This window comes from Nyctibius grandis, chromosome 4, assembly GCF_013368605.1.
Source record: "Nyctibius grandis isolate bNycGra1 chromosome 4, bNycGra1.pri, whole genome shotgun sequence".
Lineage (NCBI taxonomy): Eukaryota > Metazoa > Chordata > Aves > Nyctibiiformes > Nyctibiidae > Nyctibius > Nyctibius grandis.
Window position 1 is genome coordinate 100,828,803 of NC_090661.1, and position 137,071 is coordinate 100,965,873.

The following is a 137,071-nucleotide window of genomic DNA, read 5'->3' on the forward strand; positions in this document are numbered from 1 at the left end:
AATAGGGCAGACAGGGAACATAGGAGCTAAATATCCCACTTGACACCATCTGAGAGCTCCTCTGCAATTCCCAGCAGCTGGGACCAGGGTTCACATCCTTTAAATGGTGCCAGCTACCAGGGCTGGCAGGCTGATCCTGAAATGCTATGGTATGTTTTTATAATCAATGTCCTTTTCATTTCTCTGAACCCCATTGCCAGAGCTTCCATGTTGCTCTTAGGTGGATACTCCTGTCTAAATGGAATTTACATATCCTAAAGGGATATCTTTATTTTCCCAGTATGTTTTTAAAATATCTGTATCTCCCTTTGTTTTATGTGTGAGCAGTGGCATCTCTGAGACTTCAACCACAAACCGTCTCCAAGACTTCCATCCCAAGGTCCTACAGGAGCCATGTGCCTGCCAGGCTCTATTCCCCGCATCCCTTTAGGGGGAACAGGGACAAAGCTTCTGCTCCCCACGGCCAGCCCTGCATGCCACTGTCCCCAGGACAGAGCTGTTCCTAAATCACCCTCTAAGCAGCCATTTCTCTGTGTTCAATCCAAATTCAGTCGGTTCCTGCTCTTAGTGAAGCACAGCTCTCGTGCTGGCTTTGCTTGTCAAATCAGCCTTTCAGCAGTTTCAGATGCTAAAAATTCCAGGATATTCTGGAGATCAAAACAGTAATTATGAAAAGCAGGTGCTTTTTAAAAATTTTAAAATGCTGACAATTACTGCAATCAGTATCACAATGTGTTTTGCTAGAAAAAGATCCACCCGCACGCTGTGGATTCAAAGAGAGTGAGGATGCCACACGAGTCAACAGTCAACCTTATAAAAACCCCAACAGCAGAATAAATCAGAAGCTAACAGCAAACCTGGCAGCACTCTGAGGCTCAGGCTTGACCTGAACTCGGACAGAAGAACAAAAGCCAGGGTGGCACTTTGCTGCACTGATTATTTACAAAGGTGTACACTTTCTCAGGATTGCCAATTCTTATTTTACCACTCTGAGGAAAAAAAAATAGCTCATTTAAAGTTTCTAATACACACAAAGTCATGATATGTTAATTTGTACAAGGCTGCTTTTTGCTTCCATTTTTTCTGATATAAAGATTGCTTTCAGCACTTTATCATCTGTCCTCATTTAATCCATTTCCAAAATATCTGTGCAGCACGAAACATTGCCGTTGATCTCATTAAGTGTCTTCTAATAATTGCAGGTTTTAAGAAAGCTAAAGACAAAAAAAGGCTGAAATTAAGCTTGTAATGAAAAAGAACAAGAAAAAAAATGAGTAGGAGTATGGTAATTACATGCTTACAACTGTGACAGTAGGCAAAAGAAAACAGAGCAGCAGATGGTACCTAAATCTAAAGGAAAATGTAAATGATGCTCAACACAGACAGTTCTCTAAATAATGGTGTATTTAGCAGCAGGTAGATGTTCCACCTGAAGAAATGCTGCCTGATAATTCAAGGACGTACATCCTATATAGGAAGCACATACCAGTTGTCTTTATTTGGATGAGAAATCCCTTTACCAATTTCTGTGTACTGCAGGGCTTTCACCTCACTTTCCTGGCCATCTCTACAGTTTTGCTTATCAATAAACTTACATTAGATTTGATATTTGTCACCGATAGTCACAAAAACCATCACCACCTTCTGTGACTTTGGTAGTCTTAACATGACCGTTTCCAACATAGCCTGAGTCAGCAGTAGCTGGCCTCGAGTTCCGTGGGGAAAATAAATGTAACGCTAAAAGCCAACAAAAATTATCATCGGTATTTCAGGACATGCTCCTGGTAAGGCTGCTCAGCATCGTAATAAAAGTGAATAAGTGCAATAGAAAAATCAGGTCTCCTCAATTTCCTGTGCTGTGCCTGCAATAGGACACGAAGGGTCGAGAGGACCCGGGCAGGAGGTCTGGCCAGCAAAGTGCTGACTTACAAAGTGTTTTTTTAAAGATGGGTAGAAAGCAGGGCATGTGTGCTGTCCAAATGCTTCATCAGCGAAAGCTGGTGTGTCAGGTCTGAGAAACTGCTGGCTGAAGCACCAGCCAGCTGCCTAAAAGCCTCTTCCCAGCTATGAATTATTGGGTGTTTATAAACACAGTTAATAAGTTTCTTGGGCCTCGTTTAGCTCGTGTTGTTATAATTCTGGAACCAGCAATGTATGACCATTCTGTAGAGCCAGGCAGTATTCGTCTAAAGATATTTTTACTCATACTTTGTTCCTCCTTTGCAATGCAAAAGAAAGAAGAGGAAGGGAATACATATCTATGCATTTTTCATAATTACATACTTATATATTTATATTGCGTATAAATATGTATGTGTTTTACAGATGTATTCCTCCAAAGGCATACTACAAAGGCAATAAAATCTATTATCTGTTAAAAAATAGTCAATTATTTTTATAAAAAATATAGGTATTTAGAAATTATGCTTATTTTCACTTCTCCTAAGTCAAGGGGACTCAGAATACTGCTGCCTAGCAGCAAACAATGAATATACACAGGCAGAGAGATCACCATCTCAGAAGAACTTCTGATTACTTTCAATTGTTTCCTCTTTTTTTTGGCCAACTTGCACAGACTTCGTCCAAGGACTGAGGCATATTCTGGTCTATGGTAAAAATGAGCAGATTAGATTGAGTTCATCAGGTGGTGAAGATACTACTTGTGCCTTTCTAATTCTCCATCAGTTTTAAAGAGTTTCCTGAGGCAAGTAAGCATCCAGCATGGCCCCATATGACTTGCCTGGCTCATCTGAACCACCCCTGAGCTTCCACACCGTGGCCTCAACCAGCAACATCCTTTTATGTTTTGCGTTATGCTCAAGACCTTCAGTACATGGTCCCAGGCTGCCTTACCACGTATTTTTTCTCTCTCCCCTTTCCATCCCAGTTCCTACTGGCCCATGCTATGACCCACAGATGGGCTCAGGAGTTACTGCTTGTTATTCTGTGTATTTTACTTCTTTTAATAGATGCAGGTGCACACGCTGCTGAAATGTTTTCCCCAGGAGCCCGCAGTTCTTAATCATCCTATTAAACTGATTATGTATTTGTCATAATTTTCACATTAAAATTGTCTGCTTTAACTGCACACACAGAGCTGTTCAAATTATTTGTTGTGAATAGCTGATCGAATTTAGCTCTGTTTGTTGTTTAAAAACTGTCCCCTGCCTGTTCACAGTTTTAGGGAGCTGCTGAGTTACTAAAGTTGTTAAAGATATTTCAGATATTTTGGGCTGGGAGTGCAGCTATTTCTTACAGTGAGCTGATCTGAAATGCCATGGGGCACCTTGCAGACTAGCACCTAACCTGGTGGCATGCTTAGTCTTCAGTAGGCTATCAGATTTTTGCTCATCATTAACGCACGTGTGCATAGAGCCTTTCTACAGCAGCAGCATAACAGAAATGTAGCCTCAGTGCTAACTTGGCAGCAGCAGCCTCTATGGACAGAGCACTGAAGAATTAAGCCATCAAAACAGATATATGTCCTGGCTTCTGTTTCTATAGAGCCTGTGCATTTTTGTCTTTCCATACTATGTTCTTCAGTCTTCTGGTCCAACTGGCTGATGTGCATAAAACATAGGAGCTTCCAGGCAGCCGTTTAATGTCACTTGGTGTGATGTAACTGCTTGCTTTAAATCTTGCTTGCCTGGACAGAGTGGGTGGATGTGTGCATTGCTCCTGCCTTGGAGCAAAGGGATGAAGAGGATGACCTCAGATATCTTCTGGTATTTCTTAAGAATCAGTGATAAGAAAAAGATATTAGCTACTACACTGACCATGCAGACCTCTCCTGCTCTCTTCTTGTTTTTTTTTTAAATTGTTTAACATGTTTTTATATCGGGGTTTCGAGAACTGTTTTTTTTGCCTCGCAGAGAAAAATATGCTTGCACATGGGGTGTTTGAAAGGCTCTATAATTTTAAGAAGACATCTCCTATTTAGGAATACTTCCCATGAACTTCTACTCAAGAAACACAGCCTTTCCAAAATACATTTGTTTATAACATGCATATACATGCATTGTTAAAGCTAATTTATCTTGCAGAAGTTTGAAAATTGTGCCTTTGCCTTTGAAACAACATATCAGTGAACTGCAAAAACTACCAAACAGTGCTGTGAATGCTGCTGCCACCATCCCCTCCCACTTTGCATTCACAAGAAAAAACGTTACAGGGACAAGCAGTGGCGATGCTACTCAGTTTATTTGTACTGTTTGCCTGAAGGAATGAAAACCAAGGACACCGTTTTCTTGCTCCCAAGTCCCTTCTCTCTTGCCTCCTCTCCCTCTGGGATGTTTTGCATGGGCATAGGGCCAGTGTGTTTCTTTTAGGCTTTCTCTTGTTATTTTCTTGCCCCTTACACCGTTTCTCTCACAGTCACCCACACCATCACAAACAAAGGATCAGCTTTTGAGAGATGGCTAGTTGATGAAGAGAGGCAGTTACAGCTGAATTTCAGGGAGTTTTCTTTACAAACTATAATAAATGTAAAATGCTGGATGTGCCAGTTATCCACATCAGTCCCTTCGCCCCCTTACTGTGACAACTCTCTCTCTTGTGCTGTTCATCATCTCTCCCTTTTGCCAGTAGAACAACATCAAAAAATGTTTTTTTCACCAAAATAGGGTGATTTTCAGCCCAAGCAGTGACTTGGACTACGGGTCTGTCTCTGGGAGGTTAATGCTTAAGGCTTAACATATTGTGCACAGAACTTAGGGAAGAAGGGGCAAAGGCAATAGGGTACCATGGGTACTGTGATTAAAGTGATCTCTTAAGTACAGAAAACGTTCTTATAAGCTCAATGTTAATGTTAAACACACAATTCCTATAAGAAAAGCAGTCTTAGGAAGCAACAAATCAAAACCAAAATATCCTCATAATCACACCAAGTCAATGTCTTAAAATTTTAAGTCTGGCTTGTGCAGTCATGAGTTCAGCTTAAAAATAATGAAATTAATGGAAAAAATATAACTGAGGGCATTGGTATTTGGCCATGGTTTCTCCAGATCCTTGCAGACTTCTATCTTTGGCTTTTTTTCTACAACTCTGAAGGATAGAAATTTATTTCTTTTGAAAAAACAAAAGCTGAGATTCTTTCAGGGAGATCCGTGGTATAAATACAAGTGTTAGCAGCATTTTACCAGAGCTCAAATGACATATTTTATTAGTATTTTGTTTACAGCAGCACCCACAATGTGCTGGACTTTTTATAAACATTCAAGTGGTGATGGGTCACAAATTTTGATGTAGCAAACCGTCATACTTTCACAGTAGAAATCAGATAAAAATTAACTCTTGGCAAGCCATGACCACTATCCTTGATTTACTGATGAGGAAGTCTATCAAATGCAGTGACAAAGTGGTTGGGCAATTTTATCTTGATGTCAGTAGGTTTGGTATGGCTTCAACAGAGGAGAATTTGTTCTTGTTTCCTCTCTAAAGACTCTTTATATCCTGACTCATATAAAAACACGGCCAAGTTCCTAAATATTTCAAGGTAACATTTTCAGATACAGAAAACACAGGAGACTTTGGGGTTTTCTTGAGCAGGGTTGTTTGTTTTTCTTTTCTCCACCTTCTTTTTTTTCTTTTTGGAGGGTTGGAAGGATGTTAAAACCACTATTTTACATCTTGAGTTCTTAGGCTGCAGCTTCATCGCTGAAACAAATCAAATGAGATACAATCAGGAAAGCTGATAAATACTACAGACTCCTACACTCTGCTCTGATTGTTACTATAATAAGACTACATTCGTACAGTTTGGTTTTTCTAATGTCAAACAATTGGCAGCTCTGCAGTGTTGATGCCCCCTGAGGGCTGCCTGTCCTAATTGTTTCTGTCTACTGAAAGTAAACATATGAAGTGTATACAACATGCCCACACAAGGCACATAAACACACACACACTGGTATTGTTGGGGGTCACAGAGACTCATTTCTACTCTATTATTTTCAATATCCTTATTTTCTCCTTCCTCCCTCTCCAGAGATTATTTTTTTTCCCTAATACCAGACATTTATTTTGTTTTAAATTGGGGATGGATCATTTCAACATTCTCAGCAGTTCATGATGCTTCTATATCTTTCTAGAAACTCAGCATCCCTCTCCAGATTCTGTTATGGGACAATGGTGATTCAGTGCCATGCCTGTGTCTGGTATGAGCCAAATACATTGGACAACTGGAGCCCTGGTTTGGCTTATTTCACACGTGCCCCACTGGCTATCCATCTTCCTGCCATGAAAAGTTTATAACACCATTTCTTCCTTCGCACCAAACATGAAATTCATGTCAAAACATAAACTCGTTGAAGGAATGCTTCTTTGACCATCCCATTTCCTACCCCGAGCTTTTACCAGCTCTCTTCCACGTCCCTTGGTGTGAAAAATACTCAGTCTTCTCCTTCCTGCCAGATGCTAAAATTCAGAGTCATTTTCTGTTATTTCAAAAAATATGGTTATCAACATTTGGGGAAAAATACAACAGGCCAGCATCTGCTTCTGAACTCTCTGATTTGAATTGGAAATCTTCAAATGCCACCATTTAGGCTGTTCCTTCTTGGGCGTCTCACTGACTGCTTCAAAAACAAGGACTATTTGAAAATTCAGGAACAGACAAGTTCAGGGAAGAATTTTCAGGACAAATAGGAGAGTAGAAGCTTTCAACCTGAATCCTTTTTTCCATGCTTCAGCCCTTCTCTGAAAAATTGTTTATCTTTCTCCCCACCCCAATCTCATGCTTTTTCTGTTCTCATTTCCCAAACGCCAGACCTAAGAATCTAACAAGTTCCCTGCAGATTACAAGGATGAGCTCCAGGGAAGCTCTGTTGATTTATATTTTGTGCAGATCTGGTCATAGTATTTCTTCTCAACCAGCATTAATGGTGCATTGTCAAAGACAGGAAAAGTTTGCTCTTCGTTATTGTCCCCAGAGTTAGTACCTGTACACCACCAAGCCAGTGTCCAGGTGATACCCCATCATTCTCAAGCACTTACTATATTTGATTTTCAGTCTGTTAACAGCAAATCATCCAGCAGTCAAGGAATTAATAATACATCTAAAGCACGTGATAATCTGAAAAGTACTCTCTCATACTGTGTTAAGAATGATAGATTGCCTCCAAAGCCAAAATGGAAATTCATCAATTAATTTGTATGAACACTTTCATTAGCAAGAAACTGATTTTATAATGATGTATTTTGCATTAATGCTGAAGGTGGCATGGTTATTGACAATATAGAACCATCAATACTCAAATTTACAGTGACTCAGAGTCATTAAACTGATCCTCAATGACCTTTTTAGAGCAAAAGTGGTATGAGGCGTGCAAGGAAACACTGCTGTGAAGTTTAGTAAAACCAGATACCATATGTATCTGAAGAATAACTCTCAAAGTCCTGACACTCAAGCAACATGTTTTAAAATGACAATATAGCAACAAACAATAGCAAAACCATTTAGAATAGGTAGATTTGACAGCTTACACTTTGTTTCTGGTGGAGCTGTTGACATGGTGATCTCGGTCCTTCAGTGTCATTCATTAGCCAAATATAGAAAAATAAACATTTAGGCAGATACAGGGTAGATCATAGAAGCAGAGTCTGCTTTTCCATTCACTTTCCACCCCTTTCCAGATTATACTGTTAATCTACCAGTTCTGCTTGTGAGAGCCTGATCCAACCTTGGAGCCACCAGCAGCTGCTTAGTGAGCTGGGTTAGAGCTGTGGCACGCCACAGGGAGACAACCAAATGAATTAGAGGACTCACAAAACTAGAATGAATAGGAACGTGATTTTAGCCCCCTTTACATTAAAAAAAAAACAAACCCTGAAGCCATGTAATCAGATCCAGATCCTTGTGGTAAGAAATAGATCTCAAATAAATCCCCCTGGTCTATTCAAGTGAGATTATGCTGCCATTGATCCTTATTAACCCAGGTATTGAATTTCTGTCACATCTAAACCACAAAAAGCAATTCCATTTTTCATATTTTTACATGCTGACAATAAGGCTGGGTGAATTTTGTTAGATCTTTAAATGATGGTTTACTATGAATGCTCTTTTTTGTTGCTCTTGGGGTAGTGCAGAGTTAATAAGAATGATTGTGCTGTTCACATAAGTGGTGTATTGAATTCTAGAAGGAAGCTGCTGCAAATTAAGTGGAGTTAATGACTAGAATAATTAAAATATCAGGTGGTTGATATTACTTTATATAATAATAGGTGGGAATGGTTACTAACTGCTTTCTCTAAACATCAGTGTTTCAGAATATACAGTACAGATTTGGAATGGAAAAGCATTCAAAAGAAAGAGAAACCCCTCTGTTCATAATTGTGATTTGGTATTACTGTTCATAAATGTTATTTCAAACATGCAGAGGAGGGTTTTGTTTGCTTATTTTGCTTGAAAAAAAGCAAAGTGTTGTTTTGGGTTGTTTTTTTTTGTTGTTGTTTGGTATTTTTTGTTTTGCATCTCATTCTCATGAAACAGCCCATTCTGTGTATATATTTTTTTTATCACAAGCCTGGTTGGGCTCCCTCCACATAGGCAGTTACAAAGCTGCTTGAAGCTACATCCCAGGTCCCTATATTTATATATTTGTTTAGATCTGTATATGTCCTTTTCCATATACCTTTTTCTGGCTGTCCTGGTTTCTTTGGGATTTGGTTGCAGTTTGTGGCCAGCCATGGTGATCAGGGCCATTAGCAGTTAAATGCAGGACAGCTGACCCAGGCTGGCCCACAGGTGTGTTCTATATCATTAACATCAAGTTCACTATAAAAGGAAGGTGTTGCTAAGAAGAGGTGGGATTTTTCCTGCTCTCCCTGCCTATCATCTCCATCAATTGTGATTCCTGGAGCAACTTGCTGGTGCTCTATAGATAAGTATAGTTTTGCCTCTTTTGTGTTGTCGTTTATATTGATTTCTTTATTTCATTAAATCTGCTTAACTTCAACCCATGAGTCTCCCTCCTTTTCCCAATTGTGTGGGATATTGTTTAATCCAGCCTGTACAAACCACCAGACACAGGGGAAGATGGATTTAACCTCTCTGATCCTGGCACTATAGCAGATGATTAAAGGCACTCAGATAACTGAAAAGGCAGATTATGTATGTAAACATGCAGCTATAAAGTACCCTTATGTTCAATGCCTGAACTTTTTTTACAGGCTTTCTAAAATCCCATTCTTGGCATTTTTTTACTGATAAATGTATTCATTTTAGGTAGTTATGAGTTTAAATGTTATACCAAAAATTGTTCAGTCAATACAGACCCTCTGAAATTTATGAAAGGCATAAAAATGTCCTTTTTCTGCCTAATGAGCAAGGAACAGATAATAAGCACAACAGCACTGTTTAAAATGTTCGTGTGAAGCAATAAACTAGACCTCCATCAAAATAAAACTGGGTAACTTATCAGGTTGAGAGGACAGAGAAGCTACCACAACTGATCAACAAATTGTCCTGCAAATCTGATTGTGGACTTCTTGGGTTTGTAAGACTCGCCTAGACTTAAACTGGCTATACATGCTGTAAAATGGTGATTATATCAGTGGGAGATGGCAGAGAATGGTTATTTAGTAACTTACTTTTCCAGGCGTAAGTTGCATTTGCTGTGATGGCTTCATTGAACATAAATTTTGAGGCTCAAGAGTCATATTATACTGTTGCAGTGAAATACAAAAAAGTCATCTCAAGATAAATGACCTTCAAAAAGAAATTAAAGACTAGTAATCTCATTAGACTAAGTGTATAGGCATGATTTAAACTTGGAAAAATAAGGAAATACTAGAATAAAGACCTAAAGCTTCTATAAGTTAATCACCTGAAGCCAAAAAGCATTCACAACCATTTATTGACTGGAAAGGACTGAGAAAACTGCTTGCCACTACGACAGCACAAAGCAGCACAGGCAAAAGTGGTGCTAATGTTATCCATGAAATCAACTGTAAAAATCACTGACCCTCTCTCCATGTATGCAACTGCTCCAGTAAGAAAAGAAAAAGGTGTTTGGAAAGTTGTATCCTCTTAGTGAGTATGAAATAGAACTTGCAATTGCTAGGGGAAATCCCATGGGACAGGGTACTAGAAGGTAAGGGGGCCCAAGATAGTTGGTTAGCGTTCAAGGACTGCTTCTTCCGAGCTCAAGATCAGAGCATCCCAGCAGGTAGGAAGTCAAGGAAGGGGACCAAGAGACCTGCATGGTTGAACAGGGAACTGCTGGGCAAACTCAAGTGGAAGAAGAAGGTGTACAGATCGTGGAAGGAGGGGCTGGCCACTTGGGAGGAATATAAGTCTGTTGTCAGAGGATGTAGGGAGGCAACTAGGAAAGCTAAGGCCTCCTTGGAATTAAACCTGGCAAGAGAGGTCAAGGACAACAGAAAGGGCTTCTTCAAATACATTGCAGCTAAAACCCACACTAGAGGCAATGTAGGCCCACTGATGAATGAGGTGGGGGTCCTGGAGACAGAGGATAAAAAGAAGGCGGAGTTACTGAATGCCTTCTTTGCCTCTGTCTATACTGTTGGAGGCTGTCCTGAGGAGCCCTGGACCCCTGCGGCCTCAGAAGAAGTCAGGATAGAGGAGGAATCTGTCTTGGTAGATGAGGGCTGGGTCAGGGACCAATTAAGCAACCTGGACATCCATAAATCCATGGGCCCTGATGGGATGCACCCACGAGTGCTGAGGGAGCTGGCGGAAGTCATTGCTAGGCCACTCTCCATCATCTTTGCTAAGTCGTGGGCAACGGGAGAGGTGCCTGAGGACTGGAGGAAAGCGAATGTCACTCCAGTCTTCAAAAAGGGCAGGAAGGAGGACCCGGGTAACTATAGACCGGTCAGCCTCACCTCCATCCCCGGAAAGGTGATGGAGCAACTTGTCCTTGGTGCTGTCTCTAGGCACATCAAGGATAGGGGGATCATTAGGGGCACTCAGCATGGCTTCACCAAGGGGAAGTCTTGCTCAACCAACTTGATAGCCTTTTATGAGGATGTTACCCGGTGGATAGATGATGGTAAAGCTGTGGATGTGGTCTATCTCGATTTCAGTAAAGCGTTTGACACGGTCTCCCACAGCATCCTCGCAGCTAAACTGGGGAAGTGTGGTCTGGATGATCGGGTAGTGAGGTGGATTGTAAACTGGCTGAAGGAAAGAAGCCAGAGAGTAGTGGTCAGCGGGACAGAGTCCAGTTGGAGGTCTGTGTCTAGCGGAGTTCCGCAAGGGTCGGTTCTGGGACCAGTTCTATTCAATATATTCATTAATGACTTGGATGAGGGATTAGAGTGTGCTGTCAGCAAGTTCGCTGATGACACAAAACTGGGAGGAGTGGCTGAGATGCCGGAAGGCTGCGCAGCCATTCAGAGAGACCTGGACAGGCTGGAGAGTTGGGCGGGGAGAAATTTAATGAAATATAACAAGGGCAAGTGTAGAGTCCTGCATCTGGGCAAGAACAACCCCATGTACCAGTACAAGTTGGGGACAGAGCTGTTGGAGACCAGCGTAGGAGAAAGGGACCTGGGGGTCCTAGTGGACAACAGGATGACTATGAGCCAGCAGTGTGCCCTTGTGGCCAAGAAGGCCAATGGCATCCTGGGGTGTATTAGAAGGGGTGTGGTCAGCAGGTCGAGAGAGGTTCTCCTCCCCCTCTACTCTGCCCTGGTGAGGCCGCATCTGGAGTATTGTGTCCAGTTCTGGGCCCCTCAGTTCAAGAAGGACAGGGAACTGCTAGAGAGAGTCCAGCGCAGAGCCACGAAGATGATTAAGGGAGTGGAACATCTCCCTTATGAGGAGAGGCTGAGGGAGCTGGGTCTCTTTAGCTTAGAGAAGAGGAGACTGAGGGGTGACCTCATTAATGTTTATAAATATGTAAAGGGCAAGTGTCAAGAGGATGGAGCCAGGCTCTTCTCAGTGACATCCCTTGACAGGACAAGGGGCAATGGGTGCAAGCTGGAGCACAGGAGGTTCCACTTAAATTTGAGGAAAAACTTCTTTACTGTAAGGGTGACTGAACACTGGAACAGGCTGCCCAGAGAGGTTGTGGAGTCTCCTTCTCTGGAGACATTCAAAACCCGCCTGGACGCGTTCCTGTGTGATATGGTCTAGGCAATCCTGCTCCGGCAGGGGGATTGGACTAGATGATCTTTCGAGGTCCCTTCCAATCCCTAACATTCTGTGATTCTGTGATTCTGTGATTCTTTGGGCTCCTGCTGGATAGTTGGTAGGTGCATCCAGAGCTGTTTGTCCTGCGGTGTTCCCACGCTGGCATAGTAGTGTACTGCAGCAGGAGATGATGCTACCACAATTTATAAAACTTGTATGTGCTTTTTTCATTTCCTCCCTCAGGCTTATGGCTGCAAGCTGACTAAATTCACACAGAGACTGATGAGAAAGACAAGTGGTGAAGAGGCACTTTTGCCTCCAAACTCAGGCCTCTTCAGACCCATACCAAATATATGCCAATTTTTAGAGGTTAACTAATGAAAGTCATTAGTGTGAAACCACTTGTACCGTGTTTCAAGTTAACTCATCTCTGTTCCAGTGTTTCTCAAAAAGTTTAACCACCTAGCACAGCATGATGAAAGAGGCAAGTAAATCTGGCTGTATAGCTCTGTCACTGACTGCCAAAATACACACTGTGGGAGGAAGTCCCAAATTCACTGAAAATAATGAGCTGAAATTAGAGGGGGGAAAAAACCCACAACTATAAGTGGATAAAGGGAGGGAAAGTAGTTGGTGACAGAAGCTGAAAATATGTGACAGGCTTAAAATATCCAATGAAAAATTGCCTTTCTTTACCAGCATAGTCAATAACTGCATTTACATTCATTTTTTTCAGTGTGTTTTACCCACACAGATCCTAGTAGAAGGGATGCTCATACTCCTAACTGTCTTCTGGTGCCAGCAGATTAAATTTGGGTTAGAGATTGCCAAGATTCACTACACTCATACAAATGTATGTAAGTAGATATAGTTTTAGGAGATACAGTTTTATTGGCTTCAGCATTCCCAAGCTGATATGCAGATAGAGATCTGTCTTTGAGAGGTTAGTGTACTTGTAGTTACTAAGATGGGTGAGAAAAACTGAGATATGCCTCGATAAAAAATTATGATAATTAAACATATAAAAAATGAATAGCTGGATAGCATGGCATGGATAGTCAGGGAGAAGTCAGCCAGCTCCCACTGTATTTTATAATTGGCAGGGCTCTGCATGGGAGCAGATAACTGATGCTTGGTATTATCAAGGAGAGTGGAGTATGTCCTGTTTCAACCTTTTATTTGTTTAACCTTTACCGTGTGGGTGAAATTGTTCAGCTGGATTTCTTATTACTTGGAAGGAGTTGTATTTTTTTCTTTTATAACAGGGATGATAAAAGTTTAGCGAAGTCCTTGTATAAGTAGCTGTTAGAATGGAACTGTAACTATAAAAGGATCTTATCCATCCTCAAGTTTTGTTTCCCGTCATTTCTGCAGGGTTACCTGTTTTCCTACAACACTAGAAGGAAAAGAGGTTAAAAGCACAGAATTTAGAAAAAAAATACCTGTTCTAAAGGCATGGAAAAGGTAGATAAATAGAAAACAAAGGTATCCAGATTTATTGGTTTGTGGTTTGGATCTATCTAGATGTTAAATAGTGGTGTTATGTATTTCAAAGAAAATGAACATTTTAACTCCCGAGTGCATAACTGTATCAGTAAATAGGGCACACATTGGTTCAGTATTATTTTATTTGGGGCAGGCATAAGCATCTTTTCTCAGCACAAAATATTCACACGTTTGAAGTTCCTAGCAAAATTCCTTTGAACTTGAGTGTTTTCCAGTGTAAAGGTGCTGGACAATCAAAAACTAATTTCAGAGACAAGTACACTTGACAGCTATTAGGCCATTTTTTAGTAATACCTGTACTAAAATGGAGTAAGGTCATAGTTCTGCTGTGCCCAAGTATGTGTAAGCACTAGTCACGGCCAGTAAAGAGCACCAAGGCTTCAGCATCTGATGTTACTGAGGGCTTCAGCAATCGGAATCCATCTAATAGACATCAAAGAATTTCCCATCAAATCTACTTCTTGCTATCAAATAAAAAACTTCTCATGAAGATAACCTCAACCTCATATCTGAAAACAGAGCATAGGGACCTTTAGGTTTGTAAAGTAAATCTCAAGCCAGCCTGAGATATTATTTCAAGGTAGAAATAACTGACCTGCCGGGACTAAGAGAGTGGTTTCCACCTTCAATCTGATTATCAGAGTGATTTAAATTTGGCTGGTTAGTTCCTTGTTTGCCTGTGCCTGCCAACAACCTCTAGCAAGGTGACTGGGTAGCCTTTGTGGGACTTCAGAGAGAAGCCACCTAAGAAACTCCATCAGTTCACAACAAAAAGTCATGTGTGTCCCTGATCTATTGTGGTGATAACAAAATCTATATATGCCAATCAACAAGCCAGATTAAACTGCTAACAAATTGTCTGCTGTCATTACTCCATATTCCAAAATTATTTCACATCACTACCTGCACAAAGACATCACTAATCCCTTCTTGGCTGCCAAAAAAACCTTGACAACTTTGTGGTTACATTTGCCATACAAAAACATACAGCATATAGAATGTTGTAAGGGTGGTAAATAGAGTGCAATAAGTAAAATATAATTCCAAATGCTAATGTAATGATTGGATTATTTGTTTACTCAATTACTTACTTTAAATGATGCTGACTGGGAGCGAGTTCCATAATTTCAGTTATAGAAAACTATGTATGCACTCTTCTATCTGCTTTGAGCCCTTGCTGCCAAATACATTGCTGTATTTAATGGTATCTGCAGAACAAGCATGGGTTGGAATAGTCAGAGAAATTTAAGAATATGACTATTTATTATGCAAGGGTTTATGATTATATCATTTATTCTGCAATCTTTTGCCTTTTATGTGTTTACAAGATTTATTGACAAGAAAAAAATATTTAGTACAGATGGCATGTGGTATTTTTACAGTAAGTTTTATACTTGCACTTTATTTTTCCTCAGTTTTGAATGATACTTTAGTGAATGTCTTTTCCAAGAACCATATCAAATAGGTTAAAACTGTAATAGCAATTAAAATGTTTTAAACAGAACTATATTTGGAAATGTACACGGCCGTCTTTCTACCAAGCATATTAAGAGATGTTTATTTAGCCACAGACTTTCGACTGGCTAAAATCATACAGCTGGCCCTTCATTTGGTATAATTAAGGTCATAACATTGAAGCTAATGGAGCAAAGCCGATTTTCACCAGCTGACAGTTTGACCAGTGTTTATTTAGTTCATTCTTTCCTAGGTCTGATCTGCATCTTTCCTGAACCTCAATCCTCTCCTGCTATACAATTTTGTTGCTTAAAAGCCAATAATAAAGAACAAATCCTGCTCCCATAGGGTCATAAGGCCAGAAAAGCAGCAGCAGCTGCAGTGGCAAGATGAGCAGACCATGCATAGGAATACAAAATCCCTTGCACATCATGGAAGACACTGGCACAAGCTGTGCATGAGCACAAAAGGCACTTACAGGAAGGACAAAAATCAAGAAAAAAGATGGTATCAGTGGATTTGTGAACTATGCACACGCCAGTGACCAAGCCTCTCCTCTCACATACATGATACAACTGGCTGTATCCACAAGAAAAGCTTTGTTTCAAGTCCTTCTCCCAGGTTAGAGAGGGGGTGCCACGCCACAGTGCTGCAGTGGTCCTTAGCCCATGATGCCCTTTTTGTTATGTTTAGTTCACAGAGTGAAAACGCAGCCTTAAAAAGCCAGAGGAGAAAACCACTCCTGGCATTAAACTCTGGAATCACAAGACATCCGTAAATACAAACAACCCAAGCAGGAAAGCTAAAGTGGGTTATTTGTTTCAGGGTTTTTTCCCCAAATATTATGGTGCTTGTCAAAAGGTGGACTTTCTAGGGAAAGGGGGGCTGAAAGTTTGACACAAATTTTAATGATATTCAACAGAAGTTGTCTCCTCTCAGCTTTCCTCCTATCAGAGAATAAAACGTAGACTGTCAGAACTTTTTTTTGAATTGAAAAAATATACCAATTTTGTACTTTAGAAACAACATTTTTCAGTTTTTCATTCAAAACAACAATTCTCCTTTATAAGTATATATCTCTCTCTTTTTTTCATTTTTTCTGTTTTTAAAGAAAACATTTACAAAGGATTAAATAACCCAGCAAGTAAAAAATTTCATTCCAGGTTAAATCAAAACATCCTTCTATATTCTTCCTGCCTCTCCCCCCAAACCAGGGCTTATTTTGGTTCAACTTGAATTTTGTTTCCAATTTTTTTTCCAAACTGAAAAACCCCACTATTCATCCAGCTCCACTAACAGAAAGGCCTCGTGCAGAGAAATACGTATGAAGAGATGGGCTATGTAACTCTCACTACGACTACAGCCAGGCTGATAGAAGCAGAGCTCGTGGATGCCGCGGGCTGCCGCGATGAGGCCTATCGCCGCTGCTGCCACTGCCGAGCCCTCTGCCTGAGCCGCCGGACGGACAGGCTGATCGGCTGCTTCCCAAACTTCTTCATGATCTCCTTGATTCTCGCCAGGTTGGTTTTGGAGATGGTGAAGTCACACTGGGTCGCTCCCATGTCGTAGCCGACTTCGCAGGTCTTGGTAGCGGTGGTGTAGCCCTCTGCCTTCACGCCCACTATGTATTCTCCTGGGTTGAGAAGACGCCAGTAATCCCCATCAGCCCCTGGTAGGAAAAGAGGTGGTTTTCAGGACAGTGGCCCTTTTTCCTTGAGGAAAGTGTTGTTTATGAGAATACAGAAATGCTCACACATGGATAACATGAGAGCACAGGCAGCAATCCTGCATCCTCACAGCAGGAGGGTGTCAACGAGGCTGCCCTCCATCACACGTACCCCTCCTCATCCTGCCAACCCTAAAGGAAAATACACATCAAACGTATTTTCCAAATGATGAAAAAAGGACAATGGGCTTCAATCTGGCCTAAGATTTCTGTCAGTTGAAGTCAAAAAGATCCTGAGGCAAAGGGTCATCTTGTAACAGTGGGTGATTACTGGGGAGTATAAAAGACCTTCCCCAAACTAATTCTAACTAACCAACCAAGAGAAGCTCCACTGGGTACCCACATCACACTCATGATCCTGGCCAGACTGCCTGGACACATGCGTTTTGGTGCTGTTTAGTATGCAAAGTGTGTGAATGCATAATACCAACTCACTTAAGAGATCTGAGTAAATATCCCCTTCCACAAAATCTTACATTGAGTTTTATTACACTAATTTTCCTACAAACTATAATTCATCAGGGTACTTAACCAATTGCTTACCTGTAAAGTGCATGAAGAGAGCTCCTGTAATCAACTAAACTACTCATGCAAAAAGCAAGACATATTTTAACACCTCCTTGAATCAGGACTTCCATTTTCTTTTTTTTTTCCCATATACGATTTCAGATTACCCATATGTACATAAGGATGGTTTTAGACTTTTAAAATATTATTTTAACTAGCAAGTACACTTAGCTGTGGACTGAAAAAGGTGAAACACTAATATTTAAAATTAGTTTTGCACTCTGTCCCGGGAAAAACCACTGTGGAATGAAAGTGCATATTCAAATGTGCAGTTCTATATATAAATAGAAATGCAACATCTCTTCTGTGAAGGGGGGTTGTTTTTTTTAAGCTCTGATGAGAACTGACAGCCTTACTATCACTAACCTTGGGTTGCTTGCAATACAGTGTGTTGCAAAAATTAAAGATGATTTGCCTAAAAATATTACATATAGGAAAAGATCAGGCTAGCTAGCCTCTGTATAGAGAAATATGATTTTTATTTAGGGCTTGGTAAAATAGTGAATATGTTTGCAAACAGCAAGCGTTAGCAAAACAGTGACATCAACTATACCTGAATATTGCAGTCTCTGAATGCAAGTGTGAAATTGTGTGCAAGAAGCACACCCAATGAGGTTAGTTCTTGCATATCAGCCTGCTCGGGTTTTTCTTTCAGCTACTTTCACTCTGCTTGGGGTGATGACCAAGGTCCAGATTTTCTATTTCTCAGCATTTTTACAAGGTCTCTCTGAGAAGCTTTTTATTCAGTTCTCCCTTACTATTGTGTCCATTGGCACCTTAACCAACACACGAAACATAAAGCTGCCCAGGGTTCTTGAATTTATCCCTAGGGGCTCATTTTTATCTGTAAATGCTCTGGCAATACTGCAGAGCTGGCAGAAGGCTACGCATCGCCCCGTGTGTGGCTGTGAAGGCATCCCTGCTCAGAGGCTGGCTTTAGCCCCTGAACTTCAAAACTGACCCACATTTTTCTGACACATTTAACAGACAGTTCATCACAAGCCTGCACTCAAGGCCAGAAAATAATCTACGCATTCATACACCACCAGGAAATTATTAGGAAGCTGGATATTAAACTGTTAGCACTTTACCTCCTTTCCATTTACAAGGAAGTAGACATTAGTATTTCTGTCAGCTGTCATTGCTCAGAATTTAATAACCAGACTAAAAGGGGTTTCTTTTTTTTGAAAATCAGATTAAATGCAGTAGGTAAAAAATTTCAGAGCAGATGGCAAGAGAAACACAATTAACAATACAGATAAATTTAGTAAATAATAGGTTTGCTAAAAGAATAGTCTCCAGTGGGAGCAGGCTGGAAGCAGACTACATCTAACTCCTCCTGTCAGGTCTGGAAATGAATTGCCATGTCTGCTTAGATAAAATAACAAAGCACAAAAATATGAAGATAGTAATATTATAAATTAAATGTGTCAGATGACTCCATAAACACTTCAATTAAGAGGAACACTCTTTGAGCCTGATAGGACAGACTTTTGTTAAATTGTCATATTTACACTTAAATACACCAAATTTTACTAATTTAAACACATTATAAAAAACTATCCTAGTGCTTTGTTACCTACAAAAGACTCTCCAGGAAAGCTAGCCATAGTGCTGCATGCACAATGCATGTGACAACGAAAATTTATCTTTTCTCTACTAAACAGGCAGCCAGGAATGAGGCTGGAAGATTATAACACCAGAATTATGCTTAGCTGAGACTAATGTTATTAAATGCGACTTCAAACTCTTTGGGTTTGGTTACATAACGTATGCTGAAATCATATCAAACTTACCAAAATATTCATAAAAATTTCCCTGAACAGATTGTGAAATTAAATTAACTACGCTTCATTGCAAAGATCACACAGAAATGTGCGTCTTTCTTTGGACTCTGGTACAGGCCGTGATACAGAAGTGTTTCACTGGAAGGAAACGGTACGTTTCTTCAGCAAGATTTGCTTTGAGATTTCCAAAATGTGCAGTTACAGGAAGCAACCCACAAGACTGGCTTTGCACCAAGGGGAAAAAAGGTGTCCAGGTGCATTTGTTCATCCAATTGATGAACTCTTTTCCAAAGGTTATCTCATAGAGCATGGTCCACATCTAACCGTAACAACATGTAATCGCTCAGACTTAATCAATAGTTACATCTGCATCAAGAGAAAATGGAATGATTTTCCACAAAGCTCTTACCCTCAGAATCAATTACTTCAATTACCCCATTAATATTGTTAGCTTAGAGTCAGCAACCCTCTCTTCCCATAAGATATACTGTATGTCCAAGAGAAAGTTAAAAAAAAGTGCTTTCCATGTACATATTTTTTTGTCCACAAGACACAGAAGCAGAGAAATTTTCTCAAACAAGTAAATGTTATTAGAAGGCCTTTACAGACAACTTTTGTCTGGCTTTACAGGGTGGTCAACCACGTTAATACATCAAAGAAATAGTAGATACCTTACAGACTAGCTTGCTTTAAAAAAAAAAGTTATATGAATAGAGATAGTGGCCATAATTCTTCTCCTGCTTAGTCTATTTTTATATCAACGCAACTCAGAGGTTTAAATGGACACATTTTTCATTTAAAAAGGTATAAATGAAAGAAGACTGCTGACAATTTGCCTTCTTTCTCTGGAGTTATACATGTCATTTTAGCTTTTTGTCTCCAACATAAATTCTCTAGTTTCAAAGACTAATGAGACATGTTGTTATTTGTACAATATAAACCAAGACAGGACTTTTATGTTCCCATCTACAAAGTGATCCCCAAACAAAGTGTCAGCTTAAACATCTCATTAAAAAGAAGAACTAAAAAGAATGAAATAAATACTTTTACTAACAAGTGCAGATGGCCTTGGCCATAGAAGCTCAGTTCTAAGTCTAGATGTAAACAGCTTCAAGATTCCCCGACCGTTGCAGGGTGGATTCTGGGTTCTTGCACATTTATTACATATGCCACTGGAACTCCTTTCCGTATGCACGTTTGCTGTCTTTAAACTGTTGATTTTTCTTTCATGTGGCAATCCCGTGTACTGAGAGCTGGAGATTAATCACCTATTGCATTTACTCAGCCTCAACCAGAGCAATATATTAATTCTGCTATCAGAGTAATCCAAACTACAGTTTATGGCAGTCTTTCAAGACTGCCAAGACAAGGAAAAACAACTAATTACTTTAATTCCTCCTATCATTTCCCATTGGCCTCATTTTGAAATATTTAAGGCAGAATCATTATTGCCTAATTAAATATCTGTCATTCAGTGTTTTCTTTTACAACAGAGACACAGTAGCACGGAAATAAAATTAATCATAAACTGAGTTAGATATACCAAGATTTATTATTGGCTCAGTTAATCTACTGTAGCAAACACTAAAGATTTGGAAGTCTCTTATCTAAAGTTCTATGATATTCCATAGCCTGAAATCAGTTTACGTGTCAAAGAGCGCCATACTGTACCTCAGTGGCAAAGCACATGAAAGTGGCAGCAAACAAAAAGACCCAGAATGCCAGACAGGACATAAAAAATACATAAAATTAGTGTTCCTCTTTCTAATATTGAACCAAATATAGAGTACGCAACAATATGATTTGTCTGATTATTCACCATGATGCTACTTTTCCATAAACATCCAACAGAAACCTTGTTAACCTCTCGCAACGAGCACTTTGAGCGCAATCACTAAAGACTCCTGCTGATATCGTTTACTATTTCTTTCCACATGCTCCTCTCCTTGCTATATCCCTTTGTTATTTCTCCATTTAAGATGACTGTGTGTCTTAAATCACGGTACAGTACCTACACAAACACAATGGCCATTGGACACTATCCCACCCGCTACCTGCCAAGAACAATTTTCAGGTATTACTATTAATCTTGTAATTGGCTAGTGTCTATTTAAAGCAGTTTTTTATTTAGTATTTTAACTATTTCTCCAGGCATTAAATAGGCTTAGAGTTTACTCTGAATATACATATCTGTATATGAATATAGGTCAAGACTGTGCTAACAAGGCAAATAGCCATTTGTGTGGGTTTTTTTCAAACTATACATATTGAAAAGTAATTCTCTGGGCTGAAATTCACCCACACAAAGCAGTGCCTCTACTGAGCCCCATCAAGTGATCTTTTAAAAAGCTGTGATGGCTTGCAGGAAGCTCTTCAGGTTGTGAAACTCTCCCTTCCCTGCAACAGCTGTTCCTCCTCTGGACACAGCTCTAAATCACATCTCCAACACATTCACAGTCCTGTAACCATTAACAGCCAGAGAAACACTCTTCGCCCAACAAGGCACTACCTACACCCTTGTTTTTCAGCGCTATAATTCTTCTGGGTTAGATATGCACTACCTTTACATGAGAAAAGGAGCAATCAGAGTTCTTTAGACACAGCCTTACTCAGGCTATTGATTTTGGACAGATAAAAGGCTGTTCGCTCACAGCTTTAAAGGAGGTGGAAAGAGGAAGAGGGGCTGAGAGGAAAGCCATAGCTCTGTTGTCTACACAGCTGCACCGTGGAAAGAGGTGACTCCCTCTCACGTGCCACTCCTTCTGCAACACTCTTCTTGGACTGTGTACTATCTGCTGGCTTTACTCAGAAAACAGTTCAAAGTTGCAATGAGTCTGTGTATTTTGTTTTTGTTTTTTTTTTAAAAAAAACAACAAATCTGTTCATTTGCACTGATGTTTTTGTTTTTCTTTTTTTTTTTTTTACCTGTGCGAATGTCGTGGTTAACACCTTCTACTGAAATAACAGCATTTGGGATTCCCTTTCCATGCACATCTTTTACTATGCCTTTGATGCCCCGATGGACCTATTGAGAGAATAAACAAACAAATAAATATTGCACAACAATGAACAGTACTATCATTAGGAAGATACAACAGATTCTATATGTGAATTAAGTGTATTCTATTCCTGCTTTATGGTTCACACAATTTTGAAATATTGTCATTAACCCAGTATCAGCCTTCCAGACATTAGCTACTTCTGAACCAGCTTACAAATTCTGTTAGGATTCCTGAGGCATCAAATTCAAGAGACAGGTAAACCAAGCAGGTAAAGCAACAGACGTAAGGGTCTTTTTTCCTTGCAGTCATTTCTAGCAAGCTCTGAACTCACGTCAAAGCTTTTAACAAGCTTCATTATTTTGTCCTCCTAAGTGAAAACAGCCTGGCTGAAGTGATATGCCAGTATTGCTTATAGGTAAGGTTTCTATCACAAATACTAATAATCATGTAATTAGTCATGCAAGAAAAATATCAGAAACCTTAAACTCCCTTTCAATCTGAAAGGAGTCATCAAGTTATTCAGAAGCTGTTCCTCTGCCGAATACCTGTTCCATAAAAACAATCAGGGACTCGCGGTTGTTTTCCCATTCTTCGGGCAGCTCGCTCTCGTGGGGATACTTGTCACAGCCAACGTAGATGGATAGCTCAAAGCAGTTTGTGTGCAGATAACTGAAGTCATTTATGCCTGTCAATGGGAGGTAAAAAAGAAACAATTTTTATATCCTCTTTTAATCTATTGATCAGATCTGATTATTTTATGCAAAGTAATATAACTTATTTAAACACAAAATGGGTATTTTTCTAGCTGGCTTAGTCTGCAGATCTGGCAGGGCGAAAGTTTTTTAGAAACTCCACGTCTTCAGTAACAAAACACCAGAGTAACCTCAGAGCTACACATCTAACAAAACAAGACTTTCTAAAGACAGTGTCCCATCAACACGTTCAAAACAGAAGACACAAGATTGCCACTGTGTCAGCCCAGCACCACATCTCCAATTTCTTTGCAGTGAAGAGCAGCGTCCTTCTGCCACCACAAAACTCAATGGAAATAGAGATTTAGCAGAAAACAAACAAACAAACAATTTAAACACGTTCCAGATAAAGTTTTGATGATATTGATGGAGGAAATGGGAGCACACCAGCAATATGTTAGGAAAGGTCTCTCTTTACAGCAAGAAGTTTGTGCTTTGTTTTTAAGCAAGCACTAAACTTCACTAATCCCGGACAGGTTCCTATGGAGCAGCTCTCACTTATCATTGCCCTGGGTAGAAATGGGATGGTCTATGTTAGCTTGCATGGATGTGTGGCCATTAACTGAATTTATACAGCCCTAAATGCCAGGACACAGAGTAAGCGGCACTCAGTGATTGTTATGTAAAAATGGTTTATCAGAACAGCTGATGAAATAGTTTCTCAGGCTGAATGGTTTCCCATGTAAGTAATCTAAATGATAGAAAAGCCAGAAAAATCAAGGTAGTAAAAATTCTTTTAAGTTATATATGGTGTCTGTTAGCATGTAAGGAATGAAAGGATCTATTCTGTTTTTTCCCTATTATGGCTTTGCAGAGGGCTAGAATCTGCACTGCTGCTCTGCAATAGGGATTTCCATTAGAAATATGTCCTAACCAAAACCCAGGGACCTCAGTGCCTCTGACCTCTGAGGAGCTGCAGTTTAAGTCTACGTTACAGAGAGCAGTGTGACCTTTGCAAAGGTCCTGAGCACTAAGCAAGACTGTATTTAGATACAAATGCCAAATATTTCCATTTTCCAGGTTTCTCTCCCGTTTCTCACAATTATTTATCCTTTGGGAAATTCCGTTTATTAGTTCTCCACAATCACACAGATAACATGATACAGTACATGGAACACTAGAGGAAGAAATTACGTGAGCTTAATTTCTTTTTCCACCTGCATTTCTAATTTAAAATTGTCTAAAAAAATTTATTAATGATTGTTAATTGTTACATTTTAACTGGCAAAGATTAGCAGGAAATGCATTCACCAAGTGCTTGAAAAGAGTTAAAAAAAACCCTATTCCTGTCCAATTACCATAGAGCAGTAGTCAAGTATTTAACGAGCCCTCAGTGCCTCCTGGGTGCAGAGCAGGAGGATTATATAATCCAGATGTGAAGCTTTTCACTTTTGTTGATGGGGAAAGCCTAAATATCAGACAGTGGCATATGCTACTCCGCAGAAACGTGTTTCCCCTCTGTTTGAGAAACAGCTGCAATTATTTTCCCCTCACATACTGTATCACATCCTGATTAATCTATTGTGAAATGTTTTGCAATACACAGCAATTGCTCGGTTTTAATATACGTATTTAAAAAAAATGGCTTAATGTTGCCAAGAGCAATTCTGTGTAGTGTCTGAAACATGCAAATCCAGCCTTGAAGACACTGGAAATAAAAAGAAATTAATCTGTTATTTGCCTTTGTGCAGTTCACCCAGTGCAGAAACATTATATGTAAAATTGCTGAAGAATTTACATTCCTTGCAGTCCAAAATATGTGCAGGAAATAGTATGGCTGGAATTCAAAGGCATTCAGAGGTGTTTGATATCTGTGCAAGATATCTGTGGTGCACATACTTCTCTAGGGACTCTCTGGTGATGAAAAGGAATTAGAAAAATCCATTACAAATTTTCCCATGGCATGAGCAGTGAAAAGTTTATAGGCATGATCACTGCAAGCCTAGGCAGCAGGTGGTTGAGGAGAGAGAGGATGGGCAGCTTCAAGTTGTGCTACAGCAAGGAGATGCCACCCACACCAAAGGACAGGTGGGGCAGCTTTCTGCAAGCAGTATATTGGTGTGTCACCTTCAGGTCAGACATTATGCAGAATCACAGAATCACAGAATCAGCCAGGTTGGAAGAGACCTCAGGGATCATCGAGTCTAACCGTTGCCCTGACACCACCCTGTCAACTAGACCATGGCACTAAGTGCCATGTCCAGTCTTTTCTTAAACACATCTAGAGATGGTGACTCCACCACCTCCCTGGGCAGCCCATTCCAATGTCTAATAACCCTTTCTGAAAAGAAATTCTTCCTAATGTCCAACCTGAACCTCCCCTGGCGAAGCCTGAGGCTGTGTGCTCTTGTCAAAGAGGACATGCTTCTCCTAAACCTCATGCAAGCAGAGGTGTAGAAGAAAGTGTTACAGAGAATCATAGAATCATAGAAGAGTTTGGGTTGGAAGGGACCTTTAAAGGTCATCTAGTCCAGCCCCCACTGTAATGAGCAGGGGCATCTTCAACTAGATCAGGTTGCTCAGAGCCCCGTCCAATCTGACCTTGAATGTAGATGGGTATCTATTTATGTGTTGATCTAAAAAAGTAAACACAAAAAGTGTAGTGACCTCTACAACTACATCTCTACAGTCATGGAATTACAGAGTGAAAAAACATAGGGGAAATCTGTCTCCAGATTTAGAATCATATTTGGACAATCCTTTACAATGCAAGGTGCTGTTGGTTAACTGTCAGCTGCAATACATACATATGTATGCATATATGTATCTGCAATGCAAATCACTCTCTTCCGTTTGTCTATGCAGAGAAGAGGTCTAAAAGAATCCTGCAGGTTGAAGGCTGAGCTCAAATGAAAACTGCACCTTTTGAGGCTTAGTCTGGAGTCCAAGGTGTGAAGAATTGAAAGTAAAAACAACATTCCAGCATTTTTCTCAAAGGCAATCTTGGAAGTCTTATTATAACGGAAGAGAGCAGGATGTAAAGTATAACGAGAAACATCATAAAGCAATAAACCAAAACAGATTAACAAAATCCAATATGCAATTGTTACTAAGAAATCAAGATACTGTTCAGCATCTATATTGTACATCATTACTTAACGTAACTTAGTGTAACAGCTGTTAGTGACATGGCCAATGTCATCTTTTCTGGATCGATTCATAATCATGTTTCTCATAGCACTTAAGAAAATTAAACTCATAAATTAGATAATTAAGCAGACAAGTTAGCATTCAGAGTTATTTTTAGAATTTGCAGAAACGCACAGAAAGGTATTGTCAGGCATTGGCCTTGTGATCAAAGCAGTTCAGTCGTCCCCCCTTGAATTCACCCAGAACTTTTTAACTTCCTGAAAAAAATATTTGAATAGAAAAGTTAATTCTTGGCTCTAGCTTTTAAAGGCTGGCCGGCATTAACTTGACATGGGCCAATGTAAAAGCCATAAAAGTTGTGTCCAAAATTTAGAAATGTTTATGCAGTGAAACTACCTGCAAGTCACAAACAAGAGCCAGCTCCAGTAAAACATGGTCTGCACAGATGCTCGCTTGCATCTGTTTGCCATTACTGCTGCAGTTGTTGCTATTGTCATTCAAGTGCCGGCAGATGCACAGCTCATTTCTTGATTTCTTAGAATACGTTGTCTAACTGATGTACTCATAAAAACCAAAGATTTTGAGCAGAACTGTGATGAATCAGCAGAGTGCCTGCACTGAGTCTGCTCAAAGCGTACACGCGGAGAGATAACCGTGCCTATTGCTCTTTAAAATGTGCTTTTAATTGGGCTTTCCTGGAAATCGATGCTTTGTCTGCACTACAGGACACAGCTTCCCCTTCACGCTCCTTGACAGGGTGATGGGCTTGGGCATACGGTGAACGATGCAATCTGTAATTTATTCTGGCAGCAGAAATGCCTACAGAGCCCATGCAAAGTTTAAGTGTAAGCACATCCAGGTCTTTTAAAAATAGGATAGTAGCAGGCAAGCAGCAGCTTTTTGGGGCATGTTTTTACAGCTCGAAGTGAACGTGAGTGGGGGCTGATCTACGACCAAGTTCAGCAAGCAGGAGGCCAAAATCATTATTTTCTTATCTGAGGGCCACTGGACTCTCTCCCCAGGCTCCCAGACCAGCGTGGGAGTTGCTGCTTCGGCTCTGACACTGGTTACCTTTGAAGTTTGGCAGCACTTTTCTGTTGGCACCCTCTAAGATGGAAAAGGCTAGCAGGTTCCCCCTGATAGTGGGTTTGGACTGGGTTAGTTTTCTCTTGACAAACCACCTTGAATGTTCAGAATCCATAAAACTGATGTATTACATGTGCACATTTGGAAACCTCAGTAGTAAGTGAAATGGCCACCACGTACTAGTGACACTATCTCCTTCAATCCTCTGATGAAATGCAACAGACTTTGAGATGGAGAAATATTCCTCTCAATGCACAGATTTTACCACCATTGCTTCTGCAATATACACCAGGCAGCGATGGCATTAGCATATTTAGTAAGGTAATGCTAATTGCAGTTTATACAGACACTTACTTCCAGCCACAGTATGCCAGGAGGCTCCGTTAACGGTGCCATCCTCCTTTTGGAAATCCTCCGTGTGACATGCTCTCCTTCTTGCATCTGTCATCAGCCGGTGAGTGGAGGCATAGGAGTATGCAAGCCAGCGGAAGACATGGTCGTCTGGGGTAGGTGTGTAATCCTGGGTTTTCCACATGGATCGCACCATATCGTAGGGGTACGCCACCACCAGCTCTCCTCCCTGCAGATTGCCACCCAGCACGAAAGGAATTTTTTCCATCCATGCTATTATTGCCCGCGTCTCAACTGCCACCTGGGAGAAAAAGAAACAGCAGTTTTGTTTCAACCTGTGAAATTTTACAGTCTTGTTTCAAAGGCAGACCAGACGCAGGAGTCCTGTTGTGAGTTTCTTAGCATGGGGTGAGTAACCAGCACAAGAAATGTGGCCAAGGAGAAGGGCTTCTTTAAATTATGGTGCCTGCCTGCCATCCATGCTTGGGAGGTCCCTGACAGCCCATAAAAACTAACACCACCTTCATGTTTGTAATCTATGCAGCAGGAACATATATGTAGAGTGAGGCCAAAAGCAGCAACCGCCAAAGATGTCAGACCATGACACTGCTCCCCCTGCCATCGGTTTAAATGAGTTTCGAAATAAGGGATTTTAAACACAGAAATATTTCTAAAGCCCACAGAACTGCCACGGTTAAGTGCCTCCCCCTCAAACTGGGGGAATCTCAGCCGCTATAAATAGCTGCCATTATATTTAAAAGGCCATGCAAAAATAAGTTAAATTTTTGGCACTATGAGCCAATAAATGACTTTAGCATAAGCCACTGCATTGTTTTTGAATATGTCTCAGCATTCGCTGTTCTATTTCAAATAAGAATATATTTCAAATAAGAAAACCCCAGGAGAAATCTGTATGGCGAGCAAGTTTGCAAAGAGCTCATCTACGCTGCAAAACTAGGGAGAAGCCTGATTCACAGGACTGAGCCCTGCGGTGGGTTTCTCTTTGCCTACCTAAATTTGGGGATCGAGTCCTCCAGGTTTTTGCAATAGCCCAGGGAAAAGAGGATCCTCTGGGAAGCAGTTCCTTTCCCAAGGGCTGCCTCTAAAATACGGGAGGTAAAGGTGCTTTTGTGGTGTATTTTTATTTCCAGTGACTAACAAGGAAGCCTAGACAAGTAGGTTAGATCAGGTATGTAACTTCACCTACAAGTTACTGATTTCTTGAGCAATGTTGTAAAGCTCGCTCTTTCAGCCTGCCCCAGCCTTTGTGCTCCCCGCTCTCTGGTCTTACTCACGGTGGCGTTTTCAGACAGGTACCAGTCAGGGATCGGGATGTAATGGTTTGGAACTTTTCTCTTACTCTTCTTCTGATCTTCAGACTCCCAGAGCAAAGAGTTTAAATCAGGGAAATTATTGTTGATGTCAATGCCGTCCTGAGTCCATCGTCCTAAAGACCAGCCCCCTAATTCTGAACCCTTGGATTTAAAAGAAAAAAAAGAGAAAAAAGAGGAAGAAAAAGATAAATGTTCATTCAGAATACAACAACCTGTAAGCTCTCAGTAAAGTGTTCATGGATGTGTCAGAGATAATTTTATACAGAGAAATGGATGGATGAATTATTTTATTAACTGAAATGAATAATTGTTTTTTTTCCATTTTGTATGAAAACTTGAATGAGGTGAAGCAAAACCCATGAAAAATTACTTGGGGTTAGCCAAAATATTCTGGTTTGTTTTCAAGGTTTCTATTTAAGACTGGTTTTCCCCTGGGTTGCAGTGTAGATAGTATACATTCCCTTCCACAGCCGCAAGTGTGACATTTGTATTCCAGTCTTCTACAGACTGCCCTGGAAGATTTTCCAGGGTATTTGACCAGCCCCTACAATTTTTCCTCCTGGTGTCTGTCTTCTTCCAGACTGAATTATTATGATGCCCAACACATTGTGCTCTCCTTAAAGATGCACTATTAAATTTCAGCTGCGGAGGAATGCAAATTTTCATGTGCTTAGCTTGATTTCTCATGAGGAAGAGACTGCATGAATTTTCCATTTTCCATAACGGTGTTCCCATTGATCTATACATCTCAGTACGGTTTGTTCTGGCAGTCTTCGCCACCCTTCTTTCCATACACATCTTCCTGTTGGTCAGTGTCACATAGAACGCTGTTTCTTTCACCTTTTTTTTTTTCTGAGTAAGATGTTTCAGTGGTTTATGTTTGCTTTGATGTGTTTATTTTTTAATTTGTTTATTTTGATCGCTTGTAAAATATGATCTTTGGAAAGATTATGACAACAGGAGCGTGTTTTATTCATCTAGTAGAAGTAAAATAACTCCTTGATATGTTCATAATCATATTACCGCTTTATATGCCTTGTCGTATCCATCTGGGTTGACTGAGGGCAGGAGGTGGATTCTGGTATCCTCAATGAGATGTACAATGCGTGGGTTCCCAGCCAGATATTCCTGACACATGAACTGCATTAACAAAAGGATTAGCTCACGTCCAAGCACTTCGTTCCCATGAGCTCCTGCAATGTACCGAAATTCTGGTTCACCTGTTGAAAACACATGGGGCAGAAGTGTAGTCAGAGCAGCAAATCAAATATCTTACCAAAAGTCATTGATGTCAATTGGCAACATTTCACTTAAGGAGAGCTGGAGAAATGCCTTAGCTGAACAAATGATAGGTGAAAATGCAACTTTACAGAAACAAATAACTACTTTCTGTTGCTATTTTAGAAGAATGGGCTTATGTGTCAGTGATTTCGAAAGCCACTGTGTAAAACCTCCAAAACCCATTTTCCATTAAACAGATTTGTAATTATACTCACAATATCAGCACGTTATAGGTAGATTTTAAAAGTTCTGATAGTCTAAAAATAACATGAAAAATACATTGCTGGTAGTGCATTAGGACAGATGCTAAGGGTCTTAAAAGTCAGTTACTGTACATAATTGATCTCTGACTTCACACACTCCTTTTCCTTCACTAAGCAAAAAATAGGTTCACATATATTTTTCAAGGTTACATTGAATGCCACAATACTTGCACTCAACTACAAAATACTTCAGAGCTGATTAGGAATAGTGCCAGCTATTACAAAAAGCTCCATAATTTAATTGTCCTCTCTATGAATAACACTTGCAAACATCAACAGGACAAACCTAAACTGGCCAAGCTATGGCCTGTGGTTGGATCCACCCTCCCAGTTTGTCTGGCCCATGATATGGACTCTGAGCAACCTGGTCTAGTGGAAGGTGTCCCTGCCCATGTCAGGGGGGTTGGAACTAAACGATCTTTAAGGTCCCTTCCAACCCAAACCCTTCTATGAATCTATGACACACTCCTTGCACGTTTTCTGTAGGACTCTCAGACATAGGTAAGCGGGTGAGGCAGATTAGATTAATTATGCTGGTGTTAACATCTAAGGTTCAGAGATTGCAGTTTAAGATCATCCCCAAGTCTACTGAGTGATTACATCTATTGCGCTCCATCCCCTATGGCAAAGCAGAGAGATGTGTTAGGACCACATTGCAGCATTCTTCCTTGAGTGGGATGAACACATATCATGGTATTTATGAACATGGCAAAGCACAAGCATTATTCCAGCAGCTGCCCCAGGCACTATCATAATGAGATCTTTATTCTTCTTCACAGAAGGACTAAAGACTGAGTTTCTGTTCTGAAGAATTATATCACCGTAGGAAATTGTACCCCGATATTCACCAGTGAAAGATGATTTGGGAGATTTGGCCTGTCCTTGCTTGCAATGCATTCACCTCACACAGTAACATAGACTGGTTTGTGTTGGAAGGGACCTTAAAGATCACCTAGTTCCAACCCTTTGCCATGGGCAGGGACACCTTCCACTAGACTAGGCTGCTCAAAGCCCCATCCAACCTGGCCTTAAACGCTGGGCAACCTGGGCCAGTGTCTCACCACTCTCACAGTAAAGAATTCCTTCCTAAGATATAATCTAAATTAAAAGGCATAAAAAAAAAGCAGATTTCTGTCCAAAGCTACATAGATCCCCACAACTAAAATCCATTCCCCAGCACTAAAATTAATTTTTGGGGTTTTTTTATTGTAAAGAATAATACTCATTATTACTAAAGAATTTGATCCCACATTCAAAATGCCTTCTATTTGTGCACACCATCCTCTTCCTAATTTAGAAATATAGCGCTGAAGTTCCTCCCACATACATTTGAAATCTTTGCTGCCATGAATATAATTCCATCAGTGATAATTACTGCAGACACAGAGAATGAGGATTAAAAAAAGCCAAATCCCAACACCCTCCAACAGATTTAGTTAGACTAAATTCTAACCAACTTCGTGTTCTCCTGGGTTGTCAGAAATCTCAACAGCATACAGCTTTAGTCCTTGGTTGCTTTTTCCAATATTGTAAATTCTTGTGATATTCGGGCACATTTTATTCACAGTTTTCATCAACTGCCAACAAAAAAATGACATATAATTAGACAATGCAGCATCAAAATAGATCCACTATTAATTATTTCATCTCAAACTGATCATGGCAAAAACTCATTTTCTGTCCTGATTATTTCTTAGTTGTAAAATCTTTATGCTCAGCTCGTGAACTACAGCTCTGCTATCACACATGTTTGTCCAGCTGGAACAAGCTGAATACTGTCTGCTGAAACACCACAGAGCAAGTGAGGTTCAAGATCTTTCTTACATGAGATGTATTTGTAATATTATCACAAAATTAAAGATTTGAGGAGGAAGTCCAATAGGAATAAAACCAGCAAAAACATACTACTATACTACGAGGAGGCAGTAAAACATGTTTTCAAAACATTATGCAATGGAGGGTAGTTAGCCACCTCAACACTTCCTTCTACACACTCTGTGATTTACTATAGCTAAGTAACTTGAGATGACCCAGGATGTTAGTGGCACGGCAGTGTGTATACGTTACAGATTGCCACAGACACACTGCCCAGTAAAGGAGATTTCTCTCTCCTTCGCCCTGTGCAGCAGCAACTTAATTCAAAGCAAACTAAGAGAAAATATCCATTTAAACATGATTTTCCCAGTGAATTTTGGTTACACCTGCCTGTACTGAGGTAGAAATCAAGCCAACCCTTCTTGTATCACAATGTGTAATCTCGTATGGAAAAATCATTAGTTAAGGCAATGTTGATGTGGCCAAAATAGCAAAATACATATAATCTGAATGACTCCATAAACACAGCAGGATATACTCCTTCACTAAATAACAGATTCCTCAGAATTTGTTTACCAAGTTTCATCAAAAAATAGAGTTAATAATGGAAATGCCAACAGCCTCTCTGAAGACATTCCTTCCACCAAAATCTATTCTATTCACTGTTTCTGCAGATACTGCGTGACATAGTCAAAATATAATCAAATAGCCTTGGTGCTTACTAAAGTGCATAAGGAAGGTCATGGTTAAGGGTATAGTTCTGTTTAAACCAATGGAGTTACACAGATGTCATCTAGATAAGGATATCTGGAGTCTAAATGTCCCACAAACAAACACTTTACTGTGGCATTTCAGGTACATGTTAAAATTTACAAACAAGACTGAGAATTTATATGTTAATAATAACAAGTTATTGCAGAGAGCTTTAAGCGACAAGAATTTATCTGTCTCGATTTTTTTTCATTGGAAGGCATTAAAGAAAGAAATAAGGACTTTACTGCAAATTGGAACCCTAGGGACTATTAATTAGACAATCTTTTCATAAACAAGGATGCATACATTATTGAAGAAATACTGTAGCATAACAAAACTCTTTGCTCACAGTGTTAATTTAGAAACAATATTGGATGATCACAAGGCTGATGATTTAAGAAAATGCAATAATTAGACGTGTCCAATTCCCACGCCACCATTTAGCAAATCTAAGTGGAAACACAATTTACATTGGGAAGAACATCATTAAAATTCCTCTCAGAAAAGACTTCACTTCTATTTATAATCATGTTGCAACGAGACCGAAAAGATGCTATTTTTGTACATTTGTTCACCTCACACATTGGTGTAATACATATGAAAAACTATTTCTTCTGCAAATCTAAACTCAGCACTTGTCTGAAAAATACTGTTAAGCTCTTTCAGTGTATTATCTAGTTTCATATCTATGTTTTTTCACCACTGTCATCATCATTGGTGTGCTGGTATTATGAGTACCCAGCTATTTCCAGGGAACTTTTTTTAATGTTCTAGGCATACGTAAGTGGGTATGTTATCGTTTTTTGATCCAGTTGAAACATACAGGTGAAGCCAGAGGACATTGTTTTGTATTTTCTAGTGTTTGGTTTAAACAAGTCAATTCCCAACATTTTGAGACAGCCTGCCTCAATTCTTCATGGTCAAGAACTATGACATCTGGACCTACTCATAATGAACCAAAAAATACTATCAAAGGATATGGAGCTCTGGAACTCTTGCTAGAGCATCACAGACCAAAACTTATCCAAGGTCTACTGTGTGGGGATTATTAATTTATGTCCTACTGACAAGAGGATGAAATGGATTATTATTGGATCAGATACAGTATTTTTCTCCAATAGAGAGAAATATTATTTTTTTTCACTCTGCCAATGAGTACAGATATTGCATTAAAAGTGGCAGGCTAAAAAACACTTTCTGTAATGTATAATGTTTCTGTTTCAGCTCTGTATTTACCAATTCCTCTCCGTATACCCTCTTCAAACTGCAGGAAAGTCCCTCCTGGCTGATGTGTCGCTGTATCTATGCAGCTCCCCAAGATGTGAAATAGGGAAGATGAATCTGTCCTGGCAGGGGTGTCTCTGAAATCAGGCTGCAGAGCAGAATCTTTCCTAATGTGCCTGGCACTGCAGTGGTCACAGGATACCCAGAGCATGGATTTAGGAAAGCAGTTAAAAGTATGTTAAAAGTTCATTACTAGTGAGAAAAATGCCCAGAACCAAGTTCAAAGTATATTACAATCAGTGGAAATATTTGTATTGGCCTCGGTAAACTCCCCATCATCTCTTTAATTGCAAGCATGTGATTACTTTCTGAGTCAAAGAACCTTTCCTGAATTAGGGCCTCTGTAGTAGACTTCACTGTGTCTCTTTTATAACAGTATGGATATAGTAATGTAGTTAAATGTTTATATGTAAATACAATACTGAAAATGAACACATTTCATATTTGCTTTTCTCATACCAATTTCCTACACATGGCACAATAGGTCACCTGAAATGTCACAGTGTTTTCTTTGCGCTTTGTACAAACTGTCAAAGACAATTGATGACAATGATCAGTCAGGGCTTTATTAACAACCAGCAGGACTGTAAAACACTTTCACAATTACGTTCACTAACAGTTCTTATTTGACAGTTTCTATTTGTTTGTCACTACCAATTATTTACCCTGTTAGCACCCTGGAAAAAGACTGCATGCAGTCTTTGAAGAAGCCCTGCAAAACTGGTCTCTGAAGGTCCAATTCCTCTATTTTGCAGAAAAGGTGTATTCAATGTAGGTCTAAGTGCTGACTGCACTTAGAGGAGGCAAAAGGGCTTTCAGTCAATGCTTTCGGGTAACGGCTATTCATTATGCTCTGTGAACATCTCCATATTTCTTGTTCTGTTGTGGTCCAAAACAGAAACTACCTCCTCCTTGAGCTTGGAGACTATCAACCTGGCGTTGCAACCTAGGATGTTTGTTGGGTATCGCTCTAGTTTTCTACATTTAGTTGTTTCACCCTCAAATAGACCTGCTCAATTGGTGACATACACAGTGCTCTTCAATGTTCTGTATTATCATCACATCGTGTCCATAAACACAGCTGACCATGAAGAGCAACACAAGACTTCAGGGGTGCTTGGCGTCTGGCTTGTCCAAAGATATGAGTCACATCCAGTTAAATGGATTTCAAAATCCACACTCCCATTTCCTAAGAAAGATATGATCTGGGTTTGTTATTCCAAAGACAAGGTTGTACTCAAATGTTAATCTCAAACTATTTCTGGGGCTATCTATAAACAATTTTAACAGCTTCCTATACAGCATGAATACATCATGTAAATATTTTGGACTGCAAGGCAGTCCTCACTTCTGCATACGAAATACAGCGAGTGTTCCCATTGCCTGAAAGAAGAATATTGAATGATCTTTTAGGAGAAAAAATTGATACTATAAATTTCAACTTCCTAAATGGAGAGTTCTATTAAAATAATCTGACACTGAGAAAATCCCTCCCTTTCACAAATACTTGACATATTGCAATGTAATGTAATGCTTTCAAAACATGGCCCAGGTAACGTCCTCTCCTCCTAATTCTTCAGTGTTTATGATAAATAACTTCAAAGAACGGTGGTTTTCCAAGATGGTTGGCAGTGAAGCAGGTAAAAAAAATGAGAATAATGCACAGTATTTAAAAAAAAAAAATTAAGTTGTCTCTGGAAATTGACAGTTATTGTTCCATTTTACACTCAGGAAAGAAATTGTGAAGTTCTAAGAATAGTTTTGGGGGTATAGGACTTATTGCAACCCAACCCACAATCTTCTGCCTACCAGCAGCAGAACCCAAATAGAATTCAATGAGCTCTAATTAAATTAACTATTTTGACACAAAGAAAATCAGAAATTGGGACAACACAGTCAAAGACAGTTCACAACTGACCAGCTCTCAGCCACAGTCGCAAATTTTCTACTTGTTGGAAAAGTGGAAAAACATTCTGTTTTAAAGCTGTGGGTTTTTCTCCCAAAGAGATTTCTAACCTGACCAACCGGTCTTTCTGAAATAAGAATCTAAAATACACTTTATTTTATTGTTCTTGACAGTAATTATGCCAATTGAGTTTCTACTTGTCTAATCTTTGTGCTAAGAAATATAGGCCATGAAATCTCTACCGAAATAAATGTGTGACTCAGTACACAATTGCTCAGTAAAAATGAACGGTGATTCATGCAGTATAAATACACTTGAAAATTCAGCACACAGCAAATGATTCACACACTTCAAGTCCAAACATATTATCTTTATATTTGAAGAGAATACAGCAGAAATATTTCTTTAACACAACCTATATCTGTGGTGATATGAAGCAAGATTAAAAACAACAACAAAAACAACAAGGTTGCCTATTTGAAGTTAAAGGAACAAGATTAACAAGGCTGGTAGATTTAAAACCATACTGACAGAATTTTTTTTTTCCTCCTTTCTCCTGGCCAACAAAATAATTCCAGTGGTTTCTGTTGAGTTATTGCCAATTTTCTCAACTATGAAAAAAGAATTGGACTTTGTATAGTTTATGCCGATTATCCAAAACCACTAAAATATAGGACAATTCTGATGGCTAAGTCAGGGTCAAATCTGAAAGGAGAAACCACTGTAACGTTCACCACCCATACATGGGAGAAAAACGTTGTATATAAATACTCCCTCTGTCATGTAGTGTCACCTGTTTAAGGTTAGATGATGTACAAATTAAGACTTGGGAATTTTAATCGATTGCTGATTTTAATAATAGATTAAAATAGAGAGGGGAAAAATGTTTTTAATATATTGCACATAATGTTTAATAATATTTTTAACATGTAGAATTCGGATTCCATAAGAGCTCAGAAGCTTGCACCCATCCACCCTCCATCCAGGTCACACACCAGCCTCTTTGCCTACCTGCCTCATTTCCTTGTAGTTGTGATGCTTAAAGTCAAGATTGTCTGTGGTTGTCATTTCATTTCTTCTGTGGTAATAATTATTTGGGTCTGAGAAAAGAAATAAAAGAATTTTCATGTACTTATGAATTTCATATATAAAAATGCTTAGCCATAATACATGCAAGGCAGTTGGAAATCCAAATTCCACAGTCCTATATGTATTTAAAACAGGTTTTCAAAAGCAAAACTCAAAGAAACAACAAATTTGAAATATTTCTAATTGCTGCACAAATCAGGTCATATAGATCCAAACAGAAGCAAGCAAGCAGCAGGCAACAGCTTGCTAGACAGTTACTCTGCACGAACAACTAAATTTCAACAGAAAAGCCGAAGGGCATCCTTAGGCTACAGAGGAGGGCAAAAGACACTGGAAAATGATGAATCAGATGCAAGATAAAAGAGTGGAAAAAAATCACATCAGAGGAAAAAGCCCCAGTAAATGTTTTGTGTCTACTTGATTAATTTACTATTACAAGGAATGATCTTTTAGTTCTCTTGATGAGTATTTTCAGAGTTTATGCAACTATTTATTTCTATAGGGATGCAATTTACAGTTTGTATGTTTTGAAGTATCAAAGGAGAATACGTGGATAGAAAAAAACCCTTTGTTTCCTTGACTTTCCAGGCCATTCACCTGGAAAATAAACAGGCCAAGACTGTTCAGGCTCAGCTTTATATTTCCTGATGTATGTGCTCCTAGCCTAATCTATTATGATTTATTTTTAGAGATAAACAAATCTATTTGGAAAACATCGGACACATTCCTCAGTTTGTCATATCTGGGATGTCTGGTATTTTGAGTAATCATTTGTCAGACCAGTGGTTGTCAGGCTGTTATGAAAAATTGTTTCCCTTTGCACAAAATCATCTTCATTTGGTTTAAAGTTATTGGAAAAAATCCAAATATGAAAGCCTAAATATCATCCTGTCTTATTGTGACACAGCCAAAAGACACTGTCTCCAGGGAAGAAAAATGATTTTTTTAAACAGTATCACCTATCATTTGTGATTTTTTTGGGGTAAAAAATAATAATTATTAGTAGGAAGAATACATAGATACTATCCTGCAACAACAAACACATAATGAAATTATGGAAAACTCATAACACTTAAAAATACCTTATAACTTAACATTTTAAAGCTTCCTATTTCTGACATTAACACCTCTAAATTCTCAAATTTGTTCTTCTGATAAAATTCTAAAAGTATTTGGGTTTTTTTCTTACGTAGAATGAAAGCAAAATTTGAACTATTTAAGTTACTTATGAAATGAAACATGCAAGTTCCATTATGCTTCACCGTAACATTACCCATATTCTCTACCACTTATTTACTCTTCATTCACATGTTTGTCTCCACTTCTGTTTGTCTCCACTTCCATCCCTAATCTGCAGCAGAAATACTGGAAGGTCAGTTGAACACTGCTCTACAAATATGACTGAAAAAATGTCAAAAAACCATCTTGCTTCAACAAAATCTGGTTGTTCAATGCAGTCTGTCCTTTCCAGTGAGAACTTACCTATTCTATAGCGAGACCACCTGGAAATGGATTTTAATTAGAGCTTAATCCGGTGAGGAAACAAGATTTCTTTGCTTATTAAAAAAAAAAGTTTTGAAGAATCAAGAGGGTTAAGTTTCCCACGATTCACCTGCAATTTTAGGTCTTCTTTCCAACCTAACTGCAGGCTCAATTGATGGAAGTCCACCGAAGCAATGATGCTGCACTAACCCTGCAAATGACTCTGGAATGCCAAACCCTTAAAGGTCAACCCATGTTAATTTGTAGAAATTATTTATTAATATATTGATGACTGAAAAATGGAAATCATAAAAAAAACACTACTTCTATAAAGAGACAATGTATTTAATGCCACATAGAATATCTTCACCATTGTAAAAATATCCCTGTGTTGTGAAAATAGAAAAATACTCATCATAAAACTGCCAGGATGTTGAAGGCTTTCTCTATCACCATGAGCCAAAATATACAGCAACCGATATTTTTTTCCTAATACTTTAATCCCATTCCTTTCAAAGTCTGGCACTTTTTCCATACATCAAACATTAATATCATGGGAATGACTGTGAATGCTGTAGAGTTGGTGGAAACTTAAAAAAAATTGTACAGTGAGAATGATTGTATCTCTGGTCCTTCCACAAAAACAGTGCACAATTTGACAGCTCCTGAGAGAATTAACACTCATATTTTGCCAGGCTCTACTGTGAGTCTGCTTGGCTCACTGGATTTCTGCTACAGCAGGAATACAGATTAGAAAATTAAAAGCTAAAATGTAGAAAGGCATACAAGTCTTGTGCACAGACGGTTAGGTCCACTTTGGCAAACATTATTTTCTTTAATAGAACAGAGACTAAGAGACTAAGAAACTCAAACCACAGAAGAATTAGAATTGAAATACACTCATCTATTCATGGCACTACCTCAGACAGTCTCTCTTTCTTTTAGTTTTTTCTACCACTAATCTATCTATTTTTTCATTTCCGTGTAATATACGTGAATTTGACTCGTCTTCACAAAATTGAACATGTCACAGACAGCACACATGAAGTCTTGAAAAAATCCACTGGCAGATATATCACATGATTTTGTAAGTTTTTTTCCCACATGATCTATTTCATGAGAGTCATGAGCATTAACATGACACAGTAAATCAGCAATGAAATAATATTCTTCAAGTATATATGGATTCTTTTCTATCTACGCTGATGTATAGTTAAATACCAAACAACTAATTCCAGTTAGGCATAATGAATCACAATAACAGGTAAGAGAAAACCCAAACTCTTAACCTGCAGTAGTTGCTTCTTAAAGGTTTTCTACCAATATTTGATCTTTCTAATGATTTCCTACAGTTTGATTCTGATAATAATGGTAATTCTGAGGATTGTTAATACTTCTTCAGAACAGTATACACTTCATTTTACAAACAAAATAGGAAAGAAAACCTTTTAATGACACCTACTGCATTGCTGGGGGATGTTAAACATCTGTCTTGATGAGTATGGAGACACATAACACACTGGCCTTTCCCAGGAGAATTATTGAATTTGGTCTCATTTTTATTCAGTCTTTGTTCAGGCAACCTCACAAAAAAGTTTTAAATAGCCCAAGATTAAGTTTTAGCTTTGCAATGATAAAAGCAGAACACAAGGACAGACTGTCACTCTAAGCAAAAATTTACTCTCACAAGTAGTTCACTTAATTTAGTACTGCTGTGTACACGATCACTCATAACCAAAGACACTTGTAGAAAGTCACAGTTTATGCAAAATGAGCACACTCCTAGACTTAACCAGGTAGACTGGCAAGAAGAGACAAGCCATGAAAACAGGACTGAATGATGCACCCACTGCAAAACAGAGTACTCCATTACAGAGTAGTTCATCTTTTATCTAGGGTTGAAAGTGATGGCATAATCATGATACCAATGATAGTTTTCTATATAAGAATTATTAAAAATTAAACTTCATCACAAATTTATTCCATTCAAATAATTGCCTATTGCCTTGAATATTCTACAGTATAAATAAATGCATGAAGAGCTCAACTAATTTTCTCCCTCCTGTCTCAGGGTACTTTTGATCATACGCAGTTTCTTTTTGATTTTCCTTAGGTTTGAGAAAGAACAGGCAAGGAAAGTACATCCATCCCTCTGAGGCAATTGCAAAAGATTGTGCGTGTCAGTCTACATCTATGTAAATACCAACATTTTTGGAAACTGGAGAGGGAATTAAATGCTAGTGCTTTTGTCCTCTTTTTCCCCAGCGAGAAATGGCAACACTGATCCTTCTGCTATAGGTAGGATTTTCTGGCATCTTTCCTCCACAGCTAAATGTTTTTCCCTTGGTGAAACAGTGAATCACTTCTGTTGCCTGAAAGACTACAGTTGGATAACACAGATTTTTTTTTTTGTAGAGCTACTGTAATAGTCTAGAAAAGGTTGTTTGTCAAAACTAGCCTACAATACCCCAAAAATTTGTTATGAATAATATATGAGCATTTCACTGATAAAAATTACAATCATCTTATATAATACCGATTAGATAATCGGTAACTTCTCTGTTCCAATTATCTAAATAGAGTTTTCTCACGATTTGTCCAACTTTTAGTGCACCTAGCATATGCAGCAGGTTTTATCAACAGAGCCCTACCCACAGGAATAGGTCCTAGCTGTCTTTAACCGTTTTCATCACATTCTGCTGGTGCTAAGATGCTTTCCTAGAATATTAATATCTTAATCAGGTTTCTTCTTTATCTGGTATTCCTTTCTTACCGTCCCTTGTGAGCCTACATGATGGAAAGATGACATGTAGTACAGACTGAATGCAAATTGCTTAATTTATTCAGAGATTAATAAAGACATAAAACCTAACATTACAAGTTAGGTTACATTACAAGGTAGACCTTATTGCTCTCCACAACTACCTGAACAGAGGCTGTAGTGAGGCGGGTGTCGGTCTCTTCTCCCAAGTAACAAGCAATAAGACAAGAGGAAACAGCCTCAAGTTGTGCCAGGGGAGGTTTAGATTGGATATCAGGAAAAATTTCTCCCTGCAAAGGGTTATTAAGCATTGGAACAGGCTGCCCAGGGCAGTGGTGGAGTCACCATCCCTGGAGGATTTAAAAAACATGTAGATGTGATGCTGAGGGACATAGTTTAGTGTTGGACTTGGCAGTGCTGGGTTAACGGTTGAACTCTATGGTCTTAAAGGTCCTTTGCAACCAAAACGGTTCTATGATTCTATGATTCTAAGTTTAAAAGACATGAAAAGAAATTCGCAGTCATTAAAAATTACTTTCTTTCCTTCCACCCCCTTTTTTCTTGGGGTATTTCCCTTTGCCCCATCTCCCCGTGCATTGCCTCAGGAGGACATGGTGCATGGGAGCTCTAAAGCACAACCAAATTGCTCCTCCTGACAACTTGATTTCTTTTATGTTCACACCCAGGGTGCAAATATAATCAAAAACACAGCAGGTGTTTAAGGAAACTGAGCATCGCATAAATTCTTTCATGGTTCTTTGGGCTTTGGAAAGGATAGAGGTGTGTGAACTGACAGAGCTCCACCTCCTGATTTTGATGAATTTAGATTTGCTCAGTTTTATGGAGGAAGCCTCTGTCAGACAAGAACACTTGATTTCTAGTTGCACAGTGTATTAGAGCAGCACCATCAAAAATGCTGGACCCATGGCCAAGCCAGTTGGTTATCTAACTTGGAAAGAGTAAGATGACACTGATAAAGAGTGAGGAATCCAGTTACAGGGAACTGCAAAAAATAAATTGTGTCCTACAGGAAGAAAAAGTGCATGGAAAGGCCTCTGCAATGTGAGGAGCAGCTTCATTTTGAGCGCCTTGCGTGCGATGAATAACGAAGTAGAAGAAGGAAATGTCAGTTCTTTCTGAGCTAAAAAGATGGGTCAGCAGCTTATCAAAACCTATTAGTTCTTCCAGTCCAATTACACTTTGAATAAACACACCCCATTCCTGTTGTGTTTCCCAATGAATGATTCTGGTTTTTTCTTTCAGGAATAAACTGAATCAGCCACTGCAGGCAATTAACTCAATAAATGACTACCAGGAAGAAGCACTGATGCTGTTTCCATGCTAATCCAAGACCTGCAACAAGCTGTAACAGCACTCATTGCAACAGTGGTGGAAGTGCAGATTATGTTCTTACCTCGATGGCACCTTCACCCACTGATAAAGCCCCTTAAAGATGAAGGGTGACAAATGCTAACGCTGCAAAGCAGCATCTGGCCCTGTACGGGTGCATACCCAATAAGAATTTAGTGTAAATAACTGCTGCATTTAATAAAAATCAACTTTCTAAATATTGACATTTTTGCTCTTTCCTATTTAAGTACAGGCTTATGGAACTGAAAAGAATTGTGAGAATTTCCCCACAAACTGGTCTCCAAAATGGTTTGAGTGTCATCTCCGTTATTCCCTGGAGACGTCCCCGTGTATCCTGCATGCCAATAAAGTCACGGCGCTGATGAAAGCTACGCTTTTCCTTACGCTTCACACCATGTGTGATAGAGAGTGGATCCTCTGCAAACCTGCATAGGGATTTGGGATAGATGACTGCTCTCTGACAGCCCACCAGTCCTTTCAAGAGCTGAGGGGAAATACTGGCTCTGGAATTGTCCCTCCAAGGTAAAAGGTACAGTGGGAAACAAGCAACCCACAGAGCTGGAGTTTTCTAAACCCACGGTTGAAATAAATCAGAATCCTACTGAAAACATGAATATTCACATACACAGGACACCCTTGGTCACTGCCATTCAAGTCCAGGATGTATCTGTTACCCCCAGAGAAGCAGTAGTCTGAGTGCTGCTAACTTTAACTGCTTCATGGTAATACACACGGCAAATATGACAATATTTGCACATAGTTCTCTTTGTGAGAGAATTATCCCTCCCATGCTCCAGATTTTTTTTTTTTTCTGTGAGTATTTAAATATCTAAAGGACAAAAATCAGGCTACCTCTGCTTGGCATGTGGACACCCTACATCAACAGTAGAACTGGAGGCAGCAAGTCTCTGAACAGCAGCAGGAACAGTTAAAGCAGTAATGACAGGCTCTGGAAAGGCAGTTCTCTTTCTGGCACAAGGATTTCTGAAAATACTATTCATAGCCCCCTGCAAAAAAAAAGAGAGCTATCCCCAAGATGCCAGAATTTGAGATCAAAGAGGGGGGAAAAAAGCAAATGAGAGATGTGGAATGAGTAGTGGGCAACTTAGAAAAGGTTTGAACAAACAGTTTTTCAAACATTTATATACATACACACACATATGAAGACAAAAATCCACCATGAGACTATTTACAATGCGCTTAACAGAAACATGGCTTTGCCATAATTTGCAGTATTGAATGCCTTTTTTTTTTAAGTGGCCTTGTATAAGGTTTCACTTTGTACACTGTTTAGCAAGACCCTAATTGTGTTTTGTACTCATATGATAAGAGAAACAGTTTAACACCTGAAGCTGGTGCTAAACATCAGATTGTGTCTTTTCCACAGTCTTTACCAAGGATAGGACCATCTACCTTCGCCTGAGACTTACCAGGGGTCATACGTGAGACTTACCAAGGGTCATACCTGAGACTTACCAGGGGTTATACTGGATTTGACAACCCTTGAAATTTGCTAGAAATTCTTTGCATCCCCAACTCCCCTCCTTCCCCCCTACAAGATAAGCACTAGTTCAGTCACAGTATTTGCCTTCAAATTAATTCATGGAAGTCCTATGGCTTGTACAATGAAATTTAAAAAAAAGAAATCAGACTATGTAATTACAATGGTTCTTTCTTGCCTTAGAAGCTTAAGACATCTGCAAGTGACTGTCCTGATACATAATCTTATTGGCTCCCTAGTACACGTGCACTCAGTAAGATTAATTGCACTGCACTTCAGCCCAAACAACACAGAAACTCTTGTTAGATCATCCATGCAATCTTGTTTTATTAATAAAGCCACTTATAGATACTATGTGGTTGCATTTGAAGAATTATCCTGATACTGTCCATGTATCTGGACAGATTACTTTTGTTTCTTTTTGCATAACTCTACTCACTAGGGATAGGTATTATATCAAAAGCAAAGACATCCAAAGGAAATAAAATTTCTGAGTCTTGGCACAGGCAGCCATGTCAACATCAACTGAGAAAGACTCTTACCTGGCAAAGGACACCCTAAGATTTCCAGTCTCATACAGATGCTACCTTCCTCGAACCAGGACCGAGGGTTTATACGGATATAGCGTGCAACCAGTGGCACCGGCAACATATTGAGAACTGGGATCTCTTTCTCACTGTTTCCTTCAAAAATCTACGCAGGCCAAACACACAGAAATGGCAAAATCAGTTCTTCAAAAAGTCTTTTAGCACTTTTGGTAATAGAAACAAATGAAGTCACCTGGTACAGCCCCAGGTTGATGGCGGCTCAGGCCAGAAATGCTCTTCAAAGAGCACGATCCCTCCCATGCCTCTGAGAGAGGGGCAAAGGAGCCAGAGCTCCACACCCTCTCTCCAGCAATAGGCATCTCATGGGCACGAGATGTCCCCAGGGGCCAGCACACTGACGCTAACCCTTGCACAGGCCATGCAATGAGAAATGTGTGTCATCACAGGCCAGACCACTGCCAGGGTGGCATTCACATCCATAGGCAGACATGTGCAGATTTGTCATGTAGGATATTCTGGGTCCCTCTCTGTATTACATGATTTGCTCTTAAAATTAGTGGGACCACTGAGGGATGCTGCCTTGAAGTCTTATACTGACTAATCTGGCAAATGAAAACTCCACGTGGACAGCCCTCACTTTTCCACCTCTGTTCATCTTCATAAAACATCTGTTTCGTGATACTCACCACATCTCCAGATTCATTTCTGACAGCAGTCCATGCATGACTGTCATTGCTCACCAATACTCTGTAAGAGGTCACCCAGTTACTCCTTGAAAAAGACAGAGAGTATCTAAGTTATTTTTTCATAACTTAGAATGACTGCAAATTATGTTTACTGTAATAAAGCTTGTAAGACTGCTAGCAACGGAAATCCCACTTGGCAAAGTCATGTCAACACTTGGCTGAGTGACATGCAAATCTAGATTCAACAGATAATTAAAAAAGACTAGCACATAGAAGCAACAAACCAAGATAATATTCTGGGATTCCAGGATATTGCTCTCCTTTCCCTTTATATGCAGATTTCAGGATAAATGGCTTATTTAGAACAGATGCATACAGTGTTCAAAAATCTTACCTTTTCAGCTACAGAACATTTATTATTTCTGCTGTTATTATCAGAGAGGATGGAAAAAAAAACCCACTAGGATAAAAAGCCCATGAATTTCAACCAGCAAAATTTCCATTTCTTCCAATACAAGAATGACTGGAGCCTGCAGTTGTTCTTGTATTTATTAGCAATAGATAGAAACAAAGAGACAATTCTGTCTCTGCACAGCAGAGTCCAATTGATCACAGCACGAGTGCACCGCTACAATATTGAGATCAATCTTCAGTAGGCTGATCTTTCTAGTGGCCTGTTATCTGATTTACAGCAAAGTCCCCTTTAATCTAGAAAAGTAAAATCTTCATTTGTACTTAAATTGTGCCTTGTCTGTATTCAGCTAAAGAAGAGTATGAGGAGAAATAACATGCTGCTTCCTATTCTGAGAGGAGTTAAAGCTATGCAGCTTTTACATTGTCTAGGCATTCCCCATGGTAATGTGTGTACAGCTACAGAGAAGGCAATGCCCTGACTCTCCTCTCCTATTTGTTGGTCCGAAAGGGCAGCAGTAATTTATTATTTTCCCCTAACACCTTCCTGGTTTCAAGAGGCAGTGACTTGGAGGAGAGTTGTAGCTTGGAGGTATCTTTGTACCATAAAGTCAGTTCAGGATGATTAAATTCTGTTTTCATGTATATAAACTGATCATGCGTAACCAGCAGCCCTGTAGAGCAGGCGTTCTTGAACAGAGCTACACAGGCAGATTGCTGGGAGTGAAACCAGGGTAAGGACAGCTCTTGGGACTAGGAAGAATAGGGGCAATTTGGGCAGTTTTGGGAGAAGCAGCGGAGCGTGTGGATTGGAGACAAGGGAGTATCTGGAAAGACAGACAAACCTAAGAAAAACTTCCACCTGTACTGCACCCATACAAATGCAACTTTGCTTTTTTTTCTTTTAAAATCAACAAGTAATATTAGCAAACTACCCACAAACACACACGTTGACTTGAAAGTGCTTATGTTTAAAGGGACAAACCAGCTTTTACATGTTCACTAAAAGAGAGTCAGGCTTCTAGTGAAGACCAAAAAGGGGCAGGGGCGGAACAAAAACAAATTAATCAACCACAAGATCAGCACAAGTTCACCCAGCTTCGCCTTGTACAGAATAGGGACCTTCAAATAACGCCTAAGTCAACGCATGGCAGCAGAAAATTTATAACTTCAGATTTCCACTTGCTATTTCATTTTCTGAGTAACAGTGGTCCTGCTTACACAAAAGATTCAAACCAATGTCCACATTTACAATGAAGCCTAAAACCAAAGATTAGGTGTTCAGTAGGATTTAGAAAAGCACTTCTGTATGTAGTTTACTAATACCCCCAAAAGTCAAAGATGAGATATCATGTGATTTTGAAAAAATGACTGAACCAACCCAGCTCTCTTTTACACACTAATCCAGCCCTTTGCAAATTTTTCACCAGCCTTCTGCAATTAATAGATTTTGCCATTCATGTTGGTTTAAATGGAAAAGTCTCAATTAGTACCAATCAGACTGAACTTTTTATTATTGTATTGAAAAGATGAATACATCTGCCACCTGTAATGCACACACTACTTCAACATTTTTTAAACAACTTTAACAAGTTAGCAGCCTTTTGAAAACACTAATTGTCTGCCTGTCAGCAGAAAATCTCCTGGGGCAGGGGATTTGCCAGAGATCTGTAAAGTGCCATGCTTGCATCTCATCTTCGTGGCTGTAAAATAATATACAACAAAACAGGCGGTGACTTCAGCATGCTATATAAGTTTCTACTAACTCTTGTAAAGAACTTTACTGTCTTCCCTTAACTTCTGCAATAACCTGGCTGTCACACCAGAAGATTTCACTGCAATAACAAGGAAGGCAGATTTACATCTAGCAACGATGGAAATTAGGAATTTTGGAAATGGCCAACATCAAAACTCCAGAAAAAGGAAAAATAACTTTTTCTGATTGAAAAAGAAACCAAGTTTGAGAGCAAAACCCATAGCTTTGAATGGAGGTGTACATATTCAGTGCACATAAAATGGTAGTGTGGGTGTTTTTTGATGTTTTTTTGTTTTGGGTTTTTTTGTTTGTTTGGTGGGGTTTTGGGGGTTTTTTTTAGTTTGGTTTTTGGGTTTTTTTCTAAATATTCTTGGCCATTTTTCAAAAGCAGGGTAAATGACCAAAAGAGGCAATCTTTCTTACAAACCAAAAAGACATCGTTTCTTCTGAAGTATTACAGAACTTTTTCAACTGCACAAATAAGATTAGGAGGACAAACACAATACATCCATATTCATTACTCTACACCTGCAAAAAAATCACTCAAACAGAATATCACAGCCACATGAAAACAAGGTACAGTGGACACTCTGTATAATTGAGAATTTTGTAAGAAAATCATGGCATATATAGACAGTTTTTAAAAGAACCAGCTCATTTTATTGGCATAACAAAATGTTACTGTTGCACTAATGCTTCCAATCTAGGACTTTTATTTACTGTATTTTAATTTTCTCACTCCCTACAGTTACAAAGGTTCAAACTTTTGCCAAAAGAAAATATATACTTATCAGTCACACACATATTCCATCTTGAGTGGCAAGTTACATGCTTTTCAGAGGCAGTCTGCCAATTAAAATACAAATGGGACTATATCCATTCTTGTACATTTGCAATATAGAAGGACTACAGAGGGTCATGGGATGAGATAAATCAGCATAATGTGTTAGGTCACACACCACGTCCTATAAACTGTGCTTGCCTGTAAGGAATAAGCATCCACTTTGCATTTGTTGAGATGCAGAATAAAACCATCACAGGTGACCAGATCCTTCTCCCACTGGCCCTAAATGCAAAACCACCTCTAGGGCCTTAAATTTTTCCCCCTTTTTTCCAACTTCATAAGAAAACCAGCTTCTGCCAATATTAAGAATGCTCCTGAAAATTCAGATTCCCCTCAAAAATGGCATCTTCTGCCTTGAAATCACATTCTCCATGGAGGGGAACGGGAACACTGCACTCATTCGTGTGTTCAGAGTATCTGGAAAACTAGCAGAAGCTAATCCACAGGGTGTCTGACCAGGTGGCTGAGTATCTTTAATATTTCTACAGATACAGACCACTGGAAGAGCATTCACACACTAAATCTTCTTGAAAGCTGCAGATTTTCTACACATGTGCAGCACAGGAGGTCTGTTGCTTCCAGGAAGCAGATGGATGTGTTGCACATGCTCGAATCAACAGCCAGTCTATTTACAATAAACACAGTGCTCCCTGGAACCGAAGAGTTTAGTATGTCCACGGTGCTCAGTTTATTCACGTAGACACAGAAATCTAAAGCTTTCAGGGAAATCCATCACAGAAACACGACACCTAACGCAAAGTCTTGTGCTAGAAGTACAATGTCATCTGCTTTGTGCAGGTTGTTGCCTGATAGCAGGAAGATCCATCTCAGTGGGTTTGGGATTTGTAGGCATTAATTTCTGCAGCACATCACATCAAATCTTTTTGGGGCCCATCAGCACTGAACAATAAGACTGGAATCTAAGGAAAGCTGAAAGAAAGCTATAAAGCTTTACAATACTTAGGATGTCCCTAGTGTTGTTTTAGAAAAGCTATTCTGAATTCACTCTATAAAATCTCCCTGGTTCTACTATTATATTACTCAAATATTTGTTGGTTTTATAGAGTCAAGGAGACATAATTCAGGGAAAGACCTATGCCAGCATTCAGAAAAGAGTGCGTTAATTATCAAGCTCTTTCTTGGCAGGACGCTAGGCAATACAGAAGTTATTGCATGACAGCATCTTCCAAAGCATTCAAGGTTGCCTCTAGTTCATCATGCTCTAGCACAAAGTGCTACTTACACGGCTGCCTCACGAGTTTCATCAATGCTAGAAAAGGATGATGAGATACTGATTTGATAGGAATAATTTGGCTTCAGGTGCTTCCCATCAGTAATACTTTTCAAAAGTTACGCCAGCCTTATTTCTTCAAGAGAAACCTACCTGCAAAATCTCAGTATCTATTGCCAACATTAATCAATTAATTTCACAGAAAGTAAATGCAAAAATCAAAATATGATTCAAATTCACTTAATGTGGTGGATTTTTTTAAATTACTATTAATCTGTTGGGTTTTACCTGTAATGCATTAGCTTTAGGTAAGGCTTATTTGAACATCTTCGATTTTAAATCCAGTTTCTTGAGATGCATGGAAATGTCCAGCTTGTGCATGTTCATCCAGAAAAAGACAAGCTGGGGGATTAAGTGACTTGCCCAGGGACAGAGAGGAAAACTGAATCAAAGCAGAGAATTAAAAGCATATCTACAGCCTTGGCAGGTTCCTGTCCAAAGAATCAGCTTTTCTTTATCCAACCACATCATCAGGCTACTGAGCATAGGGAAAGACATCATGACAGCACCAGAACAACAAAACATCTTTCTGCCTTGCCTTCCCCAATATAACTTTCTTACTTTTCTTTATGTGTATTAGACACATAGATGAATCCCAACTCAGCGCAACACACAGCGAGTGCTAAATGAGGGGCAGTGGAGGGATGCCAGGCCTTTGGTTGCCCAGCCTCCAGCAGGCGAGTACATCAGCTGAGACTTCTGACTATTTGGAGACAGTTTTATTTTGTTTGAGCAGCATCTGCTGCCTGTAATATTTTAAGGCCAAGCTTCTCAATTACGGAAAGCTGAATAAGCAACAAGTGAAATAAATCCAATACTCTTATCCTAGTCTCTAAGGATGCTTTTCCACATCAGTAGAACCCCACGTGATTTGAGATAAATGAGGAAGGTTGGCAGGTGCTGGTCAGCAGAAGCTCAAGCCCACAGAGGCAGAAATGCTGGGGATGAGATTAGCCAACATTGGCAGAGTTCACGTCAGCAGCATCTACAATGGACCTGGCTCCAGCTGACCATATTATTCTTCTGCTGTCATGGTAATCTGATTTATCTGCATTACAAAACCCTAAAGTTAATAGAAAATAGAACCAGGCAGGCACACAGATGTGTATCCTTCAGTAACAGATAAACTGACAAGCCAAAACACTTGAAATAGTGGAATATCTATACCAAAAAAATGCTAGGCAAGCCTTAGATTAAACTGTACTCATGCAACAGAATCAGCATGCTGGCAATTAAATGGCTTTCTCCTTGAAAAAGTAATTTGTAGTCTCATGCAATTAAATGTAAAACCATTAATATTAATATTCTATAATAATATTTATGCTGATAAAATTTTAAATCACCCACTGCCCAACAGTTTCAAAAACAAGCCAAGTCAAAAAATGCTCAGGCTAACCACAGGTAGCCCAGCAAGTTTTAAAAACTAATTAGAATAAATATGATTTCATAGACGGGGCTTGACTAGCAAGCAAGGGTATTTTTTTTAATAATTGAAATCTTTGAATGTTTAATTTTTAAAATTGCTTCTAGCTGACTTAAATGAATATACTGCTGTGAAATGTGGCTCTTCGGAGGCCCTACGAAGAAAACCTCAGGGCCAGAATTTCACTTGCTCAGAATGAATTAAGCACAGATTTTTCAAAGAGCTCTTCTCAGTGAGAAGGAGTTGGGCTTGCAAATGCGTTTCCCACCCAACGGCTGCCACTTACACCCAGGTTTTTACAAGATTTTAATCTCTGATTTCTTTCTAGAAAATACGGTGCCAGCTGTGGGTGTTTCCTTTTGCAGTTGTACATTCAGTTAGTAACACTTGAAGGTGCCAGGCCTCCTGTGCAGGGTCAAAGACATCCTCTGCCCCAAAGATTTTATGGTCTTAACACCTCTCATTTCGGGCCACTCCTTGCAAAGAGATCTATGCATGTGTTTGAAACTCTTCCTGCACCAGACTTTCCCCTTTCATATCTTCTACATCTGCTAAACACAACCAAGCTGTGATTCCTTTTCTTCTAAACCTCCTTTTGTGACATTTTTAATTTTGCATTCTTATTTGTGCCTATCACACCTTTGTAAATCAGTCACGTATTTGAGGAGAAAAATCTGAACTATATAGGTCCTGCCTCACTATGTCTTTTTGTCCCCTTCTCGTGAATATTAAAGTAATGGAAAATGAAATCTCTGACAGTAACCAGCAAATGCTGCCATTTGTGTGCACAGCTGTGAGCATACGTAAAGTAACGCTGAAGGGGCTCACATCTACCAAGCACACACAGAGATGTGGCCAAGTGCCACTCGGTGCCCGCAGAAGGGATGCTGACTTGGGAAGGCTGCTCAGGGCACGGGTGGAGGGGAAAAGAGCAGCTGCCTGATGTCCCCTAGGTACCATAGAATAGAATCGTTTTTGTTGGAAAGGACCTTTAACATCATCAAGTCCAACTGTTAACCTGACACTGCCAAGTCCACCACTAAACCATATCCCTAAGCACCACGTCTATACGTCTTTTAAATACCTCCAGGGACAGTGACTCAACCACTGTCCTGGGCAGCCTGTTCCAATGCCTGACAACCCTTTCGGTGAAGAAATTTTTCTTGGTATCCAATCTAAACCTCCCCTGGTGCAAATTGAGGCTGTGATGAGTTGGAGGAAGTTTGAAGGGCTGAATTTCTCTCTTCTTGCTCCAGACTTCAGGTCTCAGCAAGTTAAATCCCATCTTTAAGGGCTCTGACAGACACGGAGAAGTTGCCATCAAGAAGACAAGATGATGTGTGAGCTGCTGTGCAAGAACTGTCCCCAAAGATGTAGATTTTCCCTTGGAAAACCTAAGGTTCCAAGATTAATTCAAGGTAAATTTTGTTATTGAGTCCTTTGAAGCTTCTTATACCCTCAGAATGCACATGAAAAATATACAAATCAAGGCTGTAATTAATAAGTGTGAGTAATCTGTTGCAGCAGATGCCCGTATTCATTTGACACATCATTTTCCTAAAGGCTTCAGCTCATTTGATTTCAAACTGCCCATTGCAGTCCCTTCCACTGAGGTTAAAAAGCTTTCCTTCCTCTTCTGAACAGCCCCAGAAAACCTCACAGTGCAAAGCAGGTTCTCTCCACACACCACCACCCTTTCCCAGCGCAAAGCAGTGATTAACCAGGCAGGAGCCCTGCTCGTGGGGATGGCAGTGACCTGCTCCCTCCCAGCACTGCACAGTGAGTCACCGAGTCTTTGGCAAGGGAGACGTAACTGGAGCAAGAGCACCGTGACAAATCATACCCGCAACAGAACATCATCAGTTGTGACACGCTTGTCAAACAGACTTGTGAAAGTATAAATACATTTCTGGGTGCGCTGTCAGAAGTCCACCTACGCGGATCATCTGAGCTGGTCACAAACGCAGCTCCCCAGCGCCGGGAGCGGATGGCGAGTGTTCATCAGCGGTGATGAATGCTGTACCAAAATCCTGTGCAGGGCACAAGAACTGAGGTGGAAGATGAACATGGCACAGGAATTGAAGTTCAGTAAATCGATGGAGAGCACTCGAGGCTGAAGCTGCCAAAGGCTGACTCTCAGTGCTGCAACAACTGAGCTCGTGAGACGGCTCCACCAAGCCAGAGTTAACAGAAAATACAAATTAAGAAAACCAATCATAAACACTAGTATAATATGTAACTAGTGACACTAATATATTAAGGGAGCCTTTTTCTGCACTGAATTCAGGTTGTTTTGTAACTCCCATCAATATATTTGATATTATTTCAGTGGATTTGGAGCAATTCACTCTATGAGAGTCTGACTTTGGGGAAGCTGTAATAATCTCTGCAGTCCTGTCACCCAGTCAGGGCAAATAACAGTTTGCACTGATTTAATGCACTGGAACAATTCAAGTCAGTACGCAGCAGCTGCTTATTTTGTTACATGATTTGGATAGAACATCGAGACATTTTCATTGAATTTGCTGAAATTTCATTGGGGTGTGTTTTCACAGCCTCTGCGTGGGGATAGGAGGTACCACTTTGAAAGTCAATTCCACATATGTCTGTTGTCCTTGTGAGCTGGACAGGATTTCGAGTTTATTGTACTATGCTTTCAGAAACAGCACTGTGCTGTTGCTGTATTTTGTCCTTTCTTCTTGTGTACAGCACAAAATTCTGTTTTCTCAGGTATCTGTAGAAACAACTCAAATACCTAGAGTAACCACTATACAGTCCCAAATGCTAATGCAGTTACACTGAATGGATTATCACTGCTCTTTATACTCTGGTTATTGGAATACTGAAGATGCTGACGTGATTATCTCTTCATGAAGCCAATCTTACTACTGAGACCATGGTCTTAATACCACGAATGGCTGATAAACTGGGGAGGAAGAAAGGATTTTTACCCTCTGGCAAGCAAGGAAGTTTACCACCTTGCAATCCTCACATACAGACTATCCATAAAAGCAAATCTCAGCTCCTGAGGAATTGCCTGTGAGTATAGCCATGAATTAAAATTTGAGGCAACATATTTAGTTTGTGACTAAAGAAAGAGCAGAATGCTGTACCACCAAAATTATAAGCAAGTAAACTGCACTGACCTAAATTTATCCTCACCTATATCTCTGGAAGGTACCCAGCTTGCTACAGACCTAAAGTTCCCTAAGGACAGTGTGTCAAAAGGGATGCTGAGGGACCATGAAGGGCTACACTGCACACATAGCAGGCTGAGGGTGAGGATGTACTATAGAAAACTGCAAAATTATTCCTCTATTCAATCACAAATATCTTGTCTTTAGTAAAAGCATGGCCAGACACAAGATCAAATCTGCTGGATATTTATTATTTGCTATCCCTATGGAGTAGCACAAGGATGTCAAACAAGTGACACAGTAGGGAGACTGTAATGGTGTCTATACTAGCTTCTAGTTAAAACAGCTTCAACAGTGATTACAAAAATGACCAGTTTAAAAGTGGGTCAGTTTGGAAGCAAGCAATATGTGTAAGTCACTGTAATTATTTCTTTCTGAGAGCAATGCCATTGATCTCTTGTCTCCTCCAACCAACCAGCCTTTTAAGCCCTGTTGCAGGTTTGCAAGGCATGCGGACTAACCTCTACCCAAATCAGACTTTAAAAATTGCTACCCCCGCATTTTTTTTCTTAAAGACAAATAATTTGCACAAAAGTAAAAAATCTTCATTATTTTCATGAGGCTGAAAGGTCTTAAAGAAAACATACTTGGAAATAAGTCTATTGTGATTTTTTCTAAAAATTCTGGAATTTTGTTTTGGAATTTTAGCATTCTGCACAGATTATTTCATCCATGCTTTTTATTATTGTTGTTATTTTGTTATGTCATGACATGCAGTGATAGTGTCCAATTTAACATGGTTGAAAGATTCATTTTAATAAAATGCATTGTCACAAATACATCTTACTCACTGAAACATTGCATCCTCTTCTAAAAACCTAAATGACACCCTCTGCATTGAAACAGTCTGAAGCCTTATACAGTCAGTACACATTAAGTCTCCTTAGACATGTGGGTTTTCTCTTGATACAAAAGATGGTGCTGAATTATCAAAAGACTGTTTGGGTTGTGGGAAACACGTATTCCCTTGTTTTTTAGATTCCTGTCAAACTGCTAAGAGTGATTAATATTTTTTTCCCCCTCTGTCAAGAGAGTGCATATTTTAAATTATCACATCATTGCTTTAAATACATGGCACAATTCCACAGTGATGCTTTCAGTGTCCCTCTCAACAGCCTTGGACAGTTGTTTAAAGATACTTGGTTCATAAAACTGAAGGATGTATTGGTAGCAATATAAAGAACTACATATTGTATTTCTCCCCCAAATATTCAGCCATAAACCCTCCTGTAGCCCAGCTATGGCACCATCCCCCTCTCAGACGAGGATGTCACATGCCTTTCTAAGCGGTCACATCACTCACACAACTTCGTCTAGCCTGAGAAGGCAAACAAAACAGCTCTGCAAAGAGATGCCACCAATGTCTATCTATCAACTACTGGATATTCATGGTGAAACAGTGTGATAACCACCCAGAGACACTCATCTCCAGATGTTCTCTGTTCATACAGAGGAACTGATATTCTGCCCACTCTCAAGGTGTTAGCTTTTATTCATATCAAGCCACACTTGTAGCACCTCTGCGTTTTGGATATCCTCAGTATAAAAATCAAAAAGGAGTCCAGGTTCTTGCAGCAGGGCCCCACTTTATCTGAGAAATTCAACATCTGCAGATCTTCTGGATAATCTAAGCAGAGTTTGCCATTTATGACAGTAAAAGAGAGCTTTGCCGTGATTTCAGGTTTTCCAAGAAAACCTGAGGTGCCTGAACACCAACAGCCGTTGAACCCACGTGCCTGCTTTGACTGATAAAGGGAAGGACTCCTCAAATTCAGGGGTTTTTGTTCAAAGCCTCTTTTTTTCTTGTTACAGAAAGAAAAGAGAGAAGCAGAAAGATTTGATTCCACATGGCTATTACGGAATTCACAGCCAGGCAGTCTGATCACAAAAGTTGACTCAGAAGTGTTTTTCCTTGAAAAGGAAATGATTAAACAATTCAAATATTCATTACTAACCAAGCATGGTTTCCTTCTTTCTCTAGTCAGGTCATCTGTGCTTTCAAGAGCTGTTTCTGCACCTTGGCTTCTTGGTCCTCAAGGCTGTCGTGTCTCAAGCAGAAGAGCCCTGGACAGGAAAGCAGAGCCACAGCCCGCAGGGGAAGACAGACAAGAAATAGCAACTTTCCAAGTGAGACTGGGAGGGGAATAACTGAGATGAAGCAGTTCCTGCCAGCATACAGAAAGTGACAACCCCGTGCAATATAAAGCAGAATCAAAGGCCAGACTGCTAATAACTCAGATGTTGCAGCCCTGCAATGAGAAGCAAAGTTATTTGCTGCAGGATTCAGTGGGGAGTCCTTGCTTGCCCTCCCTTGTAATTTTATATGTCCTCATTGAACCAGCAGCAGGAAGTGAAAGGGACCAGGAGAGGTACAAATCTGATCTAGGCAGAAGCTCAGAGAGGACTTTCAGTTAAGTAAATTTTTCCACTCTTTTTTTAAAGTTTCTTGGTGAATACAAAGAGGAAGAAAGAAAAAAAAGGTTCCTTTTCTCATTCTTTATCACTATCACATAATAGCATTGGTGAACTTAGCATATATTCCAGTGTCTTGATTTTTTTTTAATATAAAGCTGGGAAAGTCTCCAAGGCTTAAATAAAAATCTTACCTTGGCTCTCAAGCTTGGCAGGCTTTTACGTCTAATACAACACTGATCAGAGGCTTGTTTTTTGGCTCTCCTACCTGAAATAACTTATTCTCCAATATATAGTTCTATTAGTTATGAAAGCACTATATTCTTGTCACATAACTTCATGAAGTTGGGAAGGTGCCTCAGGTAACAGAATGGCATCTTTTCGTAAAAGATTTTGTATCATAAACGGTCCTTTTTGATACCATGACAGTCAGTAGCTAAGTATAAGAGAAGGAAGCTAACAAGTCTCCTTTGCTTCTAGTGCCCATTATAGCAAAACAGTCACAAAAGAACCCACCCACCCCAATGAAAGTCCTACCAGCCTGTGTCTCCTGGGCTGGCTTACAAAAGGCAATTCACTGCATGCAACCCCTATGACTATGGTCAGCTCATAGTCTCCTGAGGTTGCCACAAGTACCAAAGCTTCCATCAGTGTCCCTGAACCCCACCCTACAGCAACTTCTGCTCCCAGCTCGGGGTCTCTACTGCTGTCTGGATTCAATTTCCCTTTGAGTAGCTCTTCTCCACACCAGGATTTCATGTTTTTTCCTTTCCTCTTGCTTTCTTGACTGCTGGAGGAATTGGGGTAGAAAGTCATACTGAGAAGATCACCTTTCAGATGCAATATGATGATTAATTCAAAAAGCAGCATCTGCCATCTTCCTGGGTATGATGTCCCCAGGTGCTGAGAATCTGGAAACCCCAGAACACCACTCTTGGCTCAGATAAGGGTTGTGTACATCAGCCTAAACTCTTGAAAACATGAACATCTACTCCGGTACCTCATGGAGTACCAAGTTATTTTTAAAATCTAAGGACTTACACATGCAGAAGGAGAGCACACAAACATCAACTACCCTGATTTTAGCTGTTTAGTCTGATGAGGGGAGAGAGAAAATGAGTTGGACTCCAGGGAATCCAGTCCTACAGCCAAGGCTGTACCAAGAGACACCAAGTGAGATGGAAGCCATCACATCCTGACACAAAAAGACACCTCCACAGCAGTTGCTTGTGTGCAAGCTGGAGGTAGGGAAGGAGGTCACCCCTTACTGGGACTATTCCTCCCCACTCCCCTGACCCCTCCATGGGGAAAAGCCCAGTCACACAGGACATGCTTTCCAGGAGACATTAACCTGCCCCACAGTGCAGCTGGTCTGGTTGAAACCATCTTTGCTCCTATGAGGCAGAAACATGCCTGTTTCTCCTCAAATCTGGGTAACAATCCAGAAGGAGCCTGGACCTGTTCTCCCAGCACCAACTCTGCTCTTCCTGCAGACCCTCAGGGTTCTGCCCACCAACTTTTCGTGGGGGAAGAGGGCAAAAGCAAGATTCAGTAATTGAAAAACCAACCAACCAACAAAAAGATGACTGTGAATACCAGCTATATATAGAGCGTCAAGTCCTGCTGTAAACTCGCAATAGAGCTGAACTAAAAATAGCAATACGACAAGACAAAGCAGTGCAGCACCGGTGTTGATAGGAACAACGATGTCAAGAGTACGAATATAGGAAAGAACAAGACTTTGCTACAGTAATTATCTACCTAACACAGAACAATGTGGAACAAATATAGAAACCTTATTGCCAAAAAGGCTCCTACTCCCACAGCAATGTTAAAAGAAACTAAAAAAACCCAGAAAATTAAACTATAGAAGGAAAAAAACCTCTCTTTCTTTTTTCTTAGCTATAATGGTATTTTTCTTGTTTGCCCTTTATTACATGGCACATTCATTTTCTTAAGCGAGAGATCTGACCAGAATGGATCTACAGGCTATGCATCTCCTGGATACTTGGTCAAAAGGTCTAGCAGCACAAGTGGAATTGTTTGTCCACATAACACAGTGACACTCAATGAGAAATTAAGAGGCTGAACTAACACTGTAAATATCAGGAGAAAAATAAACCATCACGTCCAGTTCCTGTTTATGCCAGCTGATTGCTGTGTTCCTCATATGCAATTCTCACCTCATTCACACTGTGTTATACAGCAATCTGGGCACCCACACTCAGAAGCAGGTCACAAATGAATAAATGCAGACAAGTCTGTGCAAAACAGCTATTTCCCAGTGCCACATGCTCATTCTGTAACATGAGCAGTAACCAGAAAGCTCATGAATGCTTTCAGCGTTGGAAGTGGGCAGCACTCTCAGACCAAAGCTGAGTTCCTGGGCTGTGTGTGGCTGGATTGCCTCCTCAGACCAATGCAGCAAGGCAGCTGCCTTATTCATGGCAAGCTCTCCTTCCTAAAAGCTGTTTAACAAGCAGTCCTGAACTGCATGGGGTCTTCCTGCCATCCAGAAACACAGCACAACATGCCTGGTGCCAAACACTGCAGTCCTGGTCAACACATACTGCGTGGGTTTTGGTTGTATTATAAATTCCTCTATAGAACAAAAAAAGTATAGATATGTTCTTTTCTTCATAAAAGTATAGATATAAAATTTGGTTTAGCTGTTCTTTTAAAAACCACGTTGCTTTGGAATGTTAACATTTATTTGATTGCCTGTGTATTACGAAATCGCAAAGATCACTGGTTATTCTTTAAGATGATAAAGTAATCAAGTTTAACACTGGAAAAGAATAAGGAAGTTTCACACAGGCAAATTTGACAAGGTAATTATAAAGGCATATAATCTGAGGGAATCGTGTTGCTTCCTTTGCTAGATATAGGTAATGACTACAGAAGTTTGTTACTTTCAAACTTGTATTTTATGCCATCTATAAACACTTTGCTTTTTACTGTTCCTCCATTCCATTACTTGACGTCACACAGCATTTCCATTCTTTCTTTTTTCCTTGAAAACCCAAAAGATAATATAACATGAATTCCTTGGTCTGAAAGCTCAGAATCTCACGGAGAAACGTAAGCATGTACTTACGACCAGAGAGAGTTTCTTCCTTGTGTGATGACTCCAGTGAATTTTGTTAGCCTTCGAGCATCTACTTCAATCCACTGATATGGGTCATTTCTTCCTGCACACCAGGCACCATCATAAAAATCATTTTCGTTAACACCTGCCTGAAAAGAAGGCAAAACTGTCTTTATAAATAAAATCAGAATGAAGAAACTGAAGGTCTTTCATGGGAAAAAGAAAAGAACACAAGAAGTCATCATTCATTCCGCTTACTCCTTTGGTACCAGTTTAAGACCCCTGAGACTGTCATTCTCAACAGCTATATGGAGTGATCAAATACTTTCTTACTTGAAGTAGGGAGGGGAATTCTGCCAAGTCCCTTTAAAAACTAAGAACCATTACATATAAATTTAAGTTAGATTTAGAGAGCACAAACAGAGCTTCAGTTCAGTCCACGTGTCTGTGCCTGTGGCCCAACAGAGCCTTTATCCAGAACAAATTATCCACATGGTCTTCAGAGTTCTGAAAGTCCTGAAAAGCCAACTCCAACCCATGTAAATGATGGTCAGTGCTGGAGCAAACTCCTTCCCCTGGAAGCAGCAAAGGAGAATGTAGGGCATATGGAAACAGTAATACCATTTCCCAACAATTTTCAGTCTCACAATTACTAATTTTCATCACTTGTATGTCAAAGGTTAAAAATTCAGGAATGCCCAACTGTATTCCAACTTGTGTGCCAATCTATATCCCAATTTATGCTGGCAAGAACACCACAAACAGCCTTCTCAACATTTTCAAAGAAATAGCTGCAAGGTATTTTGAATAAGCTGCGTTCCAAATACATCTGAAATAGCATTTAAAGAAACATAACATCTGAGGTCTTTAGATATTTATCTTATTGCTAAAGCCCAGGAAATGTTTGGCACCAAGCTGGCTACTGCCATAGAGAGAGCACAGAAGATTTTCCATATGGTCCTCTAAGGCTACATGTATTTTTATGGTATTTCATCTGTGTTCAATATGGATTTATCATTGCTATCCACACAATTCCAAAAATGGATACCCTTAATTATTTCTGAAATATAAATGGAGAGTCTGGAAAACTTTGTAAGTCTGTATTAAAGACAGATCTTAAAGCTCTGGTATACTGTTATTGTATGTTCAGTGGTATATTTTCAGTTGGTGTGTATATAAACCCAAAACCTAAATGAAGAACCCAGGAATACAACTGTCGAATTTCCTGAATTATCCCTCAGATTCCCACTGAGCAGTATTAGCAGATATTACAGCCGTAACTGAGTTACAATGGCAGAGAAACCACCTGTAAAAACGGCCTGTCTACCTCCATTTTTACAGATGGTTTCTACCAAAATGGGCATTGGGTGGGTCTAACTCCCAAAGAGAGGATGCAGTTGTTAATCCCTTTTTCCAGTGCGAGTCTGGTGGCATCTGAAGGAAGTGCTGCAAAACACAGACACAGATTCAATTCCTAAAACTTCTCATTTTCTCAGGTATTCAAATCTGAGATAGGGCAGCTTAAAAATTACTTGTTTTCCTGCATCTACCAAAATTACATTAAGCCACTGCCTTCTATGTATTAACTCTGAAATTTTAAGGTGAAGTTTGTACAAAGTCAAAGTACAAGATACAGAGAAAAACTCTAACAATGGAAGATAAATTCTTCAAGGAGAACTGAACAATGGGAGAACATGAGAATATAAATATGATCACTGACCTGAGTTATAACCTTTTCAAGAAAAGGTTTCAATGCATTTTAAAATAAGATGGAATTTGAAGTAGCCTTAGGGTTTTAAACCAGTGCTTGCCAGGAAGCGTTAAGATCTGCAGAGCACCTTGAACCAGCATCGTGCTAATCCTCTTCACACTGATGAAATTCCACCAATTTCTGTGGACCAAGCACCCATATCCCTCACTGCTTCAGGTGGGATCCTCGGTCTTCATTCAGACTGAGGATATTTCCCATCGGTGTGATGCTCTTCAGGGTGTAAAGCTCTCCTCTACGTTACAGTGAGAAGTGGGAAGCAGAGGAGAGAGAAAAGAGCTTATTTTAAAGCCCAAATTACATACTTGAGTGTCCATGGTTTCAACTGGACTTCAATAAAGCTGACCATATGTTTAAGTTGTATATAAAATATGGGGAGTCTAAAGAACATACTTACAGTTATGCACATGTTAAAATGCTATGGCCTTAAATAGGGGCAAAGAGAGCATTGAAAAAAAAAACCAACCAAAACAAACTGTGCTGCTACTTCTTCCTGCTCTCTTATTTCCTGACATCAGCTTCTCTGAAGCTAAAAGAATATTTTTACTAGGTAAAAAGAAGCAGGTGTCTATGTACAACTAGCACAGAGTACTACTTGAAAAGGAGAGGTTTAAATCAATGGGAAGTTCTTATTAGAAATATTTCTGAAGGAAAAGAATCCCAATAAATTTATGTTAGAACTTCTCTTTTCAAGCTTTAAGTTTGTATATTTTTTTCTTAAGGTGATTGAAGTTTTGATTTGCCCTATGGCCACTTCAAAATATTGTTTCTATAAAAACCCCTTATAAACTCAATCAAATATTTAGTAGTTAAAATCACTATTAAATTTCTTTGGAAATATTTTCATTCCTGAAAGATGAGAACAATTATCATCAAATATTCAATCAAAGAATATAGATCAAGATACCTTTTCTCAGAAAGATGTTTACATGAGTTTAAAAATTGTATAATGAATTAACAGAGATAATGGATTCAAGTTATGACATGTATAATTAAGTTACACTTTTTAAACACATTATCTTCATAAGCAGGAGAGTGAAGGAGCTAATGAAAAGTGGAAGTAAGGACTAAATCTTAAGCAAGCCCTTTTTTCCTTCACTGAATTTTCAAGAGTATCTCCAAGTCTAACCCAACTTTATTTCACTTGCAGGCAAATGCAAAAACATTTCTCAATACACAGTGTCTTATGAAAAAAACAACCACTTTTTGCTATAGGAAAAAGGACTTTTTTCTGTCACTCCTGAATGTTATCTATAAATGTGAATGTTGAAAATTGCAATTCAAATAAAACAAATCAACTGCTTATTATGTACCCAGAAGTTAAGATGAAGGGAAATCAAAAGGTTACAATTCCTTTATAAGTTATATGACTTCTGATTCTAATTCTTGTTTCTCTTCTGAGTTAGACATGTGAAAGATAGAATAAGCACTTGCTCATGTTATCACTGTTCCATAAGCTTATTTTATAGTGAGGAGAAATATATCACTGCCTAAATGCATTCAAATGAAGAAAGAAATTTCAGTCTTCTGCCACAAGTCAGTGGGAGCAGCAGTAAAAATATGCCTAATATCAAACCATTTCTGCTTAAATTCTTTTCAGTTCCCAGCAAGGTGATCACAAACATTATTTTATTATAGGAAGTTTGGGAGGGGAAAAAAAAAAAAAGGTGTTAATCATCACAGATATTTATAGCAACCACTGGGTTGCTATAGCCAGTAGGAAAGAGGAGGAGAATTAAAGCACATGGGCTGAAAGCAGAACTTCAATAATTTTGTCTTTTGCTTGTGTTTTCATAATGGAGCTTTTCAAAAGGAACTCGGGAAAAAAAGAACAGAAAGGACAAAAAGCAATACTTCCTGCTTCTTTGCACACACACTGTTGCATTACTTGGTTAATCTTCAGTGTTATTTGAATTCCTCCAAGCAGGAAAATGAGGAAGGGGAAGAAACATAATTTGACTAATTATTTCAGGTTTTAACCACTGCTAATTATTGTACAAGTGACAAATATCAATGACTTTTATCCCTGAAGGCAGAACGCCTCACTGAATGTTATTTTATGCTATGATTTCTCCTGATGATGTTAAATTACTACTGGTGGTGCCACTGTTGCAGTTGCAGGCTAGGTCTCCAATACACGATGCTCTACAACCCGAGTAGCTCCTGCCCTCAGGAGGTCCCAGCTTAATCACCACATTCGTACAGGACTGGGAACAAAACCAGGTCCCACACAGTGCAAGGTCATAAGAGAAGCAGATCCTAGAAGGTGTTATCCAGTCCTGCTAAGTCAGGTTTTCTTTGGAATAAAGCATACACCAACATTCATTTCATATGCTTCAAACAATCTAGACAGAAAAAAAAAAATAACCCTCAGAACCCTTTGAAAAACTTCATTATTCTGTGAATTCCCTGTGAAACAGAGGTAGTGCCACTCACCTGGGGTGAGCCCTAGGCTTCTCACTTGACTTTGCATCAGATGATGCGATTGAGCAGAGAGTGGATTTTGTTTTATTTTGGGGAGGAATACAGTAGTCACGTGAATATTGTGACAGCACTGTGGTGATACCTGGACCATGCCACAAGGGCAGCAGCCCAAAAACTCGCTCATCACCATACATTTAGCACAGCTCTCTGGTGAAACTCAAGCAGCACATTGGCTTCTCAGAGGCTTCCTGACTTGGGCCAAGTGTTTTTCTTCATGCGCAGTACTAAACAGCTTGAAATCACAGCTGGTTAAATACCAGTGCCTTTTGCCTTTCCCCAGCGTGCTGCAACCCACCTTTTTGAGCAGCAAACAGAAATCACCAGGGACCTCATTACGCATCTGACACGTCAGTCCCCTGTAGTACCTATTCTTGGCTATAAGCATATATCTTTCAAATACTACCGAAATCCAGAAGTCTTAATGCAAAGTAAAATTAAGCACTGAAATTAAGTGATAGGCAAGAGATCTGCAAATTCTAAGTGGCTTTGAAAAAAATGTTAAAGTGCTATTAATTTTAAGCTATTTCCAAAGGAAGAAGTATCTAAAGGAAAAATAACTGCAAGCCCATACTTTTAACACTGCCAGTCATAGTGGTAACTGAGTGGTCAAGGGGTTTAGGGAATCACTGTATCTACAGTATACACAGAAGCTTTCAGTGAGGGCAAAAGCTTTTGATTCAAGGATTACTAGAAAACTTTATTAGAGGGAAAGATGTAGCAGAGAATGGCTACATTTAAACAAGCAAAGTAAGCCAGATAAGTCACTTTGTTATAAGCCAGGTGTTGTTGTGTTATTTGTATATGAGCCACCCACAGTGCTGGGATTAGTTAAGTCCATGTACCAGAAAAGAGCAAAACCAGCTTTTGGATAATAGGGAGAATCAGTCCATGTACAATTCATACAGCTCAAGAAAATGATAACACAAAAGTCTGTATCAAGCATGACATTGTAAAGCCTTTGTTCACAGCAAAAAAAAAAAAAGGCACCATCTTTTGAACGAAGAAGAATAAAAACCCTTTCTGCACAGGACAGAAGGTCCTGTCACCCAAGATGCTGCACAGCACTCCAGGGAAGGCACAACAGCCCCCACACTGCAGAGGTGGGAAGCTTATTCTTACAATAAATGCAAAAGAAACTGCTGACACAGGCTGGCAGAAGCATCACAGTCGTAACCAGCAGGACCCAGGCATGGCTGCTACCCCACAGGTGAAGCCAGGATGAGAAAGCACTGGCCCAAGGTCCTGGGAGACAGGACAACAACAGGAACGCGCTTGGTCTAATCTGAGCCCAGAGAGCTTTCAGGAAGGAAGAGCTGAGTGGCACCTCACTTCTGCTTGCTTCACAGCAAGAGACTGTCCCCTTGGATTCTGCTGGGGGCTCTGGACTATATTTAGGGGAAACATCATCCATAGGTAAGGCTCTTGCACTTCTCTATTTTAAGGCACTGTCACTGGTGATGACCGAACTAGATGGACTCCTGGTCCGAACCACTATGGTCATTCTTGTGTTTAAATAAATGGGACTTAAACACCAACATGAAAAATAAGGTACCACAACCAACACAGAATCTAGAAGTTTGCGTCACAGTCCTCGGTCTTATGCCATTATGTAAATAAAACTGTAATAAAATAATTAAGCATTCCTATAGAACCCACCTGCATATCATTTTTGTGTTCATGAGGGGTTTTTTTTCCCAGCAGAGAACATGAAATAAAGAAACAAACTACCCCACTCAGATCTCAAAAGGAAATAAATATGAATGCTACAGATGAGGCTCACATTGCACCCAACCCACTGAACTCCACACTGGCTTGGAAAGGAAGAGCCTGTTCCCACCTCTGTGCTACCTGCGGGCTCCTACCGTGCACCTCTAGCTGACTCTGCTGCTCACATGGCTGCACAGCAAAGTGGTTTACAGACCCTTTGGACCAAAATTAACTAATTTAAACAAACATTAAAAAAAAAGGCAGGGGGAGAGCAGTTTTTTCCCTGGAGAGAATAGAGCACTAGAATAAGCTGCAGCAAAAGGATGCAGTGGCACAGTGGGATTTTTAACCTAGAGTGGTCCCTCCTTCCAGCAGCTGCCCACCATTACACTTCAGTGGCACCATGTGAAACTGCACTGCTGATTAGAGCTCATCCTTCCTAGTCCGAGTCTCAGTTCATTAACTAGCAAACCCCCTCAGCTGGAGAAAGAAAAAAAATCTAATGGAGAGTCTAATAGCAAAAGGTAACTAATAAATGAAATAAACCTTAGAGATTTTTCACTGTTGGCTTGTTGCTAGTAAACTGTTTATGAATTTGAGTTTTAAGTGTTGTACTTTATTATGCAAAAGTAACATTTTTACACTGGAAAAGACTGTAACTCAGAAAACAGCGCTAATAAAGTGGAAAACAGAAACACAAGAAATGGGAAAATAGAATTTGGTCTTGCAAAGCACCTAAGCACATCTGTAATATTAAATAAAAGAAGCTAAACCAGACTGTATGCTAGTGAATTCTGAACTGAAGCATTTTTGGTAGCATACTCATTGCCTCTGAAAAGCACTTGCCCTAAGGCAACTTCACTTGAAACCACACTTTCAATTAACCATTGTGGTTAACTACAGGCAAACAACAAAAAAAAAGAGCAACTTGCTGTGTGAGCTTCCTTCCAGGCTGATTGTTAAGGGAACTGGGACGATTTCCTCCAGCTGGGAAGGGAACAGTTCTGGTCTGCCTCCACTTTGCTTGCTCATAGAGGTCTGTTTGGATTTGCACCCTCAGCACACTGAGTTTGGAGTATTTTCGAACCCAGGAAATAAGCCCCACGAATCTAAAGGTTATCCATCAACCTGATTCACTTCTGTAATTCCAGTGTTTCCCCTTCATTTGAATTACATGAGCTGACAAAGTAGTCAGAACCGATAACCATCCATTGGTTCTCTTTACACAACAGCACAACCTCCAGCCCTTCTCCCACTTAGGAGAAAAATTGATGTTACCTGAATATTAAGCCTTCCTCTGTGGGCCCCAAGGCCATACCGCTTTGCTGTAGAGGCATGGAGCTGGAAGTCAGTAATTTTTAATGTCTCTAGACCAAGTGGAGGACAATCTACAAAACAAAAGATTGATTAAAATTTAATTAAAAAAAAAAAAAGCATTCAAAGTTTCTGCATTTCACTCCTGCCAAACTGGCTGGGGTCCTCAGTTGGTATAAATGAGCACAGCACCGCTGAGGTCAATGAGAAATGGCAGCTCTCATAAAATCAATGAAGCGATGCTGATTTACACCAGCTGAGGATCCGGCTTTTGGAGGGTCTCAGATAGTTACTGCTGCTTGCTCTGTGCTTCAGTTTTTCACGGACATGCACAATATCTCCTGTTAAGGGCTTTTCAGCACAAAACACCAGTAAAATGGCCTTTTATTTTTCTCTCTTTTGGTATTTCCTTTTTTCATCTCTTGTTTTGATTCCTCCCCACCCCATGCACTCATTCCAAGCTACTGTATGAAGTTATGTTTCTAATTAAAATCTGTTCTGGAAACTTCAATGACAGTCCCTCACGTTGCACAATAGCATCTGTTACAGAGGTCTGGGAGGCCGGACAGCCGAGCTCTGCAGAGGTAATGACTAAGCACAAAGAGGGCAATTTTGAAACAAGGAGCCATCTCTCGAAGCTCCAAAGCCTTGAAGAGAGAAAAGCAGAAGCCATTACTTCAGCAGCTAGCCAGCAATGCAGCAAACTACAGCCTGGAGCTCTGGCTCTGGAAGATAAGATGTTGGAAAGAGTCTACTTCATGATTGTTAGAAAATTATTCTGCTCTAAAATGACCCCAGCCACCACAGTATTTAAGTCCCTCACAATGCTTAGCTTATTTATCCTCAAAATACCACGGCGAGGTGGGGAAGACCCACTGTCACTGTTTCACAGAAGGTGAACAAAAGTGCAGAGAGACACTTTGGGAGCATCTAAATTGTACAACAGAGCACAATTTAGAGACCCTGAAGTCAGTGCCAGCTGAATTGGAAAATCTGCGTGGGGCAGAGGTGGAAAGCGGGGTCATACTCGTTATTTAGCTCAGGTACTTGTTATTTTAGACTAGGTTTTGCATTGCCATGGCCCTATCACTTCTGGGTTTGGACAGAGGTCAGATTTTTTCTGCAGTCGAGTGTGGGTGGTTTGCTGTGACTTACATAATGGGCTGTGACAGACACTGGAGCCAAGCACCAGTCATGAAGCCCAGACCACATTTCCAATCCCCAGGCCACCCATCCAGTCCCCAAACCATCCCTCCTCGCCGCCTGCCTGACAGCCAGGGTTGCGATCTCCCTTGTGCCGCACTTGCTGGAGAATTGTCGGAGAGCTCACTCCCATGCTCTGTACCTGTACCCCTTTTACATACATATTTTTAATCACTCATCAAAAAGTCATGAGGGTATGTACCTGAGAATCTCATCCTGGCCGTGACTTACTTTCACGTGCAGCTTTTCATTACCATGCACAAACTGGCAAAATATGTGAGATTTCCTATGCTCCTTAGCTCATAACAACCTAAAGTCCCTCAGGAAAGATATTACGTGTTGTCAATTCACGCTGTTATTTCTTTGGTCATCCTTAGGAAAGTTCTCACAGAAACCCAGGGCCAAAATTCCATGTCTCCATCAGAGGCAGTACAGACAAATGCTAAATATTAATGTATTTTCTAAAGTACCAACAGTGATCTTAGTCTTACACAAGAGACAAAATGTAGACAGTTCCTCTTTTCAAAGAGCTTTCAATCTAATTAACGAAAACAGAGAAGAGACAGGATGTATCAGGAAAGCCAGAGGAAGGAGCAGCTCAGAGGATTTTTGTTTCATTGGCCGGCTGTTTTAATTGCACTTCTTTATAGAGTGTTTTGTCTTTCATCATACTCCGACTGGAAGAAGTCTCAGGCTCTGACAGATCTCTACTGGGAGTAAATTGTCTAGCTGGGAACTGCCTCCCTTTCTTTAACAAGTTCAGTCCTCAAGACAGGTTTGGAAATCAATCTCATGGTGTAATCCAGCAAACTCTTTTGCACCTCCGTATATTTTGCTCTGTGAACAGTCTCACCGTTCCCAGGCACCCAAAAGCTACCCAGAAGTACCTGTGTGAGGTCTGAGCTGAAAATAGAAGCAAGCTGCTTTTACATACTCCGTTCATAAAATATCATTTAATTCAGTGTTTATACCGTACCTAACAAGGCTAAGGGGCAATCTACAGGTACTGCTAGGAGTTAATAAAAAAGTATAAAATTTCCCACAAAGTGAACAGCCAACTCCATCAGCAATGGATCCAGAAAGCTTCGGTCTCTTCCAGATTGTGTTTCACAGCCCATTCTCTGCTGCCAAACAGGAGCAAGGGCTTACGGATCTTCCCCAGGGGCAGCCAGCACATTGCTGCTGCGTAGGATGCACAGCCACGTGATCTGTAGTCCCCTTCCTCACCATTGCTCTCTTCTGTACCTATTTTCATGAAACCTGTAAGAAACGCACCATTTTGGAGCCTGGCAGCTGCCTGTCAGACCTGGCTGAAGTTACCTGACATGACATACACCCGTCAGTGTATGTATGAGAAGTGGGTTTGGTTTTATTCAGACTGAAATGTTACTAATTTATTATAAGACTGCAATATTCTTGGGTTGCCTGTGGACTTCAGGTAGGGCTTCTTAAACTGCAGGATGGGTATTTACAGGCTGAAAAGATTGCTGGCATATATTTGTGTGTATTGTCTCTGTTTCTAGAGAAACTGGAGACTAATAATAGACTCAGAAATGTTCATACAGATTTCAGTTAAACATGCTTGACTGCTCTTTGTTTTTTAAGGATGAACTGTTTGTATTGTCTGTGAACGCATCAGATTAACAGGCCAATATCATGAAATGCTGAATTTAATGGGAGTTTTCAATGAGAGCAAGATTATGCTCTAAAAGCAGGCAGGAGAATCTATGATACGCAGTATAGATATCTCTGATGAAAACTAGCAATACGTTGTTAACAATATGCTGTCCTTTCTCAGTGTTCTCAAGCATTATGATATTTCAAGTGAAATCTTTAGGATCTTTGCCATTCATTCAATAGTACCCAGGGTTTTTTTTTTACTTATATAAATTAGTAAGAGAGCACCCAACTTGCTTTCTCTGGAAGCGAGCTAAACTTTAAACTGTCACTTCACTAACTTACCAAATCACTTAAAGATTTTTTCTTTTTACTTGGTAAGAAAAATCAAGCATTTTGCTCCAATACTTGACTGAAAATTAATGAAAAGCATTTCTTTCGCAGTTGGCCCCTCTTTCTCCAGTGACCATCCCAAACCGGGAACAGAGCAGCAGGATTCTCCATAAAAGATCATTGACTTTTAGATGTTTCCATCTGTGCAGCTCTGCACAGGGATGATATTCTTGGAGCCACCAAGCCTATTGTTTGTAGTAGCTTTGATGTATGGAATTTGTGCTGTTTTCCACAAGAAGAGACCTTTGATTTTGCTTTTAAATGAAATTATGTCTTCTATTTATAGTCATAATATTTGACTATTAAAGCTTTAGGAGTAGTAAATCTTTTCAACATGCATATGAATTCCATCGTCAATGAAGGGATGAAAAGAGGAGCATATTAGACTAAAACATCAATCTGTGATGTACAGAGATGGTGGGGGCAAATTTTTCAACATGGACTCACCTGATTAACTCCAAGTTACTCATTATAATACAACACAATCCACCTAAAGTTGCCATTTCACTACGGAAAAAAAAAATCCTGAGTCATATTGTGAATTTAATTTTTGATAAATTATTTTGTTGGTGTGTGTCCCCTCCACTTCTTAAAGCTACTACAGATAACCAGGACAACTTATTTTTGAAAAACGTATAGGAAACGAAACTGATTTATGGCATTCATTAAGACTGTACTTTTTAAAGTATTGCTTTAATATATTTTAATTAACTTTAAGAAATCTTCCATATAACAATGAAAATTGCCACACAATCAATAAGACTGTCTTAATGATTTTGTATTCTCCATGCTAGTTTGAAAAACACTTGCAGAAGCTACATAAATTGGGTAGCATGAATAATCAGAGCAGTTCATACTTTATAGATTCAACCAGAGATGACCTAGTTATTTGGTCATTTCTTTAACTGGTTGAAAAAGTAATCATTATAAAATACAGGACAGTCAACTATGGCTTTGAAAGACATTTAAACCCACATATTATGTACATAACAGCTTGCTAACAAAATGCAGCTAGAGTATTTTTGTTTTAGAGCAAGCAAAAAGCAAGCATCAAGCTTGCAGGTGCAGGGAAGAGGCTGAGTTATGGGCATTTCTCTCTTCCTGGCCCATACCCAACTATGATTTTGTGTGTGATTTGCAACCATAAATAGGTATTCACTTTTAGAAACAAGCCATTAATAAGATGACTGGACCAAATTAATTCATCCCAAGACCTAAAAAGAGAAGGGACTTGGATTCAGACTTAATAACATTTGTATCTTGAACAGTGTTCTTGCAAGGTTTCCATTTCAAAATATCTTTTCCTATTAGCTATGTTCAATGGCTATATCTCAATGTTCGTTATTTTCAGTTATGCTTCTGCTAGCCAGACAGATGATTGTATCCCAGCTAAGAGCAGAAAGACATTTCTGATACTTCAACACTTAGCAATCACCTGTCCCTTGAAGCCAGCAGGGGGAAACACTTGAGAATTACTTCAGTCACAACCTCATCTCTCGATATCTCAATTTATCAGTTATAGTTTAGGGCTTGCCTATACCACGAGCACTACCTGAAGGAGCTACTGAGCTCCCTGCTCCAGCCAACATCAACTCAACTTGCAATCTCAGCATGGCTCTGTGCAAGGATATTAGCGCAGGTCTGAAAGCAGTTTCAGCCTCATGATGGTTGTGCCCTACTGATGCAGCATCTTCCACTGAAACTCTGGTCAAAATAAACCACCTTCTGCAGAGCCAGCTTGGTTGTCATTATACCTGCAGTATAATTATAGCTGCTCTGCTGCAACATTATCTCTTCTTTATGATAAAACTGTATTAACAAGCATTCTTAGAAACATATTAATGCCATAAGCAGAAGATATATGTATGAGTAGGGCAAGGAAAACATTTTTCTTCATCTTTATTGCCTAAATTATTCATTTATTTTATTTTCTTCTGGTCTAAATGAAGATTGTCAGATAAGCACAAATTGTCTTTATAGCTTTTGTATCTAATAAGGATGCATTTAGGAAATCACTCTGTACTGTTCTTTCAGAGGCACAGCAGACAAATTATTGTTTTATTTAAAGAATATTTTCCATCAATTTAGGAAAATGTTCCGTTTTTCAAATGGAAAGAAAAAAGAAGCATCATGTTTCTTTTTCACTTGTATTTTTAAAAGCCGTATCTATAATCCTTTTCAATTCCCGCAAGTCTGTTCTTGTCTAACGCCTCACGCGCAGTGAGACTCAGATCTAGAGATGGAGAAATATCAGCTTTGTGCAGTCTGACAGTTTCCTTGACATTTGGAAGCAGAATGTACTCTGACTATTTATTTTTTATGATTCTAAATGTGTTTTTGCTCCAGGAGCTTTGTCATTTTTAAATACGTAAGAATTCCCTTGCACTTCAAAACATTCGTTTGGGGAGAAAGGATGTTACGCTACAAAGACACAGCAGTTCAGAGAAGACAAGAGGAGGTAAAGGCAGCACTGACAGTGAGTTAACACAGAATTTTCTCTATGCAAAGAACGGTTTTAGTGCCGGGACTTTTTGTTTTTTGCTGTTGGTATCTGTAGCTTTGCATTTGGGGCTTGAGGTTGCACCACCAAAGTCAACAGAAGAACATCACTGTGATAAATATGAAGACCTCATTACCCTTCCAGTGTAACTCATTTCTTTATGTCATGCATTTTCCATCAAAACATACACTGCTAGCATGATTTTCAGTAATGCAGCACATCCCAAGTTATCACGCCATTCAGCAGCAACAGTGGACACTGAAGTAGCTTTAAAAATGCTGGTCAGTTTGAAGGGTCAAAACCACATCGCACATCTCAGCCTTAGTGTGGCCAGAGTTTGCCCAAGTCGGGGGGTGACAGTGGCCAGCAGGCACCTACTCAACAGAGATGATCTGCCACTGTTGGAAGGGAAGCAGGTAAGGTGCCAGCATGGTGTGCTCTAGGATGCTATTTCTGTTTCTAGTAACAACCCATCACTGTAATTAATACTAGTTTCTTCTTTCTGTAAACCCATTTGCCCATCAGACTTGGCTATAGACTCATCCCTTCTCTGGAGACCTTGTTCTCTGGGGACTCAACACATATCTTGCCAACACTTTATGGTCAGGTATATCATGACGAAATCCTGTGTCATAAGACAGATTTAGTTTTAGGTTTTGATTCCCTGTTTCTTTTTCTGGGCTGTCCCAGGGCAGATGCAGAATTTAGATCTTGTTTAAGCAAAACAAACATATAGTTAACAAAGAAGATGCAAATCTGTGAAGCTACTGATACAGGTAAATTAAGCACACAATTAAGCATATATTCTGGGAGATGAAGACTTTAATGCTGATTATACTATTCATACTATCCTTAGACCTTATGGTCCTGGACAAAAATTCTTAATGAGGTCAATACAATAATTTTTACCCTAACAGCTAACTTTAGAGCTTTTGCTTTGAAAAGTGTGGTTGAAAATTCATCTTCCAACAGCAGGAGCTTTTAATGGAAACTCTGGCAGTCCAATTCCTCTCTCAAGTAATACTTAGGTCACAGGTATGCAAAGTATTTTAATACTGCAATGCACCTGAAAGGTGAAATAACAGTAAAAGCACTTTTCTGCTGACATGCTACTTGATGAAAATATCTTTTGATTGCTCTGCTGTGACAGACAGCCTTCATAAGGGCTGAATTACACAGAGCAAGGTTCTCTATTTTCTAAATAATTTGTTATATTTACAGTCTTAGGACATTTGTGGGGGGAATGCCGTCTAGCTAAATTTTGCTGTTCTGATGATGTGATCATGGAAGTGTGAAATTTCCGCAGATGTTCATGAGTCACACTCTACACTTGGTATGGCTCAGCTTTTCCCTGGAAACAGGTCCATGCATTTCAGTCTGAGCAGTTTTCTGACTTTACTCACGTCCGAAGTGTTGCTAGGAATAAATACTAGTTTCTTTTCTGGCCTGAATTCAGGCCACCAGCCCCCATGCACCCCAGATTAATTGAAGCAGTACAGGCACATGAAGGTTCTTCAAGCACACACAGTTTGCTTTTATTTGTTTTTTCTTATAAACCCATTCCCAGGGCACTAAAGGTACAAAGCAAGCAATGTGCAGTTACAACAAATCCCCTATATAGAAGTTAAAATACTGAATTATTAGTCCCAGATCAAAGATCAAATAAAGGATTAAATAGATGCCAAAATTTTCTGTCCTAAGACAACATTAATTGTCTTTTAATGTTGAATCAAAGCTGTATATTTTTCTAGGACAAGCAGCAAATACTGCATGGGGGTTTAAGACATTGGGGACTTCTCTCAGAAGGAAAGGGCAATATTTATCACAGCACTGCAACATCCACTTCTCTTTATGGTTGCTGTTGAAGATAAGAAAAAAACAAACCACAAACACTTTTGGTTAGAAGCCACAAAACCCAGCTCTGTTAGAGGTCTGACCCAAAGCCTCCTTAAATCAGAAAGAACATTTTCATGGGCTCTAGGTGAGGGTGAAGCCTGAGTGAGGCTCCCGCAAATGTTACCCATCTGATATCTCAGAGCTACTTTTGGTGATCACATATGCCTCTTCTTTGCAACCATCTTCTCCAGGGGCTGCCTCTGGGCCAAGGAGCTGTGTTTTGAAAGCCTCTTAGCTTGTGGGGAGGGGAGGTGCTTTTTAATCTTAGCTTACTTGCTAGGCACCACTTTGTCTTCCAGGTAGACTCACTCCTTTCCCTGCTGGGAGCCTCACCAACCATGCTTCATCTATCCTGCACTACACATGCTTCAAAAGCTAAACCAGCTCGTTAGGAAGGGAGGTAGTTACAGAGAAGTGTCAAATATCTCCTGCCTGATGGCACAAGGACAGTCCTGGGCAGGGAAGGTGTGGATTTAAAGCCCACATCTGCTGGACTCAGAGGCAGCAGACAAGAGTGAAAGTCCTGAGACAGTTTCAAGGCCACCAAAGTTGTGTCCTGACCGTATCTGATACCAGTGACACACAGAGTCCTTCCGTGGTGCAAAGACACCCAACACTTCCATACTTTCTCTACGCCACCCAAACACTGCACCAGCTGGCAGGATTGGGCACAACAGTTACAGGAAAAGTTGCAGGGTGCAGACTCTAGGCAAAGGTAAAAGTGTATCTTCCCCTGCTTCCAAGGTTGAGGGAAAATTCAGCAATTAAAGGCAAATAAAGAATAAATTAAGAGTTATCTTGATCCTTGAGGTCAGGTCTGACATTAAACCAAACATTGCTGAGATTTAGAAAGTACACTTTTCTTTCTTTCATTGCTTTTCACATTTTTACTCCCTCACAAACCCAGGTTGTGGCTGGTTTTCAGTGCAACAAAACAGCACATTTAGCAGGAAGAGCTTCTATTATTCCTGGCACAGCTGGAAGCAGGAATTTTCAGAAAGCCTGTTCTGTGGGAGTTTCCTGGCCAAGCTTTCAGACTCAAGAGGCTCAGCTAAACTCCAGATACCATATGACATTCCCTGAGCTGCCTACTGCTGCCATCGTACAGCCTGCCTAGGAGATGATGTGATTTATGACACGGACAATACAGGAGCTCAATCCCACATACACAAAGTCAACACACTCGGGCATAAGAAGCATTTCCCAGTTTTCCTCCTGGCTCTGGTCTTGCTGCCTGTGGTCCTTCTGCTCAGGGGTAAGAAGCAACCGTACGCACACGTGCCTGCAGGCAGCAGCCTCCTCCAGGTGGAGAGGTGGGTAGGTATGGGAACACTGTTCATAGCTCTGGCATGTGTTAAACTGGTTTCATCCCTCTTTCCCCATGTCTCTTTAGGAGAAGAGAAAGGCAGAGGAAAGGGGGGTGCAGGCAGGCACCCTGGAGTTTCTTCCTTACTGCCCATGGGAATGGCACCTTGCTGACCTGACATGGGAAAGGACCAGGGTGGAATTTATTGCAAACCTGGTCAAGGCATCCAAGCCATTAACAAAAGAAACAATGCGAGGATAAACTGTATTCAGTGTGGACCATCAGCATAAGGAGGCATTAAGTATCACTGTAGGCATAGCCCCAGGAAAGGTTTCCAGATGCTCAAGGTACAAGGTGCCCTCTCATTCGTATCCAAACCTGACAAGTCCTCCACTTTCTCTACAAAGGAATGTGTCTATTTAGTCGCTCTGAAAAAGACATATTATTCCCTTTACTGGCCAAAAAAAATACAGCCTGGAAAATATCATATCAATTCTTAACTTTTTATTATGAGCTTTGACTAAGGCTGACTTCTGTGCTATTAATTTTAAAAAGTCTCCTCTGATGTTTTTCTGAAACGCAGGATGAAGACTTTCTGTAATTCCAGCTAAAGCCACAGAACTGAGTACAGCCATCAAAAATGAGAACCATCCTTTTTTTCCCAGAGCCAAACAAATAAACTTAGCCAAACAATGGAGAAAAAAACTGAGACAGACTGCTCACACAATGGCTGGGTATAGGACTAAAATTACCATTAAAAACGCATATCTGTCCAATGTCTTCATGCCAGAAATAGCTTAAAATGTCAAATCATTGAGGTATACTGCAAGACAAAGATTCTACAATAAGAGCATTAATTGTAGCCATTAAAAATAAACATTGAAACTTGGAATACCATTAACAAGTATAAAATCAAGACAGAAAATAGCTAGTATTTTAAGATACAACCCTGGCTCAATAAATGGAACACCTTAAAAGTGCTAAAGTTTAACCACTTTAACAATTCCATTTGAGAGTGTTTTACTGAAAAGAGTACAACCGCATAAAAACAGTTGTATGAGTATAAAATTGGCTTATGGTGCAATTATTCTCCACACCCCCCCCCCCCCCCCCCCCCCCCCGCAAGCTGTAGAAGCAACTTTATACAAAAGCAAATATATCCATAGTCAGGTGTAGCACGTTCACTATGCAGTTTTACAGAGTGACAGCATAGTCAGGAAATTCCTTAAACATATATAACCTAGAAATTTTCCATAACTTTGGGTCCTGGAACTATATATCTACCAAGAATTCTGCCATATCTAAGGATTTTGCAGCACAGCCACCCTTTTGGAGCAAAACAGGGATCCCAGGTGGCACAAGCGACATAGGAAAAGGGCTGTGTGTCCTCCACCACGAGGATCAGAATTACACACCTGGGGCTACAGCAGACTTAGTGGTGAAACACACATGAACAGTGTCATCAGTTCTGTAAAACCACCTAATTTCACTGAAAGAGGTGGCATCACTGATATCACCCAGTTTTCACCTCCTCACTCTCCCCAGCACACACATGGATCCCACAAACATAGAGCAGGAAAAGCTTGAGAGATTGTAAAGGAGGTCTCATTAGTACTGATGAGCCATTAAATTTCATCACCACTACTACAGTTCCCAAGTACCAAATTTACACGTGAGAAAGACTGAAATCAGCCACTTCCCAGTCAGCACTACTTCATGTTATTCAACTGTTAATCAACTTAAGTTCTAGCATAGACCAAACTATATTTCTTTTACTTTTCTAAAAGGTGGAAAACATGCTGAAAATGATGCTGGAAGAGATGTATTATCTTCCTTTGATGAAGCAGTCCAAAGCCTAACACAAGTAAATCAGGGATGAAGACAGAACCACTTTGCTATTCAGTTTTGGGTTTCACAGTAAGCTGTTTTCTACCAGTTTAGCTTTCTGACTTAGCTCTTGATGAGAGCCAGCAAACTTCAGAGCCAGTGTGATGGAGTAGTACGAGCTATGCCTTTAGGCAGCAGACAGTCATTAGTCAGCTTAGCTGTGAGATGAAATGTCATCTTTCATTTTTTCATGATTAAAACTAAAAATATGCATTTACCAACAGAATGCAGAACAGAATTAGGCTGTATCTGCAGTGAGACCTAGGTGAATAGTACAGGATCATCTTTCCGAGAGTCATTCCTCCCCTGTTGGTTTGTGAAAAACTAATCCTTGACAATTTTAAATCTTCCCAAACAGTATGCTGCTAATCAGAAGTGACATTAAAATTTGCCTCCTCTGCATGTAGACAAACACATAGTTGCAAACAGACCTCCATGCACAAGGAAGAAGACCCTCAAAGGTGGGCTGACCACTTCAACAGAAATTGCCAACCCAACTGTGCTTATACCCCTTGCAATTAATACCCCTCGCAATTAGTACCCCTCCTCCTCTCACAGCAGTAACTGCGCTGCCCATCACGGAGGGGGTGGGAACAACTGCTCAAGCCTCAGAGTTTATTTGTGAGTCGTCACCCTGCACAGGCTGGTCTCAGTTGGTTCCTAGCCCTCCTCCAGGTTGCACATCTGGGCTAAATACTTGACCTATATAGAGAGCCTGTGACAGGAAATACCTAAAATCAATCCAACTTGGTTTTAAAACCTTTTATAAAGCACAAGTCCCAGTTTTATGGAGACCTGGTGTGTCTGCTCTAGCAGTGAGTTTAGACACTTACACGTTTTGTTTTCTAACATCACATCTGTTGTTATTATTTCATATGAAATAATAAGAGGAATGAATAAAACCAAACACTTCCCATAAAGCACAGAAGTCACGGTAGTGCCTGGAGCTATTGCTCAGACAGTGGTTTCAGAAGAAAGTTGTGTGGTTACAATTAACCTGAACTCAAAGTTTGTGCTCCGTCCCAACCCTGAAAAAGGAATCAGTTTGTATTTTCTAGAGCACAGTAAAAGAAAAAATAAGTCTAGTTGGCTTGTTTGCTTTCAAACAAATCAAATTATTCATTTGATGGATGGCTTTTTGCTTTCAGGTGTCCATTGTCAAAAAGGCAATGGCACATACCATAGTCCACCCATCTCACTTCCCCCTCTACCTGCCCTCGAGCTAGTGATGGAAAAGCCAATTTAGGGAACTAAAAAAAAAATAATTTAAAAAAATGCCCCAAGCCCAAGCAAGCACCAGGATTCTGTCATTTTAAAAGCTCAGTTAATATCTTTTAAATTTTGTGCACTCAGCATTTTCACAAGCCTCTGAGCTTCCTGCCCACAGAAAAAGAAATGTTAAAAATACCGTGAGAAAGACACGGCTCTCGATATTCCTAAGCTGATCGGAGGGGAGAACTGGAGGTTCAGCAGAGAAGCTCTTAACAAGCTCCAGCTCCACGCTACAGAGCGAAGGAGCTGAAGCAGTTCAAGCAAGGTTCAGACAAATATCTCAAAGGGTGGGCACCTCTCCAACTCAAATGACAGAGTGTTCAGAGGTCCTTCCGCCTTATTCCAGCTTCCTACGATCTTGCAGCTTTATGCAGCCCGCAAAAGATTCCCAAAATTCATTCTGTCTAAACAGTTTTTCTGCTTTGTTTAACAATTCAGTCCTGGTCCAGCAAAGGCTCATAATCATAGGCTAAACATTTAGCACGTAGGAGGCTTCACTGATTCAAAGCTAAATGTGTCAGAAGTTTCAAATGATACGAAATGGGAGTTATTAGTGAGTTTAAAGTCGCACGCGTGCATGCCTGCTTGCTCAAGGCTGAAAGCCCAAAGCTCCACACTGAAGGCAATGCACTTACCAGCCTGTGGACCCAATGAGGACTGCTCAGGAAAGCATTCAGATAAACCCTGATTTATACTACTTGCCCAGTGAGGTTTGACATCCTTTGCCTGGAGAAAAGTGTCGTGCTAGCGATAGCCCATGCTGTCACCAAGAGAGCCCTTGTCTTCACTGCAAAACATGAATGTGCTAATGTGAAAAGTGCAGGCAGTGATTTGGGATTTATCATTAACTCAACTGCTGCCTCGGAGAGCCCATCCTCCTTCCCACCCCCAGGAGCTGGGAGTGTTTATTTAGCATAGGTATTGTGCACTCGAAAAGAGGTGGAATAGAGAAAGCTTTGAGGCAAGCTCCCCTGAGCATAAAAAAAAAATCCCCATTTTTCAACTTGTTAACTGGGTGGAAAAAATTCTGATTCAGGATTAATGAACAGAAATATGGAACGGTTTTGCAGAGGAATAGTTCTGTGCTATTTTCTCTCCACTTTTCCAAGAGCTCTGTGGCATTTTAGCTGCATAACTCCATACTAGCATTTTTTAACTATATTTTGAAAAGTTTCCTGTTCTATTCCTCTTGTAAGAGTGTAGGGGCTCGCTCTCAATCAGTCAGTATGATTGCCATTTGACTAGCATTCAAGCATCGAAAAACCCCAAGTGCATATTTGCTGTTTGCCCATCAGCGATGTCAAACAGTTCAGATGTGTCTGCAATATTTTGTATTCCACATGCTACCAGCCTTCGCCATGATTTGGATTATTTAGAAAGCAGACCTATAAGATTTTTTACCCCTCTTTTCATTTAATAGTTTAAAATAACACCGAATGCTTTCAGCTGCTGGTTGAGAGCTTTGCTCTTTGTTCGTTGTGGACCTGAACTATTGCTTGCAAACAGACATCACCTTTTTTTATTGAAGTGTTTTCAGATGCTAAGTAGCAAGCAGTAGTTTTTCAGAAAAATTGAATCAAGAGTATATTACCCCCTCGTATTTTTTTCTCTTTTTAAATAAAGAATTCAGTAATTGAGGCAGAGGACAGCTGCTATACCTTGTGATTTCAGTTACCAGGTACCTCAACACTCGTTCCTCCCAGGATGCAAATTTGGCAACTGAGGAATTTATCCATTTTCTTCTCCGAGCCTCATGCATCCCACCCATCTCTGGGCCTCTGCAGTACTCACTTTCTCAGTATTTTCAAAGGTCTTTGGAAGAACACTCATAGCTTTCAGCCTCTATATATGATCCCCCCATCATCTGTTCCTCTACAAGATGGAAACAAGATTTTCTGGGGCCCCTTTTTGTCACTTACATGTATCTAATGAAATACCTGATGCAAAGGAACTGGACCAAATGTGAGACACTCTTCTGAGGAGCATGCAAGAGTTTTGGACTGCAGTCCTCTGCTGAGATCCAAGAGCATCCAGAGGACCCTGAGGAAAAAGAATATCTGCCAAAGGAGCTGTAAGATATTTTTCTCTTTCTCTTAGCTGGGGTATGTGCTGGACCCTGGCTATGACTGGCCCTGGCTCTTCCTCCTCCCCTCTCCTCTCCTCTCCTCTCCTCTCCTCTCCTCTCCTCTCCTCTCCTCTCCTCTCCTCTCTCCTCTCCTCTCTATATTCACCAGCAGTGTAAGAGCTATTGCCTCACCTTAGGGGAAGCCTCCTGCTCCAGTGACATGCACTGAAGACTGAGGCATGTCCCCACGCTGTTGGGTCACCTGCATCCTGCAGCAGATCTGAGTCCAGATTTACTACGGGAAATTCCAGCCCTGCCTCCAGCTGTGTATATAAGCTATATATAACCCAGACAAAATTCTGGCAGACTTCTCAATGGAATTTTTGCTTGGAATTTAAAGTGGGTAAATAAAGTCCAGTTTAAATACTCTGTGGGATGAAACTGGGTCTATCCTTTGGGTTAGGGTACTTGCCATGCAGCTTGTGATGGCAAATGTTATTCTGTTTCTGAAATGTTTTCTGTAACATAAGCAATTAAGGGGGAAAAGAGAAAAATCATGTTGTCAAAAGCTGAAGTTTTAAGTTCTCCTTTTAGGCAATTACCTATGCAAAGCTGTTTAGCTGAAATCAAAATTTCTACCCTAAGCCAATGACAAATCTTTGGGAAGGTTGAAATCTGGTCCTGTGTTCAAACATCCTCTGTCATGTGTATGGGGCAAACTCATTACACTATTGAAAATTATCTTGGGGAAAAAAAAGAGTGTGTTAAAGCCAAATCTTGCATAAGGAATTGTAATGGTGGTGGTAGGGAGTGCTTACATCCAGATTTGAGATCAGTTCTTCTAAGATACTTTGAAATTTTCCCTTCATTTGACAGATGTTTTAGGAAGGCCCTGACAGTGGAGAGGAGCCACAAACCTGTCATCATAAAACACTGTATCTCTGAAGAGGAGAACATAAAAATACTCTAATTTCTGGGAAAGAATGAGAGAGATGGTTTTCAGTTGCTCCCATTGCAAATACCACCATCTCCCAGCACACCAAAATGATTAACACACTCGGGCAGTTTACAGTAAATCTTGGATGTGTTGGAGGAAGAAGATACTTGGCCTCATTCTGTACTCTCTTGTCAAACATAACTCCCCTTGAAATGGGAGATTTAGCTTTCTCAAGTTCACATGAGGAGACAGGTAAAAGGTAAATCTAGGGACAACGGAGACCACAGACTTCCCGAGCCCCTCCGTAGGCCAAAGAAAACTCTGGAAGTCAAGCAGAGACATTTGGGGCTTCCCCTCAGTTTCCATTTTAGGTCCCAGACAGGAAGATCAATCTTGTAGAGCCAATAAGAAGGGAAATGACAAGAAAACTACTAAATTTGTGATACGTGGGAGTGTGAGGAAGAAATCACCTCCAGGAAGCACTCAAGCCCCATAATCTAGGCAAGCAAATCAGATTTAGGAAGCTCTGTTAGCCATTGTCTGGGTGAGCTATTGAGGTCCAAAAGAAATACAAACAAGCTGAATACAGGACTCTGTGCTTAAGCCAACTGAGTCCCGTTATAGAACAGCTGAACACTGTATCTAGCGTATCCAGTAGTGTCTCTTTGTGGATGGTCAAGATCTGTCTGCCATGTGCTAGCACTCAAAACCAAGCATTTGTCTGTCCACATCTCCTGAACAGATCAGTACGCTGTAAACATGTCCAACACACCAGGCTCTGGGTGGAACATGGCCACCAGGCAAGACATGGAACAGAAAATTTCCCTTTATCTGACTTCAGAAGATTGCCCAGATGGCTAAAGCAATCTCATTGGTGATGTGAATGCACATCTCACAGGGAAAGGTGCTGAACATCAAGCTACGGAGGCACACGTGCTCTCAGCTCATGCTGCAAGAGATACTCCTCTTTTCATAAAGTACAGAAGGGGGTTTGGAGAACAAAGATAGATGAGCGCGGTCTCCAACGTTAGGGCTAGGGGATGAGAAATCTTGCCCTGATGATTATTTTGATATTTGTGTGAACTCACAATGGATGAAATCGAGAAAGATCAACTACAGTTTCAATCACCACTACCAAAACAATCACTACCTTGGCCATATTTCTAAGGACAGGAGCTTCTCTCTTAGATTTTAATCTGTGATCTGGAGCACAAGACCACACCTCTTTCAAAACTTCTGTATTTTTAGAAGTTTACAACTATAAAAATGCACATAACCATTTAATATTGACTTCATGAAGGTTTAAGTTTCATTGTTAGTTGAACTTGGTCCTTAGGAATCAGTCATGTTGATTATAGCAGCATAACACTATTGCCACGTATATTTCTCACATAATACACAAGCAGCCCAAGACTGACATATAATCATGCAAGAAGTCTGTCAGGCTATTCATGCTAAAGAAAAAAAAAAAGATAAAATCCCAAACAGATCTTTAAATGATTAAACAAAAAAACCCCAGCTAAATTAATCAGGTACACTATTCTCTTTAAAAGTAATATTTCCCATATTGCTACATAGAAACTACAGAGTAGACACACTGTGTAGCAGAAAAAAGTAAAAGCAAGCGTAAACTGCCAGTACATGAACTATGTTTAACTTATGTATCCAACAACTTTAATTACATTCCTTGTTTGGACTGTTGGATGCAGCAGCAAATTTGCAAATACAGCATCCTGCTAATGCCTGTGTGAAAGCAGGAGTAGAACTGTATTATTTACTATTATTTACAGACTTGTACATTTGCAGGATTCCCATACTGTAAATAACCAAAGGCAAACAGAAGATTAATACTGTATCCGTGTGCTTTCACTACTAAATCAGATATTCAATTTCACCCATGAGCAATAGTTACTGGAAGTTACTATGGTCTGCTGAAGCTTGCCAACTTTTTTGATATTTTCTGCAATATCAAACCCCAGCAGACCCAGTCTGATGCAGCCCCACGCAGACCGTGTAATGCAGGTTTGGGGCTCACTCATGTGTTGGAATAAGAAATAATTCATTCTTCCTAATCCAAGAGTAAAATGTGTTCCTCCAGCTCTGAGATAGTAGTAGTATCTTATATAATTTTTTACAATACATTCTTGTTAAAATCTACTTTACAGTGTATTGGGCCTGATTCCCATTTATAAGACAGCTCCTTTAAACACCCCTCCAGAATCAGAAAGTCACTTTAAAGCCTCTTTTTGTTTAGAACAATGATGTAGATCACTGTGGAAATAAGGAATGAAACCCTTATCTTTCCTCATCTCCCTTTAACCTATAGTAACACAAATCCGTGCTTTCCAATGCAAGTATGTTAACCACCAGAAGGAAACTATTTCATGTGCCAAAGAGGACTTAGATATCTATCAGCAAACTCACCAGACTCTCCTTTGTAATTTAATTCAAACAGAGATTAAGCTAAACCCAACTACTCCAAAGATGCTTTAAATGATCCCCACCAACTTCCTCTGATGTCTTCATAGGCACTCTGACTCTCAGAGTCACCAGCTGGCATCTCTTCATTCCCCCTCTTGTTTTTCTCATCTATTTTTTTGTTGCCATTTTTAGCTATGGGTAGAAAAGAGAAACGGTTTTCCTTTTACACCTGTCAAGTTGATTTAGTACTGACTGTTGACTGCATGAAGAATAAAACGCCTTGCTCCTCTCTCGTGGTGCTCCATCCCTTCCAGTGCACAGCAGACACCCAGAGTACCCCATTCTTCCCCACACTGGGATGATAAAACCACAGGGGAATGGAATCATAAATGTTTCTTTTGCTGTGCTACAGGCAAATTAGAAATGTATTTCCATCAGAAGTAATGCATTAATATTGCAGTGTATTTCACTAAGAGTTTAATGTAGGTGTTTTTCGTTACTTGGTCAGATATGCAAAAACACCACCAGACACCTTTTGAAGTCAACAGAAATAGCCAGAGGAAGGCTTCCAGGGGAGCTAGGCAAGCCCCTAAAGAGGTAGCTGTGGTGCTTGGTGATCAGCATCATCTGTGGCTCAGGAAAAGAAGTCTCCATCAGGAAAATAATCAGTGTTAGAAAAGCAGCAGTGTTAGATACCTGTCTTGGGGCTGGCCACAGTGACCTCTAAATACCCTTATTCCACTGTCCATACACTTTATTCTCACCTGGACGTGGATAATGTGTTAAGGCAGGTTAGTGAGAAGTAAATTCTACGCTGGAGATGTAACTGCACAGATATGATGGCCATGACCATCCCTGAATGAAATCCCATGCAGAAATGAAGGAAACTCAAATACTGTCTTTGATCCATGGCCTATTGAATTAAACAGGACCAAACTGTCCACTAAAGTAACTCCCAGGGACAGAAAGATTAAAGGTGATTGTTTCTAACATGAGTGATTATTCCTATCACCTCTGTTTTCTCTCAATCAATGTTTGTTTGAGCTGAGTAAAGGCTATGCGGTGTTTTGCATGTGTAATCACTGATTTTTAAAAAATTTTGGCTACATCAGAGCTTTGCGTGTTCCTGTTTTCCTTGAGTACGCAAAAACCTAGTGTTAAAGGCACATATTTATATGTCAGTTTCAAAAAGCCTTGCTTTATAAAACCAGCAGTACCACAAAACATAACCTCACCAGAGGCCTGACAAGAAGACCTGATCTGATGCATCCTTTGCATAAGAACAATACAAACGCAAGCAACCACTATATGTGAATATGACAATCAAATCTGAACTCTGTACCCAGACAACAAATCTTTTGGTAGTCTGCTTTTTACATAGCCAATGAATTGGGCAAGGCTCAAAAATCCCAGGAAGAGAAGGCTCAGACACTGAAAATTCAAGAAATTGGTTCTTCTGCACCATACCTTCCACTACTTCATCTTTTTGACAGATCCTAAGTTCACATAGCTGACAGCAGTCTTCATTCCATAACCAAAAGAAATAAGTGAAATTTGATTGTGAACTATTGGATTGACCTGTCTAGCCAGCTCACTGAACAGAGAATAACATTAAAAACCAAGAATGAATTCAAATAATGAGTGACTGTTAATATGCTGGCATTTCAGGAACAAGTCTAGACTCAAGTTCATACTATTAAAATCTATTCAGTGAAATCATCCCTTTTTTAAAGAGGTATTTTTCTCACCTTAAAAATTAGTTTGAATTCAGAGAAGGCTGCTAGGAGAATCATTGCAGAAAACGGTTTTCTCTGGCATAATCAAATGTGTTTATCCTGATTTTTTTTCCTCATGTTACATTATTCATTGAAGCCATGGGTAAGGAAAGATGCTAATCAAAAAAGTTTGGCCAATTTTGAGGGCATTGCTCATTATTCATACTTAGTCATCTTTTGTCCTCTTTTGTTGTGGCATTCTTTAAAGGACAGGCTCTTAAATGGAATAGCTGAGTTACATTTCATAATTCTACATATTTGTAGAAGTGCAGGGGAGAAAATAGAAGCTGGTAGATGAAAGAAAGCTCATTAAAAGCCACATGTTTTCATCTTTGCTTGTCACATCTGGCACCTAGGATGTGATACAGGTCATATTGAAATTCATGGGATATGCACCTAGGGCCAATGAGTTCATTCTTAAAAGCTGCTAGTATAAGAAGTTTAAGCAAAACCTTTAAAATCATAGTCTACATGCTAGGTCACAGGAGCACTCCACTTTCTCTGGGCTTCTCAGGAACAGAAGCCAGCTATAAGGTTTAAGGGAGAGGATACCAACGGGATAGAAAGCAGCAGCACTGATAATTACCCAGCCTATGTGTAATTCTGTGCTTATTTCTTCTTAGTTCCTATATGAGTCATTTATCACTGAACAGCCTCCCCTTGAATACCAGCCCATGGACGCAGTCATCCCCCAACCTTCATGTTGCCCTCTGATTCAGTTCTCTGACCCAAAAGCCTGTTTCCTGTTCCCCCTGAATCTCTTCTGAATTTCCACCTCCCTCCCCATTTCCCTTCACACCTTTCACTCTGAGCTCCCTGACACGCTGCCGAAAGCCACTGCTGGCTCTGCTCCCTGCCCGACCCAGGCCAGTTGCACGCCCCATCTGGCTTTCGTCCCTTGTGTTCCACTCAAAGGCGCCTTGCCAATGTTTCTCATGACTTCTTCCTAGACAGAGCTCTGAGGCATTGCCCCGTTTTTCAACATGCCAGCAAAGTTCAACACACTGGACTTGGAATGTCTTTGGAAAACTTTGACTTTGATGACTCCCTTTGCTCCTAGACTTCCTTCTAACTCTCTAGGAATGCCTTCAGCCTGCCTGTCTGTTTTCTCCTCCCTTTCCATCTTTGCTCTAGCTACTCCCATCCAAACCCACAATTGACAAGCCATGCTGATTCACAGGCCACCTTTTCCTTCTATGTTTCCTTCTGTTCTAGCTGGAAACCTGGTGTATCTTGGTGACCTCTTCTTAAGTGTTTTCAGCTACCAGTTCAATGCCTTATATATCATCCTCTCATATCTTCTTACTAGTGAACAAATTCATCATTTGAATGCCAGTAACACCATAAACTTGTCATGTTTTTAACTTCACATCCTCTACAGGTCTTCATCACCATTTTGCAACAAAATCTTTCCACTCTTTCCTAACATCTCTATGATTCATCTTTTCCCCTTCATTCACTCATTGATCTCTCTCTAAGTCTTCATTTTCTCATATCTTGACAAACGCCTCAATTAATGTATTATCAGTCTATTTTTATACATTCACATTCTTTCTGCAAGATAATTTTCATAGTTGCTTGCATTGGCCATTTTATCCTCTTTTTGCCTTCCCTCACTGATTCCTCTTCAGACACGGGGTCCACTGAGCGCCTGACCCATCCAAGAGATTCCTGTGCCCTACATAAATTAAAAAAAAAACCACAAACCAAAACCCTTAAGAATTACATTGTTGAACAAGTGGCAACATTACACAAAAATAAACAAATATGGGGCAAGTAAACAGAGATGCATCTGAAGAGTTTCATCAAGCCTGGGGAAAGCAACAGATAAGACAAAGGAAATCATGTCTACTACACAGACAGATATGCTGGACTGCACAGAGATCAAACGCTGGAAGACCAGTGAAATACAAAAATGTGCACTAAAACCCTTTCTGAGCGCTACCGTATAAATAAACACCACTCTCTTATTTTCTAAAGGCAGTCAGAATTGAGGTATGGCCAGAATAAGAACTACTCTAACAAGTAATTTGTAAATCCAATCAAAATAATTATAGATTTAATTGTGGCAGATTTGGGTGCAATAGGACTCACAGTGGGAACTGTTCAGTCATGACCCAAAGCTATGTGCAACACTGAGCAGTGTTCGTGGGGACCTCAGCCCCATAAACCTCTCAGTGGTGAAGTTTTGCCCAAAGCCTCTGTAGGGGTCTGCCCCACAGATGGTAGCTGAGAAACCGTATATTAAACTCTATTAAAGGCCTCATAAAAGAAAAACATTGACGTTAACAAGACTGTTTCCACAGATTTGAATGTGCTTTGGACAGAGGCCTAAACAAACAAGTATGTAATTAGAAAATGGAAATATGTATACACAGAAACCTGTCAATCCAACTGTTTACCTTCCGAAGATGACCTAGTACCAGTTCATTTATGAGTCATTTAAAGGGCAAGGAAGCAGGCTGATATTTTTAACTTTTATCTGAATCAAGTATTGCAAATATTGATTCTAATAATACTTTTTAAAGAAAACAACATTGCAACCCCACTGACATCAATAGGATTTCTTCCTACATTAATATTTCACAGATTGAAAATATCTATATTCTCACCACCTTCAGTAATTAGCTTAAATAAATCGAGCCCATGTCATCTGTTATGTGTCGTGTCCTTCAGACTGCTATGTTCGATTGCAACTTTGATCCAAAGCTGGGGCTGATCAGTACCAGCTGCTCAGCCAAAGGGCAGATCACACGTTCCTGTTCCTCCGTTTTCTTCATCCCAGCTCCCAGCCAGGCTATTGTTTGTTACAACTAATTAATCCCGCATGCCCTGGCTGCCAGCGAGCCTCACAAAAAAGCAAATTTTTGTATTTACTGCATGTCCAATAAATTAATTCCAGTTCCAGATATATGTATAAACACATAAATGTATACATATATACACATCACACGTATTTACGCAGCCAGATTTATAGTTACTATTCATGGGTATCTGTTTGGCAACTGCTGTTGTTATTTCTAGCTATCCTCTTAACAGGGTAAATGTGAGAAATTATAGGTATGTATTATTATTTAGGCACTTCTGTGAGGGGCCAGATTTTCAGATCTTCATACCAAAGTGATCCCAGGTGACATGGTGACATGGCATTAAGCATTGGTGTCACCGCACTGGCAGGACCTGGTCCGTGCCTGCCTTTGGGAGAGGAAAAAGGAGAAATTTCAAATATTATAGCCAGAACTTTTAACACTGCCTGCAGTTAAAATTGCTTGACACTTCCTGCTAAAAACCTCCTGTTTTCACGCACATCTTTAACAAACAGTAATAATTCTCTTTGCTGGGTGTTTGCCTTAGGGCTTATTATGGCTATTTCAGTTAAAATAGTTCAGCTGCTTCCAAGGAAATACATTGCATTTTCCCATATTAAAGTAAGCCTAACAGCCAGTTTGTTGAGTTGGTGTCAAGCCTCCATGGGCTGGAGCAAGGAGCAAAGGTTTGGTGGAGGGGATCAGTTGTTTGTTGTACATCTGGCTTTTTTTTTTTTTCCAAAGCTCATAGGCTTTAAAACCTCTTTTTGCACGTGGCTGGTGAAAGGTTGGAGCTTGGTAGCTCAGCTGTGTCACAAAAGCACAAGCCTGCTGTGGACGGAGGGACTGAGCTATTTCCAGCTGCTTTTGTTGGTGCATCACGAGCCTCTCCCGTGCTCCCTGTGACCTGGTGCTTGGCCTTGCCAAGGAAGAGAAGGCGGCTGAGGAAGGACCTCACCTGACTGAATGCAGAAATAAAACAACTCCCTGGACTCAGCGTGTCAGGTAGGGTGGAAAGTAAAAAGCAGTAAATTAGAAGATGAATCCTGCACAGGTCAATTTGTTGGCAGACAATGGAATGTTTTCCAGGGAAGGTTTGAGGAGGTCTTTTTTTCCCTATATAGAAAAATGAATGTGATTCCATTTGTAAACTCAAACATTCTTAGGAAATAACCAGACTCTGCCTGCCTGTAAGACCTCAGTGTGCTCCCCTGGTAGGTCACCAGTGTAATGTAGTTTGAATTTTGTGCTGCTGTGTCTACAGTGCACAAACCAAACCAGATTTAGAAAGGATGAGTGTTGCACAATGAAGGAGGTCTGTTATCCGTGTGGCTGCTGCCTTCTCTGCACCTGTAAGGTGCTCAGTGCAGCGGGTGGGGAACAAGGAAAATGTCTGTCTGTACAGATAAATGAACATTTCCCTCACAGATTGCATGCTATCCTCATCGCTGTCATGGTGCTCCGTGTTTGGTGGAGTATGTGTGATGTCATGGTGCCGGGGAAATTGGGAAAAAGCCAACAGGGAAGGTGAAAGCAGAGCTGAACTGCAGAACACCCCACTGCAGGCTGGAAATCTGTGTTGTCTCAACCACACTAAAGGAGAACAAGCCTGGCACCTAATTAGGGAGATTTAAAAATCCTTGTGTTGCCCATGATTAGATAATAAAGCTAATAAGCCAGTCCTTAAGATGGCCCAGGCAGTATCTTCTGCTCAGGAAGCTGCTGGTGTCTGAGGGAAGCTACAGGCACAGATGTCTTGTTGTCTCTGCTTCCTGGGACTGGGTATATTTGCTGTCACCTGTGATTTCTGCCATGAGTTACACCAGCAGTCCAGACTGCCTGCCCTACAAGTGGTTTTCCAGATTTCAGAAATGGTATTTTCTCATCAATATTATAAAAGCTCAGATCTCTGCTAATGAAAGGCTAATTAATTTCTGTTAGTGTTAAATTGAAAATACTTGTTTGCTATCTGCTAGATGTAACTGGGAAAAGCTAATGTCCCTCTACAACCCTTGATCCTCCGTTTTGTTGTTTTGCATGTTTTAAGGGTTCTAAATTGCAAACTTTGTGCCATATGCTCCAGCTGTTAACGTTAAAAGTTTCCTTCTGAAGTAAAGGGGAGTGCAGCTGTAGGGGAGTGGGGTTTGGCCCCAAATTTTACAACTCTGAAGTTCATCACATGGGCCAAACTCCCTCCTAAGTGTCCCAAACCAGTAAAGCACCTACCACACATTTAGGAAACACAGAAAGAAATGACTCTTCTTTCAGGGTAGTGCAATTAGCTCTTAATAGGAACAACTGGATGGTAAAAGCTGATCAAGTTTCTGCAAACTTAAATACTCGCATATTTTCATAAAATTAAATGCAGAAAATGGAGTTAAGGGTGACCTTTTTAAAGACATTTTTGTTGCTGTTTAATTCTTTATTTTACAGGTCAATAATTAAATTGAGCTTGTTATGGCTTAGTCTTTTACAGGAAGATCTTTGTTTACATATCTTTCTCTGGAGTTCTGTAAGATGAAATCTCAAAGAAATTCACAGGTTTATAAGTAAAATTAAATCAGGAACCTCTTTTAGATTAAAATGACAAGGGATAAAGTAAGGTGTCACCATATATAATCAGCTTTTACTACAGAATCTGTCTCTCTCCTTTTGCTTATAGAACAGCAGCTTAAATGGCAAGCCAGTTGTCAAGTGTAATTAAGAAGTAAAAGATCACATACTAGCTAGAGTGCAGCATAATTAGTACATTAGCACTCTAAAATCTCTTTACTTGATGAGGAAAGGGTTAAAAAGCATATAAAAGTTCTGCAGATCTGTTCTGTGAGGTATGAAAAATTAATGTGTTGTCATCATCATCACATTAATTGTTATTATTGCCAAGAGTGCCGTTAACTGGATATTCATTAACGTTAAAAGTCACAGTCAGCATGAGATTCAGCAGACTCCAAGCTCTGAAGGAGGAGGTGGAAAGTTACCTGGTGGAGTTTCAAGAATGGATTTCCCCTTTTTGCTGCTTTTCTTCGGTTTTAACTCTTTCCTGCTCGGTTTGAACCCTGGGTGCTCCTGTGTCTCTGCAGCATGGACAGGTCCTTCCCCTCCAGGTTGCTCCGTGAAAGGAAAAAACTCTTCACCGGGATAAGGAAAGGAATAGTAATGATCCCTGTTGCTAATCTCCTGCAGGTAGTAATCCTGATCGTCCAGGGGTACAGCCCGGGATACGTCCCCCAGTAACGCCAGCCCAAGGGTGCAGAGAGCGAGGCAGAGCCGAGAAGAACGTGAGCCTTTCTTGTTAGGGGCGATCATTATCGTTTGCTTTTGCAGAAATCTCCCCTGCAAGTCCCAGAACTTTATTTGGAAACAGAGAAAACGGAGAGCCTTGGCAGCCGGCGAACCCCCCCGTCCCCAGGAGACGCGGAGGGCTGGAGGAGCCCGGCTGCGAGCAGTGCCTCGGCTTTGGGCTGGGTTCACCGAAGTTGTGAGGGCTGCGGAGGGAGGGGGCAGGACGAGGGTGCATGTGATCCTCGGGCTCACCAGCCAGACAGACGGACAAGCGCTCCGCAGGCGTTGGGCAGGTGGGATCTCCAGAGATTAACTCGCTGCTTTTCCTCTCCTGCCTTTCAACTTTGTGTTGTTGCTGCTGCTTTCTTCCGAAAACAGAGTTACAAGACAGTTTTAGCTAAACCCCCTAACAGTTTCTTTAGTCTTTCCGCACGCAGCTGATCCAAGGGAGCATTTATTCAAAGAAAAGTAAACTTGGCAGCCAGCCTTCGCATCCCAGCCTGTGCACAAAAGTGTTTTGCTCCCTCAGGAGATGCCGTGCGGATGGGGTGGGAGCCAGGGATGAACCCTGCCTGCGGCTGGCGGGGTGCTTCTGCCTGTGCTTCGACCCTGGATATATGTGCAGACACGTGTGACGTGGGTCTTGTGGCAAATAATCCTCATTCCGTATATGTTGTGCTATATTCCCTTTCATGGTAACTTTTTTTTTTAGCTTTTACAAATGTAGGGTCTCTTTCCAATCTCAGCCTGCCTTGTTTATATTAGTTTATATATATAAAACTTATATATAGTTTGTTTATAACTTAGTTTATATATATATTTATATATATGTATATTAAAAAGTTATATATAACTAATATAACTCAACATACAGCATGTGCCAATGTACAAGAGGCTTCTCCTAGGGTATATGGAAGCTCCCTGGACTCAGCCCAGCTAAAACCAGGAAGGACATGTGCTATCAGTGGCCCTTTTTCTCACTCTTTTTGGAACAATCCTGACTTTTGTTCTGTCCGAAACATCCTCTGAATAGATTAGGATGTCTTGTGCTGGGAGCTGCACACATGCAACCCAGTGTCGCTAATGAAATCAATTTGTCTGAGAATAGAGTCTTATCTTTCATCTTTGTCATACCTCTGAAATAACCTTCAGTGCTGAAGGAACCGTGCAGCAGTTGGCTCACATGAAATATGAATTCTTACTCCCATGTTGAAAATATCAGCTTATATTTTCATCATGTATATTGTATTTCGTGCCATTGTCCAGTCAGCTGGGAAAAAGTATTACATCTATTACCCCACTCTTTATTCTGCCTTTGCAATCACATTTCGTGTGTGTTTCTCATAACTTTAATACCATAATAAACATAATATCATATCTCAGTTCCTATATTTTTTGATATATTTTGTTTCCGGACTGAGAGTGATCCAGTCCCATATATGGGATGGGATGATAATGATCATTCTTGCTTTCTTAGTCACTATCCCAAAAGCAATTCAGTGACTATATTGTGTTTGTTGTCCTTCCTTTTAGAGAAATTAAAATGTTTTCACTAGCAGTTCTATTTCATCCTGAAAACTATGACTTTGTCTATTTTAAATATAGGAATTTTCATTTTCTAAAACTAGAATAAAATATACTTTGCTTTTTCAGTGCTTTACTGAATTATATATTTTTTTAAAAAAAAATCATTTGATGAAAAACTGCTTCCCATCAAACTTTTCAGACAGTTTTACCTGGAATAGATGGCTTTGTCACCTTTGGCACCGCATGTGCAGTGATGGGGTGCAGTGTGGGAGCTAAGACCCACTGGATATGGTGTGTGAAACAGACTGCTTGTTCTCTGTACTCAGTGGCAGGCTGAACAACCTGGATATCCCGTCTTAGTGATTTCACAGATGTTCTTACTTTGGTTTCCCTTTCCAAAGTATCCAGTCCTCTCCTCCCTTGGTCCTAACTTCTGTAGCACAAGCTACAGCAAATGAGTAAAATTTTGTTGCCATTTGCAGCAGAGTCAGTCTTTTGCAAATATTGTGGACATTCATATATTTAGAGAAGTAATAAAAAAATAGGCTTTTCCATGGCATCATTAATGACCTACTTTTTCGGTAACTAAAGGATCTTTAGCTGCAAATTATTATTTAACTCATTGCAGTGGTTGAAGAAGGATACATAGAAACAGAAGAGGATTTACATTTCCAAGCATAACAAGAAATATTTTCATAAAATAGTGTCAAGTGTACATTGATTAAAGACCTGAGGATTGCAGTTTGTGGGAAATTTACATTATTTACTTTTGGCAACTTTACATGTGTACGTTTCAATAATGTATGTATGTAAACATGTATTTTCTATCCCATACAATACCTTTTCTGTAAAAAGACAACTGTGTGGGCTTTTTTTTTTAATTTATCCTATATATTATAACAATGTGTCATATTGGATTTGGCCCTCTTTAATAGGTGAGTATGCATAGTAGCTGTATATATGTAGATGCATGACTATAGCTGCATATAGCATAGCAGCAAAAATATTCTCCTGCCAATATCAGACCTGTATTTATTCAATACATGTGAAAAAATATATTCAAGTGACATAAATATCCACCCAAAATATTACCCAGATCACCCATCACAATAACATATTATTAATGTATCCAACAACTCATTGCTGTATGTTCATGTTAAGTGAGGTGTTGGTGGTAAAATTAGGGGCCAAATCATGTGCCAGCAGTGCTTTGTCTTATTCTTTCATCTTGCCCCTAATAATTTCTGAATTTGCTGGCAGATCACGAGCAAATACATCAAAGAAGTGAAGATCTCAGTGAAGCTGCCGTGCATTGCAGTTAGCTGAGAGTCCCTGCAAGGGCCTCCTCACCAAGTGATCTGAGGTGAAAGGCCACCACACGAGCTTGCACATTGCTGGGAAGAGGAGAAGCTGTGCCTGAGTGTGCCTCTGGGGACACCTGAGCCAGAAGAGGAGGTTGGTGAGCAATTTTCAGTCAGCCACGAGGATGTACCTAGCAGGACACAGCGAGGGACTCGAGGAGCAGCAGGTTTGCTTGCACACCTCCACTTCTGCAGGTAAGAACTTTGCAGAACTTCAAGCAGTGCCATACCTGCTCCTTCGCCTCCTGCACTCACCACAGATAACTCTCTCTTTTCTCTCTGTGTATACTTACCTTAAATTCACCCAAATGTACTTATCAATATCTATTCCTGGGTATCAACCTGTGCCAATAACCAGCTCTCCTATATTTAATTCTCTCAAATTCTGGTACTCTCTGTGGGTATGGGTATGGATGCACTGCTGCTCCTTCCTGACCCACCTCTGGTTTTGGGATGTGCACACATCCAGCCAGCTGGAACCACACAAAAGTCTGTCTCTAGGCAGAATTTCGGTCTTCCTCACTGTAAGGTGTTTTTATGATTTTTTTTCTCTCTGTCAGCATCCTAGAAACATACAACTTACAGGAAAGGAGATGTTTTTTCTTCTTAGAGTGGCATGGGAGTATTAAGTTCACTGAAGGCTCAGATGTTTTTGGCCTAAGGGCTGTTCCTTATTTTTGCCTGTGAAGTATCACAATCGCTTTTAAAAGCTTGCAGTTGATGTGGAAGGAGATAAAGCAAACTAATATTTTTGTAGAACAACTGTTAAATAGCATTATCCTCCCCTCCTGAACCAACGCCAGCCATAATGTGTAAGTCATTCTGCACTTTGCTTTAAATCTTTGTCCTGCTGAAGTGAAACACAACATGCTGTTATCTGCAAACAAGCAGGGCTTTCCCCCTCTGTTCCCAATAAGTATTTATTTGAAAGACGATGGTTTACCCTTGAAGCTGAGTTAACACTTCTCAAGTTGTGTATTTTGAGCCAGTTTCAACAATACCCCTGGAAAAAGATGCACTCCCAGCTCCCCCTCACCCCTTGCCGCAGGCAAAAAGTTATCTTTAGCCTGGTTAGTCCCTGTGTCACCCCTCAGCTGGAGATGCTGGAGGTTTGAACCACCCTTTCCAGTCCTTCTTACGCCTCGAGATGGTGTTTCCCAGCTCTTATCTCACATATACCATTTTGACAACGTATGGCTTTAGTGGAACTAATGGTTTGTGTTTGGGAGAGCTGGGCTCTACATGTCGTGCTCTTCTCCCACCTCTGCAGCCTTGTTTCTCCCTATCTGGTTGTAACAACCATAACTTCATGAAGTTCAGATTCAGGAATGCATTTTTACTGAAGAGAGGTAGAGTTTTATGCGTAAGCACTGTCCTGATTCAAGATCTTAACTTGTTTTTATACTACACGATCAATGATCACACTTTTATGCTTAATTCAACTTCAAACTGCTTGGTGACTCCTGCAACTTCTCCTTTGGAATATGTGCATCATTTTTTTAATTGGAGAAAAGCTTTGTGGTTGGAAAGAAAAGATGAAGAAATAGGCATCCCTCTTTCTTCGCCATTCCACGGTAACTTTCTGAGGTAGCACATAAGGTTTCTATATGCCTTGGCAACCAAACAACACTAAAAATAACTTTCCTTCTGAACAGCAGTAAAGTTTCTGTTCCTTTGTACTTCAGAGCTGTAGTAAATCATGGAGCACAGAACGGAGCAAGAAAATAGAATTACACTTTTTAAACAGTCATTTTCTTTTCCGCATAAAGCATTTATCCCCGCTTTCAACAAGGTCAAACCATCTCAGAGGAAATGGAAACCTAAAACTGACATTGGGAAATACAAAGTAAACTGCGTTTAACATTTATGCGTCTCTTAGATGCCTGTTTCTTACATGTGTGACAGAGACAGATACTAGCTAGCTGTCCTTGTGCTTACCTGCGTGCATCCCTGGGGAGTCCAGGCGTTTAAAAGCCCATTTGCACTTGTTAATAAGGCAGATACTTGAGAGAGTGGCTCTTACTGCAAAAACGACTGGAAACAAAACCAAGCTCTCATACGGAGACATTTTACTCATTTTTAAGAGACATTTGACTTTAAAGGGAATGTCACTATTTTACCAGGTGAGTGGTACCAAAAATATGCAGGATCTTAACATTTGCCTCTGAGCATATCAAATCATGATACAAAATATGAGTGAGTCTAAAGAGCAGCCAGTTATGCTCCCCTCCCTCATGAGCAGGCTGCTGTTTCCTTTAGGAAAACAGTTTTTAAAATAAACAGATGACATTAATGAAGGCAATTATTTCCTTTAGCAATTGCTTATTTGAACTGGTTAGAAATGCAGCGTGAACCCTGACTGGGGAAATTAACCCAGTGTATTCTCTCTAACTTTCCTCGTAAGAACAACATGACCTTCAGGTAATCATTCAGCGTATTGCCTTTGTGCTTGTGTCTGAAGAAGGAGCTCGGATTGCCATGGAAACAAAAGTTCCTTGTTCTCTTATACTTCCCTGTGCTGTGATATCATTTTCACTATATGAACCCTTTTCTTAGCAAGAAATCGAATTCTGGGATTTTCATGTTTCGAGCATCCTAAAGTCATCATCTTAGGTGACGGCTGAGTTCATGGCAGAAATGCTTTGAATGTGGAGCAAAGACTGCACCCATCATCATTATTATTTAGAGATATTTAGATCAGATACATCTGCATCAGTCTGCTTCTGCTGGAGAAATGAAAAATCTCTACCTACTCCTTTCCAGTTTTCTTTACTTTTTCCTTTTGTGATGAACAGATGAGAAGAAACAGCATTTTAAGAAAGACAACGTTAACCAGTGACATAAACAAAGCCAAAAAGAATTTCTGTCATTTTTGCAAAGAATGCAATAGTTTTGGGGTTTTTCTTTATGATGGGAACTACATTTCTTCCTGCCCGAGAATGCCTGGAGATTTTATGTTGACAACACATTGCCCTGGCATTTGGCAGTCACTGCTGGATCAAAGCCAGCAGGATTATAGCTAGGAAAGGGACTGAAGAGACAGCCTTGTGACTAAAAAAATCTGTAATGCTAGCAGTACAAAAAGGAGAACTAATAATGTTTTTTTCTAATACTATTTATTTTTGGTTGATTTATTAGCATTAGAAAGACTTTAGGTCTGCATTATTTCAGAGTTTTTTGCATTGTTTAAAAATTGGAAAATTTTTATGTGCATTTTATTTTAACTGTAAGACTGAGCCAGCATTAAGACAACAGAGATGACTGGATGACAGTAGTTTTATGGGACAGTTGGAGAAAATGGGATGAAATGTCCCCGCCGTGCACACAGCCAGGCTGTGGGTGATGTGCGGCTGGAACGTCTTTTGGTTTGCTTGTATGAAAACAGCCACTTCCAGCAAATTCCCATGGACATCACCTACCTGCCAACATTTGAATTTCAAAAAGTAATGACTCTCACATTTCAGTCTGGTATTTCCTGGACCAAAATTGCTGTATATGTGCCACGCCGAGTGTGAGCTGTATGTTTAACACATCCCAGGCAGCAGCAGGGAAATGCAATGAGGAGTTTGTCTGAAACTTACTCAAGGGACGTTTTTTTCCTGGGATTTCTTCAATATCCACAGCTTAAGTGTAGCCTGAGAAGTCATGGACAAAAGTCCGGTGGGAACTGAAGATGACACATCAGTGTAGTAGTCTTTGTCATGCGAAATGCAATAGAGCTGGCAAATGCAACGTCATCAGAGAGCAGTCCTTAAAATGTCTGTATTTAAGGATTGCTTTTTAAAGACAACAGCAAGGAATCATTCCTTTCACATACAAATAGTATTCATGGCTGTGATTCATTTGGGGTAATAAATGCATAATGTGTTACTTCCATATGATAACTTTGTCTTTGTGTAGTTTATGTCTAAATCTGAACACATTCTTTCTAATTTAATGAAGTTTCATTACTTATTGCTAATGTACTTGTTTGAAGGTGAGGAGAGCTGATTTTGTTTATCTTCATAATCACATGTTCTTGACAATACGCTGTAAGTACCTTCCACAACCCATGCACTTATTAAAACAGTAGAAATGCAAGAATTTATGGGAAAGAACAGCTCTGAAATGAGTTTTCACTTGTCATGCAGAAGGCATCAAAGATTCATGTCAGACTTACATTACCGGATATGCCAATATAATTTCACAGCTGTGTAATAAACTTGTTTGGATTTGACTTAGAGCCATTAAAAAGGGGCTTGTGCCAGCATGTTGGATAAAGCTATATGAAAGGTGAAGTGATAGGCTCTAAAGACTCAGTGAAGCTTTAAGGCTATGCAGATGTTTACTAATAGATAACATAACATAAATGATAATGTTCCAGAGAGTTTTTTGCCATCTCATATCACAAATGCCCAATTGTTTGAAATATGCTAATGTATTTCTCCACATAGGTCCTTGGCACTAATTCTGCCAAGGAAGCAGGATGGTGAAAATTGCCTTGCGTTTTTAAATCTAACTTAAGTATTTAGTTTCCAAAACTCATAGAATAGCTTAGGTTGAAAGAACCTTTGGGAGACCAGCATCTCCCTTTTTAATCCCCTTTGTATGTTTAAACTATAAGATCTCTAAGGCAGAGTTTATTTCTCACAGTGTGGTTGTATAACCCCCTCGCTAATGGGATCAACACTGTTAGAGATATTATTGACTTCAACAGAGTTATATCACAAAGAGTATCATTAACATTTGGGTTACTGAATTTGAGTTTTGGAAATATTGAAAGTTAGCCAAATACCCCCCACAGTGCAGTTCAGATTGGTTTTGCTTGCTTTATACTGGTTATGGCAAACACAGTCCAAGTAAAATACCCTGGCTGCACTTGGGGCCAGATAAACTTGTCAGCTGAGTAGGGAGTAATTTCCAGAAGCATCCATCAGGACTTAAACAGCTTATCTCAGAAATAATGATAATAATATTTTTTAAAGGAAATCACTTGTGACTAATAGTAGGAAGAACTGCTGTCTCCATTGCAACAGTATTCAGACAAGTGAGTCTCTTATTTCTTATAACTGGATTGATAACAAAACTGGTACAAAGCGATTTCAAAATTCTCCTGGCATTTTTAAGGATGCTGTTACTGCTTATGACCTTCTTTTCCTCTCCTGCCCATGGTCCCTATGCGTTTGCCTTGTGATGGGCCTCCTCTTCTTTGGCCATGAGGTTGTATGCCATTGACCCCAGCGCATCAGGGGAGAGGCTGAGCATGGAGGGCTGGCAGAGCAAGGACCACGTTGCTTCTCCAGATGGTGAAGTGTTACAGAGTCAAGCAGGCTCCCCGACGCTTCGGTGTCACTTTCCCAGGTTTTAATACAAATATTGCTACCTTCACACTTGTGATTGTGTTCTGCGTCATCACTCCTTTCTGCTTCTCAGTGGCCACAGTCTCAGGGCTCCATTTCATGGGAAACCTCAGAAGATTAGCAGCAGTTTTGGAATGAGATCAGCAGACCTCCTGCAGAGCTGGCAACCTAGGGAATGGGACATCTGCAGACCTGAGCCTTGAGGTTGGCCTGATATTTATGTAGGCATAACACTGCACCATGATTATCTTCCCCATTTAGTTTCACAGGTGATTTGAAGCCATATTAAATATGATGCTCTTTTTTCTGAATATAAACAAGCATTTTCAAATGCATTCATCATCTGTATTTCATTCACTTCGGACAAAATCCCGGCAGAAACTCACAAGAGGATCCAGATCATTTGCAGGGAACATTACCGAAGGCCTCTTTGCCAGCAAACGAGGAAAAATAAAAACTTAAGCTTCTCGCTCTCCAGAGAACTCCATCATGCACTCATATATTTTGATTATTTAGTGCTGAGTGACCGCTTTAGGTTTTAAGGGTATTTTACATGTATTTTAAATGAGATTACAGTCATATGAGGTCATGATGTTTTATAAATTGTAGAAGTCACTTGCAAACACTCATCTGAAAACTGTGATTATATAAAAAATATCACACCCTTCCTATATATCTGGATTACCTCCAACAAATTCAAACTGCCAAGGGTGTTACAGAAGCATCATTTTTCTATCCTTATTCCCTGAAACCCCACAGAAGATAATTTATTTATTAAAGTCCTTGGAAATGCCTGTCCCATTGTATTGCACTGTCACCAGGCTGTCTATATGCTTGTCTTCCCAGACGTCTGTCCATCTGCAGTGCTCTCATCGCTAGCAGTGCTGAAATCCCTGATGGAACTAGTTCGAACTGAATGGAAAAATCAAAATCGCAAATAAATACCCTTCACATAATATGAAAATTGGCTGAATAGTGAAAACATGGCCAAATTAGTAAGCCCCGAGATGGAAAATTGCACTGTGAATTTGAGGATTTTCTGTTCTATTTAGCTACTGATTTCTCAACATACAGATAGCTTCAGACCAACTCAAGCACATGAATCTCCTTGCCAAGATGGTAGTTTGGGGGTCTGAAACTGCTATTTCTCACCAACATTTCTGGTGTGGGATTTCCACACCCCTCACAGGCTAACAGGCAGGGGAGGAGGGCAGACTGCCGACAGCTCTTCCTGAGTGAGCTTCCGGACATGTAGGCAGCACATCACCAAACAGAAGGGAGATTTATAGGCATATTTGATTTAAATCACATATATTCACCTTAAGTGCAGAGGAAAAAGGGAACTTCACTCACAATACCTGTCCTACCAGTGAAGTTGCCATTGTGGAATTCAGGTTGCAGCTAAGAACTTCTGGGATTTTTAACAGCTGTGAGTATGTGTCATGATTGGTTTCATAAACTAATATGAATATCATCTTTGGCAGCAGATCATCTTCCCTGAATTTTTACGATGAGCCAAGCTGTCAGCCACTTCCTTCTTTAATCCCAGTTACAATTATTTTGGTTCTTGATTCAGCAGGTGCTTTGCTTTGAGACCTTGGTGAGTACTGTTGGAGCAGGGTGGGAAAGTCCATCCCTGTCCTGAGCCCCTTGGTGATCTGTGAACACGGGTGAAGGGCTCTGAGCCGTAAGGAGAATGCTCAGGTAGACATGAGGTTCATCAGTGATTATCTCCCTTACATGCCCGTACACCTCCTCACGTGTCTCAGCAATTCACTGCAGGCAGTGTTAGTTATTCAAGACACTCAAGAAACTGCTCAGACAAGCTAAGGGTTTTCCAGTGTCATATTTTCCTGTATGAAACGCTCCATGTAATGAGCCTTCCCATATCCACAAACATCTACTGCCTTCAGGGCTGCACGGTGAACTATGTCTAAGCAACCTGAGGGCCAGCACAGCAGGGAAGAAAGATGTGACATGCCTAGAAAGTTTTCTTCTGCTGTAGCAGATGTATCTTCACCTTGGTTTTGAAAAATTAGCTTCAAAAGTTCGGGTCAGCTGGAGGATCACTTACAGCTACTTTCTACATGGTTTGCTTCTAACTGTGATCCATCATACATACCAGACTAATGGATTACACTGCAGCAACTTTAGCTTCATCTTCCTTTATCTTGGAAAATCTGGGTAATGGTATTAAGTGTATTTTTCCGTAAATAACTTGTATGAGGAGGCCAACCTTGTAAGTGCAATGGAAAATATTTTTTTTTTTGCTGTTTCACCCAATCATGTGTAAATTCCTCCTGCCTACTTGTCTAAGACTGTGACAAAAGAAAAAATACTTAAAAGGCAATGTTGAATATGCCCTGGAAAACACCAGAAGCTTAAAACAAAACAGTAGGGTAGAGAAAGACAGAGTAAGACACAGTAAATTCCAGACAGACAGACAAATTCCAGAGATAATCATTAATCTGGAAAAAAATCCTTGCAATTTCTAAGATTATTGGAAGTGGATGTAGTTGCTATTGATTTAAACTTTCTAGTATTTAAATACTTACTCCTGCATAAATAGCATTTCCCTTGCCCATGTACCACAGCGACAGCCGAAGTGAACCACGTGCGGGGATCCAGATGCAAACAGCAGCCTCATCCCGCCTGTGACCTGCCGGAATGCGAATTCCGCTGGCTACAAACCTTGTACAAACATCACTCCCAGCTCTAATTTACAACTATTTTCTTTTCAAAAAAGCTCTAATGAGATGGTGTTTACAGAGACCCATCAGAGGTGCTGGAAGCCCCGCGGCCAGTGGTGTAGCCCTGCCCCGCGGTGCTCAGGCATGCAGCCAGCTCCCGGCTCCATCAGGCCAAAAAGACTTTCTTCAGGCCACATCAATTAACCATCCCTTGAATTTCTATCTCAATTCCTTTTCAGGCAGCTCAGTTATTTTGTAGCTTGGCCCTTAATGCCCGTGCCAGTATTTCACGTGGCTCCTTACTCCATTTATTACAGTGTCGGTGTTCTCAGCGCCCCAAATTTTTCCAATAGTTGTTTTTGCTAAGAAAAAAGGATGAAACCAGAAGGTTTTATTATCAGGTCAACAGCAATCTATTGAGGTAACACTGCCTTTACAGACAGACATTTCTGCTTGGTCTGTCAGTCTCTTTCATTACCTTGTCAGAAAATAAATGTCTGTGCTATAAAGAAAGGTTTAAAATGGGACAGTCGTGATTGTGGTCTCTTCGGAGTGGACTGCAATTGTGCTTCTATAAATAAACTATCAAAAGCTATTAATTCTGGAGAATCAGAAGTGCACGTTCATCTTTAAACAGATAAGGAGCAATACTGCACTCTTTCAAAATCAGATTCAGGACTCAAGGGAGAGGAAAACTTTTTTCCCCCTCTAAGTTTCTCCCTTTCCCCCAGGCACAGAAGAGCTCCTTGTATATTTTCCCTTCGTCCAGCTGCTTTGCACTAGCAACAACACATGGTCCAGCCACGAGCACAGAAAGCTGAGGAATAGCAGAGCTGAGCGTTGCTTTGAACTCTGGCACTGACTTGCTGTGTGAACCTGACCATGTTGCTTAATCTTTCTGTAACTCACTTCCTCTGTTTATTCCTCTTGGAAAAAGTGCATTTTTCTGCAGCTGATAAGAGCTATTAGCACCATTCACTTGTACTTTCATGTGTGTTTGTATATTGAACACAAGTTAAATATTATCAGATAATTTTGTTTTTGAAAATGTATAATAGGAACGATAATTAATAAGTTGACTAGGAATGCTGCTCCACCATCCTAACAAGCAGAAGGCAGGAAAAATCTTGGCATCTGTTCAAATAGTGTCACCTGGCTGCAGTCAGGTCTCCAAATTATTTCTTGAAGAGCCTTCAACTTGTAAACCACCAACCAGTTTTACAGACATCCTGTTTATAAAAGGGATTGTAAGAGTCTCCCTCCTGCTAATACGACTTTTGAGATCTCATCTCAGTGCAAATTTCCTGGTTAAAATGGTGACAAAGAATAATCATGGTTCTCCTTTGCTACAAAAGAAAAAAAGAACAGCTAAGATACCAGCTGTATTAACAGTTGATTCATATAAAAAGTACTTTCCAAAGCAAATGAGGCAAATCTGAATGTTTATACTTTTCACTGAAATTAGGATATTTCCCTAATAGGGAAATACAGCATGCAAATTTTTGAGTCATACTCAAAATATAACTTTCTGCATATAACGAGTCCATTATGTGCACATGTTTTTATAGAAAGCTATAGGATTACTTGGTGGTTTTATAAGGTTGCTATAAAGTTGTTGAAGTGTAGCGTTCTTAAATGTTTAGTTATATGATGTTGGCTGTATTTTATACATATGTAAATTTATAATGGTAATGTATATTATATGCAATGTGAATTTAGGGTTAGTATCACAAAAGGACCACATTAGTGGACTTCTCATAGGTAGTTGGCTTTGTCAGTGCTGTTTTCTTGGAGGTGCTGGCCGTGAGCCACTGTCATTTTAGATGTAAGATGGATTGCTAAGCCTTTGCCCAGCATCAGGAAGATGCCCCTGTCTGCTGGGACAGGCTCTGCCAGCTGGATGCAGAGCAGGCTGACCTCCTTTACAAGTGCTGCTAATGAGGGTTTAAAAATGAGGTCAGGGATGTGTTTTTGTCCAGAAAAACATGCAGCTGATAATGATGTGTAACTTCTCCTTTCTCCACACTTATCATTAATTCAGGCTAATTCTGAAGAGTAGGCTCATGATCTGGATGGTAAAAATTGTTATAATTGGATATTTAACTCCCTTTGCAGAAGCTCAGAGGAGCTGAATGCTCTTGGACAAAAGCAGCAGAAACTCTTAAAAATGTCTGTTGACATTCTTGAAGGCTGATGTCATCATGCAGCTTTTCTTAATAAAAGGGTGATATGTGCGGGTGCCTACCGTATTAATTAACTCTTCTTTCTGTACAGCTCTGGATAGTTAATGATTAACACCTCTATCACATGATAGTGGTCAGAAGGGATTAGCTCAAATTGCTACTGTTACATCCCTAAATAAATGAAGATCATAATACCAAATAAACAGCAGCAACGGCCAAGCCAGCCTTTAAGTATAACATGCAAATGAGCTCAATACAAATAGCAATCCTGGGTCATTAGTAAGAAAGCGCGAGTGTCCTTCTCTGTAGAGGTAGCCACAGTTTTGGGGAGTTTTTTTGCTTCTTGATTGTATTAATACTTGTTCTAAAAACAATCCATCCTGTCCAGACCTGTCTGAGTCCCTGGATCCCCACAGCATGAGTCCTGCTACAAGCCCAGGGCTGATGGATTAATTTAAACTGTAAATGGTATTTTTAGAAGATGCCCAGAAAACGCTACCATACCCCGGAGATGGGCAGTGAATCAGCCCAGTGAACAGCCTAGAAGCCATCTTCGTGTGAGAATAGCTGCAGGAGTGTGAAACCCTGTCTGCTTTTGATGCCCCCCCCCGAGAGTGCTGTCTGTGCGTCACGGTGCCAGGCTTTCACCAGGACCTCAGTGCTTGCTTCGGGGCAGATGTGCTGTGGAGAGTCACTGTCAGTTATTTCAGACCACTTTGCTGTTCCTGACTGTTTCAAGAGCAATTAATGGTGGCAGCTCAGGGTTTGTGTTGCTAAACACCAGGTTTCCATTTTTTCCCTTGTGTTGGAACCGTGAGCTGTGATAGAGCACAAGAAGTTCAACCTCAACATGAGGAAGAACCTCTTTACGGTGAGGGTGACGGAACACTGGAACAGGCTGCCCAGAGAGGTTGTGGAGTCTCCTTCTCTGGAGACATTCAAAACCCGCCTGGACACATTCCTGTGTGATATGGTCTAGGCAATCATTCTCCAGCAGAGGGATTGGACTAGATGATCTTTCGAGGTCCCTTCCAATCCCGAACATTCTGTGATTCTGTGATTCTGTGTGTGACCTGCCCTAGATTGGTCCTGCTCTGGCAGGGGGGTTGGGCTCGATGATCTCCAGAGGTCCCTTCCAACTCCTAACATTTTATGATTCTATGATATACTTTTTCCTTTTTTTTTTCTTCCCTCTTCTATCAGTACGTTGTTATGTAAAGCCCTCTGCTCTCTGGGGGTTCACCACGTGGACATGGGTGGTTTGGAGCTCCCCAAGTGCATTAGCCTCGCTGATTTTCCCTGAAGTCCATGGGCAATGCTGAGCACAGCTGCATGTAGGCAGACACCAAGAAGTAGCTGCATTCCAAGATGGGGCCAAATATCTGTCTCAAAACCAGAACAGAAACTATGACAGTTTACATTACATAATAACCCATTGCAATAAAAATTACAATTAATAACATTTTGTGATGACCGAGCTACTTACGATGTATCTCCCCACATAAATTCTCTGTTGTCTGTTAAGTCAGTCCAAGCTATGGGCTGTTCCTTACCCAGAGTATCAGTAATCTGTATTTCATAAAAATAAGAGTGTGGGAAAGGAAATCAGTAGTAACTTTAAATCTCTGCAGCCTCCATATTCTCTGTCAACATCCAATGAGCCAGGCCAACTGGAACAAAATTTGTTAGAGAAAACATTCTCACAGTATGGATATAAAAGCCTAATTAATTAACAAATCTGGCTAATTAGAGAATCAAACTGGGATTTGGTAACAACATCCAGAGCACTAATAAAATTAATCACATGTGCACAATTAACGTGCTGTGAAGATTTGGGAGAATAGATTATAACTTTGGAGTCTCCTTTGAACATCAGGAAAAGGTGAGGAAGACCTTGTGACCAGGCCCTTGTTCAGATCAGCTGTTGGGCACCTATTAATGCAGGAGGCACTATGAAGTAAGATCCACAGGGATTTCTGCAGTGCCACCGGTGACAGCGACTGGACCAAGGTCAGCCTGTATGGCTCGAGGGAGCCTATTTACTTTCAGCTTCTTGAACATTTCCTTGAAATTATCTCAAATGTGATGGATCCATTTAAATGAGATTGTACATAAATGCCCATTATAATTAATAATCAAAGCAGCTGCAAGGACTGTACACGTTCATTTACCCAGCCTCTAGCATGGCTCATGCTGAGACCCATCAGCGCTGCCCAGCTGTGTACACGGGGCATGCTGGTTTGAACTGATCATAAAAGACTGAAGCACATGTATGTATTTACATCTGGTGCAGAGAAAATTAGTATTTCATTCTGTCTGCCTAGGTTTTCTGGAATAAATGACCCAGTCCTGGCTTCCACTAAGTGGATTTACTCTCCAAGCTGCCGGAGGGAGGAAAGACTGTCCTTAATGATGTGTGTACCACCAGCTTGCCCTGTCCATTCCTCCTTTCTTTTCCTTGACGTGCCCCTTAATGTTTGTGGTGGGCAGAGGGATATAACAGGCTGTGACACTCCTCGTGCCTGTCAGAAAGGGTCCTTGTTTCTTCCTTGCAAGCTTCACCATGGATTGCTCTGCACGATTCAGGCCCTGGAAGCCCCCAGAACAGGACGGAGCATTCAGCTGGGCGATGCAAGGGAAAGCCCAAGGGGATCCAGGTCCAGCCATCAGGGTGAGGGTAGCAGCAACCAGAATGGAAATAACTCTCACAGCTGACATTCAAAGAACATAAACCTGGAGTTTCAACCAGCAAATTGCTTTCACTTTGCAGAAGCACAGCTTTTGTTAAAGATCCATTTCCACGCTCTTAATGAGAGCCATATTTCTATGAGACTCGTGAAAATAAATTAGAAAGCTTCAGCCTTTGGACTGTTGCTAGCCTTGAGGGCATTTGCAGGCACTATCATCTTACATTTTTTAAACTTTGTGTCTTTCTTCTACTCTGGAGGAAGTGGTTGTGCTATGACATATAGTACAAAACAATACCAACCATACCATAGAAAGATGCCTTCTCTATGAGAGTGAACAGTGTCACACACACACCTTGTGACTGCCTGGTTCACACTAAAGGCAACATCTCAACTTGAGCCATTTTTCTCAATGTTGTTTTGAAGAATAACTATTTCAAGGTGAAATCTGAGACTTAAAAATTTGAGAAAGGGAGATGGGGGAGAAAGTATTTTTGAATTTCACCACAATTGAAATGCCAGTGTTTGCAATGCCAACCCACACAACTGTTGGCAATTTTAGAAACGTTTCAGAACAAAGCTACAATAAGGATGCCAGCATAAGAAATACTGCCTTCCAAAAACTAAAAACACCTCTGTTTTTCTGCACTATGCAATTGAACACTTGACTGGGGGCTAGAAGTCCCCTGGATGGAAGTAGGTTCCCAACAGCAGAGGGCTCTTTTAGCTCAGCAAATGATGGCATTATCAGCTCTAGTAGCTGAAACCGACCGGTAAAACAAATAAAAAGCAGAACAGAAATGAGCTGCAAATTTTTAATGGCAAGGCCAAACTTTATTGGAACAACTTAACTGCTGATAGATGTGATAGAGAGTGAGAATGTCTCTAAAAGTTATGAATTTTGGAAATATTTAGAAATAACCTAATAAAACTCCCTTTCTAGCCTGTATTGTGCAGTAGATCAAAATGGATAAACATAAAAATCCATCTCAAATGTAGAGCTTCTCATTCCTCTATGGAAAATGTCAGGAGCTGAGGATGGGAGGTAACATGATTCTGATTTTTACATTTTATATGTTGGTATTGTAGAAATTTGTTTTGGTGGAAATGTTGTCCACTGAATTTTCACATTTCAATTTGCAAAGTGTTTGGAAATACCATCTGAGGCTTGAACTTAAGATTTGGAGAGAAATCAGGGTAAACCAGTTGAAATCAGCTAACTTAGGGTTCTTGGTCACTGGAAAATGATACTTTTTTCCCATAGGGGCATGAAGCAGACATTATAGACCTGTTTGTAAAAACAACAAAGTTACCTAGTCATGCATCTTTTATTCCTGAGGCCACTTCATAGACTCAGGATCTTGGAGGATAAGAGCAGAAATGAGCAGATGCGCATGTAGATGCAGAAAGTTTATACTCTTGTGGCGGCTGAGTTCATCATGACCTCAACCAAATGACTGGCATCAATATGACTTCTATATTATTAGGCACATTTCATCTTCTCTTAGCGAGGCAAGCATTAAGGAATTGCTCTGATGTATGTTCCATCTAGACAATAAAAAGTAGTCCTACTTAATGGGACACTCCATACCACTTCCAGATCAAAACTTGGTATTATTTGATGCTTAAAGTCATGTCACAAAATTTCTTACAATAAAGTAAATGGCATGGTGCATAATCCTTTTCTATGAATTGGGATAATTTTTTCTCAGTTCTGAATTTATTCCTGATATTTACTGTAGAAAACATTGCCGTATCTCGCTGTACTGTGTGGAAAATGTGATTAATCTCTGCTTAATCTGAGTCTGCCAATTAGAGGTTACCTTAGCTCAGCATCATGCGTAAATGCACCAAAACGATCTGATCATATATAGTCTATACGTGGGGTCTCTTTGTGGGACACAGGGAATATTTGAATGTAAACTAAATACAGGCAGCTCTTTGAAATTCATAAATAAATACCATATGTCAAACCTTTTCACATGCCCTTCTGTAAATTGTTGTTTTGTTTGCACTATGTAACCAGATGTTGTTATATAAAATATCTCCCATGCTGAGAGCTGTTACTAGAGGCTGCAAAGAGCACATGCCGTTAGCAAAAGGAACAGTGTTCTTGCCTTTTTTTCCTTCTATGTACAGCAGTTATAATATTTTATATCTTACTCAGAATGGATTCAGTCTGGATTTACACAGTCCTGAAAGAAGCAGCAGGCTGTATTTATGCGATGCCCAGTGGCAGCATATCCATTAGCCTTGAAGAATGCTCATTCTCCTCTTCCTTCGAGGTGATGTTGCCTTTTAGTCCCAGCCATTGGGCTGAGGCTCATGCAGAAACCTGTTCCCTTTCAAGAGCAAGAGCAAGCGAACGGCTGTCCTTCCCTCCTGGGCTACCTGCCCAGGCAGCAGGGTGCAACTGCACATCTCAAAATATGAACTAGTTATTGACCTCAAGATGGGATGCAAGCTTTGCATTTGTTGCTGATTCTTTCAATATATGTTCTTGGGCTCACTTTCTCTACTTTCACACAAATAAATGATGTCAGAACTACTGAACATTTTCCACTCTGGGGTATTTCACTGCAGACGACTTGACACCACACTTTGCACCTTCCCAATGTATTGCAGAGCTGCCCTCTGTGTGCCACATTCACAGTTGGAGCTGCTGAGCAAAGTGGGGGCTGAAGACCTACCCTGGTCTTTAACCATCCCAGGATGACGAGCTGGCTTTAGGGAACAGAGCTGGAGACTTTGCAATTGACTTGAAAGATTCTTCCCTTTCTGTTTCCAAGGGCATCCTTCGTAAGAAATAAAAAGCTGAAAAAAATGGACATTTGTTAATATTTCTTTCTCTAAACAACTGTGGGCCTTTCAACGCCAGCAACTTTTCAGAGCTGACTGCTGCTTTTGGAAGCATGCAATTTTTCACACACAAAGGGATCTGAGGCAGGACCTGCACATATGATCTCCTTCAAATTATTAATGTTGCAGAGCTTGAACCCCACAGATGAAGATCTTACAGATTAAAGGGAAAGGTAGAGGGGAGCTCACAGACTTTGTTGAGTGCTCAGAGGGGTGAGAACCCACCTAAGCAGGACCCATTCACCCTCTGAGAGCAAAAGGCAGGTCAAGCCACGTTTATGAGTCTTCTGACAAAGGAAAGACTTTCTTCAGATAATGAATACAGTATCTCACATCAATCTTCTGCTTTGATCTGATCAGCTACCCTTATCACTGCTCACTGCAAAACCTTCGTGTTGTCATTCGCATATGGAGATGTTTTAAGCAATTAGCAGAAAGCGAGACAAGCTGTTCTGCCACTTTATTTTGGAGTTCATTGAAATGGCCCTTGTCGTACGATGTAACAGACCACCAACTGCTAGGAGATTCAATCAGAATACAGCGTTACAGTGAAAAATTAGCCTCCTAAGGAGCAAGTTCAGTTCTGTTCCACTGAACAATGTGTTGAGAATATCTCTGAGCATATGGCTCCCCTATGATCCCCATTTAAAAACAATCTGAGCTGATTGATGAGGGAAATTAAAGGGTACATCTAAGCATTTCCTACAGCTGTTGAAACGGGAAATTATTTATTTAATTTTCCCCTATAGGAATATAGGACTCAAATTTCTGTAAGGCCCCCAGCTATACCAGCATGGTTTTCAGCATGATCAGCAATAGGGGCATAAGGCCTTGGTAACACTTATCCCATAAATGCTTCTTTTAACCACCTACTGGCTTCACTCATGTCTATCGCCATCAGACAGCAGAGTCTGTCTCTGGAAATGAAATCATGACGTATTTCAAATTAGCAATGTGTTACTATTTTTATTACTACTATAGATATTCCTAAGCCTGTAACAAGAATTTCTGGTCTTAGGTTTGGATGGAGAAGTGGATCAAATCAAAGTCGCCTGTTCAATAAGGGGAAGCGCTCACCTTTTTGGATTTGAACAGGTTTGATGCACCTAGGGAATAGTCACACCCAATTTTTGCTGCTGGTGTCTCCATATTTATGCAGATACCTGGGACCGAGTGATTCCCAGAGACTTCCACCCCACAGACTCTGCGGGGGCCAAGATGTGCTGGTTCCATGGACACTACAGATCACCATCATTGTAGCAGAGCTGGCAAAAGCCTTGTAATGTGCTAAGGAAAGTTCTTACAGCAAAGGGAACAGTGGACAGACAAAGAAATAACCTTTTAGATCACCTCCACATGAATTTTTGGAGACCATCTGTAGGTATTTGTATCTCTTAGTGTCCTGCCTCATCATGTTCTCATCAGAAAAGCTGAAAATGGAAGAGACGTGCAGAGGCAGAGACTCTTTGGCTTTGTGTCAGTTTATCTACAGGATGATGAAATGTCTTTGTGTGGAGTTATAATTAAGGGAAATGTTTCTGTTCAGCTCTAGATACTGGGATCAAAATTAAGTCATGAAATAATGATGATAAAGTCTCCAAAATGTTTTCTTGTTTTTTTCTTGAGGCTGAACTAATATGTAAGAAAATAACAAAGGACTTCTTGCAAAATCAGCTGGTAACATGATGTATATAAAAAATCTTTTACTAAAAGCTCAAGGATGAGCTATTCATTTGATTCATGACCTGTGGTCCAAGAGGAATTGTGTAATACAGTCCCTTTGGTCTTAGATTTGTCTGGAAAGGAAAGGCATCACATGAGCCCAGGTCTAAGGATCTGCTGTGTCTAGAAGGTGAGACAACTGCCATTTCTAAGCTGAGCTCAATTTCAGTATTTCAATATGCAATCTGCTCGGGCTGGAGATACAGTCCTGCCTGTCTTGTGCTTCTTAAAACCTATATTCACCATTAGTGCCATAGTAATGCGAGAATTTCTATGTCTGAAGCTCCCAATAATGCCAAAGATTTTAATTGTCCTTTTGTGGCCTTTTCTTATCTGTGATTCACTACTGAGTCAGTATTTGCTTCTCTGATAATGAACAGTAAAATTTATTCATCTTTATAAGCCAAGTTAGTCTTTTAGGGAAATTTACTGAACTGCTCCAGACCAAAAGAATGCAGCTGCTCCACATTTCTGATGGTGTAAAAGGCTCTTTACCTTCCATACATCACCACTTACAGTGCTTTAATAAGAAACAAAACTATTGACAGGGCAATGGAACAGAAAACAGTCATAATTCAATGAATCTCAAACCACATGGCTGAGGTAGCTGGATATTATCAAATGTGAGGTATCAGAAGAGAAACGTGAATCAGGAGGAATGTGACAGTCACTGGTGAAACCTGTAAGCTCTTAAGTCAGGATCTTCAAAAGTAGTTTGATGCACTAATTTTAATGGGAATTTGGAGTAAGATGTTCCATAGCAAAATGTAAATTCTACAAAGAAAAGGAAAAGAAGCAGAACTTTTTTAAAGTAATACAAAATTCAAAGCCTAGGAGAGATGCCTTGTAATGAGAAACTTCACGTTTGTTCTGCTGTTTCTTGTTTGCATTGAAAACATCTTTACAAGTTACAGAGATATTCAAGTTACGTCTACTCTACATTTAGAAATGGGGTAAGTGATCTTATTGGTCTCTTTAGCTGGCAAGCCTACGAAAAGACATACAAAGCTTTTTTCCTGAGTCTGGTCACTATTAATGATTGCGAGAAATGCACAGCTACATATAAAATCTCCACAGAGTGGTGGCAGCACAAGCATTTCATAACACTTCCACTAATGTCTTTCATCTTCCTTTTCTATTGCCATCCAAACTGCAATTTCTCCATTCGATGCCTCTCTTCTATGCATCTCATCTCCTTCTTTACCTTTCTCACCTGACTATGTTTCTGTGTCCAAAGGGGACCAAAAGGCAATGCTTCTGTGTAATTCAGAGCCTAGAGGATGCCTAGACCTACCTTAGCTGACAGATGACCCCACAAAACCTCAAAAGAGTATATTTGCCTCCTTTACAAGGCGCACTAGTCTGTGCTGGCTCCTTTGTGCTCTTTGGCTTTTGTGGCCTGAGTAACAGGATGATTTTACTAAGGATGCTGGAGAGGTTTATGGCACTGGACTGCTGTGTAAAAGAGCACAGCATATCCCACAAAATATTTTTTAAAAGTCAATAGAAGTCAGTGTTCTTAAACTGGAAAACGTGTTGCATTGCTTCTCAATCCCAGTTTGTCTTTACATTGTCCCTGCTGATATATATTGATCATGATTGGTATCCTGATTTCCTGATTAAAATCAGAAAAAAGATAAATCTTAATACATATTGTAGCATGCACTGTAAACAGCATTATTTCTATCAAGGTGCCATTTTTGCTGGCTTGTGCTAACAATAAAACTGCTTACACGTCGTAATTGATTGTAAGTAGAGCTGACTTAAACCATTCATGCTGTCTGAGTGATTAAAATTCTCCAGATGGATCCTCAAAATACAAAGGTCATATAATTAGTCTCCCTTTAAGTGAGAAATTCTTTCTTCCAAGTCTATCTGCAAAATAGAGTGTAGTATATAATACACATATCTCTGCATAGTTCAGTTCGGATTGTCTTTATGTTGTAACACTTCTTGGGTTTGGAGAATGGTCCTAATTTAAAAGACAGACACTTCGTACTTACTACTGCACAGGGTGGTTGTATTTTCCTGTCATGCTTATGGACGTCATATGAGCAGCAAAGACCTTTATTATGAAGTTGTTAAGTAACAAGCTTAACTTTTAATGCCACGTATTTAATCTCAATTTGTCTGCTCCTCTAAAGCTCCCCTAGATTGCAATGAAGAGTTTTGTGGGGGTTTTGATTTGTATTAATTACAGATGCATTTGCAACAAGAAAATATGCCTTTAAAAAGACGCCAGATTTTTTTTCCTAATTGTATGTAATGGAAACAAATGCTTGTTAAATTATTAAAATAATCTAGAAAAACTTAGAAGTCATTTGCCTTTCTACACAAAATGTTTTGTTTTTCCAAAAGCTTTCATTTAGATTACATCACCAGATGTTGAATCCAAATGTAGATCTAAACCATGAGTTTTCTCCTGTATTTTCTGCCACATATTACCTCTGATGTATCTAGAGATGGTTGAAAATTTTCTCATACATAAGACAGGTACAAGCCCTGAAAACAGAACTTAAGGTTTTGCCTTAGTCTAATTTCTTGTCACATTGACCTGTGAGACAGTTTACATGTAGCTAAAGTAAATGGTGTGAGCCTGCCGAAGAAGATGGTGTGAGACAATCCATGATGGATAGTTATGGAAGAACGTGTCCTCAGAGTTTCCTGCCACAGTTGGCCTATCCACAGGGAAATGGGGACATCTACAGAAAATCTTTGATCCTCACTAGTCATTCTCATAAGCTATCTCTTCTTCAAGAATACAAGGAAAGGGATAGGATGCTCTTCTGCCCTCGTTAATGAGCAAGAAGCTGATCTAGGTGCCACCAGAGATCAGGTATCTTGTCTCCTTCCAGATGCAAAACTGAAGAGTTGTCCAGGCTCCAGCTGTCACCACAGCTAATTCCCCAGTAGCACAGTGGTCTCAAAGCAAAGCTCCTGTGCCAGAGCTGATCCTTCAAGGCTGAGGGGTGATCTTTTTTCTCTGTCATTTAGAGGGAAGGATTTGGGTTTTCCCCCTTGGCCAGCGTGGGAACAGCTTTGCATGTGCAATTTTACGCATACATCTCTCTGTTCGGCCCTGGAAAGCAAGCTAAATATTGTTTTCAGCCAGTCGTCTGCACTAAATAAGCCCTCTACTGCCTTTGAAACATGCTCATAAATTTAAATCTATACTGAGCCTGGAGTCTCCATTTCTTGATAAGCACACATTTTTCATGTTGCAAGCATATTGTGGAGACTCTAGAGGCTGAATCCTTGTCTGCCGGCCAACATCTGGGGTATAATTTTTTAAGGCAAACATTCTAGGTCATTATAAACTGTGCTAATCTCCCTTGTTGAAATTCACATTTCTAAACCAAAGAGGGATCATGATGCATTTGTCCTGTCACATGCTATGGCATTTAACCAGGAGGTTAATTCATTGATTGACTTACTGCCTCTCTTCAGCCTGCTTTCCTACTAATCTTCCATACAAATGGGGTTAAAGAATATAATTTAGATTTACCAGCATAAATAAAGTGTACAGCCACCCCACTAGGATGTAAAGCTTAGGGAATTCAGGGGATAAGAAGAAAACAGCATAGCTGAAGAAGCAATAAAATTAACAGTAAAATCCACATGCTGAAAATGGTGTAAATTAGAAGGAACGAATTGGGGAAGTTTCTGCTTCCAGGCACAAAGGCAGAGGGGATGGAGAAGAGAGCAATCTCCCTCCCACCTTGTAATCTGGGTTCCCGAGCCACCCTGGCTGCAGATCACAGGCTCCCCCTTTTTGAGGCATCTGGAATCGGTGCCCAATAGGTAGGGCTGATGGTTGCCCCTGTTTCCCTAGAAGTCCGTGGTGGTTTGAAGACCCTCAAAGGACATTGCCGTGAGCCCCAAGGTGGCTGTCACTGCTGAGCCGTGTTAAAGCAGCTGCACTGCCATGGCTGTAATGGGCAGAAATATGGTCCAGTTGATTTAAAGCACCCAAAATACACAAACTAAAAGAAACAAACAAATTAAATAATCTCATTGCTTTGAACACCTTCCAGCAAAAGTCCCCAGCACAGAAGGCTTGCTTCCTGGAAAGAAAGCAAAAACCAGAAATGCTGGGTTTGTCTCTGGCTCCATTTCTCTGCCCACTTCTTATCCTGCACTGGTGCAGAGCAATCCTACCCCTGCGGACTCCGGGGGAGCCGTGAAAACCCAGCACCTCTCTACACCAGTCCCTCAGTGCTGCTATTACAGTTTCAGAGCAATTTCTACCCTGAAGGTAGAGCCTGTCAGTCTGTCTATCAGCCCAGCCATGTGGGAATAACTTCTGATTATTAAAAGTATCATGAACTCGCCAGCTTGGAGACCCAGCGGGCTCCAGGGACTCTCTAGCATAAGCCACCATGAAAGAAAATAGCAACTTTTGTCACAGTGGCACAGGTTTTGCAATGTGCAGGAAATATTCCTTTACATCCAGCGTCAACCTTGTGCTGCTGTGGTGGTGGTTATCAGCCAACTGTGCCATGGTATGCCTCGATGAACCTTTCCCCTCCCATGCTGTGGGACCAGGGCACTGAACTGAAACCTGCCGATTTCACTACATGGGCTCAAAACAATTCTCAGACTTATGGTGTGTTCACTTTTGACCCTGTAAGTGTAACAAAGCTGTGGGGATAAAGCCGAGCAGGTTGTCCCACCAATCACCCAACCACGGGAGCTCTGTGGAGATGGCAATGATGGAGGGGGGTACACCATGTGTGCTGACATAATTTGTGTTGACTGATGCTTTGACAAGGTTTGGGAGAAAGGCTGTGATCTTGCCAAAACACGTGGCATGAAGGTGTGAATGTGTGAGGCAATTAGCAGCCTCCATCTCAATTAATGAATAAGGATTAGGCAACGTAATTTTCCTCCTCTCCCTCCATTTTCTTCTCTCTCCCATCCTCTAGTTAAAATGCTTTAACTGTGGAAGTCAGGAGGTTTTTCCAATGGGTAAATAAGGGGAAAATGGATAAATCTCAGGTTCAGAAACAAAGGAAGAAATCTTTGGGTGAGGAGTTGCAGCTGCCTTTTCAGAGCATGCTGTGTTTGAACAGCAGTCTCCTGCTTTCTCTGGCAATGAAAATCATCTTCTCAGTACACGGTGGCAAAGACGGCTATTGAAAAAGGCTTAGAGAGATGCTGACTTCAATCTACTGTCTGCAAAACATTCAGTCTTTTTTGCAAAAAAAGCAGTGAGTGTGCTTTGAATACAAACTGATGAAAGCAAATCCTTGCTGACATAGACTTTTTGACATGTGAAAAGGTGAGAAACCTTCTCTAATTTTAGTGTCTTCAGTCTGGTCATTGTTCTTTAGCCTGGGTAACCTGTTGTCTCAACTGGTTTTTTTCAGAAACATAACAAAATAAAGTTCTTTTTGCCTGTCTGCACCTTATAATTTAATAAAAGTGCTTTACTGGCACGAGAAACTGGCAGAGCTCTGTCTCAGGCCATAGCCCATGCAGCTCACAAGGAGACAATTGCCTTTACAGGCATGGAGCCAATCTTAAAAAAGAAAGAAAACTGAAAATATTTTAATGGAAACATCCATTTTTAATAAAAATCGTGTCTTAATTGAAAAAAAGGAATATTCAAGCAATTCTGTTTTCAGCTAATCAGAGAATATCTAAGACATCTTTAAAAATTACAGAATTTTGATAGAATTGTAAAAGGCTGATGTTCACTGGCTTTGTAAATTACTTTTTAAAAAATCTGTGGACAATTTTTAAGTAATGAAAGGTTTTCCCCTCAGTTTAAAAAACCAGTAAGCCAGGGAGTTATCATGGATTGACTATCAATCACAATTGACTGTCACTTTCCCTGAGAAATGTTTATTCTATATTTGGCTGCTTTTTGCTTTTTGTCTGACTTCAGTCTCACAAAACTTGGACAAGAAAAATAAATGCAAGAGTGTTTTCTGATCTGCTCCAGTTAGAAATGAAATGGATTGTTCTCTATTTTTTTATTAGTGTGTCTGGACAATTTTGACTTTTTGGGAAAATACCAAGCCAGAAGTATTCAAAATATTCCCAAGATACAACAGGGTAATTGAAGTTGAGTTGTCCTATTTACTGTTCTCTTCGAGGAGCTGGACTTTTCTGGCTCACTTGTCTTTTCTTTTTTACAGTCACCACTAAGTGGTAAAGAATGCATCTGAAATGTATATGGCAGATCCCAAAAAGAGCATGTGAATTTAAATATTGGGAGTAGGCAAGGTTTAAACACAAAAATATCACAAGTCCCTGGCAAAATGTCACCAATACATTTGTGACAGATACCTGGAGTTCTCAGAAAAGGTAGATCCATTTTGTGTGCAAATATCACTGAATTCAAACACTGTTGGTGAGGATGTGGCAACACAAAGAATAAATAACACCCTCAGGACAGACTCAAGAGAAGGGACATTAATGGAAGCCTTTATTTATTTTCTTAAAGAACTGTGTTCATATTTTAGAAGGTAAAACCATTGTGGCTTCATCACACAATATGTCCAAGCAAGGCAGAGATTTTTTAGGTTAGCAAATGTATTTTGTTTACTCTTGTATTCTCAGGGTAAGGATTACCCTAGATCTCAGTTTGTTGCACTTTCTGCTGTTACAGGCTGGTCTCTTGTGACTTACTGGGGAATATGTTTTCTGAAATAAAAAGCTTTTTCCTTAAACAAACTGTGACATGACTTTCATCCAGCTGATAAAACAAAACAGTGAACATTTTCAGCAGTATGTAGGAGTGGGTTTGGGGGCTTCTGTTTGTATGCAAGAATTACTTGAGGCAATGAATCAAATTGCTGGCATCTAGCTTTGTCAGGAGCCTACAATCTCTTTTTCTTTGTATAATAATATTGACTCTCAAAGCACCCCCAACTACAGCCTCAAAATGTCAGTGCAGTAGATAAATTTCCTGTACAAGTTACAACAGATACTTCCTTTTTTTCCTGTATCATGAGGCTGTGGTTTCTGATTCAGATTCCTTTCCTTAGTTCTCCTCCTACACTCATTTTTCTCCAGTGCAACATCCATAAAGTTATTCTTTATATCTGTCAGTGTGAACAAATGCACACTCGGAGACAGAAATATTATTAAACAGTTCTTGCAAATCTCAAACCCAGCCTGTTTATTATATTTAAATAAGAACAGATTTTTCCAAGTTTGCAACCATGTCTTGGTAATAACCCATGGTACATTAATAAAATAGGTTTTGTTGCTTACAGTCGCTGTATGCTTTCCAGAGGTTGTTCGAATAACAAAAGCACATCCAGATAAGTTCTTTAAGTGAAGTAGAGAAAAACAAACAAGATCAACCCAGCAGAGAGATTTCAGTGGCACTCCTCAATCTGTATGCCTTTGAAACCTGATCGTTGTTGATTCCCCTAGTCCAGCTGAGGAAATGCACTCTGTGCCTTTGTGAAGGTTTCTTGAGAAGAGGTGAATGCAGTACCCACAGAACTCAGGTTTTGTGAAGCTAAGGTGATGACCTACCCCAAAGCCTTCCTCTGCTTGACCCCTGCACTCATCACCCTGTTGTCCCCAGCAGAAGATGCCACTGTCTGTGGAGCTGTTAGTCAGCATCCTTCTCTCCTTGTGCTGGGACAAGGATGTGGGTCACCAAGGACATGGGACCTGGGACAGTTTGGTGGCCCACCTCTCAAGTTACCAGGTCCTCGTGCCATAACTGTGCTGAGTGGTACATGACTTGGGTAACATGTGCTGAATTTGGTGGTGTTAGTGCTGCAGTTAGTGACACATGTCCCATTGACTTCATTTGGATAGGGCTTTCATTTGAAAAGAAGAAAAAATAATCCAATTTTCTGGTTATTGAAATAGAAAAGAAGATTATTAAACTTAAATGCTAATAAAAATTTATATAAACAAATGCCATGTTGAGTCCAGGCAAGCTAAGCAAAGTCATTGTGTTGCAGCCAAGAAAATATATTCAATTTTATAAATGGTAGAGCCTGTGCTGTTTTTATTATTATTGTTATCACTGAAGGAAAGAGGGAACAAAAAGAAGAAAAGATCCTATTATATTTCTTAATGTTCTAATGAGTCCTGAGTCACAGTTTTTTTCTTCTCAGGTTAGAGCATTAATAAGAGGGTAATTTTCTAGTTGGCTGTGTGTCAGGAATATAAAACTTTATCCTACTTTTTAGAACAACTAACACTTATAAGACTGTGATTATATTATGTGCTAATCCACAGTAACTATTGCAGAAATTCGCAGAGAGAGTATCCTCAAAAGCCCACTGTTCTATTTAAGAAACCTAGAATGATATGACCAAGAAATATACTCAAAACTTAGGCCATTGTGGGTGTAGTCCTTGTCCTGAACAGTAGAAAACCTCAAGTACTGTATTTGCAGATATTTGTGATTTTGTGGTGGTTTAAATAAACAATTTCTCAGTAAAAAGGACTCAGCCTATAGCACTGTCAGGCATTGAGCAGAATGAGATCAGATATTTGAAGTATTTTTTATTGGAAAAGAAATCTCAATTCAGACTTTAGATTTGAATTTTCCTTTTTTAAAAAAGAATTGATATCAAACAGTCGCTTATTGCTCAAGTAATATCATGGAAATCAGTGGAATTGGTCCTATATTCAACAGGAGCACAAACTCCTCTTTCTGTGCTTACTTTCAGATGTGAAATGCTAGCTCTGCAAAGAGAGTAGATCCACAGAAGACCATTTTGAAGAGGGTCTTGACAAACACTTCAACCATGAATCAGGGCAAAGAGACAGGAGATTTTAGAACGATGTGTTGAAATGTCATTTCTTCCAGTCTTTTTAAAAATATTTGTATTCTTCCTTTAATTTTCAAATCAAACTTTGAAATTTTTAACTAACCAACTAACTTCATTCCTTTTATTCTTCATGTAAGTCAAGGTTTAGATATTTACATGGTATGTTATATAGAAACATATATGGAAATATATATGTTGAGATGATATGTACCAGTACAAAAGCAAAAATAAGTATAATGTAATTGATTATGCAAAAATGGTGTCAGAAGGGAGGGAAAATTGCAACAAGTTTGGGATAAATAAAGAAGAGCGGGAGGAAAGAAGAAGAGAACGGCAAGAGCACAATGAGCTGTATTATTTTCTTAAGATATAGGAACATCCTCAAGCCTTGATCTCTAGATGACATAAATCTGTGGATGTACGTTGGTATCAGCTCAGCAATGTCAACATAGATAATTAAGTATTCCCCTCTCAGACTCTCAGCAAGTTGCTTACCAGCTCCACTGTCCTTTGGGAAACTCCCTTAAGGGACTGGAAACGGGCCTGTGACAGCAGCAAGAGGTGGTAAAAGTTAAGGTTTGAGGTTTAATCGATTTAAGCTCCCTGGCCAGTGCTGAGAAAGCACTTTGCAAGCCTTCATTTTGATAATATGGGGCATTGGAAAGTTGTTTTAAGAGTCTGAGGAATGTCTAACCTATCATTTCAGGATGGCATGCTACAGTCACCTTTGCAGCCTGGAGAAAACTATCTTGTTGAGAGCCTCAACCACAAGGCAGGGAGCTTTTCTTTAGTGACACCGGCTGGTGTTGGCAAATATCCTGCTCATGCTGAGAGAAGTGAAGAGCTTGCATAATTTGGAGTGAGGCAAAATACAAAGAAGAGACCAGCTGCAGGCTCTGGACCTGTCCCAGGCTCTGTGGCAGACTCTGAGCAGCAGTAAAGTCATTTGATTTGTGTATTTGTTCCACTTTCTCTGTCAATGGTGTCCAACGCAACACGACAGCAACTGGAATTGCGACAGTGTCTTCCTGTACATTTCACTTCACCTATACAACTCCTACTCAACTACTGTTTTACAAAATTTGTACCAGATTCCTTCTAAACTATCAGGATCAGCCTCATTCTGCTTCCTTAAACTTAGCAGAGGTAAAGTGAAAAAGTTCTTGGAATAATGAGCCAAAATAATATCATATTTTATAAAGACTGTTCCAGTCCTGCCATCCACAAAATGATAGCATTATGTAATTGGGCAAGTGCTGGCTTTTTAATAGAAACCGTAATAAATATATTAAATGAAAACATGTGGTGCTAATTGGTTCAAGTCCTGCTCTATTTTCTTGTGTTGGCAGTTCCTCCTCGTTTAGCTCAGCACAGATTTGGTATTTCCTAAGAGTCTCAGGTGTTAGAAGAAAAAATGTGGTTTTATTTATGTAGTGTTTGTCATGGTAAAAGCACAGAAAGGCATTGTTTTAAGGTCAAAATTATAAGCAGAATCTCTTGTGAAAATAGATGAATGCAAATACCTGACTTGTGAGGAACACTACCTGTGGAGTAGCCAACTCACCTGCAGCAATAATGAGGCCAGTCCATGGATCTGTGTTCACTGTGTAGCTTCCAACGTTTGCCTTGACCTTGGTAGAGGGCTGGAGGTCAGCCAGCCACCTGAGAGCAACACACACCAAACACTCGAAGAAGCCAGCCCACGAAGAACAACACTGCACGCCCCATGCCGCTGATGAAAGATTTTCTTGCAAGTTGCCTGGTAATGAATATTTTCTTTAGAGATCCATCAGCTAACTAATTTAATGTGTAAGAGTCTCAACTTTCTTTTAAAATAAAGTTCATTTCTAGCCCACATGTCTGGGAAGGCAAACATGAAAATGAAATAGGAAACCTGTGGATAATGGGGAAATGCAAGCTTCAGAAAAAGCCCAAATGTTTTACTTTAATTAATCTCACATTTCGTGGGATTGGACTCACATTTTTCAATACATGGGATTAGCAGCAGTTCACGTGCAATATATAGTATTTTTTCTTTTAATTAAACCTGAATTAACTGAAAGTATAGGATTTCTTATGTGACCAAATGTTTTTTAAAGATTTTCTGTTTCTTGCAGCTACACTGTGGTCGAAGAGTGGAAATCCCCAACCTTATCCAGGAGTGCTCAGTAGAACTGACATCTATCAATCAGAGGTCTGAAGCAGTGCATTTACAGAATGAGATGTTCTACTGATGCTTTGGCTGAAATACATCTTTTTTAAAAGTTCAGATGCTTTCCTGGATTTTCACACACAAACCCAGAGGTGGTGTTTGATAGTAAAGACTGCTAGGAGCTGAGGCTTAGTAAGGGACTTTAGCCTTGTACTTGAAAATGTCAATAAAATCCAGTATTTTGGATGGATGAATAGAATCAGTCTAGTATGAGCAGTCTCAACTCAACTTTTAAAGATATTTTTTAATTTGGACCTGTGGGCAGTCCACTTAAAAGCAGCAAAATAATTCACATTTTCTTCATCTAGTTAAAATTCTAGTTGGATTTTCCTCCACAAGCAGTGGATTAAACTGGATTTCCTATCAATCACTTAGCATGGAGATACAGTACGATAATTTGTCCTTGACAATAAAAGTGCAAGTCTCTTATTAATGGTAATACTACCCCAAAAAACCGAACAGATGCAGAACTTGACTCTTTCTCAGCTAAAAAGGCACAGCATCCAGTAGATGAAACCCAGAATTATTAAAGAACAAAGTTGAATGGATAAATATCAAGATGCTGTGGTGCAAAAGCTCAAGCAAGAAATATGTTACAATTGTCCACTAACATCAGGCCAGAGAAAAGGACAGATATTTTTTGTTCTCTCATCTATATTGGCTAACTCAGAATCTTTTGGATCTTAAAAAAGCCTTTGGTCACAGATACTTATGGCTGATAGTTTCCTCTGTTAAGATATTTTATATTTTGATGGTGACATTCCCCCCATAAAATACTGTTTTGACTACTGAAAGTGCTCTGATATCCATGCTGGCTGTATAATCTGTCCCATACACTGGGATGAGGTACGGATAGACTGTGGGAAGGGGAAAGAGGCCATGGGGTGTCTAACCCTCCCCAGGGCATCACTTGTGCTCTCGCTGCAAGAACAACTACCAAACCTGCAGAGGGAAAGACCCAGGAAAGGGCATAATAAATCTATCCAGTTACTGGCTGTTTCTATCTCCTTATCCTCCAGCCAATGTTCGACCAGCTGCCTGGGCCATGGGCGTGTTCAGGAGAAAGGTTGAAGTGCTCCACACTCGCCATCAAAAAACTATTTTTACTCTCTGTGGGATCTGTTTGCAGCCTAGGTCTACTCCACCCATGGGAAACACAGTTCTATATCCTGCTTGGGACCTTTTGGAAGTCCTCCTCATCACTTACATGCCTTTCAAAATCTTAGTCAAAGACTCAGAGTGAAAAAAATTTTTTTAACAATGGGCCTTGGGTTTCTCGATCACAAATATCTGTGGCTTCCTTCTGACAAGCCAGCCTGGGCCAGGGGTTTCTTAATCTCTTCTCACTCCGTACAATATCCCTACAAATTTGAAGGGCTTAGACTGCCAAAGGATACAGACCATTGCTGGCACTGAACAATCCCAACCTACACACGAGGTAATGGGTATCCAATGCACACAAATCTCATTCTTATAAAGTCATTATATTCCTACTGACTTAAATGATGCTGGGTCAAGTCCTGTCAAGGTACTGAGGTGTAAGTAACACTCCATCCATGCGTACTATGTAAAAGTCTTCTGTAAAGAAACCAGAGCCTGGGCCTGGCCACCAGCATCTTCAGGGAACAGCTTACACATGAGGCTTTCTACTGCAGTGGGTATGGTGTACAGCCTGTTGTCAGCCAAGGTATCCCACTGCCTGGTTTTCATTTCCAAGCTCCTAACAGAGGTGACCTAGAAGGGTGCTACAACTCAGGCTCAAGCACTGAACCGAGAAGAATCCACTCACAGAGCCGGTGACCCCAGAAGGATCCACTCTGAGCCTGTAAATGCTGTTCATCACGATTCCCCAAGCAGAGGCAAGCAGCATGGATGCATTTGGCAGCCACACTCTGTTTCAGGGAGGGCTTTTGTAAGGGAGGTGAGGTCAATTTTTAGCAGATGGTTTTATTTATTTACATCTCAGCAACCCTTTCTCAGCTTTATCTGTATTTATTGCGGGGGTTCTGTTTGTGGCTCAGGGATTGCACCGGAGGTGTAGTGGTGCATTACAATCAGCGCTGACCGTTCTGCTTGTTGAACAAATGACAATTGGCAGCCTTTGCAGTGTTTCCATTTTGTAAGCACTTACTGCTGTGTCTCTCCATGATGAAACACATGTCAGCTCCCAGCAGCGCTGGACCACCTGGAGCACATTCGCATCAGAGTGATTTAACAACCTGATCAGAACTTTTTCAAATGACAAGTGGCACGTGGAGGCAGCAGGACATGGAAACCTCACCAGCCTTTCCAAACAAGCACACTTCCAAGCATCTCCCTGATTTTTAGCACTCCGTAACTTCCAGGTTCACTAAGGAGCTGTGTGGGGTACAGTATATCAGAGGCTCTGAAAATTGCCAGGAACTGCAATATTGCTGCCAGAAGAGCAGTTGTACCTGTTGAACACTATGAGATGTGAGCCAAAGAGGGGAGCAGCCAGTCACCCATAGGTGCTAGAAGTGAGTTGTCCAAAGGACTCAAGGATCTTGTTCTTCTAAAACGAAAACATTTTTTTCCATAACTTGCAATGATCTTTTGATCAGGATCTTTACACAACTGCCTGCCAAGGATAATATGGCTATGTGATACCCACATCCCATACTGAAACAGCACCGTGACTAAAAATTCTCAGCAGGTAGGAAATGCCAGCACTAGCCCGTGTGTGTGTGTGTTTGTGTGTACAAGTGTGTCTGCATCTGTGTGTGCGTGTAGAGGAGGGGCTGCCTCTACCACTCCGTGTTAGCACAACAATGAGCACTGCAGGGCCTTACTCCTTCCCTAGCATTCCTGGCTATGAATAGTGGCAATAGACTACAGAGAAAGCAATCTGAATCATTACAAGGATATCCAGAAATGATGGAAAATATTGCATAGGAATTAATGCAGCATTTTAAAGACCCTAGAGTACTTTAGCAATGCCAGCCTACAGATCTCTTATTCTTTCCATAAAGGACTGAAATAAATTTTGTAGTTTTGGAAAATGACTTTTTGTATAGCTGTACTGGAAAAAACTCAGCACAAATAGTAATTTTTGCTTTCTTTTATTTTTCATGTAAAGGAAAAGCATGTTATTTTTCACTAGGGAGGTGGATGATAAGTACAAAGAGATCAAACCTTCTTTTAGCATTACAGTATTATAACTGATGATAATTTTTTCTTTCCTATATGACAACTTCCTAATGTCAAATTTTAACATTGTTGTTTAACAACAAACTTTTCTATCACTAGTTTTCTTTCATGAGAAGCTGGAACTCCCATCCCATGTAATGCAAGGTAGCCGTATAGATGGATATTTAGTACAGAAGGATCCCTTAAACCCCATCCGAGATGACTTACACCCCCCAGACTACACCACCTATTCCAGCAACACATTCAGGACCTCAACTCAAAAGCACCCCAGGAAGAGAGAAGGAACGATGTAGGAAATTCCCAGGTACTCTAGTTCCCTGCAAGAGCAACAGTATTGCTGTTGGATAAAACTCCTAAATGTGTGTATAAATTTCCATATATTTTAAGTAAGTTCCTGAGCTTTTCTTCATTTATTTTTGTCCCTGGACGAGCAATTTGTGATATTCCAGTCTTTTCTCATTTATGCATCTGGAAATGGCTTGTTTATAAAATACCAAGATCCCAAGGCCATATAAAATTTTGATGAGACATGTTCTCCTGGGGTTGAGAAGATTCAACATTTCACCTGAAAGTGCCTCTTCTATTAAAACTAGGCCACTTCAGCCTATCGACTCACATGGCCGAGACAGCATCCCACGCTTTCTGTTTGGATTTGCTGGCTGGTAAGAACGAATCTCTGCTGTGAGAAATGCCCCTCCAGCAGCAGCCAAGTGCCTTCCCACTCACCAGACAGCTCCCAGCAGATGTGTTGGATGCACATCTGTTTGCTCAGGACCTGCTGAGCTGTGACCTTCCCCCAGCACATGATGGGACCACCATCAAGGAGACACCTCCCACAGCTGGGACATCCTGCTCCTGCAAAGCACCAGGTCCCCGCAGACTGAGGGCTTCATGCCATCCCACCCTCACACATCAGAAGAGAAGAAAGAAGTCTCTTTTCACCGAAAGAAATACCCCGACGAGGCCCAGGTCAGAGCTTTGGAGAGCTTCCCAGATGCTTCTGTTGTTCTCTCCCCAGATGACTTTGGCACTGCCCCACCTTCTCCTGCTGTCCCTGTGCAGTCACTTCGCATACCCCATGGTGCACATCTGGGGTTTATCTCCAGGAGGGATGTCCATGCTGATCAGAAACAATGCAGTGGCACCGCCTCTTACCCAACAAGGGACTCGTGCATATGTAACATCCAGCATGACAACCACGAAGGAGCACTGCAGCTCCTGCTCCTAGTCCTTGGAGACCCTCCCTCTGGTTCTGCCTGCTGCGTTTTACCGTCCTGCGCTCAGAAGGGGCAAAGGAGGATTTTATTCCGTTTAGTGGATCGCCAGTAGAATTATTTCCTAAGCAATAATTACAGGGCCGAGAAGATACATCTCTACAAAGCGGATCCCAGTCTGCATAATTGTATCAGAGGGCAGAAATAGACTCTGCAGATCCCGGCACTTCACCACTGCTTGTGTCTGAAGGGGTGGCATACAGAGCAATCTTCTTTTTCTTTGTTTTACTGGGGCCATAGTCCATCTTTCCATTTTTCGGTGCAAAGTCTGCAATGTTATTTTGTGTAGCCTTTCTTTTCAGAGTGGAAATTCAAGTGGTTGCAGTTGAAATACTGTCTTGTGATTTTGATTGAATTTTTGTTTAATCCTTAGCCAGTAAGAAATCCTTTGAAGTAGCAGAACTGTGCTTCTCTGCAGTTTGATCTGGACACACAATTATCAGAGACAGACAGCAGGCGAATGTACCGGGGCAGAAATCACAGGTTTGCTGCTAGGTCCCTGACAGCTTCAGACAGATACCCTGCTTTAGTTTTGCTTGCTTCCCCCTTGCTCCAAAGAGAGGAGTAACAGCGAGGGGACCTCGCTCCATTAAGTCCCCGCTAATACTGGCCTCAGACCAAGCAACAAAATCCTTACTACAGGGGCTGCCAACCAGCTGAGTTGGTGTTTTGGCTGCACAGAGCCCTGCTCCAAAGCACTTCTGCAACTCACCACTGTGGGAAACCTTCCTGCTACTCTCCCCCTCCTCAGCAGAGCTCCAGGCTGGGACCACCAGAGCAAGAACCAGCTCACGTTTAGGTTAGGGAGGGGATGGTCTATGTGGAGCCCCTCAGCTCCGCTCAGCCCTCACTGTTCCCAAGTCCCACTTCTCTCTCCACCAGTGGGGATGGTGGGTGGCAAGCGTTTAACTGGCCCCTCAGTTCAAGAAGGACAGGGAACTGCTAGAGAGAGTCCAGCGCAGAGCCACGAAGATGATTAAGGGGGTGGAACATCTCCCTTATGAGGAGAGGCTGAGGGAGCTGGGTCTCTTTAGCTTAGAGAAGAGGAGACTGAGGGGTGACCTCATTAATGTTTATAAATATGTAAAGGGCAAGTGTCATGAGGATGGAGCCAGGCTCTTCTCAGTGACATCCCTTGACAGGACAAGGGGCAATGGGTGCAAGCTGGAACACAGGAGGTTCCACTTAAATATGAGGAAAAACTTCTTTACGGTGAGGGTGACCGAACACTGGAACAGGCTGCCCAGAGAGGTTGTGGAGTCTCCTTCTCTGGAGACATTCAAAACCCGCCTGGACGCGTTCCTGTGTGATATGGTCTAGGCAATCCTGCTCCGGCAGGGGGATTGGACTAGATGATCTTTCGAGGTCCCTTCCAATCCCTAACATTCTGTGATTCTGTGATTCTGTGATTCTGTGATTCTGTGAGCAGCACATGCAAATGGAGAGGAAAAAAGCAGCTCGAGGTGCATAAATCTCAGCTGTGGCTGCATGGTGGCAACTAATGTTATGATCCAAGATGGATCGAGCGGTGGCATGCTCTGTATCTGCCGCCTCTTGTAAGAGCCCCTTGAAACCCAACCGCCCGTTACACAAGTGCCATAAGGCCTGAAGTGCAAAAGCATGACAAATAGCTGGTGCTTTGAGGAAATGACGCCAGCCGAATGGATTTTCCCTTCGCTGAGAAAAAAACTTGCAGCAAAGGGACTGTTTGGATGAGAGGAGCAGCCTGAAAGTAACGCCTCTTCTCTTGTTTCCATCCCTCGCGGTGCCCATAGCATGGTGGGATGCCAGGTGGTTTTGTGCTTCCCTTGGGCTGCCTTGCACGCTTCAAGACGGGACAGATCGCTGCAAGGCAGAGGGGAGTGCAGGGCTTCAGCTCCACAAACTATACACGGTGCATGGGTGGGTTTCACCTAATTCTCATGCTGGAATAACCTGAAAATAATTATTTTCCCAAATATATTCAGTAAATTATAAAAACAAGATAGTAGATGATGGAAATAAGTGTTGCTTCCCCTTACAGTCCTATTCAAATTGAATTTAAGCATGTGAAATTATCTTTAAACTGCAACGAACATAACTACATGTATGTTTTAGGCATCTAAGTTTCCTATTGTGACTCACTCAGAGATGCTTTTCTTGGGTAATATTCTCTGGGCTTGCATCTCAATGTATACCTTTTCCATATCCTAAACATGGAATAAATTTGAAAGATTGTCATTCAGGGAAAAAATATGTGTACTTTCATATTCTTCCTGATGTGTTACAGATTGCAGGAAAAGACTTAGGCATCAAACTGTGCTGTGAGGCAGCACCTCCAGGTCCCCGTCCAGGCGTCCAGCTTGGCCCTCTTGCTGCTGTGCTGGCACTGTCGGGAGCGTTCACACTCACTGTTGGGCTCAGTAATCTTGGGGTTGTGCTTAAAGACAAGTTACACTTCATTTAGGGGATATTCATTATATTGAAGATTTCTCCAAGTGGCATTTTCAAAAAAGCCATGGTGCAGGTATTTGCACCAGCCGAAAGTGCAAACCTGAGCCTGTGTTATTTGTGTTACATCTGCTCATTAAAACCCAGCTACCGTGAAAATGCTTCGAGGATAATCAGGAGCCAGCTCAGCTTATTGTGGGGACTTGTGTAAGCTGCAGAGCAGAAAATCTGCAGCATGTGTCTAGAAATCGGTCACTCTGGGGAAAAGTAGGACAAACACGTTAGGAAAACCAGGCTAAATAAAAATGTGGTATTTCTCCATGGTAAGACTGGCAATGTTTTATAAAATCCTCTAGTAAATTAAGAGTTTTTTCTTTTTAAGCACATGGTAGATATTGTAACATCCTGTCAATTGGAAGGCCTCTTTAAAGGCTGTATAACGCAATGCTGAAAGCTCCTGTACCTATGTTAATATTGCAAAGATGTCACAGCGAAAACTTGAAGTGCTCCACTGGTAACTGATGCTGTTCATCACAGCAATAGTTATGGTATCTAAAAGCCTGGAACTTGTTATTTGGAAACCCTTTCAGAGTTTTGTGTAATTCATAGATTTCTGGTCTTCTGATCTATTAATACAGAAAATTCCCCTCTTTTTTGCCACAGCCCAGTGAGATAGCAGACACCTATTTTTGAAATGCAGTGAGGATCTACTTTAACTGTTTATCAGGAAAAAGAAGAGGGGGTGGCTACAGGGGAGAAGCATGCGAAACTGCACTTCCTGAACAATGTGCATGTTTCCAAGTATAGAAAATGATAAAAAAACCCAAGATTTTCTTGGTTCTTGGCTTTAGAGACAACCAGTTTCTGGCTACGTTCACAAAGCTTTGTGAAAAGCTCCATGTATTAAAAATCTCAGGATATTGTTCAAGCTACTTATTCTAATCAGTTACATTCCTCATATTCCCTTTGGCCTTGTCCTTTTAAAGCAACCAGACAAGTAAATACCAGGCTGGTTCCCTGCAGCAGAGGAATTTCTCCCCATGCCTCTACAAAAGCCCTGCCAACCTCTCTAGAGTATCTTTCACTCTTCCCACCTGGAGCTGCGTGTGGTCTCCTGCCCATCCACAGGCTGGGCTTCCTAAGTAGCCTTCTATTTGTCTTCCAGTGCCAGGTTACCTCATGAGACAAGGAACTTTTGGTGAGCTTTTCCTCTCAGGGGGAATATTAGTTTAGGCATAAAGCCAAGCCAACATGGCTAATTTTCCTCCTGATGTTTGCCAGCCTCAAGGGCAGGCAAAGTGAGCCCAGGTCTGTCCTGCTAGAGGTTTCCTTGAGGTCTGGTGGGGGTCTGGGGAAGACACGGTCATTAAAACCTTCTGAGTCCCAAAGAAGTGCTTTAGCTGCCAGATCTGCAAGGTTTGATGACTACCACCATGAGCTGGGTATTTTATTGTCTCGGGAAAATCTTTGATGCAGCATTCTTGAAAGTAAAGAAAATGTAAACAACAAAGAACATGAAACTCTTTAAAAAAGTAGTCCTAAGAGCAGCAACAGACTTTTAAACCCCCACAGCTGAGGGCACTTCAAATTTTAAAGTTTTACCGTCTAAAATTTCTTAGACAGCTGCCAACACAACAGTGAGCAGTGAACGCTTCTTGCTAGTTTGTTCCTTTTACAGTTGGAGGCACAAATCACTCTGGCACAAGCCACAGTTTCTCTAAAATCAATCAACTTACCCCCAGCCCTGCCCCAGCTCTTCAGTTCCTGAACTTCACAGTGTTGAAATTTCCAATTTCCTGGCTCTGCCAGCAGTTAACTTCAGCAAATCCTGTCTCCTGCCGTGCTGGACACCTACAGCTTCTGCCTCCTGAGGTTTTACCGTCCTCGTGCTAGTACACTTATGCTAGTCCAAGTGCTTTGAACCTTCTGGCTTCAGAAGCTCAGGATTTTGCTTGCCTGCCGAATTGTTCCGTTTCTAATGCCTGCCTTAGCTCACGCTGTGCTGCCTTCAGCCCCCCAGCCTTTAATTACACAGCAACACTCACCTACCGGCATGTTCATTAAGCAATATACACTTCTGTAGCACATACAGAAGAAAGGAAAATTATGGAATATCAGCTTAATGTAAATGTATACATTCAGTACGTCCCAAACACAGTATTACAAGAGCTCAGCCACCGTTAGAAGGCCAGGGCTGCGCTGCAGCACCACCTGCTGAAGTGCAATACACTGCGTAATCCGGTTTCAGAAAGGCACATATATATAATTCACTCTTGTATCAGGCCAGGCATCATGCACACTTAGCTTTGGGTTGGGAAAAAATGTTCTAGGATTCACCCTGGGCTGTACGACACAGCACCATCAAGGACTGACTCATATGCGCCTGTTTGGAAGGTGTTATTTAAATTGGGGGGGGGGGTGTGTGTTCAGTCTAAGAAACTTTATTCATGTTTTGATAGTACTACTGAAGCAAAAGATACTTCAACACCACTCAGTTTGGTGATGTCACTGTGAGGCAACACAGGACTTCGCAAATATTGTTTAATGATGCAATAAATACTGACCTGACTGCTTAGTACACAAGTCTCACAGAAGGATTTTTTCAGTGGGGGGGAATTGTTCATATGTCCTTTTCCTGATACATACCATGCTACAAGATAACTAAATAATGCACTGAAATAATAAACGCAAAGAAACTGGGCTTATGTTTGCCCATTGCAATAAGGAAGTGGGATTTTTATTTGGTACCTTCAAAATCCTTATTACTTGCGTTGGGGTTTGAGAAGGGATTTGTATTCGGCAGCATGGATCAGAGTGAATGTGAAGGTGTGGGGCTACCCCAGTCCTGGTGGTCTCATGCAGGAGAAAGAAGGGGGATCGTGATGCCAATGTCACTACAGGAATAGCAGCATTACCACGCTGCTTGTAAGCTGTACTGCTGGGCGTGTTTCAGTCCTTTTGCCTAATACTTGCAGTGCTCTTTGTGTTATGTTGAGTTATGTTTAATTATGTGTGAGTTATGTTGAGTTATATGTGAGTTATGTTGAGTTATGTATATGTTTGTGTTATGTAGCATGAGAACCACTTTCCCTTCACCACTCAGGAGGTTCTGGGGAAATATCTGATAGAAGCTTTTTTGTGAGCAGACCTCTTGTCCGCTCAGACATGTCCCTCCTTCTTCTGCTGCCTCCCAGGTGTCCTTCGCTGTGGCTGTGCCGCAGCGGAGCATCTGGCCATCGCACACCAGCCTTTGCAGCTGCAGCTGAATTTCCAGATGTGCCCTGCCCTCTCGTGGTATCCTGCCAGCCTAATCACACTTCATTTCTTCCTGGTCCTGAACCCTTGGAAAATAAATGTCTGGTGACCCCTCAAAGCTGCAGCTGGAGGGGATGGGGTGCAAACGCTGCAGGCAGTGGCAAGCACCGTGCCGCACCCCACCTCTCTGCTCCTGCCCCACACTGCCTCCGTCAGCAACATCACACCCCACCACCTAACATCACCAACGTGGTTTCCCACAAACAGAGCCTAAAATAAAAGGTGTATTATATTTTTGCCATCTGTTACACACCCTCTGGACTGAAGTCCTGCCCCTGGCCAGGTCCTCCCATCTAGAGCCTGCACACAGGGATGGAGGATACCTGAGATGCCTTTCCTCTTCTGAGCTATAAACGCAGCATTTAGCCTCTCTTTCAGACCCTTAATCCAGTCAGGTAGCTCCTGTTCGTATTTTAGCCCTTCTCCCTAAAAATTCACACCTGTGAATTAGTCTGCCCCTCTTTGAGAGTAAATGACAGTGCTTGCCCCTGTTTTCCTTGCGAAAGACATCCTGTGCAGCAGATTTGCAGTGCCACTGCTGCCATGCAGCAAGTTGTTACCACAGAAACTTCTACTTCAGTAACTAAACAGCAATTTTAAAGCTTTTAGAGTTGTATTTTCAGCATTTTCCCTCTAGCTCTCCCAAGTTGTGACCCATAGCCAAAAGGAGAGCGAGCGGGTGGGGAGGCAGAGAATGGGGAGTGTTGGAGCATGCAAGCTGCTGGGTTGGGAATTCAAACTGAAGATGAAGGGCATGACTCAGGGCTCCCCAGTTCAGGAGGGACAGAGATCTACTGGAGAGAGTCCAACGGAGGGCTACAAGGATGATGAAGGGACTGGAACACCTGCCTTAGGAGGAAAGGTTGAGAGACCTGGGGCTTTTTAGTCTGGAGAAAAGACTGAGAGGGGATCTGATTAATGTGTATAAATAGATGAGGGCTGTGTGTCAAGAGGAAAGGGGCAACCTCTTTTCACTTGTGCCCTGACATAGGACAAGGGGCAATGGATGCAAGCTAGAGCACAGGAAGTTCAACCTCAACATGAGGAAGAACTTCTTTACTTAAGGGTTACAGAGCACTGGAACAGGATTCCCAGAGAGGTTGTGGAGTCTCCTTCTCTGGAGACTTTCAAGACCCATCTGGATGCGTTCCTGTGTGACCTGCCCTAGATTGGTCCTGCTCTGGCAGGGGGGTTGGACTCGATGATCTCCAGAGGTCCCTTCCAACCCCTAACGTTCTATGATTCTATGATTCTATGACTCTTCTGGAGGCAGGGAGCCAGGTACCAGCCACGCTCAGAGGTGAGCAGAGGTGATGAACTGGTCACGTCACGGGACTTCTCACGCCTGAAATCATCAGAGGAATCAAAACACAGTCATAGTGATACAGATGGGCACAGAAATCTCCTCCCTCTTCCTGCAGCCTTAGATATCATTGGAGAAAAATACATTTGGTGGGTGATAACAGGAGAAGGCAGATGGACATCTGGGGAGCCCAGCATCCCCAGTGCCCCTCTGCCCGGCACAGCCCGGGGGTGCGAGCAGTCCCTGCCAGCCCAGCCACAGACACACCAACACCCCTGCACCTGCTCGAAGGGGCAGCTTTTTCACCGAGCAAATGGATGCTCAGAAATGACGCGGGTGAGGGATGTAGAGCACGTCCTTTCTCTGAAACGCGATACGTTGATTACTATTTGTGTCTCTTCCAAACCTTTATTTCTGCTAATTGTGGCTTAAAACATAGACAGCAGGCCTCTAATATTCAACGGCAGATTTCAGCCTGGCAGTTCATTAAGCCCCTGCCACACCGGCAATCATTTTAAGGGCCTTCCTATTGATCGAAGCAGTGCAGAGAGCCAGCAGAGTTTTCACAGGAGCGGTGACTTTGAAGCAAGTGTCCCCAGCAGGACACTGTGGAAAGCAGCAGAGATGAGCATCTCTCTGGCCTTGGCTGCTGCTGACATCTTTCCCCTGATGCAGGCAGAGAGCTGGTATGGACAGAAGCGTGGGTTAGCAGCATCTCTGCAAACCGGGATTCCCAGGTGTCCTGGTTTCATTGGGATTTGGTTTCAGTTTGTGGCCAGCCATGGTGATCAGGGCCATTAGCAGTTAGATCTAGGGCAGCTGACCCAGGCTGGCCCACAGGTGTGTTCTATATCGTTAACAATCAAGTTCACTATAAAAGGGAGGGTGTGGGGAGAGGTGGGCTGTTTTTGCTCTCTTCTCTTCTGGCTTCCCTTTTCCCTCGTTGCTGATGAGCTATTCCTGGATAACCTGCTGCAACCTGTAGCTAAGTATACTTTTGTGTGTTTTGTGTTAGCATTTATATTGGTTTCTTTATTTTATTAAATCTGTTTAATTTTAACCCATGAGTCTCCCTCTTTTTCCCAATTTCCTTCCTCAGTTGGGAAAGGGACATTGGGTGAGAGAAAAACTATGATGTTTAGCCCCGGGTGCGGGCTAAGCAAAGACACCATGCCACCGCCTGACAGCGGTTTGGCAGCTGCTCTGACCTGACTGCTTATTAATAACTAGAAGTAATTCTACAATACCACAACCCAACAAATGCCCTCTGTGCAGAGATGATGGTCTGTATGATGGTCTGCACTGGTGCTGGCAAATCCCCTTTGGCAACTCACCAGGAGGGGCCACAAGGATGAGGTTGTAGCGAGGTGGGTGTTGGTCTCTTCTCCCAGGTAACAAGTGATAGAACAAGAGGAAACGGCCTCAAGTCATGGCAGGGGAGGTTTAGTTTGGATATTAGGAAAAATTTCTTCACTGAAAGGTTTGTTAAGCACTGGAACAGGCTGCCCAGGGCAGTGGTGAAGTCCCCATCCCTGGAGGGATTTAAAAGACAAGTAGATGGGGTGCTGAGGGACATGATTTAGTGGTGGGCTTGGCGGTGCTGGGTTAACGGTTGGCCTTGATGATCTTAAAGGTCTTTTCCAACATACATGATTCTATGATTCCACGATTCTGTGCCGCTGGGACTGTGCAGAGCCAGCGC

At 40.7% G+C, this 137,071-nt stretch overlaps 1 protein-coding gene across 1 annotated transcript; it reads right to left on the minus strand.

Moving 5' to 3' along the window:
* Positions 1-16,470: 16,470 nt before the first annotated feature.
* Positions 16,471-103,420, minus strand: CPXM2 (carboxypeptidase X, M14 family member 2). Its single transcript, XM_068397463.1, has 14 exons — positions 103,363-103,420; positions 92,243-92,749; positions 67,150-67,259; positions 59,922-60,061; positions 45,491-45,575; positions 44,799-44,949; positions 37,064-37,152; positions 31,748-31,871; positions 29,774-29,970; positions 28,712-28,891; positions 27,420-27,717; positions 22,683-22,822; positions 22,061-22,160; positions 16,471-16,724 (listed from the first exon to the last, which is right to left on the minus strand). Exons 1-14 carry the CDS (start codon positions 103,418-103,420, stop codon positions 16,471-16,473), a joined length of 2,433 nt encoding a protein of 810 aa, XP_068253564.1.
* Between the last annotated feature and the right edge of the window lie 33,651 nt (positions 103,421-137,071).

Coding starts and splice junctions, on each gene's coding strand:
- CPXM2 (XM_068397463.1), bottom strand. CDS start 103,420: ATGAGGCTGCTGTTTGCATCTGGATCCCCGCACGTGGTTCACTTCGGC. Junction 67,260..92,242: donor CATTCTTGAAACTCCACCAG/GTAACTTTCCAC, acceptor TTTGTTTTGTAG/ATTGTCCTCCACTTGGTCTA. Junction 45,576..59,921: donor GGAAGAAACTCTCTCTGGTC/GTAAGTACATGC, acceptor GTCTTTTTCAAG/GAGTAACTGGGTGACCTCTT.